The sequence below is a fragment of the Lepidochelys kempii genome, chromosome 9 (genome assembly GCF_965140265.1).
Source record: "Lepidochelys kempii isolate rLepKem1 chromosome 9, rLepKem1.hap2, whole genome shotgun sequence".
NCBI lineage: Eukaryota > Metazoa > Chordata > Testudines > Cheloniidae > Lepidochelys > Lepidochelys kempii.
This window is the reverse complement of record NC_133264.1, coordinates 64,836,729-64,950,540: the sequence shown is the minus strand read 5'-3', so window position 1 is coordinate 64,950,540 and position 113,812 is coordinate 64,836,729. Positions and strand designations below refer to the sequence as shown.

General features: G+C 44.1%; 3 protein-coding genes and 1 long non-coding RNA gene across 10 annotated transcripts; 3 read left to right on the top strand and 1 right to left on the bottom strand.

Moving 5' to 3' along the window:
- Nucleotides 1-12,433: 12,433 nt before the first annotated feature.
- TRMT2B (tRNA methyltransferase 2 homolog B) lies at nucleotides 12,434-69,535 on the top strand. Of its 5 annotated transcripts, XM_073360822.1 has the most exons (11): nucleotides 12,434-12,527; nucleotides 14,457-14,537; nucleotides 60,401-60,583; nucleotides 61,718-61,929; nucleotides 62,409-62,614; nucleotides 63,042-63,159; nucleotides 65,191-65,405; nucleotides 65,570-65,671; nucleotides 66,406-66,525; nucleotides 67,367-67,466; nucleotides 69,213-69,535. In XM_073360822.1, the coding sequence occupies exons 7-11, from the start codon at nucleotides 65,195-65,197 to the stop codon at nucleotides 69,337-69,339; spliced, it is 660 nt and encodes a 219-aa protein (XP_073216923.1). In that variant the 5' UTR covers nucleotides 12,434-12,527; nucleotides 14,457-14,537; nucleotides 60,401-60,583; nucleotides 61,718-61,929; nucleotides 62,409-62,614; nucleotides 63,042-63,159; nucleotides 65,191-65,194; the 3' UTR covers nucleotides 69,340-69,535. The 5 variants fall into 5 exon arrangements, with proteins under 5 accessions (XP_073216923.1, XP_073216922.1, XP_073216921.1 ...); XM_073360821.1 differs by lacking the exons at nucleotides 14,457-14,537; nucleotides 60,401-60,583; nucleotides 62,409-62,614; XM_073360820.1 differs by lacking the exons at nucleotides 12,434-12,527; nucleotides 14,457-14,537; nucleotides 62,409-62,614 and having other exon boundaries at nucleotides 60,324-60,583.
- Nucleotides 31,721-33,581, bottom strand: LOC140916941 (uncharacterized). Its single transcript, XR_012160692.1, has 3 exons — nucleotides 33,527-33,581; nucleotides 33,082-33,226; nucleotides 31,721-32,053 (listed from the first exon to the last, which is right to left on the bottom strand). It is a non-coding gene; the product is annotated as an uncharacterized lncRNA (long non-coding RNA).
- Nucleotides 69,536-75,134: 5,599 nt separating the features above from the next.
- TMEM35A (transmembrane protein 35A) lies at nucleotides 75,135-79,753 on the top strand. The gene is made up of 2 exons (XM_073360818.1): nucleotides 75,135-75,387; nucleotides 78,481-79,753. Exons 1-2 carry the CDS (start codon nucleotides 75,268-75,270, stop codon nucleotides 78,865-78,867), a joined length of 507 nt encoding a protein of 168 aa, XP_073216919.1. The 5' UTR covers nucleotides 75,135-75,267; the 3' UTR covers nucleotides 78,868-79,753.
- A 2,939-nt stretch (nucleotides 79,754-82,692) lies between these two features.
- Nucleotides 82,693-111,409, top strand: CENPI (centromere protein I). Of its 3 annotated transcripts, XM_073360815.1 has the most exons (21): nucleotides 82,693-82,879; nucleotides 84,248-84,620; nucleotides 85,038-85,175; nucleotides 87,262-87,380; nucleotides 88,053-88,160; nucleotides 89,776-89,824; nucleotides 90,264-90,310; nucleotides 91,823-91,912; nucleotides 93,936-94,064; nucleotides 94,357-94,521; nucleotides 94,790-94,910; nucleotides 98,404-98,495; nucleotides 98,841-98,958; nucleotides 99,050-99,114; nucleotides 99,701-99,798; nucleotides 100,854-100,989; nucleotides 103,492-103,616; nucleotides 105,882-105,930; nucleotides 106,081-106,314; nucleotides 108,928-108,969; nucleotides 110,160-111,409. In XM_073360815.1, exons 2-21 carry the CDS (start codon nucleotides 84,401-84,403, stop codon nucleotides 110,289-110,291), a joined length of 2,277 nt encoding a protein of 758 aa, XP_073216916.1. In that variant the 5' UTR covers nucleotides 82,693-82,879; nucleotides 84,248-84,400; the 3' UTR covers nucleotides 110,292-111,409. The 3 variants fall into 3 exon arrangements, with proteins under 3 accessions (XP_073216916.1, XP_073216917.1, XP_073216918.1); XM_073360816.1 differs by lacking the exons at nucleotides 87,262-87,380; nucleotides 88,053-88,160; nucleotides 89,776-89,824; XM_073360817.1 differs by lacking the exons at nucleotides 82,693-82,879; nucleotides 84,248-84,620; nucleotides 87,262-87,380 and having other exon boundaries at nucleotides 85,070-85,175.
- The last annotated feature ends 2,403 nt before the right edge of the window (nucleotides 111,410-113,812 follow it).

Below are 113,812 nucleotides of genomic sequence, written 5' to 3'. Positions count from 1 at the left end.
CACCGGGATATTATACAGGAGGATCTGGATGACCTTGTAAACTGGAGTAATAGTAATAGGATGAAATTTAATAGTGAGAAGTGTAAGGTCATGCATTTAGGGATTAATAACAAGAATTTTAGTTATAAACTGGGGACACATCAATTAGAAGTAACGGAGGAGGAGAAGGACCTTGGAGTATTGGTTGACTGCAGGATGACTATGAGCCGCCAATGTGATATGGCCGTGAAAAAAGCTAATGTGGTCTTGGGATGTATCATGCAAGGTATTTCCAGTAGAGATAAGGAGGTGTTAGTACCGTTATACAAGGCAGTGGTGAGACCTCATCTGGAATACTGTGTGCAGTTCTGGTCTCCCATGTTTAAGAATGATGAATTCAAATGGGAACAGGTACAGAGAAGGGCTACTAGGATGATTCAAGGAACGGAAAGCCTGTCTTATGAAAGGAGACTCAAGGAGCTTGGCTTGTTTAGCCTAACCAAAAGAAGGCTGAGGGGAGATATGATTGTTCTGTATAAATATATCAGAGGGAAAAATACCTGAGAGGGAGAGGAATTATTTAAGCTCAGTACCAATGTGGACACAAGAACAAATGGATATAAACTGGCCATCAGGAAGTTTAGACGAAGGTTTCTAACCATCAGAGGAGTGAAGTTCTGGAACAGCCTTCCAAGGGAAGCAGTGGGGGCAAAAGACATATCTGGCTTCAAGACTAAGCTTGATAAGTTTATGGAAGGGATGATATGATGGGATAGCCTAATTTTGGCAATTAACTGATCTTCAACTATTCGCAGTAGATATGCCCAATGGCCTGTGATGGGATGTTAGAAGGAGTGGGATCTGAGTTACTACAGAGAATTCTTTCCTGGGTGCCTGGCTGATGAATCTTGCCCACATGCTCAAGGTTCAGCTGATTGCCATATTTGGGGTCGGGAACAAATTTTCCTCCAGGGCAGATTGGAAGAGGCCCTAGGGGTTTTTCACCTTCCTCTATAGGATGGGGCACGGGTCACTTGCTGGAGGATTTTCTGCACCTTGAAATCTTTAAACCATTATTTGAGGACTTCAATATCTCAGACATAGGTGAGAGGTTTATTGCAGGAGTGGGTGGGTGAGATTCTGCAGCCTGCATTGTGCAAGAGGTCAGACTAGATGATCATAATGGTCCCTTCTGACCTTAATATCTATGAGTCTATGAATTGGCATTTCCCCTCACCCTCCCTCCTGGAATGCTTGTGGGATGAATGGGCTGCTTGAGCAGCTGGAAGATCAGAACTCCCAGGTAGACTAGGTGTCTGGCACTCTAATTAGGCAGCGCTCACACACCCAATGCATGGACACTGTCCGAGGTGGAGTGTGACCAACCAGACATGCCCAAGTAATCTCTAGTCGCAAGCAATGAAAAACAGGTCCTTAAAAGGGGAAGGGGCCATGTGCTCAGGAGTGCACTCACAAGCTTGTACCTCCTGTAAAGGCCCTTCACCCAGACCGCCTGGCCAGTGGTTCGCTGCATTGCATTCCATCGTGCCTTGGGAAGACTTACCTTCATCGCACCATCCATCGCTGCGCTGTGGGACACTTATCTTAAAGGATCCTGACATCTCCAGTGCTGTGCCTGTCCTGGGAGCGTGAGTATGCGAGTGTGAGTGTGACACCCCCCGCCCTTCTTTTGAACTTAGCTATCAGTATAATAAATGTGTTGCTTTCTGCCAAACTCTGGTGGGTCATTAGTCCTCCCTAAGCTTACTAGCTGGCCCAATTTCAGGTAACAGGAGGTACTGAGTGGAACTGGTGTCTGTAAAGGAGGTGTATGATGCTCTTCACACCAGCATGTGAACCTTTTCCACTTGCCTAAATAAGTGGCCCTAGTTGATGGTTTCCTGCTGTCGAGAAGGACTCAAGCACAGGAGTTCCATCGGATTTAACCATGAATGTGAGCGAGGCCAAACAGCAAAAATTAAGATGTTTGTACACCAATGCGAGGAGCCTAGGTAACAAAATGGAGGAACTAGATCTACTGGTGCAGGAAATTCATAGACAGGCCGTGAGATAGAGGGACTGAAGGTCTGGGTGGTGAAGGCAGCCGTGGTCCTGTGTGATTAGGTCGGGGCAGAGTGGTAGAGCTATTGGGTCGTCCACTGACAGCTCCAAAAGCATGGTTTACCAGTGCTGATGGGGCTGGAGCAAGGAGGATTACCTTCGCCTTGGCTCTGCAGATCTTGAGCAGTACCTTGTGCACAAGAGGGACTGGCGGGAAGGCGTACAAGAGGTGGCCTCCCCAGGGTAGTAGGAATGCATCCAAGAGGGAGCCCAGGCTGTGGTTCTGAAAGGAGCAGAACATCGGGCATTTCCTGTTGTTCCTGGTGGCAAATAAGTCGATCTGGGGAAATCCCCACCTTTGGAAGATAGAGTGAATGACATCCGGTTGGCTGGACCACTTGTGATTGCTGAAGAATCTGCTGAGTTGGTCGGCTAGTTCGTTCTGCACTCTTGGGAGATAGGACGCCTCCAGGTGCATGGAGTGGGCTATGAAGAATTCCCAAAGTTGAAGGACTTTGTGACATAGGGGAGAGGAACGTGCTCCCCCCTGCTTGTTGATGTAAAACATGGCAGTGGTGTTGTCTGTCATCACTGCCACACACTGGCCTTCTAGTATGGACAGGAACGCTTGGCAAGCCAATCGTACCGCTCTGAGCTCTCTGATATTGACATGAAGAGAGAGCTCATCTTGCGACCATAGCCCCTGTGTCTGGCGGTCCCCCAGGTGTGTCCCCCAACCCAATGATGGCGCGTCCATTATTAGGGTCAGGGTGGGCTGTGGGCTGTTGAAAGGAACTCCCTCGCACACAGTACCAGGGTTGAGCCACCACTGGAGGGACTGAAGTACTTGTTGTGGCAATGTAAGTACTGAGTCCAGCCTGCCGCGCCATGGGCGATATACAGAAGCGAGCCACGCTTGGAGTGGCCTGAGCCTGAGTCTGGCATATCTGACCATGTACATGCAGGCTGCCATGTGGCTGAGGAGGACCAGGCAACCCCACGCCATAGTGGTGGGGTACTGCATGAGGCCCTAAATGATGCCCGCTATGGCTTAAAATTGTGTCTCTGGTAGGTAGGCTTTCGCTTGTACCGAATCCAGTACTGCCCCGATGAATTTTGTTCTCTGGGTCAGTGATAAGGTTGACTTGTTCATGTTGAGGTGGAGTCCTAGTCTCTGAAACATGGATTTGACTAGTTGGACCTGAAACTCCACCTGCTCCCTGGAACGGCCCTGCAGCAGCCAGTCGTCTAGGTAGGGATATACCCACACCTGCCTCCTGCGGAGGAAGGCTGCTACCACTGACATGCACTTGGTGAATACCTGGGGCAGAGTCAATAGGCCGAATGGGAGGACTGTGAACTGGTAATGTTTGTGACTGACCACAAACTGCAGAAACTGTCTGTGCTGAAGTCGAATGGCTATGTGGAAGTATGCGTCTTTCGTGTTGATGGTGGCGTACCAGTCGCACAGATCCAGGGAAAGGATACCTGTGCTCAGGGAGACTGCGGAATTTCAACTTTACCATGAACCTGTTTAGTCCGTGCAGGTCTAAAATGGGTCAGAGACTCCCCTTTGCCTTGGGGATGAGGAAACAACTGGAGTAGAATCCCTTGCCCCTTTGCTCCTGAGGAACCTCCTCCACTGCCCCTACATCTAGAAGTGATTGCACCTCCTGGATAAGGAGTTGCTTGTGAGAAGGGTCCCTGAAGTGGGATAGGGAAGGTGGGTGGGAGGGGGGGAAGGAGCACAACCACAGGCGCTGAATTCTGCTGGCGCCAGTGGGTGCTTGACCCCACTCTGCTCCCGGCCCCGCCCCTACTCCACCCCTGCCCCACCCCCATTCCAACCCCTTCCCCAAAGTCCACTCTCGAACTCCGCCCCCTCCCTGCCCCTATTCCAAACTCTTCCCCAAATCTCTGCCCAGGCCTGCCTCTTCCCCGCTTCCTCCCCTGAGCACACCGCGTTTCTACTTTTCCCCCCTCCCTCCCAGAGCTTGTTATGCCGCAAAACAGCTGTTTTGTGGCTGCAAGTGCTGGGAGGAGAAGTGGGGATGCAGTACATTCAGGGGCGGAGGCGGAGGTGAGATGAGGTGGGGGGTGGGGCAGGGAGCTTGGCTGCTCATGGGTGCAGAGCACCCACCAATTTTTCCCCGTGGATGCTCCAGCCCTAGAGCACCCACAGAGATGGCGCCTGTGAGCAGAACTGGAGAGAATATCCCACCTCTACCTTGCGAAGAACCCAGCAGTCCGATGTTATCTGGGACCATGCATGGTAGAAGTGGGATAGGCGATTCAAAAAGTAAGGAGGATCCAGCGTCATGGCGGGTATGCTGTCCTCAGGCGCCCCTTCAAAAGGCCTGCTTTGAGTCTGACAATGGCTTGGTCAGACTCTGGCCTGGGAGTGGGGTGGTTTGCACCTAGAATTTCTAAGGGCCTCCTCTGTAAAAGTCTTGTCTAGGGTGAGCAGGGTAGGACTGTTGCTGTTGGGGCTGGGGCTTGAAATGTTTTTGCTGGGGTGCTGGGGTATGCATCCCCAGTGACTTCATCGCTGCCTGAGAGTCTGTTAAGCTGTGCAGGTTAGAATCAGTCTGGCCTGAGAATAACCCTGTGCCCTCGAACGGAAGGTCCTGCAGGGTTTGCTGCACTTCTGGAGGTAAACCAGATGCCTGCGGTCATGCATCCCTTCTCATGGCTAGACCAGATGAAAGTGTGCCGGTGGCAGAGTCCACTGCATCCAGGGGAGCTTGAAGGGAGGTCTTTGCCACAGACTTCCCTTCTTCAACGATAGCCGTAAATTTGGCTCTGGAGTCCGATGGTATAAACTCCTTACACTTCAACATCAAGGCCCACAAGTTAAAGTTATATCTGCTAAGGATAGCTTTTTGATTAGCTATCCTTAGCTGCAGGCCACAGTTGAATAGACCTTCCTACCGAATAGGTTTAACCGTTTTGACTCCTTTGGCTTTGGAATTGGCCCCTGTCTTTCTTTCTCAATAACTGCAGCAACCACCAGGGAACATGGCTGTGGATGAGAAAACAAATACTCATATCCCTTGGATGGGACAAAGTACTTGCATTTGACGCCCCTTGCAGTGGGTCTGGCAGAGCATTTTACATTGCTCTGTATAGTTTTAATCAGGGGCAGAGCGACTCTGGATGGGCCCTCCGGCATTAGGATATCGACCATAGGGTCCTCGGGTTCAATAACCTCCTCCGCCTGCAACTCCATGTTGCAGGTGATCCTGCACAGGAGGTCCTTGTGTGCCCTATCTATCGGTCTATCAGTGGAGATCCAGAAGCCAAGGCCACTGCCTCGTGAGGGGACAAGGATGATGACGCTAGGGGTCCTCTTGTCCCTCAAGCTCTCTGGCTTCGTCCTGTTCAATATCTGGGCCCCACTGGCTGACCCTTGTTGCGGTGATGGTAGTCTGGTCAGCAGTCAGTGTTGTTGCTGCACCAACCTCTGTGATGACCTGGGTAGCCTGGTCATGGGAAGTAGCTGTCTCCAATCCCTTAGGGGCTGGACAATCCTTAAGTGGTTGGGTGCTCTGGTTTTGGAGATGACCGAATGAGAGCCCCTGGCGAATGAACCCTGGGCCTGGTGATAAGCCCATGGGGTCCAAAAGGGCCATTGCAGCTGAGGCTGCCAGCGCAGAGGCCAAGCTACAGGTGCCTCGCTCCTATGTCTGTGGGAACGGCGCCCACTGTGGCAGGAGTAGAATGATTTGGCATCTGAGTACGACGACCCAGATGTGGACCTGGATGACCATGGTGGCACCAACCGCTATTGCACTGGGGATTGGTGCCTAGAGCTGGGCGCTGGAGATCGGATCGGACCCGCTCCATCGGTGCTGGTGATCGTTGCCTCTCTAACAGTGCCAGCAATTGGTGCCATTCCAGTGGTGCCAGAGATCTGGATTGCCTGGCCAGCACCAGGGAGGAGTGTAAGGGGTCCTGAGATGGCTGCCGGTGCCTGGCCGATGATGAGCGGGAATGGTGCTGAGGAGAATGGCACCATGCAGGAGAAGGAGAACACCACATCATAGCCAGCTTTCCTCTAGATGGCGTCAGGCATGGAGGTACAGAGGCCTTGTCCCTGACCACCAAGGGTTGCGGTGCCATTGGTTCTATCAACTCGCTGGCAAGCTTTGAAAGTGTCCGGGGTGGAGGGGAGCTCCAATTCCTCCACCTGGCACTGCCTGTCTGGGGAGTCACTGGGCACCAGACTCAACGGTCCCCCCCAGGGAACCTAAATTAACGGTGCCAACTCCTGATCCTTGGGCGCTTAGTGCTCCTTCTCGGGACGCACTGCCGATGCACCCAGAGGCTGAGATGCCTTCGGCCTCGGTGAGCAGCCTCTGTCTGAATTCTTCCGCTTATGCAGTACCAGCGAGTGGGAACGGTGCCGGGTCGTCTATGGTGCTGGGGATCGCTGCTGACGGTCTCTGGACTCTTTTCTCAGGTCCGTATCACGCACCGAGGCTGCAGCACTGTGCACCGATTCGCTCTGGGCTGAGACCCTAAGCTCCGAGGCAGGTTGAGGACCAAGCGCGGACTCCATCAAAAGCTATTTCAGATGGAAGTCCCGCTCCTTTTTCATCCTGGGGTGAAAGGACCTGCAGATTTTGCACCTGTCTGTTTGGTGCTCTTCCCCCAGACACTTAAGGCATGTGTCGTGGGGATCGCCCATTGGCATGGGCTCACTGCAGGTCCCACGCGGTTTAAACCCTTGGCCCCGAGGCATGCCCCGGAGCCGAGGGAAGGAAAGGAATAGGGTGGAACCCTGGTCCCTAACCAAAAGTATAACTCTAACCTATGCAAAACTAAGAACTGACATGCTAAATGTAATGCACAAGTTAAGGGAAGCACTTGTGAGGCAAGCGAACACTGTTTCAACGAAGCCCCATCATCTCAGGCATTGGCACCCTGACAGCAGGATTGTCTGGCTATGTAGACTCCTTCCTCAGGCCCTATGCTACCAGCACTCCTAGCTATCTTCGAGACATCACTGACTTCCTGAGGAAACTACAGTCCATCGGTGATCTTCCTGAAAACACCATCCTAGCCACTATGGATGTAGAAGCCCTCTACATCAACATTCCACACAAAGATGGACTACAAGCTGTCAGGACCAGTATCTCCAATAATGTCACAGCAAACATGGTGGCTGAACTTTGTGACTTTGTCCTCACCCATAACTATTTCACATTTGGGGGCAATGTATACCTTCAAATCAGCGGCACTGCTATGGGTACCCGCATGGCCCCACAGTATGCCAACATTTTTATGGCTGACTTAGAATAACGCTTCCTCAGCTCTCGTCCCCTAATGCCCCTACTCTACTTGCGCTACATTGATGACATCTTCATCATCTGGACCCATGGCAAAGAAGCCCTTGAGGAATTCCACCATGATTTCAACAATTTCCATCCCACCATCAACCTCAGCCTGGACCAATCCACACAAGAGATCCACTTTCTGGACACTATGGTGCTAATAAGCGATGGTCATATAAACACCACCCTACACCGGATACCTACCTACATGCCTCCAGCTTTCATCCAGACCACACCACACGATCCATTGTCTACAGCCAAGCTCTACGATACAACCGCATTTGCTTCAACCCCTCAGACAGAGACAAACACCTACAAGACCTCAATCAAGCATTCTTACAACTACAATACCCACCTGCTGAAGTGAAGAAACAGATTGACAGAGCCAGAAGAGTACCCAGAAGTCACCTACTACAAGACAGGCCCAACAGAGAAAATAACAGAATGCCACTAGCCATCACCTTCAGCCCCCAACTAAAACCTCTCCAGCCCATCATCAAGGATCTACAACCTATCCTGAAGGACAACCCATCACTCTCACAGATCTTGGGAGACAGGCCAATCCTTGCTTACAGACAGCCCTCCAACCTGAAGCAAATACTCACCAGCAACCACACAACAGAATCACTAACCCAGGAACCATCCTTGCAACAAAGCCCGTTGCAAACTGTGTCCACATATCTATTCAGGGGACACCATCATAGGGCCTAACCACATCAGCCACACTATTAGAGGCTCGTTCACCTGCACATCTACCAACGTGATCTATGCCATCATGTGCCAGCAATGCCGCTCTGCCATGTACATTGGCCGAACCGGACAGTCTCTACGTAAAAGAATAAATGGACACAAATCAGACCTCAAAAATTATAACATTCAAAAACCAGTTGGAGAACACTTCAATCTCTCTGGTCACCCGATTACAGACCTAAAAGTGGCAATTCTTCAACAAAAAAACTTGAAAAACAGACTCTGAGAGACTGCTGAATTGGAATTAATTTGCAAACTGGACACCATTACATTCGGCTTGAATAAAGACTGGGAGTGGATGTGTCACTACCCAAAGTAAAACTATTTCCCCATGCTTATTCCCTCCCCCACACACACACACTGTTCCTCACACGTTCTTGTCAACTGCTGGAAATGGCCCACCTTGATTATCACTATAAAAGGTTTTTTTCTCTCCTTACCTCACTCTTGTTACAGTGTGTATGGTAACGCTCATTGTTTCATGTTCTCTGTGTATGTAAAATCTCCCCACTGTATTTTTCACTGCATGCATCCGATGAAGTGAGCTGTCGCTCCCAAAAACTTATGCTCAAATAAATTTGTTAGTCTCTAAGGTATCAGGAGACAGGGAGCACGGGGGGGTTGGATAGGGGGTGGGGTCCCGGGAGTGGGGGGACAGGGAGCAGCGGGGGTTGGATAGGGGTGAGGTCCTGGGGGGGCAGTTAGGGACAGGGGGTCCCGGGAGGGGGAGGTCACGGGACAAGGAGTGGGGCGGGGGGTTGGATGGGGCGGGGGGCCTGTCAGGAGGTGGGGGTGTGGATAGGGGTTGGGGCAGTCGGGCCAGGGAGCAGGAGGGGTTGGATAGGGGGTTCCTGGGGGCGCGGTCAGGGGCGAGGAGTCCCAGGAGGGGGCGGTCAGGGGACAAGGAGCAAGGGGGCGTTGTATGGGTCGGGGGTTCTGAGGGGGGCAGTCAGGGGCCGGGAAGTGGGAGGGAGCGGATAGGGGGCAGGGGCCAGGCTGTTTGGGGAGGCACAGCCTTCCCTACCCGGACTTCCATACCGTTTCGCAGCCACGATGTGGCCCTTGGGCCAAAATGTTTGCCCACCCCTGGGCTAGAGTTTATTGCCAGGAGTTTGGGATGAATGTATTACTCACAATGGAGGAGCCTTTATTATTTATTTATTATTTCTATTGCTCATCATGGGTCAGGATCCTGGTGTGCTCGGCACTGTCCAAACCCAGAATAATGAGTAAGATATATAGAATATCCTTAAAAAAGGTTTATCCCAAAACAGAGAACTTCACAGTTTATGCCAGTTATTTTGTATATTTATTAAGGTGTGATTTGAAACCACTTTGGTCCAAGCTGTGATTTTAAACCAATTTAGTCCACGTTAATGGATGCTCTTATTTTGGTTTAAGAGTCACTTATTTCAGTTTAGCTTAAACAATTTCTTAATTGAGTTAAGCTATATTGCAATTAGCCACTTTGAAAATGATATAAGACTGCCCACACTGGGATTTGCAATGGTTTAGCTAAACTGGTTTAAAAATTTCACGTTTAAAGGCCAAGAATTTTGAGTTATGATATTCCAAGAAAAAAGCCCAACAATCCCCACCAGCAAAAAACCAAACCCATTCAGAAAATGGCCAAGAAGTAAGATCCCCACCTCATTTTGAAACACCTTTATCTCCCAAGAATCTGGCCCTATATGCTTCAGACTATCTGGAAATCTTTATCCTCGCGTAAATCTATCCCAGTATATTTAAGACAGGTTTGGAAAAAATTAAATGTGTGGGAGTGGGTCTCAAAATTGGGCTTCTAACTGAAAGCTTGTAGTGGGGACTAGCATTCTTCCATAATGGAGGGCTAGAGAAAGAAAAGGGGGGCGGTTACCTGTGCCGCTACTGCCTGTTTCTTCATAGCACTCCACGGAGGCAGAGATGGAAAGGTCACCAACGTTGCTGCTGTTGTCAGGTCTGCTGCTCTCACTGTTATAAACTTTGCCAGTGTAGCTGCTAGATGCTTGTAGGGGGAATTCTCCAGATGCAGCTAAATAAAGTTGGTCATTGATGCTGCTGCTTTCTTTCGAGGTGGACTGGCCTGAGATAGAGAACAAAGGATTCTCTTTGCTGGCCTGGAGCATTTACTAAAGGGAAATTTGCTATTTCATTTCACTGTTTGACTTTCAAATATTTTTCCAGAAAGGAATGTATTCATTTTACTATTAGGCAAGAAGGAAAAGTTAATAATGTTTCTATGATTTTATAGGTATTATTGGTATAGATAGTTAAATTAATCCATCCGTGTGTATAAAATCAACATAAATGGCAGAAACATGGATATGCAATGGATGTACACAAAAACAGTGTGAAGGAGTGTCTGCCCCACACTAGCAGAGAACGGCTTAATAGAGCCTTGGGGAGGCTGTGTGGGAAGCGGCCAATAGGAGTGGGGTTGTGAGGAACAACCAATTGGGGCCCAGCAGACCCATATAAAAAGGGAGCTTCAGGGCAGAATAGGGCAGTTGCTGTTGGGAGCCCAGGGAGTGAGGACTGTGTCCCTGGAGGGCTGAGAGAACTGTAAGCACCTTGGACAAAGCAGTGGCTGGCTCTTGGGACTGAGCAGCTGAGGCCCTGAAAAAAGGGTGAAGAAGGTGCTGGGGCCATGGGGAAGTGTCCCGGGGAATAGAGCAGCATTGACCAAGGCTACAGAGGAACAGCAGGAGGCTGTTATTTACAGGGTCCCTGGGTTATGGCCCAGAGTAATGGGCAGGTTTGGGTCTCCCACACTTGCCATTGGGACGTAGCTGAACTGTTAGACAGAGATGCCTACCTCCAAAAGGGGAAAACAGAGGTGACAACCTAGCCGGAAGGCTGAGTCAAGAAGAGGCTGCTGCGGTTCTGGGAGCTAAGAGAGGAACCATAGGTGGGAGCAGAGATAGAGGGCCGGTTTGCAGACCGTGGACATGGGCATCGGTCTCTAGCTAATCCCCAGCATGGCTAGGAGGAGGTGCCAGTCTGGTGATGAGGGCTGCACCCCGTAACACATGACTATAAAGTAAGGGGTGCTTCATTTTGCTATTTAACATTCTTTTATTTTAGTTTTTGATACAGAATTTTCTAAGTACTTAAAAACAGAAAATCAATAAAACAAACAAATTCCATCAATTTGAAACAATTTGATAGACAACATTAAAACCTCTGTGCTGCACATATATGCACTCAGCATGAAATTTACCCCTTTTTGAGCGTATATACACAGAGCTAATAGAGCACTGAGAACTAGTACTTGAATAAAAATGTCCATACGCTTGCATATGCATGCAGGTATTTACAGAGAGTTTTCCATCTGTGGATCTCGAAACTGATGGTGGATATAAGCATCTGGAGTAGCCCTGTTTTACAAACAGGATAATTAAAGCACCCAACATCCCTCCTCATTCTCTGCACACCTTGCAAGATACATACACAATTCAGTTACATATTCCATTCATGCTTAGGAAGCTAATCCTACCTTTGCAGCAAACTTTGGTGCAAAGTGCTAATGAAACAGTCCATTAAAGAAGTGTCAGACACTAGCATCAGAAATGGCTGATCTTTCTCAGCCACTAGAGTTGTGCTTCCAGCCATGGTACTGAACTTCTCTGTTGAATTATTCATCTGAAACACGTGACCAATTTTGATGTTTTGTATTTGCATACTGGTATTGCTTTATCTGTAGATCTCAAATCACTTTGTAACGTTGGGTACAAATAAGAATTCCAGTTTCCACAGACAGTAGAGCCAGGCATGTGGGTATGATGCATGGTTTGAGTTGCACTAATGGATGAGATTTGTATACATCTCATAAAAGAGCTTGGTTCTGGCTTTGCTAGAAAATTCCTGTATGATCTTGAGCAAGTCACATACCTTTTCTCAGTCTTAATTGCACAGTTTATAAAATGAGAGTGAATAACATTTTCTCCCTTTTGGGGATGATGTGAGGTATAGAGCTGAGCAAGTAATTGATTTTTCTGATTTGGTGACCAAATTGAAAAATTTGAAATGAAATTCATTTTGGATTGACCCAAAAGGGACATTTTTTAAATTTTTTCTCACTGAAAAAAACCCCATTTTTTTAGGTCTGTGATGGGATGTACCAGGCCCTTTGAGGCCCCCTGCTGGAGGCCTCATGGTCCTACCACACCCTACCCCAGGAAAAGATCAGTGAAGGTAGGCCCTTCAGGTCTGTCTTGACAGGCTTCAGGGAAGCAGCCAATCAGAGCACAGAAGACTCAGTTAAAAGGAGCTTTTGGACCTGAGCAGCTCAGTTGCTGGCTGGGACCAGAAAGGTGAGGAAGGACTGGAAGGCTGTAAAACTCCACAGGTAAAGCAGCCTGGGAGAGACGATACTCAAGCAGGGAACAGAGAACCCCTGAGGTAAGGGGGAATGGAAAGGGGCTACATGGGAAGTAGCCCAGGGAATATTAGCAGCAACTATTAAAGGGAGCAGCACATGGTTGCTTATTTGTAGGGTCCCTGGGTTGGACCCCGGAGTAGTAGGCAGGCCTACGTTCCCCACGCTGGAATAGTGGCCAGAGCCCCGAGAAGGGGACAAGTTTCATTCAGAAGTCCAAGCATAGGGCTAGAATTTAAAGGCAAAGAGTCTCAAGGGAGAAAGCTCTGCAGGCACTACTCTATAAGCTAGCCAAGAAGGTGCTGAGAATTGAGCCCAGAGACCAGGGCGGCTCGAGGCACCAGCGAACCAAGCAGGTGCCTGGGGGGGCAAATGCAAAGGGGTGGCAGGACGTCGGGCTCTGGGGCGGGAATCCGCCCTCAGTGGCGGGGGAAATTCGGTGGCTGCTCCGTCACAGTGCATTTCGCGCTCCGCAGCAATTCGGCAGCGGGGACGTGACTCTTCTTCAGTCGCTGGCGGCAATTCGGTGGCTGCACCGTCACTCCGCCTCCGTGTTCGGCAGCAAGGTTTTTTGTTTGTTTTTTTTTGCCACTTGGGGTGGCAAAAACGCTGGAGCTGACCCTGCCAGAGACAGGGCTGCAGACAGAAACAATGGCAGAACAATAGGGCTTCCTTCATGAGTTAGACAACATGTGACTTAGCTGGAGGGCTGAGCCACTAAAGACCCGCCTGATTATGTTGGATCATATTAAAGAAGTTCTGTATTAAAATCACAAATGAGTTTGATTCCCCAGAGTTTAAATTCCAGGGTATTACTAATTAAGAGGTCTTTTGGTTTTTGGTACTGTTTCTCTCCCTCTATGTGTGAAACTTGCAAGCTGCTAATTGTGTTAGTACATTCTAAGACAGAGTCTGTTCTCAAACCAATTCTTTGTAACAACAACTACTCACACAGAGAGAGAGACTCAAAGCAATACTCTGTAACAACAGAAACAGCACCCAGAGACTCCCTGCCCTTTTGTTTTATTCATCTTGCTTTGTTAACAATTGTGATTTAAAATAGAGAGAGAGGATGTATGTGGATGGATGCTTAGTGTGGATAATAACTGAATGATCAGGGAGGTGCCAGCCTAAGAATGCAGTGTCCATTGGCTGAAGAAGGCGTCAAGTGGAAATAACCAGAGGACCCCTGGAGAGCTGACTGGAATCCACCCACTAGCCTCAAGAATGGGAGAACCAAAGAACAAGATAACATCTGGTGGCACGGAGCCGTCAGGAATGTGCCATCTGCTGATTGATTCAGCAACAGCATGATGAAGCAATTCCCATAGACTGGCATAGGAAGAAATTCCTATAAAAATGGACTCTGGAAAATGAGAACTTTGGGGTCTGATTCTGCAAACCAACTTCCAGGAGCATCAGATGAGCATCTGACAAGGCCCTGCTCCCTCCTCATGTCCAGGCCACCTGGCCAGTGGCTTGGCATGAACAACTCTAAGGCTTGTAACTATGATAACAACCGTGCAGAACCTCTGTGTGTGTGTGTATGAATGAATGTGTGAATAAATATGAAATTGTATGGAATGTTATAGCTATAACTAACTGCTTACTGACAGGTTTCAGAGTAGCAGCCGTGTTAGTCTGTATTTGCAAAAAGAAAAGGAGTACTTGTGGCACCTTAGAGACTAACCAATTTATTTGAGCATAAGCCTTCGTGAGCTACAACTCACTTCATCAGATGCATTCAGAATTGTATTTTCCACTGAATGCATCCGATGAAGTGAGCTGTAGCTCATGAAAGCTTATGCTCAAATAAATTGGTTAGTCTCTAAGGTGCCACAAGTACTCCTTTTCTAACTGCTTACTATGATTCTTTCTGTATTCACAATAAATGTGGCATTTTGCCTTCTCCTCTTTAATAAGATCCTGCTGGTTTTTTATCTTATTGGTAGAACAACGAGGGCAACAGCCAATGGGGTGCTGTCAAAAATAGTGCAGGTTCGCATCCAGCCAACAGAAGGTGCTCAGGAGAGGTGAGTGGCCCCTGTCACAAGGTCAAATAAATTGTTTGGTTTTGGGTATTTTTTACCCTTTTATTTTTGTGGGGTTTTTTAAAATCTAGCTAAATTTCTCAACAAATTGTGATTTTGTAACAAAAAGTCAAAACACTTCATTGAGAAAATGTTGAAACAAAATGTTTAGATCTTTATTAAATTTGTTTTCATTTTTTCAGCCAAAACAATTAGCCTAATAAGCAAATATTTTCAGTCACCCCCTGCGACTCTATTTTTCTACAAATAAACTAATTGTCAAAACAATTTTGCCCAGCTCTAGTGAGATGCTTTTCTAAACATGAGTTGTAAAGTGCACAGAACTTAAACTAGCCCTTGGAAGAAATCCAAATAGAACTCAGGACCACATAATTCCCAGCATAGTGCTCCTTTTCCTAGGCTAAACAGGAGAAACCAGCAGGTGATCGCTTTTAGCAGCCCTTGTGTTTCAAACCACTGAGACACGCAGTCTTTCCAGATGGATGTTTGGCTCTGCTGGACTTACTGTATGCAAAATGAACTGAAGATTTCCTAAATCCACTCACCTTTGTGCCAATCCTACTGGCATGAGTGCTTTTCAAGGCCAAATAACTAAGCCAAATCCAAATGGATTCTCACAGGGCCACTAAGAAGTAAATGTCAAACCTACAGATAGAATCCAGCACATAGTTCCATTTCCAGCTGAGGTGCCAAATTTCATTTTTGAATATTAAAAAAAATCAAAATTGGCAAGTTTTTCTCTCTATTCGCTTGTCTATGAAAACAGATGGACCATTTATTGTTGAAATATCACCCTTTAGCTCAGCAAGTGCTGAAATAAATTCAGCCAAAGAGCAGAGGTTTGGGAAAGTTATAAACCACTGGAAGCCAGGGGTCTAATAGAAAGATTTGTACAGCCTTAACTATAGCCACAAAAATAGCTGCAGGTATTAATACTACAGGCATGTTGAACACTGTGGTGTAGAGAGAGAGAGCTCAGCGCTTACCCAGTTCATGTTCCCCACTCGGCTTTTTGTCCAAAACATTCTCATCAACAGCAGAGTAAACATCATTCTGCAAAATAAAATATGTAAAAGAAACAATGATATATTAGTAGCTTTACTTTTGCCAACATTTCCTCCCTCCCCCATAGACCAATCATGTAGAGTAGAGGTTCTCAAACTTTTTTTGCTGGGTCCCCCGCTTTGAAAAGATTTCAGGCTATGATTAATCCCCCTATCTCTTCCCTCTTCCCCCCGCCCATCCCAAAAAATGATAGCAAATTACTGTGCATACTCATGGTATTACCACCCTTACTTTTGTGCTGCTGCTGGCGGCGGCACTGGCTTCAGAGCTGGAGGGGCGGAGAGCTTCGGCTGCTATAGTCCCTTTCCCCCTTCAGTTCTCCCTTCCCCTGGTAATATTTTTTGTGATCTTGGAACCCCCCTACAATAGCCTTGCAAGACCCCCAATTTGAGAAATGCTGATGTAGAGAAAGAACTTGCTTATTGCACAGTCTCTGATATCTTTGTTTCAAGAAGCTAAAAGCACAAAGGATGAGATTTTTCCAAAGCGCTTAAGTGTCTTCAGAGCACTCCCCCTTGAAAAGCAATAGGGCTTGTGCTCCTAAAGCACATAAGCATTTTGAAAATAAGGTTTGTCTATCGAAACATCCTGAGAGCTAAAGTATGAGAGTTTTCATCTGTCAAACACTGAAGGCTCAATACAGAAATAGGAGTCCTGTGAGAATGTTATCTATGTCTCTTAGACATAGAATTTGTCTACACACCTCAGTGTGATGTGGGTTTTAGTTTTCTATTTGAGACCTTACAGGAGGTGACTTCCTACCTGCAAAGAGTGTCTGGTCTTACTCATGACAGTATCAGAGGTAGGTTGAGATGTTAATGAACAGAGTGATGGTTTTGTAACATACTCTCCCTCAAGAAGTGAAGGTAGACAAGAGGGACTCGGTGCACTCTCTCCTGAAAAAACAAAAATTCACAATAAATAAAGTCAAATGCTTCATTTTTCTATAGAGAAAGTGTGATGGTGTGGAATGCTAAAAGGTTTTTGCCAGGAACACATTCCTCACAAATGGAGGAGCCATGCATGACTTAGGTTGATCTTCCTAACAAAGATTTATTTCACACCAAACCACTTCTCAGCTTATGCCATTGACAATATTTTGGGTGTATGGTAGGGTGAACTACCCCCTTAAGGGAAAGTCTGAGCTTACAGCCAGTCAAGGAATGTGCCATTACATAAACAGCAAGAGGAAACTGAGCAAGTGGTGGAGAGGAGACTGTAATGTTTGGTGTAATGGATTGCACATCCTTTCAAGTGCCAAGCTCCTAAAGACTTTGTTTTCTGACTGAGTTTGGTTGCTCTGACACAAGGCTCTGAGTTAAGGGCCTTAAGAACTGGGTTAAGCTGCGCCTTCCTTGACCTGATCCCCAAGGAAAAGGAAGAAAGCCTGTCTTCTTCCTACAGCAATTAGAGAAATCGGAACTCTGCTGGCTGGGATGGTTTGAAGGTCTTTTTAAATGGGACATATTTATCTGTTAGTTTAGTTCTGGTATTCCCCGTCTTAGATCCTGTTCAGTGTGTCTTTTGAAGTGAGCTGTAGCTCACGAAAGCTTATGCTCAAATAAATTTGTTCGTCTCTAAGGTGCCACAAGTATTCCTTTTCTTTTTGCAAATACAGACTAACACGGCTGCTACTCTGAAGTGTGTCTTTTGTCCTTCTGTGCTTTCTTACCAGTATTCTTCCAGAGGACTACATGTTGTCACATCCTGGCCCAGTCCTGCTGTTTGGATAGACACCAGTCTGTTGTGATTGGATCCAACTGTTGAATCCATGTTATAAGCCCCCCACGTCCTGGGTAGTGACTGCTCAATGTTCCTAGCTCTGGGTGTCTCCGATGCAGACCGGGTGTCTGACACCTGTCTTTAGCAGTGGGATCCTGTATTTCAGCTGCCCTAGACCCTGGAACCAGTGCCACAGCACTCCCGACCTCCAGAAGCTTAGACACATTCCCCCTAGAATCCACCTGGCCGTGGGACCGCTGGTGTCTTAGTTACCCCTTTCGGGACAATGTGGCGGTACAGTAAGGGAGACAGGCTTAGCAAAGGAATTCCTTATCCACAGACACTTGACACAAACAACACTAGAGAGCTACAGATCTATGGGAGAACAACAAAATCCTGAATGCAATCCCCCTGGTCTCAGTTCATCCCTCCTGTGAGTCCTGGGTTTGGTCTGAGTCCTTAGGCCAGGCAGCTCTTCCTGCCTGCTTGACCTGGGCTCCTTTGCTTTTGGCATTGGTCAAACTCCCTTCTTAGCAAAGCACCCCTTTTAAAATTTAGGGCTTGTCTACACTGGCACCTTAAAGGGCTGCAACTTTCTCGCTCGGGGTACGAAAAACCACCCCCCTGAGCGCAGCAAGTTTCAGCGCTGTAAAGTGCCAGTGTAAACAGTGCCCCAGCGCTGGGAGCCGCGCCTCTCGTTGAGGTGGTTTTTTTAGAGCTCTCCTCCCAGCGCTGGGAGCCGCGCCTCTCGTTGAGGTGGTTTTTTAGAGCTCTCCTCCCAGCGCTGCGCTGCAACCACACAAGCCACGTTAAAGCGCTGCCACTGTCGACTAGCCCATGTGCTCCAGGCTGTGGGGAGGTTCAAGATCCACCCCCAAGTTAATGGCCCTATTGTAGAAAACCATTCTTGCAGAGGGAAGAGCCATTAAATATTGATGGACCTTGATTGCTCTGAACCTGCTTCTTCGACAGTCCATCCAGTAGATGTTAAGCCTCTGCTACAGAATGAGTTCTCTAAGCCACAATGAATATTTCAGTTAAAACTGGTGTTCACTGAACAAAATGTAATTCATAATTGGACACAGACCTATCCCCAACCTGTCACATGTGACCTATACTTTTGGCATATGCATGTCTCCAGTGCACAGGTAGGAATCATGTAGACGGAAGAGTCCACTGGGGCTTCTTGGCCATACTCTCCTCATGCAGGATTAGGAAGATATAAAAGGAGAAGTAGCCCCAATCAATCTTCATCTCTTTGCACTGGTTGAGGAATCTCTTTACAAGAGATGCCAGAAAAGGGTGGCATTTTGGAAGTGGTAGTAAAGTAACCATATCAGAAAGCAGAGGCAAAGGCAGTTCCAGTTACTGTACATATTATCTTATGCTTATATAGATCTTGGTTTTTAATTTCTTGGTATTCAGATAATAGCACACCTAGGCTCTCTTCATGTTTTCCATGTTCTTCCCTTTGATAATCATGCTCCTGCAATTCCGTGTTGTTCTCTAGCACTTCTTGTTTCTACAATATTTAAGAAAAATGTTAGTTTTTTAATGTGGTTGCATAGAGCAAAAGAAAAGTCTTAAGTGCAATGATATATTAAGAAATGTTTCCATTCAAACTTTTTTATAATAGATATTACTGTGCTATGTTTAGGCATCAAATATACCTTGAATGCATTAGGAATTAATACTTATGGGCTCTTCTGGTTTTCAAATTTAAAAAACTGTATCATTAATTGTGACAGATTAAGAAAATGTACCTTTTGTTTACCTCAAAAAGTGCCTATCCACTTCTAACTCTGTATAGAAAATAGGCCAGTAGAAGATTAACTGCAGTGTCAACATGTGGGACATATGGGCTGCAAAAAACCTAGGTAGATGGAAATCAGAATCTGAATTCCCCTAATTCCAATGAACATTAAAATGAGTGAAGACTCAGAGTCTCAAAATGGGAGCAAGCAGCCCATAGAGCTTGCATAACTCCCAGTGTAGAATCCATTTACAGTAATCGAATTAAGGAAATACTTAGAAACACTGTTTTAAAAAGTGGGCAACCACCACTGATGAGCACTTTGTTAAAACCTCTGAGGAAGAAGCCAGCCTGAAGGGTATGATCTTGTATTGGAAGTGGTCAGTTCCAAGAACAAACTTAAGATGTTTTCTGTGAGCTAGCCCCATAGAGATGTAAAAGTAGGCATTCAGAAGGTCAAGAGCTCCAAAGCAATCCTGACTGTTTAGCAAGGGGACTATAGAGCGGAGAATCCCGCTATGGAACTTCCCCCTACTAAGAGATTTAATGAGGTTCTGAAGATCCAGAAAGGGTCTAAAATGACCCTTCATTTTGGGGATAAAGAAATATTGGGAATAAAATATCTGCTCTTGTACTGACCAGAAATTATATCTATTGTTCCCAAATGAAAAAGGGTGATGACTTTGCCTTTCAACAGTGTCTTGTGAGAGGGAAACCCAAAAAGAGGTAGAGTTTTAAGTCTGAACAGGTTCTTTCCTCAGATCTTCTGTATCCTCTCTCTGGGGAGTATTGGGTAATTGCCACATTGGTGACATAATGTCATCAGAGCTACCATCTGTCTAGGATAATGGGCCAACAAATCCCAAGATTAAAACACACCAGCTATCAGATAAATCTGAATGCAGAGTGACTAGACATAGATTCCTTGATAGACCTGTCCCTCAGAGTTACAAATGACGAGGGAGATTCTCCAAACGTCTTTATCCCCAAAAGAATGCATAGCTCAACATCCTGTTCATTTCAATGCCTTCCTGAAGTGTTGCCTCAGAACTTTGAACTAATCCAGCAGTTCTCAAACTGTGGGTTGGGACCTCAGAGTGAGTTGCGACCCTGTTTTAATGGGGTTGCCAGGGATGATGTTAGATTTGCTGGGGCCAAAGCCAAAGCCTGAGCCTGGGGCTCAGGCTTTCGCTTCGGCCCCGGGCGACAGGGCTTGGGCTACAGGCCCCCTGTTCAGGGCAGAAGCCCTTGGGCTTTGGCTTTGGCTCCCCCACCCGGGGAAGGAGGGTTTGGGCGGGCTCAGGCTTCGATCCCCCCTCCTGGGTCATGTAGTAATTTTTGTGGTCAGAAGGAGGTCGCAGTGCAATGAAGTTTGAGAACCCCTGAACTATTCTAATCTGACCATCAGGAGCCATAGACAAAATCAACAGCATGCAGATCTATTGCACCAAGTCCCTTTGGAGAACATACTGTCAACTCTCAGCCAAGCAGTAAAGATTTAGGGGCCTTGCTGATTTCTCCTCCAATGGGAAGCAAACCTACAACATGGAACCTGGGTATATTCTTAGTGTGACATATTTACACTATATACATGAGTCCTTGAACAGAAGCGGTCACAAAGAACATACAGGCAAACCCTGTTTCAGAAATCATCAATGCCTGATTACCATGAGCAATGCTGCCACAAGAATTGACTTTAGTTAGGGAGATTAGGGCAGCAAGCAAACTCTCTTGCTGTTTGCATCAGCTTCCTCCCAAACAAACATGCATCACAAAACTAACACAAATACAGCATTTCTTCAAAGACTGAACACGACCTGCATGCTAAGAAAAAGAACATTTAAAACTATACAGGATACAATAGTGTGATACCTGCATAACAATGCATTTCATACATGGAACAGTGACACGCATCCAACAATCTGTTACTTTTAGCTTTATATTTGAGATCAGTAAGTGCAATCATTTCATACCCGAAGAGATTTTCTTTTCTCATCTATGATATTATTAACAATCTCATCAAAGCCCTGTTGAGAGACCACTGAGGAGAGTGAAGTTATTGTAAAATCTTTTCCATTAATTGAAGGTTGGCTAGAGAGATTAGCTCCTGGGGAAAAATAAGAATAAATTTCAAATTTCTAAATATTATATATAGAAAATGTGATATTTGGGAGGGATAAAACATGTTTACTGCGATGAGTTTGGGATGAGTGCGTTACTCACAAGGGAGAAGTCATTATTATTTATTTGTATTGTGGTAGCTCATAGGAGCTTCCAGCCATGGTCCTTATGGTATTCGGTGCGGTACTACAGCACAATGAGTGAGTTATACAGAATATTCATAAATCACATGGCAATAAACTATCTGTACTAACCCACACCACTTCATAGTTTATGGCATTTATTTTTTCATTTGTGAGACTTGGTCTCACTTTGCTTTAGGAAATATATTTGTTTCTATGGAAACAAAGATATCAGAATTTAGCAACTTCCAAATACACTATAACATTAATTTTATAGTTGTTCAAAATTTATACCATGGTCATTGAAATATAAGCGTTTGTGATGGTTAAGAAAAGTGACACCTTAACACATATAATGCTTTTGAATATTTATGCTGTGATATTTAAGGCAGATTTGGTAATATTAAGTGTGCACGAGTGGGTATCAAAATTGGGCTTCTGATGGAAACTTTGTTTCAGCTGTACCTAGGGTATAGACTAGCATCCTTCCCTAATGGAGGGCCACTTACCAGAGGATGAAATGGGGAGTTTGCTAGTGTTGCTACTGACTGCTTCTTCACAGTGCTCCATGGAGGCAGAGATGGAAAGACCATCAATGATGCTGCCGGTTGCTTGCAGGGAATACTCACCAGAGGCAGATAAGGAAAGTTTGTCACTGATGCTGGTGCTTCTGGGCAAGGGGGACTGGCCTGAGGTGGAGAAGAAAAGGTTATTGCTTTGCTTACCTGGCTTGGAGCATCTACTGAATGCAGAGAACTGACATTTACTATTTCATGATTTCACTGTTTTATCAATACTTTCATCCAGAAATTGGTTTTTCTATTAGGCAAAAAGGAAAGGTTAAGGACTTTTCTATGGTTTTCTATATATTATTGGGATAGATGGTTACATAAACCCATTCATATGTATAAAATCAAGGTAAACAGACTGTACACACAAAAACATGGATATGAAGTAAGGGGTGCTTCATTTTGCAACTTCAACATTATTTTATTTTAATTTTAGTATGGAATTTCCTCTGTATTTAAAAACAGAAATTCAACAAAACAAAGAAATTACTGGTACATTAATTTGGATTTATTTGATAGATAGCAATAAAAACCTCCATGCTGCACAGTATATGCACCCAGTGAAATTTATTCTACTGTAGAACGCCAGCGGAAGGCTTATGCACCACTGAGTTTCCACTTACATTCTCAGGACTTAGGTGGTGCATAGACCTGGCACTGGCCATCCACAAAGGAGTGAATTGCACTTGAATTGCATTGTCGCAGACCTGAATAAGGGCCCTGCCTCTTTCCACATGTACCCGGTCTTTGTCCACAATCACCTTATCACAGGGTGGCTGGTCCTTTTAAGGGCACGTTTACACTTCCAGACATCTAATGGAGCTGACATGCTAACGGAGTGTAGCTGCGGTGGCACAAGCAGCAGGAGGGGCTAGCTGCCCCAAGAATGTCTCTCTGATCTCAGATGGGAACACACTCAGGACAACTAACTTCGCCTGCCACTTGAGCTGTGGCAGCTACACTCTGTTTTTAGCGTGCTACTTGGATCAGAGTTAGTGTGGGTCTGTCTCCTTGAGCTAAGAATCACACGCCCAGCTCGAAATGTAGACATGCCCAGAGGGAACAGGTCCTGTTCACCCTGATGAGTTAGTTTTCTCCTGATCGGCCCTGACTGTGGGTGTCCAGCAGTTGAGAAAGGGGAGCTGGTGAGAGTTGCCTAGAGAGCGCTGCATGAGACCAGACAGAGCAGTAGTTGTGAGCTGGCCAAGAGCGTTACTGCACAGAGAGAGAATGGATGAGAGCTGTTGGGGAGAACTGGTCAGGAGGCTTGTATAGAGGACCCTAAGTGAAGGGGGAGAACCAGTTTGGTAAGGGCAGGCCAAGCCCAGGAAAAAGAGGGTCAATTCTGGAGGGAGGTTCCCATGAGAAGGATCTCAGCAGGAGTAAGACTTGCAGGTAAAGGAGGCCTGGTCAGCTGAATACCACAGGGAGACCTCTCAACAGCTCTCACCGGTTCTCTCTGCACCAACTCTCTTCACCAGCAGCTCTTAACTACTGCTCTCTCTAGTCACAGGTGAACGTGGTCTCTGCCCTCTTCAAGGAGCCAGGCACCCTGTGACACACACACACAGATCACAAATGAGATCACACTCCACCTTTTAAAGCACACATGTACAGAGCTAATTGAGTGTTGAGACATCATATCTTGAATAAGAATTACCATGCACCTACATATGGAAGCAGGCATTTGAAGTGTTCTTCATTTGTTTTTTCAAAACTGATGGTGGATGTGGGTATGCAGGAGTAGCCCTGTTTACAAACAGGCTAACCAAAGCTAAACAACAGCCTGCATCATTTATGGCACACCTAGCCACAGCCCATATGTATTTTACTAGATATTCCATTCATGTATAAGAAACTAATCCTACCAACCATAAACACAAAGTGCTACTAAAACAACCCATCAAGGCGATGTCAGACCCTAGATAAGAACCCATTTCTGATACTTGTCTCCACAACACTTGTCTCAACCACTGCTCAGCTGTGCTTCCCAGTTAAGGTACTGAAATTCTCCATGTGAATTACCTAGTTTTAAAAATGTGGCTTATAATAATGTTTTGCATTTGCATACTGGTATTCCTTTTTCATTTGTATATCTCAAAGCACTTTGTAATGTTAGGTCTGACCAAAAAGCTCAGTTTTACAGACAGCAGTGCCAGGCATGTAGATATGAGACATGTTTTCTTAGTTGCACTGTGGTCTACAGCAGTGCTACTCAAAGCGTTGGTCCGCTTGCCAGTCCGTGAGCCATCGGCTGCCGGACTGCGCACACATTGAGGAAAAAAATTGCCAGTCCCCCACATCAGATAGCTTGAGAAGCACTGGTCTACAGGATGAGACTTGCGTAAGTCACATCAAACAGCTGGGTTCTACGCCCAGTAATGCAAGACCCTACAAGCCTCAAGTCTTGTAAGACAATAGCTTAGCTAAACTAATCAAGGCCTAAAAAGCCTTAGCATAAGCAGCTAACCAAGAGTAACCTTCGATCATAAGATGTCACAAGGTAGAATGCAGTAATGACTGAAGTGCTGACAAGTAACCACAAAATGTTACTTGTTACCAGCTTTAGATATTTTTGAGTTAGGGACATCAGCAGTTGTCCGACTGCAAGAATGCCAAGGTAACTAACTGACTTATACTAATAAGCTTGAGGTAAAAGGTTTAGTAGCCTCTGGGAGAAGGGCATTCAAACATTAGTGGAGTGTGGAAGTTCAAATAAGGAAAAGCAGCTGAAACCCCTACCTAATATGCATTGGGCATAGTGGTATCAGGGTAACACCTGTCTCCCCGCCTGCCTTGGGAGATAGCAGGATAAAGACTAGAGCCATGCAAATCTGTAGATATCCATGGATCATTTTTGCAGCTCGGATGTAGATGGGTGGTAAGGATGGTGACTAACACTTCAGGTTTTTCTGCAAAGAATGGTGTGAATATATGAATGCTCAAACACTAATTTTATACTATGTCTACCTTCCTTGCTGGTGTGATGCTGTCTAAAGGTGAAGGTAGCCATCTACACGAATATGGTCACCACTTGTGACAAAATTGTGATAAATCTTGTACAAAGTGTGCCTTGTGTGGTATCATTGGAAAAGTTATCTGCTGAGTATTATTATCTTGTTATAATGTGTGTATTGACATTGTGTGTGGAGTTATGAAATGTTGCTAGATATTTGTAACTCAAACATGCTGAGAGTCTGACTAACATCCCCAGGTTAGCTCTTCAGGAATAACAAAGGAACTGCAAACAAAAGCCTTTGCATGTCATTCCTGAAGACACCTCAAGTGGCATGTACGCAAAATGTACAAGCAAAAATTTACAATTCATATGAAAGACTGATTGCAAAGCACATATGCCATGGAACTGCCCGACCCCATGATACAGCAAGGATTTTTCCCACAAAAAGGGTCAAGATATAAAAAGGGAGAACAAAGACCCCTAGCCACCCCTTTCCTACCACATCTCTGGACTGGTGAATTCTGATGGGAAAGTTTAAACAAAAGGACTGAGGTCCCCAAAAACTATTTGGGCAACCCAAAGAGACTTACAGAAAACTAGCAGATTTAACATCCCTGTTATCATTTTGGATTTACAAGCTCTAATTCACCTATAAAGTATTTTACCTGCTTTAACCTCTAAATACAGTAACTCTCATTTCTTTTTCTTAGCTAATAAATCTTTAGATAGTTTACCAAAGAATTTGGCTGACATCGTTGTCTTTGGTATGAGACCTTGAGCATCCATCCAATAAGTCAGTGCTTCTCAAGCTATCTGATGAGGGGGACCGGCAATTTTTTTTCCCAATGTGCGCGCAGACCGGCAGCCTATGGCTCGCGGACCAGCCCTGGTCCGCAGACCACCACTTTGAGTAGCACTGCAATAAGTGACTTGCTCTTTGGGGCTGGAAGAACCTAATGTGTGGTGATTTTTGGTTTTAATAACCTTTCATCACAGAAGTCCAGTTTTGTCTGGGTAGTAATATAGGGACTGTCTGTGGCTGTATGGTAAGCTAGGATACTGATCCGGGAGCACACATTTGTTGCAGGGTTGGTTAAATCTAATTATAGGATATATCACCACTGAGGGAGTGTCAGCCCAGTTCTTTGACAGTCTGACCTGAGAGTGGCCCTCTTAGCTGTGACCCATACCAGACACCATGACAGCTGGGTTTGAGTGTTTGTAACTTTGCTAACTGTGTTAAAACAACTATTTCAAATACAGATGTTTCTTCCTAAGTCTGAGTGTTGCAACCATGCACACCGGGGTTGCCAACATAACAATAATTCTAACAACACTGGGCCTGATTTTGGGACTAGAACATATCAAACATCAGAGTGTTAACTGAGAATTCCTAAGTAATCAATATAATTAATACACAATCAATATATCAGGCAACATGTGAAGTGCACAGAATTAAGTCCAGCCCATGGAAAAAGCATGACTAGAACTCAAGACCACATGACTCCCAGCACTTTGATCCTTTCTCTACTTTAAAAGGGCATATTGGTGGGGAGAAATAGCAGTAACAACAGGAGAATCTCTTTGTCTAGATCTTGCATTTCAAGTCACTAAGAGCTTGTCTACACAGTGCTGGAGTGCAAGTTGGAAGGTGTCAATTATAGAGGGCTTTAAGGTATTGTGCCCTAGCTGCCCTATGTAGATCCTGCTGGCATGCTCTAAAAGATACCTAGTTCGTGTTGATGTAGTCCTGTTTCAAATAGTAACTAATCCAAATCAACTCATACAAGGACACCAAAAGGCACATGTCAAGCCTTTGGATGGTCTCCCAGGCAAAGTTCTACTTCCAGCTGAGATACCACATTTCAGAAAAGATTGAATGCTTTTAAATAGCAAAAAATGGCAAGCTTATTACTCTCCATTCATGTTGTCCTAGCAAACAGGGGAACCCTTTGTTGTTGAACATTTAAAAGGAAAAAATACCCTCTAACACAAGCAAATGCTGGACGCATTACACCCCAAAAGCCAGAAGTTTGGGGAAATTATAAATCATATAAAACTGGAAATATCATAGAAAGATTTGTGCAGCCTTCACTATAGCTTTAGCAGCTCCAAGTATAATAGCACAGGAATATTAAACATCGTGTTGTAGCTGAGACAGCTCAACCCTTACCCATTTCATGTTCCCTACTTGGCTTTTTGTCCAAAAGTTTCTCATCGATATCAGAGTATAAATCGTTCTGCAAAATAAAATATGTAAAAGAAACAATGATGTATTATTATGAATTTCATAACTTTCCCCCCCTTTCTTACATCAGTCATGTAGAAAGAGGATTCACAGGCCCTCAGAGCATAATCTCTAATTCCCTTTTACAAAGAATGTAAAGCACAAAGAGTGGAATTTTCAAAAGCACCTAAGTCCCTTAGGAGTACTCACCAATTGAAAATCAATAGCACTTGTGCTCCTAAATCACTTAGGAAAACCGGATTTGCAAAGCACCTATCAAAACATCTTGAGGGCTAAAGTATGAGAGTTTTCATCTGTCAAATACTGGAAGTTTAACCCCCAAGAATGGAAACCCTCTGAACGTTACCAACAAACCTGATCTCATTCTTTGAGGAGATTACAAGTTTCTTTGTTAAAGGTAACTGCATAGATATACTATACTTAGTTCCACATAACATTCTGATTAAAAAATGAGCACTGTATAATATACAATATCATAAAGCACACATTAAATGGATTAAACTGGCTAACTGACAAATCTCGAAAAGTAGTTGTCAATGGGGAATCATCACAGAATGGAGTGTTTCTATTAGGGTTTCACATCAATGGGCACTAGGCCCTATGCTGTTCAACATCATCATCTACAATCTGGAAGTAAATATAAAATCAGTGCTGATAAAAATTTGTGGATGACCCAAAAATTGGAGAAGTGGTAAATAACGAGGAGAGGACAGTCACATTGAGTGATCTGGATCACTTGGTAACTTGAGCCCATTTAAACAAAATGTGTTTTAATACATCCAAATGCGAAAATAAATCTAGGAACAAGGAATGCAGCCTATACCTACAGAATGGGGGTACCCCGTACCCTGAAAAGCAGTGACTCTGAAAAGGATTTTCAACAACTGTAAACAAAGAGTAACTATTAATGGAATGATGTCAGATTGGAGGGAGGTCTCAAGTGGGGTTCCATAGGGATCTGTTCTGGGGCTGGTGTTGTTTAACATCTTTATTAATTACCTGGATACAGGAAGAGAGAGCATGCTGATCAAATTTTCAGATGACACAAAGCTAGGGGGGGCAGCCAATCCTTGGGAGCATAGAGCTAATATTCAAAGGGATCTTGATAAATTGGAGAACTGGACTATAGACAACAAAATGAAATTTAACAAAGACAAATGTAGGTTGCTAAGAGAAGAAAAAACAAATGCACAAATACAGAATGGGGGATAACTGGCTTGGCAGCAGCACTGCTGAGAACGATCTGGGAGTTGTGGTAGATCACAACCTCAACATGAGTCAACAATGCAATGGTGTTGCAAAAAAAGCAAATGCAATTTTAGGTTGCATTAACAGAGATGCATAGCATGCAAGTCATGGGAGGTGATAGTACCCTTCTACTCAGCGCTGGTTAGGCCTAAGCTGGAATACGGTGTCCAATTTTGGTCACCAATGTATAGAAAGGAAATAGAGAAACTGGAAAGGATCCAGAGACAAGTAACAAAGATGATTAAAGGGCTGGAAGGCAGGCCATATGAGCAAAGGCTGAAGGAACAAGGTATGTTTAGTTTGGAAAAGAGAAGATTAAGGTGGGACATGAAAGCTGTCTTCAATTACTTGACAGGATGTCATAAAAAAGATGGAGAAAAGTTGTTCTCTCTTGTCACAGAGGGCAGGACAAGAGGCAATGTGTTCAAACTACAGCAAAGCAGATTTAGATTAAACCTAGGAAAAACTTCCGAACAGTAGGACAATGAAACAGGTTCTGGAAGCTCCTTCACTGGAGGTTTTCAAAAAGAGGCTGTCTTGGATGGTTTAGACACAACAAGTCCTGCATCTTGGCCGGGGTTAGACTAGATGACCCTTGTGTGGTCCCTTCTAACCCCATAGTTCTATGATTTAGAGGTCATAGTGGACAATCAATTCAACAAGAAATCCCAGTGCAATGCTGTGGCAGAAACGGCTAATGCGATCCTTGGATGTATAAACTGGAATGTAGTGAGCAGGAGTAAAGAGGCAATTTTTCCCTCTATATATGGCATTGGTAAGATTGATACTGGGCTACTGCATCCAGTTCTGCTGTCCATGTTTTAAAACAAATCTTGAAAAATAGGAAATGGTGAAGAAAAGAGCCACAAAAATTATTTAAGAACTGGAGAAAATACTTTCTAATGAGAGATTTAAAGAGTTCAATATGTTTCACTTACCAAAAAGAAGATTGAAATGTGACTCGATTAAGGCATAAGTATCTTCAGGGAGAAAAAAACATGTAATACAGGGCTTTTTAATCTATCAGAGAAAGGTGTCACAAGAACTAATGGCTGGAAGCTGAAGCCAGACAAATTCAGATTAGAAATTAGGCACAAATTTTAAACAGTGAGAGTAATTAATCATTGGAACAAACCACCAAGGACGTGGTGGAATCTCAATCTGTTGATGTCTGAAAATCAGGACTGGATGTCTTTTTGGAAGATATGCTTTAGTCACGTTCAAGTTATGCTATAATCAAAAAGAAGCTATTGAGCCCAAAGCAGAGGTAACTTGGTGAAGTTTAATGTTCTGTGATACACAGGAGGTCTGTCTAGATGATCGTACCCCTACTCGCCTTTCATTCTGAATCTATGAATAAACAACTTATTTTAGATATGAAGCATGGCTACATGCTTCAACATGATGTGAGCTTTAATTTTATGTTTGAGACCTGTCTGGGAGGTGGCTTCCTACCTTTAGGGAGCCTCTGGTCTTGCTCATGACCGCATCAAAGGTAGGTTGAGATGTTACTAAAGAAAGTGACGATTTTGAAATGTCCTTTTTGTTAAGAAGTGAAGGGTGACGAGAGGGACTCGTTGCACCATCTCCTGGGGAAAAAAAACAAACCCATCAATAAATAACTGCAAAGGCCTTGTTCTATAAAGGAAGTGGGATTATGTGGAACGCTAAAAAGAGTTTTTATCAGAAACATACTCCTGACAAATAGAGGAGCCAGGTGCAAGTTATGCAGACCTTCCTAACTGAGTAGCAATAAAGGTTTGTTTCCACCACACCACTTCTCACTGTACGCCATTTACAATATTTCATGTGTCGTTTTGTCCTTCTTTACTTCATTTGTCTCTTTGAAATAAAATGTTTATCTTACCCATGTTCTCCCAGCTGACAGTATGTATGTCCTACACCTTTGGCATAAACAGGTCCCTAGTACACAGGGTAGGAATCTTCTAGAAAACAGCAGTTACTGGGCTACTTGCTTTTACTCCCCTCATGCAGGGTTGGGAACTCATAAGAGGAGCAGTAGCTCCAATCACTCTTCGATTCTTTCCACTTATTCAGGAATTCCTTTGCAAGAGACTCCAGAGAAAGGTGACATTTTAGAAGTGATAGTAAAGTAATGCTATTTGCAGACCTGGGAGACAACGCAGAGGCAAAAGGCAGTTCCAGATACTGTCCATATTATATTATGTTAATATGTACCTTGATTTTTAATCTTTGGGTCTTCAGATAACAGCTTATTCAGGCACTTCACATGACTTTCAAATTCTACCCTTTGAGAAGCATGCTCTTGCAATTTTCTCAGGTGGTATGCCATTTTTTTCTCTAGCACTACTCGTTTCTACAATATTTTAAGGAAAATGTTAGAGGTATTTAACACAAGATTGTCATTGCATAGAGCAAAAAAATGTTCTTTAGTGCAATGATATTTTGATAAAAGTTTCTGTTCAAACTTTTATAATATTTTATCAATCTATTAGTTATCAGGGTGATATGTATAGACGTCAAATGTACCTTAAATGTATTAACGAATTTCAATACCTACGGCTCCATCTAGTTTTTAAATTAAAAATCTGTTATCTGTCACTATTAATTAATGACACAACAAAAATTTGTATATACCTTTTGTTTTAGCTCCCCACAGTGCCTATCCAATACTAACTCAACATGTGGGACATATAGTCTATAAAAAAACCACATTAGTTACACTGACCTAAGGGCTGGTGTGGACAGCGCTATGTCGGTGGGAGAAGTCTCCAGCCAACATGGCTACCGCTGCTCAGGGAGGTGGAGTAATTATGCCAACAGAGAGTTCTCTCCCATCAGCATAGAGCATCTGCACTAGCAGCGCCACGGCGGCACAGTTACGTCCGTTTGGCTGCACCACTGTAGCGATTCTAGTGTAGGTGAACCCTTGGAAATGAATAAAACTTAAAATGCTCCTAGGAGAAAAGAAACAAAAAAATGTGTTATACACCAGTGCCTCCTTCTGGACATCAATGAACACAGCAGAGACCCCCAGAAGAACAAACATCTGAGAGCTAGTTGACGAGCGTCAAATAAAAAAGAAGAAGATTGCCCGTAGGTTAAAAAGTTCTGACATCCCTGCCATAGCGGATTGTCAGTGACAATTACAGAAAACCAAGAGGTGACTGTGGTACAATAAACAGCTGAAGTAAATGGAACTCCTCACTGTGAGAGGTTAATCATGTGTTTCGCTTTTCAGAACTGGGATCCAAGGGAGGACTGGGATGTCCTAATTAGATTATTTTCAAAAGCTTTCATTTTAACACCACATGGTTCCTTTTTTTTGGATAAAAACTTTTATTTAACCTTGTCTTCTCATTCTCCAATCTCCCCTTATTTAAAAATGTAACCAGAACAAGCAATTCAAACTATTTCCAGAGGAGCTATGTGTCCCACTCAAACTTAAAATTCACAACTATGATCAGAATCTAGAAGAGATTTTTATTTTGGATAGCATTACTGATTACACTTATCTAGATACTGTACTTATGGTCTTAATCATTAGCTTATTTCTTCTGTGGCATGTGAGTTTTAAAGAAATAGCTACTTAATATACCTTTTTAGCTTTCTCTTCTCTTCTTTTCCATCGCAGTTCTTCAATTCTTGCTTCTCGTTTCACATCCTCTCCAATTTTCAGCAGAAGTAACATCTCTTTTTGCTTCCATTCCTAAGGATCACAGATTTATCAGATCATGCCAAAAGGAGATAATTATTCGTGTATTTTACTTTCTATGTACAACTTTTCTGCTGCTTCATTTAATGATTTTCTGTTCACTATGGTATATTTTAAACACTTTGGGCCAAATTCATTCCTAGTGTCAGATCACAGCAGTCAGTGATGTAACCACAGTGATAAATTTGGTACCTTTAAAATTATTTTCCCAACATATTAAACTCTACAAACAGCAGAAAGATTATTGGCTTGACAGGGGGCTGGTGGGAAAGCAGAATGACAAGCATTTTTCATGACTTTTCTTTCAGCCATGACCAGTTTAGAATCACTGCCTTCCAAAGCTACATGTTCTGACACTTGCACCATGAAGCCCTGTGGTTAGCCCTCTTCAATGCAGCCTAATCTCCCTGATTGCGGTCACAATTTTGCACCCAGAAAAATTCTACTTGTATTCACTTTGTCCCTACAAATTGTCAGAAGCACTGATCCTGCTATTTAGTCTTGTAAACATGTGCTTGTGAATGGAAATCAGGGATGAAATTCTGCTTCATTTAATTCAATGGGAGTTTTGCCATTGACTTATAGGAGCCAGGACTTCACCCCTACACAACTAATGATAGGATTGAGCCTGTAAAAAGCAGGCCTAAAAGGGGAACAGTGTCTAGAAATCAGGGTCATACAGTATTGATATGTAACTCTGCCTATCAGGCTTAAATATTTACAGGTTCTTTTTTATGTCCAACATATACCTGGATCCTGTAAACACTTAGACACATGTTTACTACTAGGCATGTGAGCAACCCTATTGAACTCAATGGGACTGCTCAGACACTTGACGTAAAGCACATGCATAACTGTTTGCCGGAGTGGGTCCATATTTATCAACTTTTTAAAATTCTTTGTGAACTTGCTAGTAAACTCATTGGCTGCTGGCAATTTAAATTATTTGTCCATTGGCTCATTAAGATGTGTGTTTGGGTATATATAAATTGCATGGTGTCTTTCAATTTCTTGTTTCTAACCTCCTCCATTTTTAGATGAAGAATAGGTTGTTTCTTTTTCTTTTTTTCGTGTTGCCTTTTCTCTTCCTCAGCCTGTTGAAGGAGATGTTTTTCTTCCGCGATGCACTTAATTTTTTCCAATTCTTTATTAATCATGTCTACATATCTTTAAATAAAAAATGTAAATCATTGGTAAGAATCAGCTGGAGTCATCTTACCCAGTCAATTTTCTACTCAGTCCCTGCTATCATCTTTGCCTGAGTTTCTGTTTGCTTAAGCCCGCTGAAGAATTTACAACTGACTTCACAAATGTCTAACTTAATTCATACCCAGTATATTAACAATTCTAATACATTTCATTCTTTCATAATTTAGACTCAATAAAAATAAGGCCTCAACCTTGCAAGGAGTTCCATGCAGGCCCCCAAAGACACTCCCAAATTATAAATTATTATGTGTCTTATACCTGTTCCTCATCTGTCTTTCTCGGTCTTGTAAATTTTCTCTTTCTTCTCGGAGCAGCCACTCTCTGAAGTGAGAGGTGTCAGCACCTTCTGGAAGCAGATTGGGATCCTGTAGTTTTGTCACTTGTTTTTCAAGCATTTTCTGAAAATCAAGAATGGATTTTAGGGCTTTATTTGCTGGAAATGCTTTCACGAGGCACCAGTCTCTCTCTCTGCATTGACACTTAAAATACTTAGAAAAGCAATTTGCTAAGGGCCAAACCCTCCCCTTTACCACCAAAATGACATGGAAAGGAGGGATATACATGCAGTTGGTAGGTGTGATGGGGTATACAAACTCCACGCTGGGCAACACAGAGTTAACGAGCTAATGTGACTCAGGTGGGGCACCGCACCTGTGAAACATGTCAGACTTGGAGAGAGGAACTTAAAAGGGAGAAACCCAGCTCAATCACTGGCAGATCAGCAAGGAGAGCTGACCGACTGACCGACCGACCGACCAACCAACCAAACAACCAAACAACCAACCAACCAACCAAAGGCAGGTTTCAGAGTAACAGCCGTGTTAGTCTGTATTCGCAAAAAGAAAAGGAGTACTTGTGGCACCTTAGAGACTAACCAATTTATTTGAGCATAAGCTTTCGTGAGCTATAATGAAGTGAGCTGAAGCTCACGAAAGCTTATGCTCAAATAAATTGGTTAGTCTCTAAGGTGCCACAAGTACTCCTTTTCTTTTTAACTAAAGGCAAGCACTCTTTAGCTGCCTGCTGCCTGGTGAGGGAAGGCCTGTTGCAGGTCCACCAGTGATGGGACCATTCCTTTATGCTAGCCAGTGAGCCTAGTTGGGCCCATAGCTTTGCAGAAGCCCTCTGAGAGCTTTACCATATCTCTGGGATGATTTGTTTGTGTTTACTTCTTTTCTTGTCAAACCTCAGAAAGGGAAAACTAACTGGGGCTCTGCTGGAGGGCTGAACCTCTTAAGCTTGGACTGGCATGCTGGAACACCTAGAGAGCGGAGGCCTAGGTGTGTGCTGGGGCCTCCCCAGGCTTAGGGGGTGCCACGGTGTGGAAACCCTGGTGACAATAGGCTACTGCAAGTCTGTGACATGTTCCCCTTTGGAATGAGCAACAATGCCTTTAACCACAGCTTTGTCCCGCCCCTTTGTTCCTTGCCCCCCCGCCTGGGGTTCCTTGCCCCCCTGCCCAGGGTTCCTTGCCCCACCTGAGCACTCGGAGCAGTTTGGGGGCTACCTACACCCCCTTTTTGAAAATGTATGCAGCATGCCGAGAAGGGAAACTCCCTCTTTGAGTGACTCACTCACGTCTACACTGTGGGGTTAAGTTGACCTAAGTTACGCAACACAATTTGCGTGAATAATGTAGCTGGAGCCAATGCAGCTTAAGTCGACTTATTGCAGTGTCTACACCACACTGGGTGGACGGGAGAAACTCTCCCATCGACTTACCTTATGCTTATTGTTCCACTGGAGTACCGGAGTTGACGGGAGAGCGGTCGGTGGTTGATTTAGCAGGTCTTCACTAGACCCACTAAATTGACCCCTGGTGAATTGATCACCACGGCGTCGATCCACCGACAAGTGGAGACAAGCCCAAACTGCCAAATTTGACAGTACAGACTTTTGAGAGGTCTGGTCTTTAGCTTTTCCATTTTTTTGTTTTAGAAAATAGTTACCTGCTCCCTGTGGGTTATATTGTGCCTTTGAGCACATCAGACACGTCTGGGAGGCAAATGGGGAGTACGGCAGTATTATTGTAAGCTTTGCATTTCACCCTTAAAACATTAGCTGTACAATCAACTCCTAGAATGTTGTCTGTCAATAAGCTGCCAAGATCCCTCCCATTTCAAGTTGTTAGCAGTGGACTCACCAGGGATGAAGAGAGGTGGTTGAGAGAGAAGAAAGCGAAGAGGAAAGCACAGCAGGCCTCAAGCACTAGGGGTGCACCAGCTTCATCCTCTGGTCTTGCGCCATATGCCTGCCCTATGCATGGTATGGACTCTTGCTCAAGAATTGGACTTTGTTAATACTTGCAGTGCTGTAGCATGATTCACGGTAACTGAACTGCTTTGCTGTTTACACCATTGTCTTTCAACCCAGATGGTTGCCACCAAAAACAGTGGACTCACTAACCAGACGTCAGCTTTATAGGCCATATACTTTGCTAGGCACAGAAGAGCGTGTTCTCAAAACTTTGGTAACAGTCCCATTGACTCTAATAAAGGATTAGCCATTGGGTAAACCCCAGTGGGAGGCTCTGCAGTCACTGTAATTTTTTTAGCTGACTGCTATTTTGTGTTTGTTTTTGAAACAAAACAGAATTTTAACTACTTTAATTAACTTACTTGTTCTCTCATATAATTTTTTTCAAACTCTAACTTAAGGGTGGTCAGATACTGTCTGTATTCATTGAATTCCTTTAGTGTACACACAACCTAAAAAGAAAAAGAGGTTGCATAGAAAATGGTTATTTGCTTTATATAGCCATGGATCTCAAAATACTTTCACATACAGTGCATATTACTGTCTTTACAGAGATAAATAGGTTGCTTATCAGTAACTATAGTTCTCTGAACATACAACCTGTACCAGTTTCCCACTGTAGAAGTTGCTGCTATGCAAGCCACAGAATTATTTCAAAATAGTGACCTGTGAGAGATCATGCATGCAGATCCTTTGGATCCAGCCGTCTAAACCACGAATATAAAACCTTTCTCCATCTAATCATCCCTAATTTCCCATCTCTCTGCTGGATGGTGCAGTCATGGAACCAAAACCCTCTTTTTGCACAGGATTAGGTTTTTGCTAAATCTTTATATTTTTATAGCGCTTAAAAGAAAACTGTTTGGTCTGTCTGACATGTCAGCTCCTTCTTTAGCTGTGGCCGTGGTCAGGGATCCTTCTCATGAGACTGTTATAAGATGAAGTCTGCTGTGTTTGGAAAAGGGAGCTATCGAATTGGTACCAAAACTGCATTTATGGTATTTTCTTATTTCAAAGAAAAATTAGAATTATTCAGAGGCTCGCTCTCTAAAAACAAATCTTTTGTGAAGCTTTATTGGAAAGATAAAATTGCTTGTTGTGACTCTGGGGAACATCATCTTTCCTTTAAGTAGTCAAGATTGCTTTAGGACCCTTGGCCTTTGGGATGTGAACACTACTTCCATATATCAACAAGGTAAAGTCACAAGAACTATGTCATGTTCAAGCCAGCAAAAATCAATATCAATACGAGCTTCGAGAATTGTCTGTCAATAATATTGAGCACTGGCTGTTGGCCATTTTACCCATACCTGCCCATTTTGCTTTCTTAGGTCTGACTTCTCAGTCACACTAAAGCCCCTTTACATTGCTCTCATAGTGAAAATTGGCCTTAAAGGGAGTGATTAAAATTTCAGGCCCTAATTTTCATTTGTCCATTTACTTTTTAAGGGTTAAATTCAGACCTGGGGCAAGAGGGGGCAACTCCATTGACTTCAGTGGACTGAATATGACCCTATAACTCTACATGGTTCTTACTGATAGAGTTGGATAGGTTTTTCTGGAAGTAATTGATTATTGCTTTCTTAGTCTTTCTTAATACTCTGTTTCAGACTTTTACCTCTAGGGTTCATTGTTAAAAAGTTTCAGGTTTACCTCTGCAACTAGATCACTGTGGTATTAACTATATTTCCTGCACTTCCCTATAATTATGATAGGGAACCCAGAATCCAGGCCTGATTCAGCAAAGCACATGTGGTTAATTTTAGTCCTGTGCTTAACTTCCATTGATTTCAAAAGATAGCATGAGCCACTGTAAATGATTAAATGTATTTTCACTTTAGACATACCACGAAGGAAAATAGCACTAACAGAGTGGAGAGTTTAAACGGGCAAGAGGTACCTAGAGAGACCACCCACGATCATGTGCTTATAGAACCAATGACAAGCAGTTCCCTAACGGTTAGAAGGGCCAGAATAGGCAAAAGCCAGTCAGGGCCAAGGGGTAAAAAGGGCTGGCTGCTTCTTCCAGGGAGCAGTTCTGAGTGAAGCTGGGACAGGGGAGAAAGGACTTCCCCATCTTAACCTAAAAGCCCAGCCTGGTTAGGGACCTAACTCTGACTACACTTCTTGATCGAGCCAGTGAAATTCCATGATGTAAAACAGTCTTTAGAACCCAAGTGGCCTCTTGAGCTGGATCTCCACTGTTGGAAAATTAAAAGGAGCAACTTGCTTCAGGCGATATCCCACTGATTCAGATGAACCCAAGACAGAGTCTCTTCTCTCTACTGAAGTAACCAGACAGAATCTGTCCATAGACAGCGAAAAGAGAGATGCACATTGACCCATACACAGCACCCCAGCAGAAAATGAAGCATGTCCAACACCTAGTTGGCTAGTGTGTTTGCCACCATCAATGGCTAAAGGGGCATGACACACCTTCTCCAAGTAACATACTTCTGCCTTGCATCGTGGTGGCTCATTGTGTTGGCTGTATGACCATTTACCCACCACTGATGCCTGCTACATGTGTTTTCTAGGAAGGCAAGATAAACTCTAAAGTAATATGGGTGGGAATTTCAAAAGCGCTTAGTGTTGGCCTCACTATTTCCATGGAAATCCAAAGTAAAGTTGTCCTTACCTTCAATGGGAACAGAGTTAGGCCAACACCAAGTGCTTTGAAAATCCCATTGACATAAATATTCATAACATCTTATATAACCTACTTTGTTATCGTTGGTGACATAACCTCCTTTCTTTAATCTCCGTAGATTATTTTTGCGCTTGTAATAGGAACGCAAATGTGGATCATGTAGACTTCTATATTTTGTTGTCATTAAGCGACAGTAAGGATCACCAAGATCAAAGCCACTAGGAGGTTGATAAAGCTGTAAAAATATATATTCGAAAATATTAACAGAATATTACCTATCTGAAAAAGAGATAAAGACATTTCACAGTTCCTAAATACACTGGCCAACACTTTCAAACATCAGGGTGTTGGATTAATTCCTGCTTTCAGCAGTTGCACTAGGTATGATTTTTACCCAAACAAAAAAGTGCTGTATTTATGGTACTCTTAATGTGAGAATAACTTGTGTCTTAATTTTAAATGTGTTGGTTTTTGGATGACTGCTCTACTGGCTGCAGTACTGAGATGATTAATTATTTTGGATATTTATATAGAATTTCAGTTGCTCTACTAACATTTTTAAAATGTACATCTATAGAAACAATTTTGCCCTTGAGTGAATTGTGCACAAGTTCTGTATTTGCAATCTGTTCATGTCTTTCTCTGGAATTCTTCATGTCTTTCACTGCAGTCGCAAAATTGTGGATGCTGTTCATGGTAGATGCAGGACTGGACCTGCAAAAATGGACACCTGGCTTGAAAATCCCTAAGATTTTATTCAGCTAATTTGAGTTAATATAAAATTCTGTAGCCATTCAGAAAAACTACTGGCAAAATTCTTTAGATGTTCTTTTTCTTCAGTTTTCAACATATTGTTCCAAACAATAAATGGTGGAGACTGGGGCTGGTTGTACAAGGAGACTGGTCCTGGGAGACAGTGGGGGAAACACATAGGAACATGGAGCTGATTGGCTGAGACAGGGTGAAGAACACTGACATCAGATGTGGTGCTGGGGGCCGGGGCGAGGCGGGGGAGGAAGCTGGGGCTGACTGGAGGAGACTGGGACTGGAAACCAGTAGGAGAAAACATAAAAAGGGGAGAAGAAAGGAGATCTAACAAGGAGCTATAACAATTGTTACTGTAACAATTCTGACAAGGAGCTGAGATGCGGGTGAGGGGAGAACTGGGACTGGCTGGCATAGGTAACTATAATTCAGGCATTTCTTAATTTTTGAGTGCTTGACTTTTCAACCTTAATAATTTTCTTTCAAGATAGTGTTTGTGTATGTGTAATAGGATATAAGATGTCAAGACATATAAAAGAGTAAAGAGACCGGATTCCAGAAAAGGATTTACCTTATCATATAAATTAATTACAGTAAATTCCTTGCCAAAAAACTATAGCACTGCAATAGTAAACTGGAAAATATTACCACATGGAAGAACCTAGGAATTTCCCTTCCAAGTCAGACCAGGGGTCCATTTAGTCGAGTATCCTGTCTCCCAAGGGGCTAGTGCCCGCTGCTTCAGAGGAAGGCACAAGAAACCACGCAGTGGGCAGTTATTAAATAATCTTCTGTGATGGGGTACAACAGGCATTTACTGCCTTACTGCCAAACACTCTGTTGGTTTGCAATACCCAGCTTCACAAAGTGGCCCTTTAAGGGTATGTCTACACTACGAAATTAGGTCGAATTTATAGAAGTCGGTTTTTTTGAAATCGGTTTTATATATTCGAGTGTGTGTGTCCCCACAGAAAATGCTCTAAGTGCATTAAGTGCATTAACTCGGCGGAGCGCTTCCACAGTACCGAGGCAAGCGTCGACTTCCGGAGCGTTGCACTGTGGGTAGCTATCCCACAGTTCCCGCAGTCTCCGCTGCCCATTGGAATTCTGGGTTGATATCCCAATGCCTGATGGGGCTAAAACATTGTCGCGGGTGGTTCTGGGTACATATCGTCAGGACCCCGTTCCCACCCTCCCTCCCCCCGTGAAAGCAAGGGCAGACAATCATTTCGCGCCTTTTTTCCTGAGTTACCTGTGCAGACGCCATACCACGGCAAGCATGGAGCCCACTCAGGTAACCGTCACCCTATGTCTCCTGGGTGCTGGCAGACGCGGTACGGCTTTGCTGCACAGTAGCAGCAACCCATTGCCTTCTGGCAGCAGACGGTGCAATACGACTGGTAGTCGTCCTCGTCGTGTCCGAGGTGCTCCTGGCCACGTCGGCTGGGAGCGCCTGGGCAGACATGGGCGCAGGGACTAAATTTGGAGTGACTTGACCAGGTCATTCTCTTTAGTCCTGCAGTCCTATTGAACCGTCTTATGGTGAGCGGGCAGGCAATACGGACTGCTAGCAGTCATACTGTACCATCTTCTGCCAGGCAGGCAAGAGATGAGGATTGCTAGCAGTCGTATTGTACCATCTTATGCCAGGCAGGCAAGAGATGAAGATGGCTAGCAGTCGTACTGTACCATCTTCTGCCAAGCAGCCATGAGATGTGGATGGCATGCAGTCCTTCTGCACCGTCTGCTGCCAGCCAAAGATGTAAAGGATAGATGGAGTGGGTCAGAACAAGAAATAGACCAGATTTGTTTTGTACTCATTTTCCTCCTCCCCTGTCTAGATCACACTGCAGTCAGTCACAGAGAAGGCGCAGCGAGGTTAATCTAGCCATGTATCAATCAGAGGCCAGGCTAACCTCCTTGTTCCAATAACAACGATAACTTTGGTGCACCATTTCTTATTGGAACCCTCCGTGCAGTCCTGCCTGAAATACTCCTTGATGTACAGGCACACCCTTTGTTGATTTTAGCTCCGTGAAGCCAACCCTGTAAGCCGTGTCGTCAGTCGCCCCTCCCTCCGTCAGAGCAACGGCAGACAATCGTTCCGCGCCTTTTTTCTGTGCGGACGCCATACCAAGGCAAGCATGGAGGCCGCTGAGCTCATTTTGGCAATTAGGAGCACATCAACCACCACACGCATTATCCAGCAGTATATGCAGCACCAGAACATGGCAACGCGATACCGGGCGAGGAGGCGACGTCAGCGCGGTCCCGTGAGTGATCAGGACATGGACACAGATTTCTGTGAAAGCATGGGCCCTGCCAATGCATGCATCATGGTGCTAATGGGGCAGATTCATGCTGTGGAACGCCGATTCTGGGCTCGGGAAACAAGCACAGACTGGTGGGACCGCATAGTGTTGCAGGTCTGGGACGATTCCCAGTGGCTGCGAAACTTTCGCATGCGTAAGGGCACTTTCATGGAACTTTGTGACTTGCTTTCCCCTGCCCTGAAGCGCATGAATACCAGGATGAGAGCAGCCCTCACAGTTGAGAAGCGAGTGGCGATAGCCCTGTGGAAGCTTGCAACGCCAGACAGCTACCGGTCAGTTGGGAATCAATTTGGAGTGGGCAAATCTACTGTGGGGGCTGCTGTGATGCAAGTAGCTCACGCAATCAAAGATCTGCTGATATCAAGGGTAGTGACCCTGGGAAATGTGCAGGTCATAGTGGATGGCTTTGCTGCAATGGGATTCCCTAACTGTGGTGGGGCTATAGACGGAACCCATATCCCTATCTTGGCACCAGAGCACCAAGCCGGCGAGTACATAAACCGCAAGGGGTACTTTTCGATAGTGCTGCAAGCTCTGGTGGATCACAAGGGACGTTTCACCAACATCAACGTGGGATGGCCGGGAAAGGTGCATGATGCTCGCATCTTCAGGAACTCTGGTCTGTTTCAAAAGCTGCAGGAAGGGACTTTCTTCCCAGACCAGAAAATAACTGTTGGGGATGTTGAAATGCCTATATGTATCCTTGGGGACCCAGCCTACCCCTTAATGCCATGGCTCATGAAGCCGTACACAGGCAGCCTGGACAGTGGTCAGGAGCTGTTCAACTACAGGCTGAGCAAGTGCAGAATGGTGGTAGAATGTGCATTTGGACGTTTAAAGGCGCGCTGGCGCAGTTTACTGACTTGCTTAGACCTCAGCGAAACCAATATTCCCACTGTTATTACTGCTTGCTGTGTGCTCCACAATATCTGTGAGAGTAAGGGGGAGACGTTTATGGCGGGGTGGGAGGCTGAGGCAAATCGCCTAGCTGCTGGTTACGCGCAGCCAGACACCAGGGCGGTTAGAAGAGCACAGGAGGGTGCGGTACGCATCAGAGAAGCTTTGAAAACCAGTTTTATGACTGGCCAGGCTACAGTGTGAAAGTTCTGTTTGTTTCTCCTTGATGAAACCCCCCGCCCCTTGGTTCACTCTACTTCCCTGTAAGCTAACCACCCTCCCCTCCTCCCTTTAATCACCGCTTGCAGAGGCAATAAAGTCATTGCTGCTTCACAGTCATGCATTCGTTATTCATTCATCACACAAATAGGGGGATGACTACCAAGGTATCCCAGGAGGGGTGGTGGAGGAGGGAAGGAAAATGCCACACAGCACTTTAAGCACAGCACTTTAAAAGTTTACAACTTTAAAATTTATTGAATGACAGCCTTCTTTTTTTTGGGCAATCCTCTGTTGTGGAGTGGCTGGTTGGCCGGAGGCCCCCCCACCGCGTTCTTGGGCGTCTGGGTGTGGAGGCTATGGAACTTGGGGAGGAGGGCGGTTGGTTACAGAGGGGCAGCAGTGGCAGTCTGTGCTCCAGCTGCCTTTGCTGCAGCTCAACCATACACTGGAGCATTCTGGTTTGGTCCTGCAGCAGCCTCAGCATTGAATCCTGCCTCCTCTCATCACGCTGCCGCCACATTTGAGCTTCAGCCCTGTCTTCAGCCCGCCACTTACTCTCTTCAGCCCACCACTTACTCTCTTCAGCCCTCCACCTCTCCTCCCGGTCATTTTGTGCTTTCCTGCACTCTGACATTATTTGCCTCCACGCATTCGTCTGTGCTCTGTCAGTGTGGGAGGACAGCATGAGCTCGGAGAACATTTCATCGCGAGTGCGTTTTTTTTTCTTTCTAAGCTTCACTAGCCTCTGGGAAGGAGAAGATCCTGTGATCATTGAAACACATGCAGCTGGTGGAGAAAAAAAAAGGGACAGCGGTATTTAAAAAGACACATTTTATAAAACAGTGGCTACACTCTTTCAGGGTAAACCTTGCTGTTAACATTACATACATAGCACATGTGCTTTCGTTACAAGGTCGCATTTTGCCTCCTCCCACCGCGTGACTACCCCCTCAACCTTCCCCCCTCCCTGTGGCTAACAGCGGGGAACATTTCTGTTCAGCCACAGGCAAACAGCCCAGCAGGAATGGGCTATACTGAGTGTCCCTGAAGAAAAGCACCCTATTTCAACCAGGTGACCATGAATTATATCTCACTCTCCTGAGGATAACACAGAGAGAGAAAGAACGGATTTTGGTTGAATGCCAGCAAACATACACTGCAATGCTTTGTTCTACAGTGATTCCCGAGTATGTGTTACTGGCCTGGAGTGATAAAGTGTCCTACCATGAAGGACGAAATAAGGCTGCCCTCCCCAGAAACCTTTTGCAAAGGCTTTAGGACTACATCTAGGAGAACCGCAAATGCCAGGGCAAAGTAATCCTTTCACATGCTTGCTTTTAAACCATGTATAGCATTTTAAAAGGTACACTCACCAGAGGTCCCTTCTCCGCCTGCTGGGTCCAGGAGGCAGCCTTGGGTGGGTTCGGGGGGTACTGGCTCCAGGTCTAGGGTGAGAAACAGTTCCTGGCTGTCGGGAAAACCGGTTTCTCCGCTTGCTTGCTGTGAGCTATCTACAACCTCCTCCTCCTCATCATCTTCTTCGTCCCCAAAACCTGCTTCCGTATTGCCTCCATCTCCATTGAAGGAGTTAAACAACACGGCTGGGGTAGTGGTGGCTGAACCCCCTAAAATGGCATGCAGCTCATCATAGAAGCGGCATGTTTGGGGCTCTGACCCAGAGCGGCTGTTCGCCTCTCTGGTTTTCTGGTAGGCTTGCCTCAGCTCCTTCAGTTTCACGCGGCACTGCTTCGGGTCCCTGTTATGGCCTCTGTCCTTCATGCCCTGGGAGATTTTCACAAAGGTTTTGGCATTTCGAAAACTGGAACGGAGTTCTGATAGCACGGATTCCTCTCCCCAAACAGCGATCAGATCCCGTACCTCCCGTTCAGTCCATGCTGGAGCTCTTTTGCGATTCTGGGACTCCATCATGGTCACCTGTGCTGATGAGCTCTGCATGGTCACCTGCAGCTTGCCACGCTGGCCAAACAGGAAATGAGATTCAAAAGTTTGCAGTTCTTTTCCTGTCTACCTGGCCAGTGCATCTGAGTTGAGAGTGCTGTCCAGAGCGGTCAGAATGGAGCACTCTGGGATAGCTCCCGGAGGCCAATACCATCGAATTGTGTCCACAGTACCCCAAATTCGAGCTGGGAACGTCGATTTAAGCGCTAATCCACTTGTCAGGGGTGGAGTAAGGAAATCGATTTTAAGAGCCCTTTAAGTCGAAATAAAGGGCTTCACTGTGTGGACGGGTGCAGGTTTAAATCGATTTAACGTTGCTAAATTCGACCTAAAGTCCTAGTGTAGACCAGGGCTAAGAAGAGAACAACAGTGAGTTTGGATCTCCAGTGGTTTCCTAGAAAGGCCTCCTTGGGTCAGCAGCTGATGAAATTAGCAAAACTTGGTTCTCCAGCAGCTAGAAGGGCTGGGAGCCAGCAGAGGCCAGTCAGGACCCAGCAGACCAGCTAAAAAGGTCTAGATGCTCCGTAGTGCTACACTGAACAGCTAGAGGCAACTAGATTTGGAGGCCACTACTGCCACTGAATTTAGTAATGCCGTAATCTAGAGCTTATGCTTTTGACAATTCTGCTAAATCTAGCAACAGTAGCAGCTTTGAAATCTAGCATTACTTCTAAGACTAGCAACAACTGTTACCAGGTTTACTAGTCATGCCAAATTTAGCCTGCCTAACTGGGAGCTGAAAACAGATTTAATAATAATGTCCTAACCATCATTCTTAAAGAAAATTATTCCATACTTAATGATGGGGCGGGGGAATGTTATGGGTGGAGAACAGCTTGGAATTTCATTCAGATACATTTATTTAAAACACACAAATGACTAGAACTAATATATCAGCTAAAAATAACGTGACAAAAAGAACTAAGCCTTACTAGAAATTTTCTCTGAATCTAGGGGCCTGTCTACTATCACATGTGGCAACTCTAATGCCAAACGATTACATACTACTGTAGTTTTCTTAATGTCAATTTTTTAGTTCAGGGGTTTTCAAACTGTGGGTCAGGACCCCAAAGTGGGTCTTCATTGCATTTTAATGGGTTCACCAAGGCTCGTGTTGGCCCAGGGCACCAGCAAGTCTGAAGCCCAAGCCCCACTGCCCAGGGCTAATGTTACATGCCCCCCACCCAGGGCAGAAACCCTAGGGCTTCAGCTTTGCACCTCCCCTCCCCCGGTGGTGGAACTTGGGCAGTGGGGCTCGGGCAGGCTCCATCTTCGGTCCCCTCTCCTGGGGTCATGTAGTGATTTTTGTTGTCAGAAGGGTGCAATGAACTTTGAGAACTGTCGTTTTAGTTCATTATTAGGGCCCTGCCAAATTCATGGCCATGAAAAACATGGCACGGACCGTGAAATCTGGTCTCCCCCCAGGAAATCTGGTCTTTTGTGTGCTTTTACCCTATACTATACAGATTTCACAGGGGAGACCAGCATTTCATAAACTGGGGGTCCTGACCCAAAAGGGAGTTGCAGGGGGGTTACAAGATTATTTTAGAGGGGTCATGGTATTCTCACCCTGCCTTCAGAGCTGGGTGGCTGGAGAGCAGCAGCTGTTGGCCAGGTGCCCAGCTTTGAAGGCAGTACCCTGCCAGCAGCTGTGCAGAAGTAAGGGTGGAAATACTATACCATACAACCCTTACTTCTCGCTGCTGCCTTCAGAGCTGGGCGGCCGGAGAGTGGTGGCTGCTGACTGAGGGCCCAGCTCTGCAGGCTGCAGCACAGAAGTAAGAATGGCATGCCATCTATACCATGCCATCCTTACTTCTGCGCTGCTGATGGCAGCAGCTCTATTGCAGCTGGAGAGCAGCAGCTGCTGGCCAGGAGCCCAGCTCTGAAGGAAGCGCCACCGCCAGCAACTGAGCAGAATTAAGGGTAGCAGCACCACAACCCCCCATACAATAATCTTGCAAACCCCGCCCACCCCACCAGTTCCTTTTTGGGTCAGGACCCCTACAATTATAACACCATGAAATTGCACATTTAAATAGCTGAAATAATGAAATTTACTGTTTTTTAAAACCTATGACCATGAAATTGACGAAAATGGACCATGAATTTGGTAGGGCCCAATTATTTTTGACCATGGGAAATATGGCAAATACAAGAGGAAGTACAGAGTTGAATGGGAAAAGATGAATGAAATGAAATTGTGGTTGAAGCGAAGTCCAAGTAATGAGGATGCAGCTTATTGTACTGCACAGAGAACAGAGCTGTGACCACAGCTAAATGACGTAAGAAAGCATGCTATCAAAAATTCTAAGCACAAAAGTGCTGTCATCCACATTACATCAGGGCCATCACAGCCAAGACTAGAAGGAGTCAGTGAAAGAACTGAACTAGTAACTGCTGCCATATTGCATGTCATTTATCTCTTAGGACAGTTTATCATGTGGTTGATTTTGCTGAGGACAAAAATGCCTAGAGAAACTGTATCCAAGCACTGCACTGATCAAAAATGTTATTGGTCTTTGTTTTGCTGATGGACTGTATAAGGATATTGGAAATTCCAACTTTTCTCTTCTAGTAGATGAATATATTGATGTTGCAGTTTCAAAGTGTGTGTGTGTGTGTGTGTTACTATAACAATTCCTTACAGAAGATCATTACTGGTTTCTTAAGTTTGGTTCCAGCAGCAGATGATATCTTCTCTGCTCTTGATAGTAATTTGAGGAAAATTAACATAAACATTGAAAATTGTATTGGAATTGGCACAGATGGTACCAATATATGTGGATCCAGTCAGTCAGTCACTCTTCACCGAAAGCGAAGGGAAAGTGTCCAAATTTGGTATTGTTCAGTGTGTTTGTCACACAGTTCACCTCTGTGCTTGCAAAGCAATCAAAGAAATTCCGTCTTGTATTGACTTTCTGGTGAGGGAAACATATTCTTGGTTTAAAGTGAGCACAATGCCTCATGAAGCATACCAATAAATATAGACACTTATCAATGATGGTGAAACTCCTGCAGTGTTTGTTCAGTCTTCTCAGACAAGACGACTGTCTGGTTCTGAAGCCATAGCCAGAATCCTTGATTCTTGGATTGAAATAAAAACACAGTTCCAATTTGCAAGTTCTCGTGAGCGTTTCTGCATAGCTCGAATACTCAGTGACATGAATAGTGATGAGAGTAATAGGCTGTATCTCCTGTTTCTGAGATCAGTCTTATCTGAGTTCCTGCTCAATAATTTGCTTTTCCAGAAAACAGAAGCAGATAATTTCTCTTTATTGAAAAAGTTTAAAGCATTTGCCTTTTCTCTGCTGAAATGCATCTTTCACCCAGTGCATGTCATACTGCATGTCAACCTATATTTTGTTTCCATTTACCTCCCTCTTGACAAGGTTGACTTTAGTTTTGAATTTCACAGGGAATTACAAGCAGCGAGCTTTGATCCTGCTTTCAAGTCTACTTTGAAAGAAAGGTGTTCCAATTTTCTGCAAGTAGTTGTGGCAGAAATATTGAAGAGACTTCCTCCAGCACTCACTTACTTTACAAAATCAAACACTTCTCTGTCTCATTGTTTGAACCAGATTAATCAAGCCATTTTCTAAGAACTGTCATTAGAATTACATTTTGCCCAATGTGAAATGTCAAAACTGGAGAACCAGTGGTGCAATTTGATATTAATAGATTGGACTGCAAAAACTTGACCAATCCCAACTGATGCTGCCACTTTCTGATGCAAAGTGAAAGACTACAAAGATCCACTTGGCAGACATCCATTTGATGAAATTTCACAATATGCACTGAACATACTATCCCTGACAATAAGTAATGCTGTAACTGAGAGTCTTTTCTACAATGAATTTGGTAACATGCAAAATTCAATATAAGACGATGGCAGATTAACTAAATGACATTTTAATTATCAGAGTTTCCCTCAACAACTGTGGAATATGTTGCAAATTGTTCACTCCAACATGAGAGCTGATTGTCCATTTTGAACAGCTGTATGATTTCTAGGCAAAAAAAGCAATAGCAATGGCAGTGGCATAAGTAATTCTAATCTAGCAGAGGACAATTCTGATGATGCTGAGAGGATATTCCATGTGCTCAAACAGGAGGATGCAATCAGCTGTTAGTTTTGCTTCTTTTCTAAATAGCACTAGATTTTGGTTTTGTAGTTTTTGTACCTACTTTCAAATAAAATAAGTACTTTTCTCACCTGACCGGTAAAAACTCCAGTTTTGATGTTAGCAATGCTGCTTTTATCAAATGGTAGTTCTGGGTGAAGCAAAAAGAGGAGAGGAAAGATCTTTCCTTTCCCTTAAACCAAGAAGCCAGACTTGATCAGAGCCTATTCTGACTGCACTTTACATTCAGGTCAATGAGAGACTGTTGATTTACTTTGTGGCATGTAAGGCCGAGGCTATCCTGAGTTATACATTATTTGGCTATCCTGAGTTACACATTAACAGGAAAATTAGCGAGCTCACTTCACAAGATGCCCACTGGCTCAGGCAAGCTGGTGACACCTTCCCCTGGGGGAAGTTTCCTCTTACCCCCATTACTTAGAGGCTGACTAGAGACTTAGAGGTAATATCGTTAAAGAACCCCAGTTATGACTGATAACTTTTCAGCCATTTTCATGCTATCACCTTGCAAGAAAGTTACAAGAGTATTTTTACTTTTTTTTTTTTTTTTGCTGTCATGAAATTAGAATGCAGAGTCTCAGTTAGAGTGCTCTTTCTGACCTCACCTTGAGAACTTAGTGAAATATCTCCAAGACAGTGAGTGAATTTACAAAGGACTCCTGAATCCTGAACAAGTTATATACAGAAGAGAAGATGAAACTAAAGTGTAGAAAGACAACTTCTGTGTGAGGAAGATAACCAGGCCAATGACACACAGTGTGCTGGTGTTGTTGACACATGCAAAATATGACAGCCAAAAACAGCAGATAACTCCGTGAAGGCTTTAGCTAAAAGCACTGAAAGAGCTGGGTGTTCTGAGGAACCAAGAGATCTAAGGGAAACAAAGAAAATTGATAAAAAACCATGGAAACACAATGTGCACCAAAGCCAAGGACTATGTAGATGACAAAGAACTGGAAAGATTTAATGGCTTCACCCAATGCGGTGCTCCTCTGCTGAGTCAGTCATTATCTGACCAAAATAAATGGAACTAGACAAGAAACAGGATCATCACTGAAATCAATGGGAGTTGCATTAGAACCTCTGACTATCATGCCACTAATTGAGCTGCTGAAATATGGATTTAGGTGCCTAAATTTAGGCCATCAGGTTTGAATATTTTAGTGTTAGAGTTCAGATGTGTGGCAAACAGATCCACATGGAGAAACAGATTTGTCTTTAAATCAGATATATGAAGAAGGTAGTCAAGCAGTGGTTTACAGGGGAGTTGAAAGGAGCACCTGAGTGCTCCATGCTGAAAACCTTTTTCAGTTCAGATCTTTCTGCTAGAAGGCTTTCTAGAGCTTGCAACACTTGTTCAGGAATCTCATGCCACCTGAGCTCTCCCCTGTCAGGAAGCAGGATGACAGGGAGAAGTCTCCTGTGTTGGGATGGAGTGAATTGTCTTGGGTCTGAGTGATCATCTGTGCCTGATGGGATCAGCCACCCTCATCTATAGCAGGGTGAAGCCAGAATGTCTGTTGGGACCACTGAATCTTTGCTTCACCTTTGCTGCATGAGATACAGGTGGGGAAAGGCATACAGGGTATGGACAGTGAAGGTGTCCCTTGTCAAAGCAGTCTTCTCAGTATCACAAGCAGCAAACTGGTAGCTTCTTGATTAGGTAAATGACAAAGAGGTCTACTTCCAGCATTTCCCTATGTGGGGAAGATTAACCACTTTCAAATCCAGGTATCACTCATGGCAAGGTCTGTTAGCAACTGCCTCGGTCAATCTGTGACTGTTTTCTTTCCCTGCTGGGTAAGTGGTGACCAGAAATATCTTATGAGGCAAAACCCATTCTCACATCTACAGGACCTGGTGCCTCCCTGCTTCTTCCTGATTTTCCATTGGAACCAAGACCACCTTTTGGGACACCAAGTCTCTTACAGCGCTTAGTAGGCATCGACAGGCCTGCTCTTCCATCTAGAACATTTGTGTGTAGTTGCTGTTCCTGGTCTGAAGTCCCTCTGTGTGGTCTCCACATCCCAGAGTGAATGTATTTATGGTGATTACAACATGTACTAGTGGAATAGAGAAATCAGGTCCTAGCTGAAAATTGTTCTTGACTGCCACTGGGCAGAGAGGCCCCAAAGCCATCTGCCACCTGCATGAAATGTGAGCATCTTTGTGTAGCTTGGGTCCACTGGGGTTGCTTCCTGTGCAGATGTGCCATTCAGTACTGTGAATACTGCTGAGATCAAAAGATCTAACTTATGTAGCAAGTTGACAAATCCCCTCCACCACACTTATGATATCCTGAATCAAATCCTGGGGTGGGAAAACTTTGAGTTGAGCAATTTCTACCAGGGCTTCTACTTATTTCAAATGCCTGCTGGGGAACAAGCTGGCACTTTGGGTAGCTTATCATGAACCCTACAGATTTCAGCACCCCATTGGTTGATTTATGAATGGCAGTTCCAGAAAGGAGAATACATGCACTCCCAACCTGTGCAGGTAGATAACAACATCTGAGCTTTCAATGAACACACATGGCACTGACACTGGCCTAGAAGACAGTATATGGAATTGGAAGTTCTGTTCTCCTATTACACATCTGAGGTATATCCCTATATGCATGTAGGCTGGGATTTTCAAAGGATCCTAAGGGAATTAAGTATTCAAATTCCTTAGGCTCAATGGAAAATTCCAGCCAAAGCACTGGCCCTGTCCATAATGCATAGCCAGTAGCCTTTCTCTACAAGGGGCATGATCATAGAACTTCCTTTTGATCAGTGCTTCTGAATAGCTAGATAGTGATAAAAGCCCTTGAGCTGGATCTGAGCCCTGCTGTCTTTTGTGTACCAGGGAGTACTAGTACTTGGAATTCCCTCCTCTTCCCAGTGGCATGGATTTGATGGCTTTCTTTGATTACTTGCAGCATTTTTTCCTTATGAATAAGTATTCAAGAGCACTAACTCCGCTTAGAAATGCCAGGACATTGTCTGTTAGAGCCATGAAAAAATATACATATTTGAATATTGTATGTTGTTTGAGAAATTATATTTTGCTAGGATAATTGATTTATGCATCAACCGCCCATGTTTTATGTGCTGTACTTCACACTGTGTAGCACATTGTCAACATACAGGGTGATATGAATGCTCAGGGAAATTAGAGAGGTTATTAAAATTAAAATAAAAAACTCAATAATAATAATAATAATAATAATAATAATGGGGGATTTCAGTTATCCCCATATTGACTGGGTATATGTCACCTCAGGATGGGATGCAGAGATAAAGTTTCTTTACACCTTAAATAATTGCTTCTTGGAGCAGCTGGTCCTGGAACCCACAAGAGGAGAGGCAATTCTTGATTTAGTTCTAAGTGGAGCACAGGATCTGGTCCAAGAGGTGAATATAGCTGGACCACTTGGTAATAGTGAGCATAATATAATTAAATTTAATATCCCTGTGGCAGGAAAAACACCACAGCGGCCCAACACTGTAGCATTTAATTTCAGAAAGGGGAACTGCACAAAAGTGAGGAGGTTAGTTAAACAGAAATTAAAGGGTACAGTGCCAAAAGTGAAATCTCTGCAAGCTGCGTGGAAGCTTTTTAAAGACACCATGATAGAGGCTTAACTTAAATGTGTACCCCAAATTAAAAAAAATAGTAAGAGAACCAAAAAAGAGCCACCATGACTAAACAACAAAGTGAAAGAAGCAGTGAGAGGCAAAAAGGCATCCTTTAAAAAGTGGAAGTTAAATCCTAGTGAAGAAAATAGAAAGGAGCATAAACACTGGCAAATGAAGTGTAAAAATACAATTAGGAAGGCCAAAAAAGAATTTGAGGAACAGTTAGCCAAAGACTCAAAAAGTAATAGCAATTTTTTTTTAAGGACATCAGAAACAGGAAGCCTGCTAAACCACCAGTGGGGCCACTGGACGATCGAGGTGCTAAAGAAGGACTCAAGGACAATAAGGCCATTGTGGAGAAACTAAATTAATTCTGTGCTTTGGTCTTCATGACAGAGAATGTGAAGGAGATTCCCAAACCTGAGCCATTCTTTTTAGGTGACAGATCTGAGGAACTGTCCAAGATTGAGGTATCATTAGAGGAGGTTTTGGAACAAATTGATAAATTAAACAGCAATAAAACACCAGAACCAGATGGTATTCACCCAAGAGTTCTGAAGGAACTCAAATGTGAAATTACAGAACTTCTAACACTAGTCTGTAACCTATCATTTAAATCAGCTTCTGTATCAGGTGACTGGAGGATAGCTAATGTGATGCCAATTTTTAAAAAGCGCTCCAGAGGTGATCCCAGCAATTACAGGCCTGTAAGCCTGACCTCAGTAACAGGCAAACTGGTTGAAACTATAATAAAGAACAATATTGTCAGACATATAGATTAACATAATTTGTTGAGGAAGAGTCAATATGGTTTTAGTAAAGGGAAATCATGCCACACCAATCTACTAGAATTCTTTGAGGGGGTTAACAAGCATGTGGACTAAGGAGATCCAGTGGATATAGTGTACTTAGATTTTCAGAAAGCCTTTGACAAGGTCCCTCACCAAAGGCTCTTACGCAATGTAAGCTGCCATGGGATAAGAGGGAAGGTGTTCTCATGGATTGGTAACTGGTTAAAAGATAGGAAACAAAGGATAAATATAAATGGTCAGTTTTCAGAATGGAGAGAGGTAAATAGTGGTGTCCCCCAGGGCTCTGTTTTGGGACCAGTCCTATTCAACTTATTCATAAATGATCTGGAAAAAGGGGTAAACAGTGAGGTGGCAAAATTTGCAGATGATACAAAATTACTAAAGATAGTTGAGACCCAGGCAGACTGCGAAGAGCTACAAAAGGATCTCTCAAAACTGAGTGACTGTGCAACAAAATGGCAAATGAAATGTAATGTTGATAAATGCAAAGTAATGCACATTGGAAAGCATAATCCCAGCTATACATATAAAATGATGGGTTCTAAATTAGCTGTTACCACTCAAGAAAGGAGTCATTGTGGATAGTTCTCTGAAAATATCCACTCAAGGTGCAGTGCCAGTCAAAAAAGCAAACAGAATGCTGGGAATAATTAAGAAAGGGATAGATAATAGGACAGAAAATATCATGTTGCCTCTATGTACGCCCACATCTTGAATACTGTGTGCAGATGTGGTCTCCCCATCTCAAAAAAGATATACTGGAATTGGAAACGGTTCTGAAAAGGGCAACAAAAATTATTGGGGTATGGAATTGCTTCCATATGAGGAGAGATTAATAAGACTGGGACTTTTCAGCTTGGAAAAGAGACGGCTAAGGGGAGATATGACTGAGTCTATAAAATTATGACTGGTGTGGAGAAAGTAGATAAGGAAGTGTTGTTTACTACTGCTCATAACACAAGGACTAGGGTTCACCAAATGAAATTAATAGGCAGCAGGTTTAAAACAAACAAAAGGAAGTATTTCTTCACACAATGCACAGTCAGCCTGTGGAACTCTTTGCCAGGGGATGTTGTGAAGGCCAAGACTATAACAGGGTTCAAAAAAGAACTAGATAAGTTCATGGAGGATAGGTCCATCAATGGCTATTAGCCAGGATGGGCAGGAATGGTGTCCCTAGCCTCTGTTTGCCAGAAGCTGGGAATAAGCGACAGGGGATGGATCACTTGATGATTACCTGTTCTGTTCATTCCCTCTGAGGCACTTGGCATTGGCCACTGTCGGAAGACAAGATACTGGGCTAGATGGACCGTTGGTCTGACCCAGTAGGGCCATTCTTATGTTCTTATGTTATTCTCCAGCATACTCTGCATATTTAGTGGCAGGAGTGAGGAGTATAGAAAATGAGATGTGCTTTTCCCCTCTCTATATTTAATTTTTTACCTTTTCACCCAGATTGGTTCTATAGAACAATGTATTGGAGCCTGGTAGCAAGGGGAGCTTGGCACCAAGTGGCATTTCCAAGAGCTGAGTAGGTCCTATGCCTAGTAACTGTCGTCTGTGACTGATCTAGAAAGAGAACACAGTCATGGGATTTCAGGCTGACATTTTAATAATCCATTTGCATAGCAATTATCATAAACAACCCTTTAAGTTTAGTAACTCAAACATTAGTTTCTAGCAGAGAACAAATGACACAGCTTTCTAAGGGTGAGAAATTTAAAGGCTGGTCTCTATTTCTGAGCACAGAATTTGCATGTGTAGTTGAGGTCACTGAGACCTCTGTGTGCTGACTACCCTCACATCAGTAACTGAAATGTCTTAAGGCCTGATACAAAGCCCACTGAGATCAGTGGGAAAAAGTACATTGCAACTGTGGGTTAAAGCCAGAGGCTGGGATAAAGTGAGACTGAGTATCTAGCCCTATAACTTTATTTAAAATCTAATCTGTAACTATCCAGGTGACACCAACAAAAAACTCAGAGCAACCCAGGAAGCAAAGATACATTTGAAAAGATTTTTATCATTACATTCAGGAAACTGTGGGCTGGGGTGGGAGGGAGGGAAGTGCCCTCCCTGCATGCATCACTGTCCAACTTCTTTAAAAAGTATGTCCAGGGTGCGTGTCACCTTTTCCCTCCCACTGGACTCAAATGTACCACCTCCTCCTCCCGCAGCCCCACCCGTGGAAGCCAAAATCCTCACCGCTTCTCCTCTCTCTCCCCCCCCTGCAAGCTCAGCCATCGTCTAGGACCTGGCAGAGAAACCATACTCCATGGCAGCCTCCTGCACTGCTCACCTGCTCAACTTTGATACACTCTGCCCTCTGTCTTCCCCAGTCTGGAGTCCCACCCCTCTACTCCAGCTTCTCCACCTCACAAACCCTTCTCCAATCTCCCCCAGCCTCACCTCCGGCCAACCCCACAGAAAAGCCTCATGCCTCCAGTCCAGCTTCCCCACCCAACCTCACCCTCTCCATGTGCCCGGCACTTACCTCTCCCAGCTTCTCTTCTGGCCTTAACACCTCATCTGCAGTCTGGGAACCAGCAGAGAGATAGTGCTCCATGGCCACCTTCAGCATCCTCCGGTTGAGACCCGCCATCTCTGACCTCCAACTGCCGCCTCCAAGCTCTGACCCCAACTGGGGCCTTTGAGCAGCAGTTCTAGAACTGCTGAGCACTCTTGCTCCATGAGTGTTCTATCACAATGACCTGGCTTCCCTCAAGCCAGGTGGTTTATGTGGCTTTCATCGTTTGAGGACAGATTCATGGAGTAGACTTGCTCCCTGTTCCTGAGTGACGTGCTGTGTCACTGGAGAGCCCTCAGACAGTGGTTTGTCCTGTCCACAATGCTCTACCCTGAAGGAAAGCAGGCTGTGGCACAGAACTCCTGTGTGACCTGCAGCTTTCCGCTCCTGTCAGTAGTGAAGGTGATTCAGGCAGTGGCTCCACTCTCCATGGCAGTGAGGAAGTTTTCAAAACTGCTGGAGGAAGCTGCTTTCTCTTCCCCCATAACAGTGATATCATTAGGGTGGTACCGGGTTGGCATAATGCTAGACTGTTTCAATGGCAAAGCCTTCCTGTTTCTGTTGCCTGTGGATATGGAGAGCATCAAAGCATATTTCTTCCATCTCTGGAGAAGTTTTGAAGTGTGGTAGCAAAGCGAGGATTTGACATTTAACTTGTCTCTTTCTGATCTTTCCCAAGCAACCTGCATCCTTTCTGTCATCCGTGAGAAGCACAGAGCCCTGGCTGGAGAGGAGGGCCTATTTGCCCAGCTGTTCCACGTGCAGGTTCTTCAAAATTTTGGACAGAACCTGCAGAACAGGAAGGGCCCCAGCCATTGTGACTGAACTGCAGGCTGGGGCCACCTCAGTTACCGCAAATACTGCAAAACCAGAGTGTTAATGAGAGAGAGAGAGAGAGAGAGAGAGCGCTTCTGTTCTGCCTTCCAGGTTTGGTGTAGGGCATCCAGCACTGAAAGCTCTTTGGGACTGGGACTATCTCTTGCTATGTGTACGCACAGTATGGAGCACAATGATGCCCTGATCTCGACTGAGGCCTCTAGGGGCTATTGTAATACAAACAATAATACACTTTCATATACAAATAGTCAGCAAGGGTCCTGTTCCAGGGAGCTTCCTCTATGAGGATTCATGCACATGACTATACAGTCCAAGTAGAGACACTATGACTATATCCCACAGCTGAGAGAACCTCTATAAAATAAATAAATGACTTATGGAGCGTTAGTGTGAGTGGAACTGATGTCCCTCAGTGAAACGATTCTTTAGCCAGCAATGGAAGCTACAATGCTCCTCCTCCTACATGCAGGCTATTGCTGGACATTCACCTAGAAGGAGCAGGCATAGGAACTTCTGACAAGCCAGGAGGCTGTGCATGCTTGCAAGGTGATTGGTGGAAGCTACATGTCCACTTGGCCATTCTTGGCAGCCTAACTGCAGCCTGGCTTCTGAGCTTCGTGCCCAAGGGTCTGCTGCACAACATGCATTTCCAGGGATGTTTATGCTGTTATCAAAAAGAACAGGAGTACTTGTGGCACCTTAGAGACTAACCAATTTATCTTAGCATAAGCTTTCGTGAGCTACAGCTCACTTCATCGGATGCTGTTATGTTACAGATCCGTGCTTCAGTATGAGGCCTGTTCTCTTTTGTGTCTTCTCTTCCCCTTTCTCAACCGACAGGTTGCGAAGCACGGACTGACAGCATCTGAGGTAAAATTAATTAACTGATAAGGAAACATGGTGTTCAAGACAGCAGCCTCTCCCAACGAAGGTATAAGCATGTGACTATACACCTACATGTCTCAGATACTTGTTCTGAGCTCAGCTCTTGCCATTCACATTAGGGAGGGATTAAACATTTGCAGTGTCTGGAGTTTAGGGTTAATTTTAGTTGCTTAGAGCCACCATTTTGACAGGACAGGATGAGCTCTTTAATGAGAAGTTCAGAAGTTCTAAGATGGCAGGAAATCAAGGTGGCCTGAGTCTCTCTGCATTCAATGTGGTGTCACCAAAGTAGCTGAATCCCACCACAGGAGAGGAGAGAGAAAATGAGACTCTACCTGAAATCTGAATTTATTAAGAGGTTCCAAAAACTATTCCAAGGATTGGGAAAACAGGATGGGGAATATAATATTAAATTGGTACCAAATACTAAACCCTTTGCCATGTCAGCATCCAGAGAACTCTCCCTTTTACTAGTGTGCAGGGTGAAAGAAGAAATGTGGGTGAAGTTTCCAGAAAAGATTGGTATGCAGGTAGGCTGAGAATCCCAAGGCCAGACTGCAATGTTCAGATCTGTGTAGTCCCTAACAAGCTTAATGAAAACATCTCTGCAGGAAACAGTATGTATTTTCATGCATAGAAAGCATCAGAAGATAGCTCAAGAATGAAGACTGGCATGTAAAGAACCATCAAAGTTCCCAGTGAAACTCACTCAAAAAGCATTGTAGAACCCAGTGCTGCTCTTTACTTCTCAGTCCATTCTGCATAAACAACTTTATGTCTTATTTACACCTTATTTGTGGTTTTGGTTTAATAAGACAACTATCACTTGCAGTCTGAGTTCTCAGGAAGGTATTTGGAGGGGATATAGTTGAAGTCTTTTCAACTAGTGAGTGAGACCAATGCTAAGCTCTTTAACTGGACCTGGCTGATTTTTCCATCTGGAAACTGGTAGCTAGAGAGAATCATTTCCAAGCCCCTGCTCCAACTGTCCATATTTATCTATTGCTGTTAAACTCGAGATGAAGCAAATGAGAACACAGTGCAACTAATACAATGACAGTTACAGATATCCAAGGCATCTGGTCCAGAGACAAAAGCCCTGACTGGATTTCATGAGCTTTTGGCACCATCAGTGGCTTTGCCCTCCAGAGCAGGATGGTTCAACAAATCCAAAGGGGCAGGGTGCCCCTTCTCCCCTCAAAAGGGGAGTCTCCCTCATCAAGCATAGCTGGAACTAAGCTAACCAGTGGGTATCATTTACAGAATGCTAATGCTTTAAAACCACTCTTCCAGCAGGTTCCCTGATATTTGGAGTGTTCTTATCATCTGAATCTTCAGGGTGGTTCCCAGAACTTGGGGCATGTGATTCCATACCAGGTTATTATTCAGTACCAGATATTAGCCAGTTGTATCTTGCTGCAGCAATGTTTGTCTTCTCATTTCTTGGGGGCTGTTAGCCGACGGCCAAGGATGTTTGGTGAGGTGCCAGCTATGCCTGTTTATACCATCCATGACTTTAACCGCTAGGACGCACTGTCCCTTCGCGGCGGGCAGCCCGGGCTAGGCTGACGGATGCTCCAAGGTCCTAACCACCCGTGACTTTAACTGCTAGAGCTCAGAGCTCCTTCGCAGCGGGCAGCCAGGATTGACTGACAGGTGCCCCAAGAGTTTGCGCCGTGGAGGCGGCACAACTCAACGCTAGGCTCTTAGTACTCTCACCTAATGGCCAGGCTTTAGAGCCAAAACGGCTGAGGTTCTTTAATTGTGTTGGCTGCTTTACAGTAAACCAGAGAAAACAAGTCAGGCTTATGCACAAATGGTTATCAAAATTTATTAAGCTAGATTCTAATCATGTGGTTACAAAATTGCTAGTGCCTACTTATTTAAATGTAGAGATGTTACACACACAAACAAGTTACAAAACTGAAGCCACAATCCCAAAGAAAGAAAACAAAGTATAGAGCTCTATTTCAAAATATGTGTACACTAAAGATAGGAGATCAGGTGTGGGTGCTTCTTACCCTCCTTGCATCTCTCGATTCCAGCGGTGCCAAGCCAGGATCGGTCACTCAATTCCGCGGAAAGACGAATAAGGGACAAGGCTTAGGGACCCTCTTAGCTGCAGAAGCCTTGGGAGGCTGTCACTTATCTGACCAGCAGATAGATAGTGAAAAGCACTCCAAAATCATGGTGCTGTAGGTCCCCTACTTATACCTCTGTACTCCTTTATTCTCTTTCTCCTTTCTTATGCCAAATTGAGGCTGGTCTGTCTGGGTGACGCCAGCTTTCGCAAGAGTAGTTTACACTTGCAGGGGAGAGAAACAATAAGTGTCGACTACTGGACATTTCTTTTATCAGGGTAAATATTTTCCCACCTAGGATGTTGGTGTGTGTGCATCACGCTATTTAGTAGGGGCTAAGAGCCATGTCTGTCACAGGGCCTCTGCCTGCTGTGAGCTTAATCGTTGTATCTGTTCCCAGAGGCACACTGTAGCAGCACACCTGTGCTTTCACAGCTTCAAAGGCTGTGCTGGAATATATGTTAAGTGCCCTGTTCCGGCTTCCTCCTGTGTTTCCAGCAATGCTGGTCTGAGGGGGGGGGGGCTGGCTGTCTGGCTACAGGGGCACAAAGGGTTTTGAAATATTCAACAATTCTGTACTCTGAACATTTCAGAGAGATGGCATAAAGTTGACTCCTATTCATTATTCACCAGCATTCAAACAGCAGATTATTTTGTGAGGTGGAACCTTAAAACCAAAGCTGTGTGTAGATATTACAAACCTCCTGGCAGTTTTCACTGGCACAGAGGTTTGCCTTGTCCTGCTTGGCCAAACGTTCCCCACACACAAACATTGCTCCACTTTCTAACCCAGAAGTGGCAGCCTCTCGGTGGAGCTGTATGTACAGAGTCTGTGAAATGCCATGGAATCATTTGGGAATGAAGGTGCTATATAAATGGTATGGTAGCCATAGGAGTAGAATGGAAGCGACCCACGGGGCACATTTAACAATCAGCAACATTTTCGTCTCCGAAGACATTGCAGAGCAGTTCTCTATCCCTTTAATGACAGGTTTCAGAGTAGCAGCCGTGTTAGTCTGTATCTGCAAAAAGAAAAGGAGGACTTGTGGCACCTTAGAGACTAACCAATTTATTTGAGCGTAAGCTTTCATGAGCTACAGCTCACTTCCTCGGATGCAATCTAACCTTTTCTATCCCTTTAAGGAGCCGCCGAAGGCTAAGTGAGCTGCTATGTCATGGGTAGGTGCCGTCACTGTGCTGGTGCCTGGAAACCAGGAAACAACTGCGCCATCTAGTGTCACTACCGTTGCAAGTGGGGAAATAAAGCGCCTAACACTAGAGGCTAATTCGATTTGGAAGCGGTTTGCTGGGGTGTTGGCAACAAAGGTAAGGGCTGAGGATGAGGGGCTTTAATCCTTGATGGTGCTCCTTTAACTAAGCACAGTGTGTAAAATGTACACACATTTTCAGCTTTGCAAATACTGCTAAACCCCAAGAGAGGGAGTCAGGAGGGGAGGACGTTTCCTTCTCTTCTCAGTGCCCACTTCCAGTCTCTTCTCTCCCAGTATTTTCTCTCTGGGTCTCTGTGGCACTGGTTCCCCTTGCCCTAATCTCCTCAGTGCTGCCTCCCTGTAGACCCGTCAGCATTTGGAAGATATTAAATGGAGAGAGAAATCTGGAGAGACATATAGGGCTGCACCTTTGGACACTGCCACTCATTGGAGACACTCCATAGGGGACTGGGCGAAAAATATTGTGTGTGGGGCGGGCCAGGGGAGTCTTTCTCCATCCTAAATAGAGACACTTTGCACGTAAGTCTAGCAGCTCAAGCTTCAGGGCTTCACTTGCAGCTCTCCCTGCCCCTTGAGATGCTGCGCCGTCTCGAGGAGGGGTGTCACAACTCTCTATAAAAAGAAAAGGAGGACTTGTGGCACCTTAGAGACTAACCAATTTATTAGAGCATAAGCTTTCGTGAGCTACAGCTCACTTGCATCTGATAAAGTGAGCTGTAGCTCACGAAAGCTTATGCTCTAATAAATTGGTTAGTCTCTAAGGTGCCACAAGTCCTCCTTTTCTTTTTGCGAATACAGACTAACACGGCTGTTACTCTGAAACAACTCTCTATGTTTGTTAGGGCAATTCAGATATGGCAGGCTGAACTGGTGTCTTCTTTTCATTGCTTTTTTGTAACTTTCGATATGTTTATTATTTCTATATATGTTTAGTCCTTCTAAGTTATTAGCCTGAATAATATCTTATTGTAATAAGTTCCCCAGGCTAATTATGCCTTGTATTTTTTTAATTCCTTTGATTGGTTTTAAACTTGCTGCCTTTTAATTTCACTGAGTACCGTAATATTTCTAGACACAGCACAGTTGGTAAAACACAAGGTGGTGGCCAAAGCAACGCTTCTCCCAGCTTTTGTCTGTTTCATGTCATTGTTGTATAGTTTGTGTTGCTATAGAATTCCCCACTATCTGGAATATTAATAATGGAGTCACTGTGTGGTGTTGGTTCCAGGGTTTCAGCTCTGGGATGGCTCTCTCCTGCTCACTGAGACTGATACGCCTGTGCGCTTGCTGGCCGCTGAGTCTGAAACAGGCGTCTTTGAGCACTGCACCAGATGAGCACTGCAGACAGGTGGCTGGGAGGAATGAAGGACGCGGAAAAGGTGGATGAAGGAGAAAAAGCCTAGACAGGGCTGCAGGCCTGGAGTCCTCCTGGAAAGAGAGGTATAGAACTTATGCAGCATATGCTGTGCGAGCCCAAGGAATTTGCACCGTTTCTGACTGCAGATCAGGTGTTCATAACTGTACGGGAACCAAATTACAACAATAAGAACTAACCACTCACTCTCTGGAGTGGGAAGAGTTCAAGTGTGCACAGATCAGTGTCTAGGGTTGATCTACACAACCAAAGTAGCAAAGTTTAACAAAGACCTTGTCTACACAAAAAGGAAAGTTGTAACTTCAGCTACACTGGCAAGTCCCCAGCACAACCATTTTGCATTTAACACACCACACACAGTTACTCCCAGTGATGCAAATGTTCACACCTTCAGAGGGATAGCACACTGCTGCTACATTTCAACATGTGACTCTGCACTGCTGAAGTGCTAGTGTAGATAGCAAACGCTGGTGCAGCAACTGCACCAAGTGCAATTAGCCCTTCCAGTGTAATCCAGCTATGCTTCTGCCTACTCTGTTGACAGCTTGAAGCACTGGCTTCATCACCTGATAAGATGGCTGCATGCCAACCCTAGAGCAGCTCACACAGCAAGTACTTACCTGATGTCAGCTGTGCTCAGCTCTCCCTTCTCCGAACCTCTTGGGGCAGGATAAAGAAACATTGAGATGGTTTCCCTAGAGTGCAATCTGAGAAATAATAACAGAACAAGAGAGAAATTAAGAGGCACAGGTAAGGGGGAAACAACATCATAGGTACATAAGACTTGCCATGCTGGGTAAGACCAGAAGTCCATCTAATTTGCCAGCCTGTCTCTGACAGAGGTCAATACCAGAAGTTTCAGACAAAGGTGTAAGAAGCCTAACAAGAGAAAATTATGGTATACCTGTCTGTAGAGTAAGGTCATGCTAAACCCAGAGAGCAAGTGGTTGGTGTATATCTTGAAATACGTTGGTTTATATACTTTTTTCATTCTTATCCTTATTTTTAATGTAATCCTTTTTTATGGGTCCTCTTAATTGCTCTGCCTCAATAATACCATGTGGCAGAGAGTTTCACAGATTAATTATGAGCTGTCCAGTAACATGTAGAATTCTGTTGCCTAGGTGGTTAATCAATGTGTATGAGCTGTTCAGATTTTCCCTTCCAATATGTATAGCAGTGCAACGGACAACACTGTTAAGATGTTTGCCGAAGAGAGGTGACAATAGATGGAAAGATGATCTGGTGGAAGATACAGGATGGATATCTCAAATGACAAAATCTGATTAATAAGGGTAAGATTGGGGGATGTGACAAAGTGAGACCATTGTCAGAGTGGACAGAGCAATTAGTGCAGTGAGACGAGGTCTGTGAGGTAGGCTGGAGGAAGCCCATGGAGGGTTTTCAAAATAAGGAGTGTTAAGAAGGCAACATGATCTCTTTACTCTTTCTCTCTCCCCTGACTGTTTAGTAGTAGGAATTTGTTTGTATTTTGCATAATTATGAAGAATAATAATGTAGCATGTATTAAATGTATTGACGTATAATTTGACCATGTCCTGCCAGCCACCCTTTCTGAGAGCAGAAAGGAATGGCCTGGTGTGCCATTGGTAGAGATGCATCAGCCAGAATTTTGTGTCTGAAGCTGATTTCAAGGCAGTAACAGACCTTTTAGGGTCACTACTTTGTTGTAGGTTTAGCATTCTAAAATAAGTAAAAGAGCAGGAGGTTGGACTAGATGACCTCCTGAGGTCTCTTCAAACCCTAATCGTCTATGATTCTATGAATGCAATGATTGTTTTCTCTTGCATTGCAATTTGATGTTCCTGTTCAAATGCTCTGTGTAAATCAGTCCTGTTTTGTGTGTGAATGAGGAACATCTGTGTTAGAAGATAAGTATGAAGGCCATCACTGGACCAGATATCCTAGGGAGAAATCGAGGACGGACGTAAACATGCCAGGAGATTGCAACACGCCCTTATTTAAATGTCAGAGGAGGGCAGATTGACGACTCTAAAAATAAGACAGGCGCCTATCAATGGGGACAAAATAGCTGTGATCAAAACCAGCATCGGGTAACTCCCTGAGAGACTAATGAAAGAACAAAATAAAAAATGAGAAAAACAATTTGAGCTGTAGCTCACGAAAGCTCATGCTCAAATAAATTGGTTAGTCTCTAAGGTGCCACAAGTACTCCTTTTCTTTTTGCAATTTAAGAAAACAAGCACTCGTCAAACGATAATTGATTACAGCATGATGGTGCAAAACTCATTTGTCCCAGTGAAGAGAAATCACTATATAAACAGGTGCCATGCCATGAAACTTTGGGTTCGTCCTGCCAAGACTTCCCTGGAGCACCGTGTTGCAACCGACAGAACCTCTGAGCAGGGTGTTAAGGGTGCCGGGCTGGGGCCGAGGGGTTGGATAAGGGGCAGAGGGTCTTGGGGGCGGTCAGAGGCTCCTCCCCACCAGGGTCTGGGAGGCAGGAGCTGTGGGGGGGCACTTTTAGGGGCCCCGCAGTCTCAAAGTGGCCCAGGGGATTAGCAGGGGGCCGGAAGCAAGCTGCTTTGCTTCTCTCGTCCCGGCCCCGGCCGTGTCGTTCGGGAGAGGGGGCTTGGGGAAAGGGATCCCCCCTTCACTCACCTGATAAAACTTGCATCATGTCAGAAAGTGGAGGGAGAGGCAACAGGAATACTGAAAATGGAATTTCACTGCTACCCCCTATTTCTTACCCATATCCTCAAACCTGCAATCCAACTATGCTCCCATCAGGACAATTCTTTCAGAGACTGACAAATAATAGTGATATTTGTTTGGGCAGCCCTTCTACAGACACCATTTTAGGGTGGCTATGTCTTTATTTGATTATTTCAAAGTACTCTGGAAACATTAATAAATTATGCCTTGCACAACTCCTATGAGGCAGGTAAATAAATATTTTACCCCTCTTTTACAGATTGGGAAACTAAAGAACAAAGCTGGAGTGACTTTCCCAAGATTACAAATAGAAGGTCTCACTCCCAGTCTTCTGTTTTGACCACAACCATTAATTCCAGATTTTGAAAGTGACAGAAGTTTTGTAAATGATCACTTCAACTTCCTAAAGTGTTCACAGAAAATAATAACTCAAAGGTGGTGCTTTAGATTAGAGAAGAAATCAGTTAGAGAATTGCTCTAGATCGAGATCTGGTCTAGATCAATGGATGTGGGGTGTGGGGGAATGTTCTCCCTGTGTTTTAACACTGTACTAAAAGGACGTTAAATAAATTGGCTCTTTGTTGAAAATCCTGTTCTCTAATGGATTCTCTTGTTATATCCCCTTCAAGCATCATGACTGGAAGTTCCCAGCAGCAATCCCTCTATCAGCTCCTCTATGGAGAACGATACATCTTTGAGGAAGTCCTGGGCTTGAAGTTTCACATCTCTCCAGATGCCTTTTTCCAAATCAACACAGCTGGGGCAGAAGTTCTGTACCAGATAGTTGGGAAGTTAAGCCGGGCTGATAAGAACACTGTCCTTCTTGATGTCTGCTGTGGAACTGGTGAGAACTGACAATGCAGTGGGGTCGACACAAGTCTGTTTGACAAGGTCATGATTTTATTCTGGGTGTGAAGGATGTGGTCTCTCCAGAATTTAATCACTGTCTTGCTCCCTATTTCTTCATCTTAAAACCTTGAATTTCTTCCTCTCTCTCTTGTCTTCCAGGTGCCATTGGTCTCTGTCTGGCTTGCCAAGCACATAAGGTTGTTGGTGTCGAGGTGGTGGAGCAGGCTGTAGAGGATGCCAAATGGAATGCAACATTCAATGGTGTGAGGAAGGAGTTTAAAATCCATTGCTGAAAAATACAAAGTATCTCCTAAGTGGAGGGCTCCTAATAGTCCCAAGGTGGCCTGCAGATGTTCCAGTAAAGGGGAGAAGCTTTGTGGTATAACCACCTCACTCCTCCTTTTCCTACTTCACAACAATGCTCCTCCCCCTGTTTCTATTAACTCTGTGACGTGAAAGGGGCATGAAATGGTCTTGGTGGCTAAAGAGAATGGAGGGAGATGAGAGAATGGCTGTGGGAATGGCAGTGGAGGACTATCTAGACTTGATGTCAGGTCCTTGTGCCTTTTCTACCTCCACATTGCAAAATGGGCAAAGATTAACATGTGCTCTGACCCACACTCCCAGACGAGCTTGCCATCTTGGGTTACACACACACCTCAGGGCTTTGAGTCTAGATGATGGGGGGTATGGACAAGAACTTGCGGCTCCCCACATGGAAAGTCAGCAATGTTCACTTATCTTTAGAGGAAAACTGGGGTAAAGTGGCAAGGGAAGGAGATGATCCAGAAGGGTGCAGGTAGGGAGAATCCCTAAGATGTTCTGTGTTGACATGGAAAGCATCCCTATGCCAGGTATGCATTTCTCAGGGAGACACCCTCTTGGGATGAGAGACCCTGAGGTTTGCTGTGCCTGAGGGTCCTCTCTCTTCATCTTCCAGTGGGGTTGATTCTGTGCCTGCAGGGAGCATTTGGGTGAATGATTTTTCTGCACAGGGGTCTCAAACTGTGGGTATCACAGTGGAAAGGCGGAGACGGTGTTGCTGCAGTTCCTGATGTCACGAGAGGATGACCGACTCCTTGTTGCAGTGGTGAACCCATTCCGGGCTGGACTCCGTAAGAGAACATATTCTTTCTTTTTGAGACCTGACAATATCTCTCTTGTTTTGAAGGAACAAATACAGAAAAGAAAAAAAACTTTAAATAGAAACGTAGGAAGTGTCATATTGTCATAGCTCATTTAGTTGAGCATGCTGGCATCAAAATGGCCAACAGCAGGTGCTTCAGAGGAAAGTGCAAGAAACTCTGCAGTAGGCACTTACAGAATAACCTTGTCCTCAATTATGAATTGTGGCAATGAGTTCTACAGGCTAACTGTGCATTGTATGAAAGAGTATTTCCTTTAATTGGATTAAAATATGATGCCTTTCAATTTCATCGAATGTCCCTCTTGCTCTAGTTTTGAGAGAGGTTGAGTAGCACTGCCTTATCTACCTTCTCTATACCATTCATTATTTTTCTATGGCCTTTACCAGTTTTCCTCTTTAAACAGTTGCAATCTTTTAAATCCGTCTTGATATGGGAGTTTGTGCATGCTTCTCATCAATTTGGTGAGTAAATTCATCTGCCACCCTTCATTCCTTGGGAAGATGAGACAAGCTCCCTCACTTCAGTGCTCTGCCTGAACAAGCTTGCATCCTATTAGTGTGGTCTGCCTTGCAATGGTGACACTAACCTGCCACTTTGGACCCTAACAATGTAAACTCCCTTGCGCCTGAGCACTGTCTGTTCCCCCTGCTGCCTTTCTATTTTCCCTCTGTTAAGGGTGATTGGTTTTGGTCATCCAAATGTAGTTCTGTGATGCTGGCCTAAAAGGAAAATGTTGACCAGTTCTTAGGAAAATCTCTATTCTGTGGGTGTTTTTCTATGTAAATGTCTGATGTTTTTCTGCTCTCAGATTATCGTGTGGTGCAGGCCATTCAAAACTGCGAGGCCATCCGTACGTTGATCTATGTTTCCTGCAAGCCTGAAAGAGAAGCCATGAGGAACTTCCTTGAGTGAGAAGGAGCCCTTTTTTTTTGGTTTTGTCTCTACTGTTATGAGGGAGACGTGCCATGCCCAGAGGAAAAGAGCACAACAAATTGCTTGGGGAGGTTTTCATTTGGTCTGAACCTTATTGGGGTTGGCCTTGTAAGGTTCAGCCCTGCCCGCCCAGCAGTTACTACACCTGTGTGCCTACTGGTGTGTCTATTCACAAGTTGCACATTGTGATAAAAGACTTCCGGGTCACTGTAAAGAGTTCAGTGAGGATGTGGGTTCAGTGGGGAACTGCTGTTCAAAAAGAGGGGAGGGGGGAAAGCAAGTGAGATGCTTAAATGCATTCATAGATGGATAGAAAATAATGCAAAACTTATTCTAATGGCACTGAATCAAACAAGCAGCATGCCTTCATCTGGGTTACTGTATCCAATATATTCACCGTAAAGAAAATAGGTTCCCATCTGGCAAATTAAGTCAATGGGACCATTCACATGCTTATAGTTAATCACATGGCTAAGTATTTTGCGGTGTCAGGGCCATATAGCAGACAACGAAAGGTCTGCAGAAGAACAATGAAGATGGTTAGATAATGCAAAACCTAGGATTATTTTCTAACGGTATAAAGCCTTTCCTAGCTCTGGCGTTTTGTGAGAAATCAAATCTTAAATTTGTCTCTGATCATTCAGATTAGCCATGCTTTATTGGAGTTGGTCCATGTCAAGGTTCCTTCCCCACTCTGAACTCTAAGGTACAGATGTGGGGACCTGCATGAAAGATCCCCAAGCTTATTTTTACCAGCTTAGGTTAAAACTTCCCAAGGTACAGACTTTGCCTTGTCCTTGGACCATATGCTGCCACCACCAAGTGTGTTAAACAAAGAACAGGGAAAGAGCCCACTTGGAGATGTCTTCCCCCAAAATATCCCCCCAAGCCCTACACCCCCTTTCCTGGAGAGGGTTTGATAAGAATCCTTACCAATTCGTACAGGTGAACACAGACCCAAACCCTTGGATCTTAAGAACAATGAAAAATCAATCAGGTTCTTAAGAGAAGAATTTTAATTAAAAAAAAGGTAAAAGAATCACCTCTGTAAAATCAGGATGGTAAACACCTTACAGGGTAATCAGATTCAAAACATCAAGAATCCCTCTAGGCAAAACCGTAAGTTACAAAAAGACATTAAATCAGGAATATACATTCCATTCAGCACAGCTTATTTTACCAGCCATTAAACAAAAGGAAATCTAATGCATTTCTAGCTAGATTACTTACTAACTAACAGGAGTTGTAAGGCTGCATTCCTGATCTGTTCCCGGCAAAAGCATCACACAGACAGACAGACCCTTTGTTCCCCCGCCTCCAGATTTGAAAGTATCTTGTTCTCTCATTGGTCATTTTGGGTCAGGTACCAGCTAGGTAACCTTAGCTTCTTAACCCTTTACAGGTGAAAGGGTTTTGTCTCTAGCCAGGAGGGATTTTATAGCACTGTATTCAGAAAGGTGGTTACCCTTCCCCTTATATTTATGACAATCCAGGACTGAAGAGAGCAGGTTCCAGACCTCAACCCAGTGTCAGTGTCAGTCTGAGTGGTTGTTCTTTCCCAAATAATAAGTATCTTTAATATATCTTCTGATTCTTCATGGGTCAGCTATTACTAAAGAAAAGGAAATGGAGAGGGGAAGGATTTTAGAAACACAGACAACATTCCTCTGGCTCTGGATTAATGGGGAAACTGATGCCTTTTGCTCCTTCTTTTTTTATAGGTTTTGCTGCCCACCAGACTCTGGGAAGAAGCTTGTGAGAGAGCCATCTGCCCCTCTATTGGCTGTCCCAGTTGACATGTTTCCCCAAACCATGCACTGTGAGCTGGTGATCCTCTTCACCCGCTGAGGGGCCGTCCTAGTTTATGTGTTTTCCTACAAAACAGGACTTCATACCTTTTAAAAGTTGAGGGTGAGGAAGAACTACAAATGTTCAGAAAGCTGGAATGGTCATGGCTCTGATTTAATTTATTCTTTTGAAAGTTGTAAATTAAAACTCTTTTGGGAATTCTCAGCCTGCCTCGCTGTGCTGTCCCTTGCATATCCTATGAAGTACGAAGCCAGTGTGTACTGAGATTTTCTGTGTGAAAAGATCCTCTGTTGTAGTTTCTCTTTCCCACTCAATCCCTATCCCCTTTGCCAGGCGATCAAAATGGCTTAGACACCTCTTAACCCCTACTCTGCTGTTCTGGGTTTTCATGGGTAGGATTTGGTGAAACTGCTTTAAATATACTAAATACAAGTCAAATCCTTTGTACTTTTAGTACTATTGCCATGTTATTTAGATATCATTAAACTAGGGCTGTTGATTAATTGCAGTTAACACACATGATTAAAAAATATTAATCGCGATTAAAAAATTGATTGCAATTAATTGCACTGTTAAACAATAGAATACCAATTGAAATTTACTAAATATTTTTGGATGTTTTTCTTCATTTTCAAATATATCGATTTCAATTACAACACAGAATACAAAGTGTGCAGTGCTCATTTTATATTATTTTTATTACAAATATTTGCACTGTAAAAATAATAAACAAAAGAAATTGTATTTTTCAGTTCACCTCATATAAGTACTTTAGAGCAATCTCTTTATCATGAAAGTGCAACTTTCAAATGTAGGATTTTTTTGTTACATAACTGCACTCAAACAAAACAATGTAAAACTTTAGAGCCTACAAGTCCACTCAGTCCTACTACTTGTTCAGTCTATCGCTAAGAGAAACAAGGTTTTTACATTTACAGGAGATAATGCTGCCCACTTTTTAATTATAATGTCACCTGAAAGTGAGAACAGGCGTTTGCATGCCACTGTTGTAGCTGGCGTTGCAAGATATTTACGTGCCAGATGCACTAAAGATTCATATGCCTCTTCATGCTTTGGCCATTGTTCCAGAGGACATGCTTCCATGCTGATGACGCTTGTTAAAAAAATAATGCGTTAATTAAATCAGTGACTGAACTCCTTGGGGGAGAATTGTATATCTACTGCCCTGTTTTACCCGCATTCCACAATATATTTCATGTTATAGCAGTCTCGAATGATGACCCAGTACATGTTGTTCGTTTTAAGAACACTTTCACAGCAAATTTGACAAAATGCAAAGAAGATACCAATGTGAAATTTCTAATGACAGCTACTGCACTCGAACCAAAATTTAAGAATCTGAAGTGTCTTCCAAAATCTGAGAGGGATGAGGTATGGAGCACGCTTTCAGAGGTCTTAAAAGAGCAACAGTCTGATGCAGAAACTACAGAACCCAAACCACCAAAAAAGAAAATCAACTTTCTGCTGGTGGCATTTGATTCAGATGATGAAAATGAACATGCGTCGGTCCGCACTGCTTTGAATTGTTATCGAACAGAACCCGTCATTAAGCGTATGACTTCTGGAATAGTTGTTGAAGCATCAAGCGACACAAAAATCTTTAGCACATCTGGCATGTAAATATCTTGCGACACCAGCTACAACAGTGCCATGAGAACGACTGTTCTCACTTTCAAGTGACGTTTTAAACAAGAAGCAGGCAGCATTATCTTCTGCAAATGTAAACAAACTTATTTGTCTGAGCAGATTGGCTGAACAAGGACTTGTAGGCTCTAAAGTTTTCCATTGTTTTATTTTTGAATGCAGTTTTTATTGTACATAATTCTACATTTGTAAGTTCAACTTTCATGATAAAAAGTTTGCACCACAGTACTTGTAGTAGGTGAATTGAAAAATACTATTTCTTTTTTTACAATGCAAATATTTGTAATCAAAAATAAATATAAAGTGAGCGCTGTACACTTTGTATTCTGTGTTGTAATTGAAATCAATATATTTGAAAATGTAGAAAACATCCAAAATATTGATTTAAATAGTATTCTATTATTGTTTAACAATGCGATTAATCGTGTGATTAACTTTTTTAATCGTGTGATTAATTTTTTTAATCGCTTGACAGCCCTACATTGAACCAATTAGATAATTAAGATGAAAGAAATCCATGGTGACATTAAGTAGGATAAAATTGCAGGGACTATTAATCCTCATGCTTCATGGCAGAATCTGATCACCTGTTAGGGTCAGGAAGACATTTCTCATATAAACCCCAACTACAAAGTGCAAAATCTAACACTGACCACTGTTGGAGACAGGCTACCCCACTAGCTGGACCATCAGTCTGTTTGGAAATGGCTATTTGTATGGGGAGAAAATGAGGAGAAAACAGATTTCAGAGTATCTCCCCTCCACATATACTTCCTCTCCTATATATTGCTGATCCCTGCATTATGAATTGTCCCTGCAAGATGCCAGCAGCAAACTGCCATTTTCTTATTGCATTCACTGTAAAGTAGTCTGCACTGTCCCATTCGGAAATCTGGCCTTTCTCGTATTTGTACTGCAATCCACACTCTTTAACATTCTGTATCACTCCATTTACCCTTATACTTTGCTGATTAATAGCTCGCCCAGTTCTTCAAATGATGATGTTGTGACAGATTGGGGACATCAATTTGTCAAATTGTGAACCCCATCTTGTTTCAGGGGCTCTACTTTGTTTGTAATTTTCATTTTGGAGTATGACCTTTGATATATTGCAACCACCTCTGTGGATTACAGAATCCATTTTGTAGCAGGGGCTTGATACCCTGTGGAAACACTATGTCCGAGAAATTATGGCAGAGCCCTTGGTGTTGAATGGCTTGAACAATGGTTTTCTACCTGTTGGGCTATTTACTTTTAAATGACTCTCTATACAGAGCTGATGTGGACAGGGAGGGGCCTCCAAAGAGGACTACAACCCAGAACTTTCCCATAGTTAGCATATGGGTAAAAGAGGAACAGACAGTATTTTAGAGCCACTGTGACATGCAAAGAGCCCAGGTCTAGAAGGCAGGAAGGGCTGCCTGGCCTAAGGACTTGGACCAGACCCATGACTCACAGGAGGGATGAGATCAGACCAGAGGAACTGAATTCAGGATTTTGTTGTTTTCCATAGATATGTATCTCTCTAGGGTTGTTTAAGAGTAAAGTGTCTGTGGACAAGAAATTCCTTTGCTAAGTCTGTGTTCCTTACTGTACTGCCACATTATCTATAAAGGGGTAACTAAGAAACCAAAGCTCCCATGGCCAGGTGTACTCTGTGGAAAAACGTGTCTAAACCACTGGGGCTTGGGAAAGCTGTGGCAGTGGTTCCATGGTTTAGGCCAGGGGTTCTCAAACTGGGGGGTTGGGACCCCTTAGGGGCTCACAGGGTTATTATATGGGGGGTCACGAGCTGTGTTTCCACCCCAAACCCTGCTTTGCCTCCAGCATTTATAATGGTGTTAAATATATAAAAAAGTGTTTTTAATTTATAAGGGGGGTCGCAGTCAGAGGCTTGCTATGTGAAAGGGGTCACCACTACAAAAGTTTGAGAACCACTGGTTTAGGCAGAGGAACTATAGGTTTCCACTGCCTAAGAAGGGTGTCAGACACAGGGTCTACACCTCGGAGTGTGTCTAAGAGACCGAGAACAAGGAACAGTGACCAGTCACTATCCAGAGGCAGCAGGCTTTGGAGCAAGTGGGCCCAGGAGTTGGGTCCCTTAACAACAGGCTGGGGCCCATTCAGAAGAGGGGCCAGGCCAATTATTACAGAGGCAGTGTCTGACACCTTTCTTAGGCAGTGGGCCTAATTTTTTTGTTTTCCGCTAGCCCACTGATACAGGGTAGCCCTATGATGAATTGGGGTTCTGTCTGTACCACTTCTGAGTTTTGGATGATTGTATGAAATCGTATTGTGAATTTACTCTGTCATGGAAAGCCTATATCTACGGGAATCTACCACGAGTTAGAAGGGTTGGGTCATGTCGCTGCCAAGCCACAGACAATGGTGAATGATGAGCACTCAACTATCATCTATTCAGAGTAAAAAACACTTTAGGACAATTGGTTTGCTCTACCTGGGAGAAGATACTTCCTCCTCTTGTATGAAAGGAAGGGGATTTGGGAGTAACGGAAAATTATCACAAGGTGGAACAAAAGAAGCAAGTGACCCCAGCAGGAGTCTATAAAGGGGTACTTGGGGGGAGGGAGCCATCTTGCAGCAGATTAAGATGAGAAAGGCTGCTGCAGGGAAGGGTAGGCAAGAGGATGGAGGACCCTATCTGCCAGAACACAGATGATCCCCCAAGGGAACAGGAAGCTAGGAGGGACACTGCATTTAGGATGCTTTATTGTTTTGTGTGATCTAAATGTAACGAGCATAAAGTTGATACACAACAAAGTGTGTGCATGTTGACTGCTGCACAGCTACTGCATGCCCCAGGATGTTAAACTGTAAGCCATAAGCGTCTCACCTTTTGAGGTGGAATTCTGGGAGAGGGGTATGTTTGAGTCCTGGGAAGTCTGAATTGTCAGTTGTGCCCAAAAGGGCTAGACGGCTGGACAGCAGGTTCCTACACTTGGAGTGGGTGCCAGAGAGAAGGTCAGCATCCTGAGCATATGGTTCAGGACCCAGAGATTGGGGTAGTGGCTGGACTCCATTCAGGCTCCAGGAGCTTAAAACACCCCTAGGAATCCAAAGCTTGGCTTCTCTTGGTAGGATTCGAATAAATTCTGCTCAGCCAGGGTACATTTTTGTCAAAAAGAAAGTGACATTGTTTGCATTGTAAATTGGAGAAGAGATGATGAATTTAAATCAATGGGTAAAGGATTTAGAGAGACACTTCATCTGTGTATTGAGCCCTCGGATTAAACATATGGAGCAAAGAGCTATATATCTTGTCTCTGAGCTGAGGGTATGAGTTAGTGGGCTGAGTTTCAGCTTTTAAACACCAGACTCCACTGGAACCCGCCACAGACTCAAATTGCAGCAGGGATGACTCCATCTTTTATCCTTCTGATGTAGATAAATTGAGCATCACGCAATTTTCTGTTTGTAACATTTGAATGAGCCCTTGCAAACTGAAGTGCAGACTGCTCTGCCTGAGCATTAACAATCATAGAGCGCCTTTTCTAAGGATAGGGGATTGCTCCACTGCTGTTAGCCAAAATAGCCTCACCCTCCCAATGGGATTCACTGTGCTATGCACCTGGCTGCCTCTCTCAACCTCAGACTTCAAAAACAGACTTCAAAGAGAAACTGCTGAGCTACAATTCACCCTCAATTTGGGCTTGAATAGGGACTGGGAGTGGCTGACTCACTACAAAAGCAATTTCCCCTCTCTTGGTATTGACACCTCCTCATCAATTATTGGGAGTGGACTACCTCCACCCTGACTAAAATGGCCTTCAACATTGGTTCTCCACTTGTAAGGTAACTCCCTTCTCTTCATGTGCCAATATATATTTATGCCTCTATCTGTAATTTTCACTCCATGCATCTGAAGAAGTGGGTTTTTTTTACCCACGACAGCTTATGCCCAAATAAATCTGTTAGTCTTTAAGGTGCCACCAGACTCCTCGTTGTTTTTTTTCCCCCGAGGAGGGTGATTTATAAAGTACTTTTGGATCTTTGGAGAGGCAAGGTGCTACATAAATGTAACCCTGCCATAAATCATATTTATTTACTATTATTTATTTTGTTATAGGGCAAGTGGTAGCACAATGCAACTAACAGGTAGTATGACTGGTGGGGCATTAGGACCCAGAGGTTGCTGACTGGAAGAGGTAGAATCTCTCTCTCAGTGTCTGTCATTCTCACTGCCTCTGCAGCTTTGCTCCTGATCTCCTTCCATGGTGGCTGACCACCTCCTGCACGGACAGCGAGCAAGAGGCCTAGTTAGGACGTCCTCTCACTGGCCGAATGGCATCTCCCAGAACTGTAACCATTGTGGCTCTCTCGGTGGCTCTGGGGCTTTTCTTTGTCTTCATGGGGACGATCAAATTAACCCCAAGGCTCAGCAAAGATGCCTACAACGAGATGGTGAGTACAGCAGCAGTGGCAGGGACGGGAGACCTACCGCTAGCGGCTGTATGTTCTCTTCCCCACAACCTTGCAACAGGAGCAGCCATGCTGCAGGAACGTCTGCTGGAGGATACACAGCCAGCAATGCTGTGGAGCCTGGAATTCTGGGGCCGGGGGGAGAGGGCAGCGGGAAGCTCATTCTCCTCCTTATTTGGTGCTAAACAAAGAAACAGATAAAACCCAGCTGCTGAGAATCAAATCCTGCCGACAGGCCTTGGTCTGGTTCTGTTTGAGCTGATTTTGCAGGTGATCTCCGATGAATAGAAAGAGGGAGGACAGTGCAAGGAGGATGAAACCCCAAGCCAGTTTGGTGCCCCTATGGAAAGAGGGAGACCAGGACCAGTCAGTCATACTAGGGGGTGTTTCCATTCCCCTGACAAGAAAAGGACTTGGGGTGGAGAAGGGGAATGTGCCTGCTTTGGAAACCAGATACTCAAAGGTCCTTAAACTGTCTGTGCCTCAAAATGGGGGTGGTGACACCGAATGACCCTACCTCGCAGGGGTTGTGAGGACTAATTAACCACTGTAAAGCACTTTGAGATCCTGAGTCAGAAGGTGTTAGAAAAGGACTAGATATTCTCGTTCTCCTCAGCACCAAGCAGTGAGCCTGCCTGCCTGCCTCTCTGTAACACCGGAGAGGGCTGGAAGGAGAGCAGGGATCAGCATACGCATTTGTTTGTCTATCAGTCAGTGAGTTTCCTTCACTCTTTCGGCCCAGGGCCGAACCCGCTGCAGAAATTGACCCGCCGCGAGGTGCAGGCTGACAAAGCAGTTGTGCTTAATTCCTTCTGTGGTTTTATGTGTTTCGTTGTCTCTTATTTACTAACATGGCTGGAAGGTGTTGCATGCTGAGGTTCTTTGGATCACTGGGAAACAATGGTGGAAGCTTCCAGCACATTCTGTTCTCTCTCTTCAGTGCACCTGCTCAGCTGCCTTCCCCTTCCTGCCGAACAACATCTGCGTCTCCCTGGCCTTGCTGGTGCCCACAGAATGGGTTTCCCAGTAGGGGGAGGGTGTGAAGAGGTGGCTTGTGGGGCAGGGTGAAAGGAAGGAGAGAATATCCAGAAGCCACAGCTCCCAAGCTATGATAATGTAAATAAATAAGTTTTAAAAACAAGATTTTTAATTTAAACACACTTACAGAATCCTTGATCACTATGATTATAATCCTTTGCTCCTCTCTGCTTTGCAAACATTAGTGAATTAGGCCTCACAACAGCCCTGTGTGGATAGGTTAAAATTATTATCCCCCTTTTACAAATCAGGAAACTGAGGCATGCAGATTAGACATGATCTCCATCACCTGTACTATATTGTATTGTAATATAGCCGTGGCCCAGTAGAACTTCATGGTTTTTGTTATGCTGAATCCCATAGGGGACAATGGAGTTAGAACTCAGATCCTGCAGCTCTGAAAAGCGCAGGCCCCTGCCACCTGAGCTAAGGGAAGAACCTCTGTTAGCTGTTTACAGCATAGGACCTAACACTGAGCTGAGCAGTTCTAAGTCCATTCAAAGAATATACTTGTGAACCAGTTTATTATGGTATTAAAAATATCTAGTGATTAGGGAGTCCTACTGCCAAATTTCATTTTTAAACCAATATTTTTTACACATCTGATTACAAAGTTTGCTGCTTTGGGAAGAAGCTTTGCTTCAAAGCATATTTTTAAAGCCTGAAAATGTAGGCTTGGAACAGAAATGCTAACCTCTTTATAGCAACAAGAACACGCTGTGTGTGTGTGTGTGTGAAAAAAACACATCACCAACTGTCCTTGGAAGGGAGTGTCAACTTTACAAAGCTGAAAAAGCAAAGCTGTCTGAATGCATCTGACTGGATGTTCTGACCATGTTTCCATAATGACATTGAGAGTACTGAGAAATTGGCTAAGTCACTGATTCTTACCGGTCAGCTTTGCTGAGCTCATATTTGATCAGAACTGATTGGAATATCTATCATTTCTCTCCTCCTAAGAAATATGAAAATGGGGTGTGAATCCAGTATGTCAGGAATATCTGTGGTGACCAGTACGCTCCAGTGGAAGTGAAAATAGTGTTAGGCATTGTTAGTAAACCAGGGGCCTCTTTAAAACCCAGAAGAATTGAAAGTGTGCTCAAAGAGAAAAAAATTCTCACTGGGTGATGCTGGAATGAAAGAGCTTGAATATTTGTGGGGAGGTAAGTTAAGTTGTTCTGTCCAATACCTACTTTTCTCCCCTTGGCAATTTGGGGCGGGGGAACAAGATTGTTATTAATAAGAATGTTTGTAAATCCAGCATAACCCTCAGAACCAGGATGACAAATGCCAGCCTGCTTTCTGTACAGGAAAGAAAAAATCATAAAAGGGTATGTGGAGAGAGACAGCCTGCTCTAGCAAATCCTACCTTTGACGTATAGCCCTCAGCTAAGTCTCTACTGTATGTGAAATTTAGAACCCTGGGAGTTTCTAGGCCATTTCGAGATTTGCCATGCATCTTGTTTTTATTTTCTGTCCCTTGGCTCTGCAGGGACTGAGGTGCGTTATTTGGGATCTTCCTTTTAATTAAAAAAGGCATTTCAGTTTGGGAGAGGGATTTTTTTTTTTGACAACCCTTTTCTGCATTGTTAATTTTAACAATAAATAGCATCTTCAGATTTTAGTAATTAATTTCCCAAGAACATGTAGAAAGTATGCCAACTACACTGTGTCTTAGCCAGTTCCTAGCCTGACAGTTACTTCCTTTTATTCCCATCTCAAAGAATTATGTTTTCCAGTTAGAAAAGAAGAGACCATGAAAGTGGATGTTGGGAGTTGGGGTGGGTGGGGAATATTGTTCCAACAGATTCCCTAGTGGGGATGCCAAACATCTGCTGTATACCACCCTAGAGGTATCTAGCTATACAACAGTGATGAGTGATGTGATCTTTATGTACAGTTTTATATATGAGGTTAACTCAATAAAAAATTGTGCAATCCTGTGGGATGAAATGTCAGATACAGTCTACCCTTCTCTACCCTTTACTGCTCTCTGTTAATGAGTGCTGTACCTGTACTGTTATTGTTTGATTCCAGAAACGAGCCTACAAAAGCTACGTCCGAGCCCTTCCCATATTGAAGAAGATGGGAGTCAGCTCAATCCTTCTCCGCAAGAGCATTGGTGCCCTGGAGGTGGCATGTGGCATTATCATGACACTGGTGCCTGGACGCCCCAAGGACGTGGCCAACTTTTTCCTCCTGCTGCTCGTGCTCGCTGTGCTCTTTTTTCACCAGTTAGTGGGTGACCCACTCAAGCGCTATGCCCATGCCCTAGTCTTCGGGATCCTGCTCACTTGCCGCCTACTGATCGCCCGCCAGCCTGAGGAGCAGCCACCTGAGAAGAGGATCCTGTTGGTGAATGGTGATGAGCAGCCACTTGCCCACGAGGCAGCTCCTGAGAAAGGCAAAGTAAAGGTGTCTTAGAGGAATGCATTTGAGGGACATGGACCCTCCAGGCAGCTCTCTCCAAAAAAAAAAAAAAAAAAAAAAAAAGGTTTTTTTTATTCTTATTTGTTTCTTTATTTAAAAGGTTGCATTCGGGGCTTAGGAAACAGTCTGTCACGCAATCACCACATGTTGGCTTGTGCAACCCAAACACCGTAGAACTACCCTCTTCCCTAACCATATTCATACACATTGTCTTTTAATTAGTCCATGGGGGAAAAATGTACCTTGTTGAGTGTGTGTTCATGGGAGGGAGTCCCTACTCAGAACCACGTCTGTGACAAGTCTTCTGTGTGGACTGGTTATGAGGAAAAAGGTCGGTGATCCCTTTATACCTCACCTGCCTGGGTTTTCCCTTTTGTACAGGGTTTAACACTAGAGCAATGAACTGGACAGAGAAACTATTTTTCCTGCTTCGCATGAGCCAATTGTTGCATCCCTTCCATCTCTCTCAGTGGAGAATAAGGATTACGGATTAGAACTGTCCAAAGGTTGGTATTTGCCCAGTAATAAACCCACGTGCCTGTTGCTGGCAAAAAGAGGAGCCGTGGTCAGTGTCTCCCTCCAAAAATAAATAAATACCCTTTCCTACCTGCTCACCTACCCTTTCCTAACTGCTCACCCAGACTTTACGGAATTGCCAGCTATTGTTATGGGTGCCCAGGATCCTCATTTTCACATCCACACAGGAGGTCACTGAGCAAGTAGGAGACCAGTCTTGTCACAAAGCGCCTGATTCTCTGTGTTATATCTGAAAATTTGGCAGATGCATTTAAATTTTGTTGCTTTTCTTGGTAGTTATCTGTGGGTTGTTTTTTTTTTTTAATTATTCATGAAAATAAACTTTTTGAAATTTGGAGGAAAATGTCTTGGCAGAGTTGAATGTCTTTCTAGAATGCCATCTGCCCAAAAGTCCCTTCCTGGTTGAGTATGACCATTTCTATCATGGAAAGGAAAATGTAGAGCTGAAAAGTGCTAAATAATGTACATTGGAAAGAACAATCTGAACTACATCATTGTGTTCTAAATTTACTATAACCATTTAAGAAAGGGACTGACCATTATTATGAAGCAGTCATTGCCTCTCCACACTGAGCAGAGATTTTTTCAATCAGAAAGGCAAACTTGCTACGGTATGCGAAGAATAAGCTAGAGAGTAATACTGAAAATATTATCATTATATAAACCAAGGATACATATTGACCTGGAGTACTGTGTCAGGTCTAGCCAACCACTTTGCCGCTTTTTTAAGGATGTAGCAGAAATAGACTAGGTGCCTCCTATATTGCAGAAACCTTCAATCTCAGCCCTTGAAAAATTGTATTCAGCACATTAGACAGCATTCAGCTGCATATATGTTAAGGATGACCCCATTGTTAAGGGAGAGATACCATTTTTGTAAGTTTGTTCTGCATGTATATAATCTCCCCCATTTTTATTTCAAGTTCCCTGACATTTTGTCATGATGCAGTCATAAGGATACCTTGGAGAACAGATTCGGTTGGAGGTGAAAAAATACATTTATGGGGAGAACTGGATGAATATGGGGGATTGAGACTGACATTTGCAGAACTTCCAGTTGTGCTTAGTTACCTCTCACAACAGCTGTCCTGGAGAATACAGGGAAAATTATAAAAGAGACCACGCTTGTTATAGAATCTTCTGTTTTAAGTGACTATTCCAAAGTCAGCCCAAATGCATATGTAGTTTGTTCCACCTTCTGAAGTAATTTCTTACCTGATACCCAAAATTAAATGTCACTGTGTTTATTTTTAAAATATCTTTACAGAACCACCAAGACATGCACATGCTTAAACTAAGTGCCCACAGTTGTTGCTGTGATCCTCTGCATGGCTGCCATTCTCACTTGTGTCACATCTAAAATTTACATAAAGCTTTTGGGAGCAGGTTCATGTCTTTAGTGAAATATCTCACATAGCTTTGGACACCCTACCAAGAAAGCATAATCAGCATAAAATCTTGAAAATTTTATAAATTTGATGCAAACTCAAAGCACTTCATATGCCATGAAAGCCTGAAAACCTTCCCATCACTTCACTTCCATCCCCTTTTCAGAGCCTTTACAGTTCTCCCATATTGGACTATTATGATGATCCCCAACTGCAGCTACAACTTTCATTAAAGAACAAGATAAGGCCTGCTTTTTGGAGTCTACCAACAGAGCTCTCTATTTGCCTATATCGGGTTGCCCTCGCTGCCCCAATGTGTGTTGGCATGCTACTTTTGGAGCACTAGTCATTCCTGCTTGCTAGAAGTAAAGAGATAAGGGGCCAGAAATTGAATCCAGGCCCCAGCATGGCATCTTATCATGCTAACTTTCCCTTTCAGGTTCATAGAGTTATAGAATATCAGGGTTGGAAGGGATCTCAGGAGGTCATCCATTCCAACCTCCTGCTCAAAGCAGGACCGATCCCCAATTAAATCATCCCAGCCAGGGCTTTGTCAAGCCTGACCTTAAAAACTTCTAAGGAAGGAAATTCCACCACCTCCCTAGGTAACGCATTCCAGTGTTTCACCACCCTCCTAGTGAAAAAGTTTTTCCTAATATCCAACTTAAATCTCCCCCACTGCAACTTGAGACCATTGCTCCTTGTCCTGTCATCCGCTACCACTGAGAATAGTTCCTTTTTACTCCTCTCATTTTTTTCGCCTTTTGCCCTGAATTCAGCAACGTCCCCTCCCATCCTGCTGCCACCACTTCAGTTCTTCTGTGGGCAGCCCCTTTCAAGGGCCTATCCTCCCTAGAAACAACATAGGAGCTGCAGGAGAGAGACCTTGCTTGTTGCGACTGACACTGCAGCGACTTCCCTGCCAGAGACACAGGCTTGCAGGGCAGAGCCTCTCTCTGTGGGAGTCAAAAGGCAGCTTTGACAAAGCAAGAGGGATAGTGAGTTGGTGCATCAACTTCTGGCTTGCTGAAAACCACACACGCCTTCTGCTGTGTTTCCACTTGCGCAAGGCATGCCAGAGTGCATGTTGCTGTCCGCTATGCTGAGGTGCATTGGGGAATGTGCACAGGGGTGGGCAGGCAGATGGGTATGAGTGGGCAGGTATATGCATGTAGATGGGAATGGGTGGGTAGGAAGACGGGTGGGCAGGTGGGCATGTGTAAGTGGGCATGGGTGGGCAGGCTGGCATGTGTGAGTGGGCATGGGTGGGCAGGCATGTGTAGGTGGGCAGGTTGGCTTGGTCAGGCAGGTGGAGGCAGGTATGTGTAGGTCGGCATGGGCAGGCAGGCAGGCCTGAGTAGGTGGGCTTGGGCAGGTGGGTGGGCTTGGGCAGGCATGGGGGTCGAGGTGGGCATGGCTCCCCTGCATGCTCCTGAGCACACAGGTCTATTCGTGGGCAGTGGTGTGCGAACGCCTCAGAGACATCAGGGAGGAAACCTCTGGCGCCCCTGTACCCCCAGCGCACTGGGGAAGAGGCCCCCGGGGCTCCTCTGCGGGCAGGCACTACGCGGGCTCTCTGCCTGTTTGCCCCCTGCGGGGTGTGGCGCAGCCAGGGGAGGGGGAAGCCCCTTTGCCCTGATGAGGGAGGGTCCCCTACGTAGGCCTGGCCCGCGCTCGACCTCGCTCTTGGCTATCTAAAGGTTCTTCCTCCGCCCCGCGCGGCAATACCGCTGCAGTCACGTGACCACCTGACCCAACCGACAAAAAAAGTCCTCCATAGCACTGAGCAGGCGCATAACCCAGTCACGAACCTCAATCACCTTAATACGCATGCGTAAAGACATCCCGCTTCTTTCCCCCCGCCCGCGCGAGAATTGCGCATGCTCACAAGGAACATTGACGCTCTGATGAGGTCAGTTTTTGCCGACCAATCCGCACCCGAGGGCTCCGCACGCGTGCGCAATGATCATCTCCTCTCTCTCTGCTCCCTTACAATTGCGATCTGCGCATGTTTGGGGAGTGGCGCGGGGGTTTGAATTGATCGGACGGTTAAAAAAAAAAACCGGTACCAGTGGAGTCAGGTAAAGTGGGGGTGTTACCATGGCAGCGTGGGCAGCCACCTGAGGACGTAGATACTCGGGGGACAGGCGTGTTACCAGGGGGCCGGTCGGTGACCCTCTCCGTGCCCGGGGGGGGTGAGGGAAGCGGGGGCCGACAGTTCTCGTGCAGGGCCCAAGGGCTTGCGGCGCAGAAGAGCTGGGGACCTCGCGGTCCTGTCCAGGGTCGGGCTCTGAGCGCCGCTGGGGCCGGGGCAGCTCCGAGCAGCCCAGAGGCCTTTGGGTGCTCCATGCAGAGGGCCCTGCTGCAGGGGTGTGCTGCGGGGGCCGAGCAGTGGCCCAGGAGGTGGGGAGCGTGGGGTGAGCGCCCGCGGAGCAGGGATCACTAGACGCGTGGGCGATGGCCAGGCTCCTGCCTGATTTGACTGCTCACGGTCCTGTTTCTGTCTCTGCACCGTTCTTTCCCCCTTCACTGGAAATTCAGAACGGTGGGTTATTTAAAGGGGCCCTGTCAACTTGAATGTTTAAACGCTGATTAATTGTAGAATATATGTGCTATGTGTTATTAGATGCCTGTTTTTCTGCTCTGCTGCTGATGTATCTAAGAACCTTTCCAGCCAGGGGGAGTTTGGTGGGCTGGAGAGCCAACAATACCAAACTGCTCGTGCCTGGGGTAGAATAGTAATCCCTGGTGTCATTTCTGTGGTGGGCTAGCAAGCATTCTGCTTGGTGTTTTGGTCTGAGTGCTAGAGGAGAAAGTCAGACTGCAAGTGCTAATCCATAGAAAAGAGCCCGTGGTTGCAACCTCCCCTGCTACTTAACTTCCCCTTGAAGGGAAAGCCAGAGAACAACAAGAGGTAGCTTAAGGCAGGTCCCTGCAGGACAGGGAGATAAAAAATATCAAGTCTCTGGCTGTGGCAAAATTGCAAATTCTACCTTGTAGGGGGTCATAACTCACAAGTTGAGGGTCCTTGGGATGGAAAGTTGTCCCCAATAAAACAATAAAACTGACAGTGCACAAATGGTGCCAAATGCACAAAATAAACTGGAAAAATAATTTGATTATTTTTGCTAATGTTTTCAGTGTTATATATTACAATTGTAAATGTCTTTCAGACATTTAATTTTCAAGATGACATTTCCCTTTAAAAATCCCTACTTGTGAGCTTTCCTTCATCTTTCTCTGCTGGAGGGAAGAATTGGGCTTGTATGTACACACTGGATGGCCTGTGTATATAGGTACTCTTCTAACTGGATTATCTGACCTTTCTGAGGCACATGATGCTCTAAGTGGTTTATGGCCAGTCATAGTTACATTATGCTGGATCCTTTAGTGGGTTTTTTGGAAAGGCTCTGAAACCTGTGGATAAACTGACTTTCATCTTCTTGCAGGCAAGTGGCTCTTTGATGTTCTTCAACTGCTGGGGGTATATCTGGCTGTGGGGCCTTGATTTATATTCTTGCCTCTTTGGGGGAAAGATTTGGAACCAGACTGGCAGATGAGTGAGTACTTAATTCGCCCTTCCCAGCTGGGAGACTGAAGGGATGCAGCAAAGAGAGAATGCCAAGAATCCAAAGCAGACTTTGCAGGTTCGCCATAGTAGCTTCTCTGCATGGCAAATAGGAGAGAGAACAACTGGCCCAAAGACTCTGGACTTGAAAAGTGCACAGAAACATGAGAAGGAGAAGCAGCAATCTGCCAGTGACCAGGCAGGCAACAGCACACAAGACCATCTGGAGCAAGCTCTGACCTATTTTGAGAGAGGTAAGAGCAGTGATATGACTTTGCTTCTGATATTGAAAAGGGCACTATCAACTTGAAATCTAGTCCATTTTTAAATGAGATTAAAATAGTTTCACATACAATTTGAGTCCATCTGGCTGTTTTTGTGGTGTTATAATCATTTTTCCTATCTTGAGTCTCTTCTCTCTCTTCTTCTCTCCCCCCGCCCCCGCAATTGCTTTGTAAAACACCCAGACAGAGAAAACAAACTATACAGGGGAACCATTAATGGGAGCTGTGGGTGGACAGAAGCTTTTGAAAACCAGGGTGTTTTCTCTTAAAGTGGTAAACTATGAGCAGAAGACAGATTTGGGGACAGAATGCATGTGGACATACACATTTCTCAGGAGGCTGATTATTAGGATGCACTTTAATCCCTAAATTTTTTTCTTCTTTTAGTTAAAGACTACATTCCACTGAAAAAGAATGAGGTTCTGCAGAAACACTTGGCTACTGTGGAAAACATTGCCCTGCAGAGAGGATTATCCCCAGAAGGACTTGATGTGTTGCTGAATGTTGCACTCAGTGGCCACCTTGGTAAAACATTCAGAAATTGCTAGCATGTTCACTGTGAATGTGGGAGGGAAGGAAGACGCCACTTTTTTACCATATCCATGGCTTTGAGAGAATATGTTATGATGGTTATTTTGTCATGGTTTGTCCCTTACTGTAAATTTACAGCATCCTTAAAGTTCTTTAATGTAAATTCTGAGTTCTTGCTAAAATAAGTGCAGCAAACTTAGTAGGGACAGGGAATGCTTCAGATAAAAATTGCAAATATATATAAAAAAAATATTGGATTACTGCTTGTCTTCAAATTTTAAAAAATTACTGCTGTTTCACTTACTTTATAAAATCTCTTAAAGGCTTGTAGTCCCTAAAAACCTTTCTCTCCTCTTACATGCTGGGGATTGTTTGGGTTTCTTCTCCCTTGACATGCAACTGACATGACTGCTTATTTTTAGCTTCAACTTTTGCAATGTCTCATAGGGACAAAGGAAAGGAGTGTCGGTGCAGACTCGATAAGTGTGTTCTTCAAAATTACTGGCCATCATTTTTTTTTTAAATTGGTGATGAGCCAATGGATTTAAAACAAATAACAATCCTCTACCTCAAAAAACTAAAGATGCATGTTAGAGCGTGGAGGATATTTTTCTTCTGGTTATTACAACTTTAGTAGGTCCCTTTTTGTTGGCCTAAAATAATTGGTTCTTTACAAAACTAAATTGATGTGCAACTGACAATCTCACATTTTACATGTAGATAACATTACAAATCATAAGTGAAATTTTAAACACTTAATTCAGTTCTCACTCTTACTCTGATATTTTTACTTTTCCCTTATCCTGAGTAATCACGATAGACTAGTCAGTTTCACTTTCTAGCTCTGGTGTACTAGCACCATGTTGCAAATGTTGTAATGAATGCCATTCAATATACTCTATTTGAAATTTTGAAAAGAGCTAGGGAAATGTTTGTTGGTTTTATGTTTACAAAACTCAAATTTTAGTCCATATTTGACCTGCCAGGTTCATTTAAATTTTCCCTTATGTCAGACTGGCAGAGACCCTGGGGGAATTCGTCTTTCTCTGTAGCATGGGGCATAGGTCACTTGCAGGTTTAAACTAGTGTAAATTAGTAATTCTTTGTAACATTAAGTCTTAAATCATGGTTTGAGGACTTCAGTAACTTAACCAGAGGTTAGGGGCCCATTACAGGAATGGGCAGGTGAGGTCCTGTGGCCTGCAAGGTGCAGGAGGTCAGACTACATGGATCACAGTCGTCCCTTCTGACCTTTAAAGTCTATGAGTTTAAAATAGGCACACTAGTGCTTTACATCATAGACCAGTATTGAATAGTGTTGGCTTGTAGTCCAAGTCCCTTTCAAGCACTGTCAAGCTACTGACTCAGACACTGTATGGCAACAAAAGAACAGCTGCTAATGTGTGTGTTTTGTATTATTTTCTTATGTTGTTTGTTCCTTAGTCAAATATTAGCTATAAAGAATTCATGTTACTTTTGCCTGACTCTAGTATTTAAATAGTGTTTAGTTCTTTAACTAAAGTCCTGGGGTGGTCCAATTTTATGTCCACTAGACAATAACTGTAGTTAGGATGAACTTGGAACTGGCTAATAAAATAGGAAAGTGGTGGTGGTTTTAGCTTTCAGGCCACTTGGATTTATAATCTGAAATGGTTTCGGATACTCTGACCTTGTGCTGATTCAAAGGAAATTCCTTTTTTTCCTTCAGCTCATACTTCCATAATACTCCAGGTATCTAGGCTAATAAAGGCAGTATGCATGTCAACTGGCTGTATTTTTTTTCCTCTTAGTTATGCTACTGTAAATCCAGAGTAACTGCATTGAAGTTAATGGAGTTGCACGTCTGTAAAACTGGTGTGAGGAGAATCAGGTTCCTACTTTTTGACTATTAACCAGTCTTAAAGCTTTTTGTAAGAATTTTTTCCAGTAAGTCCTTGTTAAATTCTTTTTCCAGCCTGTGATAGCTGCAAATAGGTAAATAATCTGTCCCAGAAAGGACATAATGGTCTCACCTGCATATGACATGCCAAAGAACCTGGAACTTGAAGCAATGTCTCACTCTACATGGTCTCTTTTCTAGCTGATACAGTAAATAGTCGGATCTTGAAGTGCCTGATTCCAGCCTCAGTAATAGCAGAAAATTCAGTGGTTTCAGCAGTATCCTGGCTCTGTGTTGGCAAATGCTCTGGCAGCACCCAGGTAACTTTACAAACACTTGTAGTAGTAATAGCTACTGGGGACAGATGATTCAGAGCAGGCTGCTTGTAGGAAGAGGAAATCCAGAGGCTTAATGTGCATAGTCATCACATAGTTGGTACCCGTTAGCAAAACTGCAGAGAAGCCTAGCACTGGAATAGCAGGTCTTTAACAGAGTTCTGTACTTTTGAGTTTCTTAGGGAAGCTACTTACATCAAGATGTTCAATATGCCTGTGGTGTCAAACATTTCCCCAAAAGGCAGCAAGACGTTCCTGCCTATCATGATAATTCAAGGTCTGAACAAAATATGGCCTCTAATAATCCTTGAAGGTGCATAGATTGAAGCCTTTGTCTTGGAATCCCATAAATCTGACTGGTCTGCATGGGAGACTAGTCAGAGCAGTCTAAATTCAAGTGAACAGTTCCCTAGAGGTTAGCATGTGCTCAAAAACAGGGCACTTTTTTCATTCTAAGTTTAGTGTTTACTGCTCTCCCAAGCTTTAACACCATTACAAAGAGATTGGCTATACCAAACTTCAAAATGTTCCCTGGCTGCCTTGCTGATCTCAAGGAGGGTGTACAACTTTAAATAAATCATCTGGAATGGGGTGGTGTTCAGTCTGTCTGGTCTTTTCCCTCATTTACTGCAGGGTGATTCTCTTGTTTCACTGCAGCTGCTCTTCTTAAGATGGCTGATTGCAATGTTTGACTTCATTGATCACAAAGAAAAGCTTCATGCGCTCTACGGCTTCTTCTTCTGCTCCCTGCAAGATGAGAAGCTGGTAAGGAGAACAAGAGAATGTTCCTTTGGCTCTGAACGAATTTAGAGTGTTCACCTGAACTGTACGTCTCATTTATGCTGGTCAGGAGTAACTAGAGTGGAGCCCTTTCCTCTAGTGCTGGAGTATGTGTTTATAGTAGAGTGACTGGCCCTCTTCACTCTGCTTTTTTCCAATGATTCCAAAATTTCTTCTGAACCTAGGACACCCAGCATGGAAGTTCAACATAAGATTACTCTAGTTTGGGCACCTACAGCAAGGTTGTGTAAATGATTATCGAGGACTTCATGCTCTGTAACAAGAGCAGAGTGACAGTGAATGCTATCTCAGTTCCCAAGAGACAGTGTGACACTGCAGTGTCTAGCATTGCCTTTAATGTCAGGCAGCGAACAGGTAAAACCTCCAGGTCCCAGGATGGAACTGACTGCACACCTTAGGCAAAAAAAGAGTCTTTTAAAGCAATGTTTATTTAATAAACAGAATCCAAATGCTATTTCACCTAAGATAAATATAACTTAAGTGGGAATCAGGCAGTCGTGACTTTTTTTTATATGGTAGTTACAGAAGTATTTTATGGTCACCACCCATTGTTTCATGTCGGGAAGGTGTGAAATACTGATCTCTTCAGAACTGTACTTGGGGTCAGAAAAGCATGTAACATTTTCATATGTTGCCCTCTGGGACTGTTAGAAAACATCAAACAAATGAAGATACATAGAGTTCTATAGAAATTATGCTAGAAACCTATAGAATTTGAGAGAATGAGGCCATTTCTGTAGAATTTTTTAATGGACATAAGGAATACTCTAGCAGGAGCATCATTCTATTTCTGTAGGGTTTTTAAAAATATAGTATAGTGAGAGTATTTTCTATTAAATCCTATAGGTATTTTCCATGAGAGAGCAGACACATTAATTGCTGTTCATTGTGAAAAGTCCTGCATGATGTCTGTTGTTTAAAATGTACTGCAGTACAGTAGACTTATATCCTCTTTGGTGTATTTCCTGCAGTATGTTTGGCTGGTCTTGCTCAGCTTTGCTTGTGACCTCTGCTGAAAATTGGATTCCTACAACTGAATTCCTACTCTTTAGGAATAGGTCAGTTGAAAGTGCAGCAAAGATTAATATCTGGCACAGAGAAATCAATGCCAGACCCCCAGTGCATTTGCCTCAATTATAAGCGCTGATAAAAGAAGCTGTTTTTGATACAATAATTCATGTCCTTTTGCTCACCAACTTCTGAATTGATTAGCCCTCATTTGAGAAACAAGGGCCCTCTCCCAAATGGACCCTGACTGAACAGCTTCACCAAGGAATGTGCATAATGGTGTCAAATGAAACTATTGGCATACACATTGGTTGTCAGTTCTAATGCAGAATTGTACTGGCACTGTATACATATGACAGCAAGGACTTCTTTCTGAGGAATCTGGTGCATGTTCTGCATCCTGGGAACTGATTGAAGCACTTCAACCTCGGTATCTCAGCAGGATCCTGAGGAGATTTACTTCAGTATGAGATACCAGCCTGTTAGTTGTGTCCAGTGGAAGTAGTTTCTGAATTTAGCCTATTAACCATCCTGATGAATCAGATTGCTTACTGATCCTTTTTCTCTGCAGTGCCCCTATGTTTGTCATCTACTGTATCTGCTAACCAGAAGAGAGAGCGGTGAGTCCATTCCGTCAGCTTCCTGACTGCTCCTATGGCTCCAGTTGATTTGGTCATACAGAACATAAATATGCATTGACCATCCATTTGTGTGATACAGGGCTGGTTTAATGTGCTCAGAAAAGTGATGACCATTATCTTCCCCAGTGCTTTCTTCCTGCAGTGCTAACATGATGGCTTCAAAAATTCATCAATTTTAAGACCAGAAAGGACTCATTATACTCTTTTAGGCTGACTTGTATAACAGGCCAAAAACCCTTGACCAGTAATTTCTGCATAAAGCTGATGATTGGTCTGTCTGTTCCTGCTGTTTCTGCCCTTTTCCATGTGTAGCTTGATCTGTTTTGGTGTATTGGCTAAGAAGCTTCTCGTTTGTACCGAAATGTCTGATATGTTATATTCTACCCATAATGTTCTTAAATGTTTTTTCTTTTCACAGTTAAGCCTTTTCGTGTGAGGAGACTGGTAGATCTACAGGCAAAGATGGTGAGTCACTAGAAATCCTGAAACAAGTAAGCAAGGTAACTGGAATTAGGCTTACAACTCTTATGGTTAATGTTTTCACAGGAATGGCAGATATCATTGCAAAGGATGAGGTGGTTAGACTTCAAAACAGTAGCTTCCAGCCTTTGGATTGCCACAGTTTGCGCACACAGCTTGCCATTTAGCACAAGGGCTGTTCCAAACCTGCACACATCCCTAATTTGGACCTTGTGTCCCTTCCAAGCACCCACACAATGATACTTACAAAAAAGTTACAAAAATTACACATTTTACAGCTAGAGAAGATAAAATTAAACAAATTTGAAAGCCATCTCTTAGCTTCCCTTTTCCTTTCCTGCACTCTCTCTCTTATCTTCCACTCTCCTGTTCACTTCATATTTCTTATACTTCTGTAGCACTGTTATCCAAGAATATCAAAACAGTGGGCAGATATCGCCATTATATGAAAGGGAAACTGAGGCACAAATGCTGTGACCTGCTCATGGTACCCATGTCAGTATCAGAGCCAGGAATAAAGCCTGGGATGTTGATGCCAGGTCACTTCTTCTAACCACCAAACTGCTTCTTCTAACCCATACTTTTATTCTCTATACCTTTTTTCTTTCTGTTTGATCGGTTCTTTTTGTGTTCTCTCTTTCCCTTTGCTGCCAATCCCCTGTCTGCCCTTCTCTAGGTGTCCTCCATTTCCTTGTCTTCTCTTGCATCTATAATCAATCTTGGACAGCATTTATTTTCCTTTGTTACATACTCTTGCGTTAGACTCCCAACTGCAGCAACTTTTTGGTTATCTCAACATCTCTTTTCCCCATACTAGAAAGGTAGTGGGAACCTGAACCCAGAGGGAGGAGCAGCTACTGCTCTTTCCCTACCTCCTACAGGCAAACTGAGATTTTTAAAAGATCTACCAAGTGAGATCATGGACCGTAAAACACACTGATGGCTAACAAGCTGTCCAACATAGTATTAGAATGCAGACACAGAATATAAATGCAGACACAGAATGTAAATAATTTGGGAGAGAGCTTTAGTCTCTCCAACTATAACACTTCTGGGTTTTATTGACTCTGAAATGTTTCACACAGTGCAGGACATAGGGGGTGGAAAACTGAAAAATGTGAAAGATACTCAACACTTGGATGTTGAGGACTCTCTCTCTCTCCCTCCCTCCCTTCTTCCACCCACCAAAGCTATTGCCATTAAAATAGCTGTCTTCATCTTTATGTTGGATTCTCAGAATACAAAAATGCCAAGAAAATAATTTAACTTTTTAAAACCATCAAACTGTCCACTTTCAGCTATACTGTTTTTTATTAGGATCTGGCAATGGCAGGAAGCAAATAACTTGGGGCTCTGCTGCTGAAGTTTTTGCAGAGGTTAATTAGGACGGATGGCTTTCTGTTCGAAACTGCTCAAGGCCACTGAAGCATTAAAGACCAAGTCTCACTCTTGCTGTTTCTTATGGTGCACATTTTAACTCTTTTCTTTTTCTTCCAGGGAATGCAGCCTCACCTCCAGGCTCTGCTATCCCTGTACAAACTTTTCTGCCCTGAGCTGGTGTCTATAACTTTGCCTGCAAAGATGAAGGTGAGGAATGGAGTGACTCTCATGTGTCCGTGTTGGGATTAAAGTGTGTACTGTCCTTCCTACATAAGCAGCTTTGCCTCATAATTCAGTGGTGAAAGAATAATTCTGTACCCTCTCTCCACTCAGTAAAATGAAACCATTAGTTTTCAATGGAATTTCTACCATTTATTTATACTGAAATGAGAAGACCTATAAAACAATTCAGCAGAGAAGGGCACACAGCAAGCAGGTGTAACCGTGTCCTTACTCTCATCTTCCCTTGCCTGTTTCCCTCCTATTGTTGTACTCTTTTTATGTCTTGTAAATATGATCATAAGTGCTGTGGGGGAAGGTAATATCTTCCTATGAGTTTGCTGGGCATTGTCCAAACACCTTTGGGTGCTGCTGCAGCACAATAATAATAATGGAAGACACCAGTCAGAGTAAACATTAGATCGGGGGTTCTCAAACTTCATTGCACTGTGACCCCCTTCTGACAACAAAAATTACTACATGACCCCAGGATGGGGGACCAAAACCCGAGCCCCCCTGAGTCCCACTACCCCACGTGCGGGGGCCAAAGCATGAGCCCCACCACCCCAGGGAGAGGAAAAGCCAAAGCCCAAGGGCTTCAGCCCCAGACGGGGGGGGCTTGTAACCTGAGCCCCGCCGCCCAGGGCTGAAGCCCTCGGGTTTCAGCTTTGGCTACTCGCGGTGGGGCTCGGGCTTCGGCCCTGGGCCCCAGGAAGTCTAAGCAAACCCTGGAGACACCATTAAAATGGTGTTGCAACCCACTTTGGGGCCCTGACCCACAGTGAAAGTTTTAGCTATATGAAAAGTAATGGTGGGGAAGATTACAATGTGTTCTGAGGTGGATTAGGGGGAGTTTCAAGGTAGGAACAGACTGGATGGCTTTATTTTCATAAATGTTTGTGTGCTGTGTACGCAGCAAGGTATTTGGTGAAGTTAAGATATGTACATTGACTCTTATTTATATGCTTCATACTATACAAAGACCCCCAAGAACTCTGCAGCAAACAAAACCTACATTTTGCAGCAAGGCTGCCTGGTTTTTCTGGCACTCCAGTGAGGCAGATTTGTCCAGGTCTAAAAATTGAGGCTTTTACTAACTACAGTATGAAAGCAAGTTACACAATCAGTCAAGTTTTCTTTGTGGCATTTGTTTTAATGTTCATTTCAGATTATTTTACGTTGCCCCAAATTTGCAGTTTTCATTGTGCTGCAGATTTATCGGTGGGAGTAGATGGAACTTTTGGTACCCACACATGCATTGGAGATAGATATTTCCAGGCTTAGGCCAGTTCACCTCATAAATTTTTTTTAAATCTATTTTAGTTAAATTGGTTCATAAGGCAACTTTAGAGTTGCCACATTAGGGTTGGGGGCTTGCATTAATTAAGGGTTATGATTTAAAAACTGATTGTAACTTCAGTGGTGCAGACTTTGTTCAGATAAAGACTTATGCTGGCAATTTTGCATTTGGTTTGTATTTCAAAAGCTTTCTTCACAGCCATGATATTTAGAAACTTAATCCAATGTTCAATGAAAGCTGTGATTACCCAGTTCTCTTCTATGGTAGATCTCACTGCTGTTTGAATGCATGGGATCTTCACTATAAACACACACACATACCTGGGCGGGTTTTATTTAATACATGAAATACTTTAGATCCAGTCTTTATGAATGGACAGCATATCAGCATCAAGATCCTAAAATAGATGCAAATTCCTATGCTTTTGAGATCCCGGGGACTTTTTTTTCTTACCTTTTAGAGAAAGGTCATATGCCTTGAAAATTACTTACACATCTTTCAGATTGTAGTTAAAGGATAATGAGTCCAGAGAAATAAAAGCTGTACTGTACTGTGACAGAGAAACATAGCACCTTTAGGACTGTCAAGCGCAGTCCTTACAATAGAGCACATAAATGTCACTGTAGTGACATGTATCAAATTGGCAATTGATTTTTCTGTCACTCTGCCTTAGTTTGGCCTCACACATAGGTGCCTGGATTGTGTTTTCAGACCTACTTCAAGAACTCAGAAAGCCTGTGGAAGGCAGCAATCAACACCATAAGGCGAAGAAATCAGGGAACGTCTCCAACATCCCAGCAACTGATTCTAGGCACATGTCACCCTCAGTCCCGGAAAAGAGTAAGTTATGAGAACTTATGTGAATCCTAGACAATGCCAAGCATGCTGAATTGTGGAAAGGAGCTGGGGTCTGGATAGACATTGGGGAAGGTAGTGTAACTTAATGGGAAACTCTGCCTTTATATTGCAAGTCTGGGATATGATTCACAGGATAGCACTTTGCAGGATAGCGAGTGAGTGAGTGATTCCCAGTTTGGGCTAATATTGGTTGTCTTGTTTATAGTGTATTTATCTGACTGCACTGAAATCCTGTTTGCTACTATTAATTTTGGTTTCCTGTTTCTCTCTCCAGAAATGGAATACCCAGTTGATTTTGCCTGCATGCAGCACCAACACGAACAATCCAACTAGGAGCAAGGAGATCAACCATGCTGACATCCTCAATCACAGTGAATCTTTCCCAGTGGAGCAGCTACACACCTTCTCCCAGCTCTTACAGAACATCCACCGCCTAGAGGTGAGTGTCATGAAGGCCTCAGCATGAGCATGTGTAATCTTAAAGGTGACCCAGGGATATATATATCAATAACCTATTTATTGGGGAATAGGTGCACATGTTCTCCATCTCCAAAGGGATATACTATATTGGGGAGTGATATGAAAACCTGGGACCTGTGTGTATTCCCTGGTGGAAAGGGTTTGGACTACTCTGATAGTGTCAGCTTTGTTCTGGCACCTTTCAGAAGCAGACATTCAATAGCTGGTTGTCCTGGTTTCTCTTGCAGTTTCCTTCCCAGATGGGCTCAGTGCTGAGGAACTCCTTGCTGCTTCACTACATTAATTGTGTCAAAGATGAATCTATCTACTTGAGGCTCTACTATTGGATGGGCCAGACTCTTCAAGAAGGTAAGAACTTAACATTACCAGGTATGGTGAGGAGGAAAAAGGATATCTTTGAGGCTGTAATGGTACTTAGCTGTACAGGCATATGTGATTGTTGTTTTACTGGTACATAAAAATATCTGAGATGACAGCATTGACTTTAACAGTACCCGTCCAGGGAAGGGGGGGTTTCTATTCATAGAATATCAGGGTTGGAAGGGACCTTAGGAGGTCATCTACTCCAACCCCCTGCTCAAAGCAGGACCGATCCCCGACTAAATCATCCCAGCCAGGGCTTTGTCAAGCCTGACCTTAAAAACTTCTAGGGAAAGAGATTCCACCACCTCCCTAGGTAATGCATTCCAGTGTTTCACCACCCTCATAGTGAAAAATTTTTTCCTAATACCCAACCTAAATCTCTCCCACTGCAACTTGAGACCATTACTCCTTGTCCTGTCATCTGCTACCACTGAGAACAGTCTAGATCCATCCTCTTTGGAACCCCCTTTCAGGTAGTTGACAGCAGCTATCAAATCCCCCCTCATTCTTCTCTTCTGAAGACTAAACATCCCCAGTTCCCTCAGCCCCTCCTCATAAGTCATGTGTTCCAGTCCCCTAATCATTTTTGTTGCCCTCCGCTGGACTCTTTCCAATTTTTCCACATCCTTCTTGTAGTGTGGGGCCCAAAACTGGACACAGTACTCCAGATGAGGCCTCACCAATGTCGAATAGAGGGGAACGATCACATCCCTCGATCTGCTGGCGATGCCCCTACTTATACATCCCAAAATGCCATTGGCCTTCTTGGCAACAAGGGCACGCTGTTGACTCATATCCAACTTCTCGTCCACTGTAACCCCTAGGTCCTTTTCTGCAGAACTGCTGCCGAGCCATTCAGTCCCTAGTCTGTAGCAGTGCATTGGATTCTTCTGTCCTAAGTGCAGGACTCTGCACTTATCCTTGTTGAACCTCATCAGATTTCTTTTGGCCCAATCCTCCAATTTGTCTAGGTTCCTCTGTATCCTACCCCTACCCTCCAGCATATCTACCTCTCCTCCCAGTTTAGTGTCATCTGCAAACTTGTTGAGGGTGCAATCCACACCATCCTCCAGATCATTTATGAAGATATTGAACAAAACCGGCCCCAGGACCGACCCCTGAGGCACTCCATTTGATAGCAGCTGCCAACTAGACATGGAGCCATTGATCACTACCCGTTGAGCCCGACAATCTAGCCAGCTTTCTATCCACCTTATAGTCCATTAATCCAGCCCATACTTCTTTAACTTGCTGACAAGAATACTGTAGGAGACCGTGTCAAAAGTTTTGCTAAAGTCAAGGAACAACACGTCCACTGCTTTCCCTTCATCCACAGAGCCAGTTATCTCGTCATAGAAGGCAATTAGATTAGTCAGGCATGACTTGCCCTTGGTGAATCCATGCTGACTGTTCCTGATCACTTTCCTCTCCTCTAAGTGCTTCAGAATTGATTCCTTGAGGACCTACTCCATGATTTTTCCAGGGACTGAGGTGAGACTGACTGGTCTGTAGTTCCCAGGATCCTCCTTCTTCCCTTTTTTAATGATGGGCACTACATTAGCCTTTTTCCAGTCATCTGGGACCTCCCCTGATCGTCATGAGTTTTCAAAGATAATGGCCACTGGCTCTGCAATCACATCCGCCAACTCCTTTAGAACTCTCAGGTGCAAAGCATCCGGCCCCAGGGACTTTGTGCTCTTCCAGCCTTTCTAAATAGTCCCGAACCACTTCTTTCTCCACAGAGGGCTGGTCACCTTCTCCCCATGCTGTGCTGCCCAGTGCAGCAGTCTGGGAGCTGACCTTGTTCGTGAAGACGGAGGCAAAAAAAACATTGAGTACATTAGCTTTTTCCACATCCTCTGTCACTAGGTTGCCTCCCTCATTCAGTAAGGGGCCCACACTTTCCTTGGCTTTCTTCTTGTTGCTAACATACCTGAAGAAACCCTTCTTGTTACCCTTAACATCTCTTGCTAGCTGCAACTCCAGGTTTGATTTGGGCTTCCTCATTTCACTCCTGCAAGCCCGAGCAATATTTTTATATTCATCCCTGGTCATTTGTCCAATCTTCCACTTCTTGTAAGCTTCTCTTTTGTACTTAAGATCAGCAAGGATTTCACTGTTAAGCCAAGCTGATCACCTGCCATATTTACTATTCTTTCTACACATTGGGATGGTTTGTCTCTGTAACCTTAATAAGGATTCTTTAGAATACAGCCAGCTCTCCTGGACTCCTTTCCCCCTCATGTTATTCTCCCAGGGGATGTTGCCCATCAGTTCCCTGAGGGAGTCAAAGTCTGCTTTTCTGAAGTCCAGGGTCTGTATTCTGCTGCTCTCCTTTCTTCCTTGTGTTAGGATCCTGAACTCGACCATTTCATCACTGCCTCCCAGGTTCCCATCCACTTTTCCTTCCCCTACTAATTCTTCCCGGTTTGTGAGCAGCAGGTCAAGAAGAGCTCTGCCCCTAATTGGTTCCTCCAGCACTTGCACCAGGAAATTGTCCCCTACATTTTCCAAAAACTTCCTGGATTGCCTGTGCACCGCTGTATTGCTCTCCCAGCAGATGTCAGGGTGATTGAAGTCTCCCATGAAAACCAGGGCCTGCAATCTAGTAACTTCTGCGAGTTGCTGGAAGAAAGCCTCATCCACCTCATCCCCCTGGTCTGGTGGTCTATAATAGACTCCCACCATGACATCACCCTTGTTGCTCACTCTTCTAAACTTAATCCAGAGACTCTCAGGTTTTTCTGCAGTTTCATACCGGAGCTCTGAGCAGTCATACTGCTCTCTTACACACAGTGCAACTCCCCCACCTTTTCTGTCCTTCCTGAACAGCTTATATCCATCCGTGACAGTACTCCAGTCATGTGAGTTATCCCACCAAGTCTCTGTTATTCCAATCACATCATAATTTCTTGACTGTGCCAGGACTTCCAGTTCTCCCTGCTTGTTTCCCAGGCTTCATGCATTTGTATATAGGCACTTGAGGTAACCTGCTGATCACCCCTCTTTCTCAGTATGAGGCAGGAGCCCTCCCCTCTCACGCGCTTCTGCTCGTGCCTCCTCCCGGTATCCCACTTCCCCACTTACCTCAGGGCTTTGGTCTCCTTCCCCCAGTGAACCTAGTTTAAAGCCCTCCTCACTAGGTTAGCCAGCCTGCTTGCGAAGATGCTCTTCCCTCTCTTCGTTAGGTGGAGCCCGTCTCTGCCTAGCACTCCTTCTTGGAACACCATCCCATGGTCAAAGAATCCAAAGCCTTCTCTCCGACACCACCTGCATAGCCATTCGTTGACTTCCACGATTCGACAGTCTCTACCCAGGCCTTTTCCTTCCACGGGGAGGATGGATGAGAACACCACTTGCACCTCAAACTCCTTTATCCTTCTTCCCAGAGCCACGTAGTCTGCAGTGATTCTGCTTCTGGTTGTTGCATCCTTGTCTGTACTCCTTGTACTCTGTTTCTTTATTCCCTCTGGTTTAGAATGCACTTGGTATAAGCTTGATAATCAGCAGTATGAAGAAGAGTTCAAGGACTTCCTGGATATCGTCTACAAGACGGAGTGTTTCTTGCAGGTAAGCACCTACTTAATGAAGCCCTGTACTCAATTAAGCCTTTTGCTTAGGATGTATTTGTGGCTCATCCATTTCCTGTGGGATGCCTTAAAGATTACAATCTTAGAAACAGCAATAAGAGATTAGCAAAAATGCATTCGCAGGGCAAGTCCAGGTTGCTGAACTGTCTCCTCTTTCTGGAAGAATGATAATTTGGGAAGCTGCAGTCATTAGCTGACGGATTGCATGAGGGAGGGGAAGAAGGAGGGTCTCTGCCCTTCTCTAGTGAATTGTGGCGGGGAATTGGAAAAGGGAAGGGATTGTGATTTTTTTTTTTTTTGAAGGTTTTAATCTTGTACCCTTCAGGAGGGGTTCTCTTCCTGTGAAGAATTCTTGTATAAGAGCCTTCCCCTCTGGGATGGTTTCTGCTGTCGATCGCAAATCCTCAGGCTGGTGAGCTGGATCCCCCTCAGCAGCTTCTCGGGTATGTAGTCTAGACTATGATCTTGAACTATATCTGGTCTGGCTGGATTGGATTCTTCCACAGATATTTGACTTCTCTCCTCTGTTTTCAGAAATGAAACCACATCTTTGTGAACCTCTGGCACAGCTTTTTTTCACATCATCCCTTTATTTTAAGGTAATTCAAGGACATTATATTGGTCACATGCAGATTTACTTGGTATTGCTGTTCCCACTAGGGGAAGTAGGTGAAGCAATCTACAGACAGTAAAATGGGCTTCCCAGTTTGGTGCTGGATCTGGGCCTGTCCAGCATGGGTCCTCTCCAGTTTACAGAGAGGGTTAAAATGTATAGTGGGGAGGTAACTATTTTAGGAAGCCCCTGGCCCTTTTCTTTTCTTATTTTTAATTAAGCAATTTCAACTGGAAATAAGGCACGGTGTTTGAATTGGAAATACAAATATATTTTGCACCCACCATGATGCTGATTTAGGTTGGTATAATCCAGCAAGACAGCTTTTCTTTTGTTTCATCGTTTCAGCCTGAGTTCTGTGTCCCTGCAGTTGTTACACCCTTTGTTAATCTCCCTGCCTTGAGTGCAGGTGTCCTACATGGAGGTTTCAGCTAGCTCTCTCTTTCTCATAGTCCTGATGATAAACTATCTGAAACCTTCACAGTATACTTTGAAAATGATGGCCTATTTTTATTTAGCATTCAGACATTCCTCTACAATGTACATAATCCACTGCTTTTTCCCTCTTGCAGTGTAGTGTTCTTGAGAGTCTGAAGGAGCTGTTGCAGAACTGGCTGAATTGGCATGTAATGCAGTTGGATATGGAGTCTGATCCTAAAATCAGTCCTTTGTAAGTTCATCTGAATTGCACACAATGCAGTATTTGTGTGTGATGCTCATGAAAATATCCTGTTTTTATTCCCCACCACAAATGCTGATTAGAGAGTCAGAAAATGCTTTACTGCTTCTGTGAAAATTTAGCTTAGTTGTGAATCCTGTTCTTTATTTTATTTTTAATTTATTGCAATCACTTCTATTAAGGTTGCTATGAAACAGTTTATTCATATCTTGTATCTTGCAGTAATGTCATTAAAAGTACATATCTTAATGTTTTGCATGTCTTTTCAGCAATGTAGTACTCAAAGTAGAATGAATGTACCAATAGCATGAACCACACTTACAGCATTTTTTTAAGGGAGTTCCGGAGTATGGCTGGATAGCCTCCGCATAATCTTTGTGTTCCCCAAGTCAAAATTCCTTTTTCACTCATTTCTACTTGACACAAACAAAAAGAAAAGGAGTACTTGTGGCACCTTAGAGACTGCCACAAGTACTCCTTTTCTTTTTGTGAATACAGACTAACACGGCTGTTACTCTGAAACTTGACACGCAGTATTTTCTAGGCTTAGAAAAGAACAATCATCTGCCTCGGTTCTCATACCCAACTCTTCATCATAGTATCTGAACATTTAATTCATATCCCTTCCTTTCTGACTTATGAGCGCTTTTTAAATTGTCAAAATGTAAATATCCCAACTTATCTTAGACCACAAAGCAGGCAGGTTGGGGTTAGTTTTTGTCAATCCAGGCTTGAGGCTGTAATACTGAAGCAGTGATGCAAAAAGCTATGTTAGTAAAAATACTAACATTGAGAACATACAGGCCCAAAAGTCAGCAGATTGAAGTCAAGAGCCCTCCAGCAATGAAGACGTGGCCATATTTTGTGTAGTATTTTGGATAACTCTGTTCTGTTTAATTTGTGAATGTATCCAAGTTAATGTTGCTGACTTCAACACTGAGGGTGGGGAAACCTAGAGTTCTCTTGTCATGCTGCTTAACTCTGTTCTGTATTTTAAAGCTGACGAGTTGTGTTAACATTGTCTGTTTCTCCGACTGCTGTTGTAGGAACACCACTCTTTCTGGACTGGTGAACTCTGTGGCTGAGCTGATCCACTTTGTAGGGTGGATCTCCACTGTAGCACTGCGTTTGGAGAACAATGCTACTTTCTTGCTGTACTTTATTCTGGATTTCTATGAGACAGTATGTATATCCCATTACTCTTAGCATTTTAAGATGTCCCACTTCTCTAAGAGCAGTTTCCACTCATTGTGCAAGAGCATAATGTATCCTTCCTTCTAATAATTTTTAGATGTTATGCTTGATTAAGTGCTAGAGCCTTCTAATTGCTGGACAGGTCCACTAGTCATAGATGATAGCTTCTGCATCCAAGTTTAAGGCCAGAAGGGACTACCAGATCGTCTAGTCTGACCTGCACATTTCAGGCCACTAAACTCCACCCAGTTTACCCCAAATTTAATCTAATCTAGATTTTTTTTTTTTTGACTCCAGTACTTCAGTCCTCCTGGAGACGAAATTGTGTGCCACAGACAGAGAATAGGGGGGACCAAGACATATTAATGCCCAGGGTCTCTGTATTTGCACGGAATTGAGTAGGTGGGAGATGACCAGATGATCCTAGCAAGCCCCATGTTCCCAACCCATGCAACCTAAGGCCCATGTTCCAGTGGAAGGCAAAAAAATCAGAGGGTCCCTGCCAATCTGACCTGGGGGACAATTCCTTCCTGGACCCAAAAAGGGCAGTCTGATCCTGAGCATGTGAGCAAAAGCCAAGCATCTGAGAGAATTTTCTATACAGCCTGACCCTTCCAGGAGACCAGCTGAAGCCCTAAAGCATGGATCCAAGTAGCTATCCTAGAGAATTTTTGTATTTGTTTTTTTAGGGGGGGTTGGGTACTATTGATATTCTCTCACACACAATAGCAAGATATTAAAGGGATACTACCAACCTGAATCTTTTTAAACTAACTAGAAAAAACTCAAATTTCAATCCTTTTTAAAATATTTTTCTGAAAAAAGTAAGACCTTTTCTTTACTATTTGTTTCAGAGAGTTTAAAATGATTTAAAAATAAAGGGATTTTATTTAAATTACTTTTTCGTTTTAAAAATAAACCTATCTGAAACTGACGACAATGTTAGGGTCTAAACTTACTATAATCTATTAAAATCTTCTTAAAATTTAAAACCAACGCTCAAGTCCGTGTTTGTGGCCAAAGTTTTTTAAATAAAGTCAAACTACTAAACCTGGAGGAAGTCTCTGGCTAAACATCTGGAACCAGAGTTTATTGAAGTGCTAATCCAGCTTTTGACAGAACTGGTTGAATCAACTAGTTCATTCAAAGTTGAGAAATTGATGAGGAGCTGAAAAAGCAAAAAAACTTGTCTTCGTCTTTCAATCAGTGAATAAAAACAATGTGTGATATGATGAGGCATCCTAGTTCTAAAATCTTAAAGGATATTGTGACCAGAAGTAATTAGTTCAATTTACTAATACTTCCTTTATTTAACAGATCAGTTAGTTATTTAAACGTAAAACATATTTTGATTTTTTTTTCTTGTGTCCAGCACATTTAAGGTAGTTTTATTTAACTGTTTGTCCTTTGAATTGAATTTGTTTCTATCCATATACAATGTGATACAAATCATGAGTGTAAAATATTAATCTACTAAATCCAAAATGCATCCATCACCCTCTTCTAATGTAATGCATTAATTCAGATTCTTAATTTTTACTTTATTAATCTATATAATTGATTTAATAAATGCATATATAGTGTAATCTCGCAGTTGGCAAAAAGTACCAATTTTAGCATACATTTATTTAATTGCAAATCCTGTGTTTTAATGGTTACCCACCAATGAGAATCAACCTTCCTTTAGAAGAATAACCTGAAAAGTACAAATGCAAAATAAGATTAAAACTGATTTTAAATCAAGGTTTACTGCCTGCTGATTTTAAATCATGACTAAATCACATCTTTTCTGTATCAAGCTATATGTAGAGGGAAACAAATTCAATTCAAAGTGCACAAAAACAGCATTTTAATTTAAAATCTCTTGAGGGCAAAGCTTTCTGCTGTGGCCAATTATTGCTACTTGAACTGTCTAACTGATAAAATTTATTTGATCTCAATTATGTGATTCACTGGTAATACCTAACCCAGACTTGCTGTTAGCTTGGACTGGACCAGACCTGAGCTACAGATACAGAAGTATCAGAGAGAAAGTGGCTGCTGTATAGTCTCTAAAGGGAAAAATTAGATTTCCACTACCCAGTGCATGAGTGTAGGCCAATTTTCAGGGTTTAGACTGACATTTACACAAGCTCCTGCTCGAGGGTCATGGTGGATTCTACATCAGTGGCAATTTTTGAAATTAAGATTGGATGTTTTTCCAATAGATCTGCTCTAGGAATTATATTGGGGAAGTTCTATGGCCTGTCTTATGCAGGAGGTCAGACTAGATGGTCATAGTGGTGCCTTCTGGCTTTGGAATCTATGAAAGACTTGATGATGTGGTTAGGGAGGGAACAAATGGAATTGCTTCTCTCCCACCTTCCCTTCCAAGGTGTCAGTTAATAGGAGCGCAGACAAGTGATGTAATGCTCGTTTTTCTCTGTAGGTGTTGTAGGAATTGATAACGGTGGTTGTAACAAGCTGTATGGATTTGTTTCCTTCCTGCAGGTGTGCGATGTCTATCTTAAGTATAACCTACCCTTGTTGTTGATGCCTCCTCCTGGAGTTTTCTACCCAGCACTGCTCAGCATGGATTCTGTCAGTCTGAACCAGCTCTGCTACATTATGTACAGGTACCAAAGATGGGGAGGTCTTTTGACTTTATCACATCTTCTATTCTGATCATCCGTTGGGGAGATGCCTCTCTCTGTTGTCAAACAAGAGCATGGGAATTCCATGAAGTCTTCTGTGTTCTCTCCCACTCTCTGTGTGAAAGGGGCAGGAGTGGGAGTTCTTGGGCTATTCTGAGTGCTGGCCATATACTTTACAGCAGTGATTTTCAACCTTTTCTATATTGTTATCCCAAATAACAACAGAAACTAGTTTCAGGTCACTGATGCCATTTCGGAGGGAGGGAGGGAGGTATTCTCTTAATACTTTAAGACCTTAAGTAACTCACCTAACAGGTTCAATTCCTGACTGATGCCTAGAGCATCAAACTCCCAGGCTTGTGCTCTAACCCCGTAGTTCTCAACCAGGGGTCCGAGGTCCTCAAGCAGGTTTCGGGGGGCCTCCAAGCACGGCCAACATTAGACTTGCTGGGGCCCAGGGCAGAAAGCTGAAGCCCCACTGCATGGGGCTGAAGCCCAAGTCCCTGAGCCCTGCCACCTGGGGCTGAAGCCAAAGCTTGAGTAATGTGGCTTTGTGGGGGCCCCTGTGGCATGGGGCCCCAGGCAATTGCCCTGCTTGCTACCCCCTAATGCCAGCCCTGGCTTTTATATGCAGAAAATCAGTTATTGCAGCACAGATGGGCCCTGGAGTTTTTTAGCATGTTGTGGGGGCCTCAAAGAAAAAGGTTAAGAACCTCTGCTCTAACCATTAGACTCACATTTGCAGAAAGAGGAGTACTGTGCTGAGCTGCCCTGTTTAGGGCAGCACTGAGTATGAGGGGTTTTGCTGCCTCTGAGTCTAGAAGGCCTGGAGGCTGCCTGTAGGTCTGGAGAGAGCATTGTTCATTTCTCTGTAGGACCTACTAAACTGCTGCTGTTCTTGGTGGTGTGTGTTCCAGTGGTTGCATCAGATAAGAAAAGTAGCCAATTGCTGACAGCTGGCGTAGGGCTGTCCATGTGGCTTTCTCTCTAAGGAGACTGCAGGGTAATTAAAGTGACCGTGCGCTCTCCGAGAGATAAGAGCAGCTAGTGCTTATTTATACAGAAAAACTGTCAGGTTCTATTACTTGTTGAATGACAGGCTCCTTTTTAAAAGCACGTTGCATTTTTGTGCTAGATTTCAGGGCTGCACACTGCATATAGCCTGTTGAGTTGTATGAAGGTGATTTTGTCCCTGATTTGATTTGGAACACATTGCTCATGCAACAAGGAGGTCCCTTCCCGTCCTATATTCTCTGTTACTAAGGAACCTCAAAGTTTGTTAGTTGAACGAGAGCTCATCTCTTAGTATCTTCCTTCTCCCTAGTCCCTGGATGGAGGCTGGTCCTGTGCCAAGTGGTGAAGTCCCTTTGAACTCATCCTTCCATCAGTGTTTATAATTTAACGCTCCGTGTCCGTCACAGAGGTCACGGATTCCGTGACTTCTGCAGTGGCTGGCTCAGGCTGCCTAAACTGGGCAACCCCTGGGCCAGCAGCAGCAGTTTGGGAGTGGGAGGGGCTCAGGGCTGGGGTAAGAGGTTGTGGTAAGGGGTGGCACTTACCTCACCGGGGGGGAAGGAGGGAGGCTCCCCAGAAGCGGCCGGCACGTCCCTGCAGCTCGTAGGCAGAGAGGCCAGGGGGCTCTGCATGCTGCCCCTGCCTGTAGGCACCACCCCGCAGCTCCCATTGGTTGCGGTTCCCAGCCAATGGGAGCTGTGGAGCCAGCGCTTGTGGAGGGGGCAGCGCACAGTGCCCCCTTGGCCTTCCCTCCTGCTAGGAGCTGCAGGGACATGCTAGCCGCTTCAGGGGAGCTCTGCGGAGCTGGCCTCCCTCCTCCTCCCCCCCGCAGCACCAGCAAGGGTCCTGGGCCGCACACCGCTACCTGCCTTCCTTCCCCCTCCCGCCAGCACCAGCGGGGATCTCGGGCCACCAGCACCCGCAGCACTCCTGGACCGCCCCCTCCCCGCAGAGGACCCATGGCCCCCCAGCCCAAGTTTTAGTTAGGGGTATATAGTACAAGTCATGGACAGGCCATGAATTTTTGTTTACTGTCCATGATTTTTACCAAAAATACCTGTGACTAAAAGGTAGCCTTATTTATAATTGGAGGAGGAGGAAAGCTCGGTCTTACTAGTGTCGGATAAAAGCTGCCTTACTTGTTCTGAAGCAGCACACCTGTCTTTCTCTAGTATTTATCTGCATTAGAATTCAGAGGGCACTTAAGTCTCTTCCATTTGTTCATTCCTTTAGGTATCGAACCAACTTGGTAGCTGCGAAAGAAAATGAGCTGATTAAAAAGGTAGTATGAACAAACCTTTGCAGTAAAGTACTGTGGACAGTAATAAAAGGGTTATAAACAAGTTGTTGGGGAGGCAGTGCTTTAATGACACTGTTGCAAGGAATAAGGGTAGTACACCAGTGCAACAGAATTGTTTTCTGATCCCATCAGACAATACTGCAATTCAAGTTCAGTAGCCAGACTTACCAAGAGTACAACCAGTACATAATGGCCATGGTGGGCTGTCTGTGGACATCCAGTGCATTCCAGAAGGATATCCACCCTCAGGGCATTCGCCTAGATCCGGAAGTACTGAAGAAAACCAGAGTGCAGGAGGTCAGGAACAGCTTCAACATTGTCCACCACCCAGCCCTGACGGGCTATGCTATCCTATTCCTGCAGCAGGTAAGGGTGTGAGCAATGATTGGCAGCACAATAGTGGGGGGCCACTCTGAATCAGTCACTCCACCTTGAGAATTCAGCTAGAGAACTGTCCCCCCTCTTGCACTGCTTGAGTTGACTTGTGTTTTCAAGCATTGGTACTCTGCTAGGTGGGCTGAAACTAGTGCTTTGTGTTCATCTCAGCCAAGCAGCTCAGTCTGAACAGTTTAGTTTTGGTTGTTTGCTTGGTATAAAAGTACATAAGGCAATGGTTTTAAACGTGTTTTGCTTTTAAACTCCATGATTATAGTGTGGCCAAATCCTTTTGAGGCATGGGTAGAAGTAACATGGCTAAATATTAAATGTCCAAAAACTTCATTAGTGTGGAATTGAGGTTGCCCAGTGGTGCCTTGTGCCCTTCTAGAATGTGGAGAGAGTCTAAACTTAAACCTCTTGAAAATCAGGGAAATGCAAAACTGGGGTACATGCTCCCCCGCAACACAACCTTAGCTGTCCCCTGGAGCTGGCACTAACTACTGGCAATAGTTCAATAAGCAGTGGGGGAAGCATAATTAATAGAGATGAGGCTGTTCTATGAGAATTTGTGGCAGTCTCCACAGATTTGAATTCCAGCATTTTTATCTGCATGCATTCCAAATGCCTTCATTGTGTTATTTGTAGCTGTATTGAATGAGGGACAAATAAGTTGGAGGTTGACGGAGCTGCTGTTGTGATATGATGAGATGCATGTGTACTTGGAAGGATGAAGTATGCCCCATTTCAGCACTGAGTTTTGTACAGTGTTGCCACAGAGGTGTGCACAGGTGTCTTCCTTGGTTTGGAGATTGTCCGCATTCTGTGGCATACATAACAGTGGTCTTTAGGGCTTAATGAGGAGGAAATGAAGGTAATGTCTCAGAAGGAATCCTCAGGACCTGGATGAAAGGGCGGTAACGTTTAGCAAATCTGGGGTGGCTTATGTGGAGTAAGCTCAGGTTATGCCTACACTGCAGTTAGACACCCGCAGCTGTTCCATGCCAGCTGATTCGGTTTGTGAGGCTCAGGCTAAGGGGCTGTTTAACTGCAGTGTTGATGCTCTGGCTGGAGCCCAGACTCTAGGGCTCTGAGATGGGAGAGTCCCAGAGCTTGGGCTGCAGCCTGAGCTGGAATGTCTACAACGCAATAAAACAGTCCCTTACCCTGAGCCCTGTGAACCCCAGTCAGCTGGCACTGGCCAGCTGTGGGTTTTTAACTGCGGTGTAGACATACCCTCAGTGTTGGAGTGTAGGCCAAGTGTAAGTAGGTTCTGTTTGCTACTCCTGTCTTAAACCTGAGTTTTGCCACAGCAAACAGGTTTTTAGTCTTTGGCAAGACAGCACATGAGCACTAAGGGTTTTGCAGCATCTGTAAGGGAAGTGCTGGTATGTGTTTTATTGGCATGTTGGGACCTTACTCTGCTATCTTTGAGTTAAGGTCACATTGTGGGTGTGGCATGTATCTTAACTTTGTATTTCTGGTTTTCAGAGGTCTAACTTCAGTGCTCACCTGGGGGCAGGGAGAGGGGCTTATTCTCAAATAAATGTCTACACTTGGAGCTATTTATTTTGCTCCAAATTCACTCTCGATCTTAATCCAAGTTAACTTTCAAGTGTAGGCAAGCCTTCAATTCCATTGTTTAGGAAACATCATTACATTATTCTAACTGTCTTTCACCTTTCCTCTCTAGTCACTCACCGCTAATTTCCTTGACAATACTTCTAATGTAAAATCAAAGTCTGCATGTGTGTGTTAGAACACTTTTTAAAATATTGCTTTTAAACCAGAAGTCTTTGGTCTCAGGGCAGAATTTCCAAAAGGAGCCCATGCAGAATGCAAACAAAGCAAGGGACATGCATCATATGCATTCTCTGAAAACTGCCATGCCCTATCCTACCCTTGAACGTTCAGTGCATGGGTGCAGCTTATACTCCCTGAGGGAATTCTATGCCAAAAATATTTCTTTTCCTTCCATCTTTGTCCTGAGGTCCTCTTATACCTCCCCACACCCTGTAGAAGACATTGCTGATGGGCAGTGCTAGCATTCCTCATCCAGAATCACTGACTGTTCTCTACTTGGGAACCACAAACAGGTTTAAAGATTGTTAGCAAAACAAAGGAGAGGAAAAGTTCTTGTCTGCAGTGCCTGCTTCTCCTGAAAACATGCTCCATTGTTGAGTAAATCTTTCCAGAGCACCAGAGGGTGCTGCCCTGCAGCAGATTCAGAGAACAGTCCCTGAAACAGTGAGGCAATAAACTAAGCCTCATAGGATTCTCTATTCTTGCTCCCATTGGTAGTGTTGAGATGGTGGTTCCTTAGCCTTTGAGACACAGGAATTCAATAAGTTTATAAATATTCCTTGTTTCTGTCCAGAAGTATTGACTTCTGGCAGAGTATTTTCCATGGTACCTTGCTATTTATGGATTGGTGTCAGGAGAATGCTACAGCTCCATCCTGGTGCATATTCACAATTGCCATAGCTTCCTTGCACTCACGGAGCTCCTGCCTTAAGGGGACTCAGCAGGGCTGAGGCCTAACAACTCAGGACAGAGGGTTTTATCTGATCTGACTTCTGTTTACTTTTTTTTCCCCTCCACAAGGCTTGGCCCGAAGATAAAACTCTGAACTTCAACTTAATTAAGGTAATGTGTTTATTTTTAAATAGTATGTGAAAACTGGCTGTATTGAGCTATAGGTTAGTAATAAAAGTACAGGGGTGCTGTTCACCATCTTCAAAAATACCATGTCCAACGAGAAGGATAAGGAGCCTGAAAGGACGGTTTATGCTCTCGTCTGGTCATGACACATGAGAACTCAATCAAAGATGAAGACTCACTTGTGGATCCAGAGAAGCTTGCTTCAGTTGCATTCACTACAGAGTTCCAACTGTTCATAATGAGGACAGGACTGTGTGTTACCTGATGACTAGAGCAGTGTACTCTGGTCTGGGAGCATTTTGGTATAGCAGCCATGTACAGCCAGTGGACTTACACACCTCTGTCCTGAGGCTTCATTTATTGTAGGTCAAGAAGTTTTACTTAACTCTTAACTATTGGAGAATTTGCTCCTGGGGAAATTGTTCTCTCACAAATGGATTAAGCTTGTCAGAATTTCCAATATCAGTCTAAATAGCAAAAAGAAAAGGAGTACTAACAAATTTAGTTAGTCTCTAAGGTGCCACAAGTACTCCTTTTTGCGAATACAGACTAACAAGGCTGCTACTCTGAAACCAGTCTAAACAGCGTTCACATTCTGGGGTAGCAGTACATTCTTTTCTTTAATTTTAAAGTGAACGTACTGCTAAAGTGACCGTGAATGCTGCTAGACACAGAAATCCTCCACTGAATAGGATCAGCCTGGGCAGTGACGGTTCAAGCTTCCCCTTGTGCTGCCCTGTCAGTGTGCCTTAAAACTGAACTAGGGTAACTTCATTGTGGGACGGAGAGTTCTGTTTTATGGCTCATCCAATCCTCAACCACTTTGCTGGACCTGCCAAGGAGACAACCAGTGGGCTTCTGTCTCCCAGAAATGGGATTTATGTAGGTCCTGAATAGTTACCAAATGATAATGACTTTAGATCACTATCAAGATAGGCCAGATTTGAAATGGTGACCTATAGGTAAAAGGCTCAGTGTCAGATCCTATGAGGCATCCAGTCACTTGGGAGCCTGGGGTAGGATGTAATCTTTGTGCAGTGCATAATCATGTGGCAGGGCAGGTGTATTCAGGCTTTTTATAGTCTGTATTTGCATATTTCCAGGTTAAGGCAAAAAGAGGCTACAACTGCATCTATGGCCCCAGACACTTAACTGCCATATTTCTTTTTCTATAGGGGAGGAGGTGGAACTGGTATCTGGAATATCTCTACATGCAGGGGTTACAAGGCTTGAAACTCTTCATCGAAAGCAGCATCAATCGTGTTTCCCAGGTCTCCCAAACCAAGTCAGGGAATGTTCAGGTGTAACAAACTGGTTCATAAGGATTCTTCTGATTGTCCAGACCAAGAAAGCAGAGTATAGCAGGCTCTGCCTCTGACACCTCTGTAGTCTAGGGAAGAAGTAGACTGAGCAGCTAGCTGTGTTACATTTTGATACTGACGTCTCCTTAGCAAAACAAGGACAGGGAAAGAATGGTTGAACTGACTTCAATCAACAGTGCACTGAACCTGGATGTCCCTGCCAAACTTCTGTGGTTTGCTGCTGCTGAGTCTGTGTCCTGTGCAATGTCACTGTTCACTATCCATTTCCTCATACTGGAATGTCTACTTCAACTAAGCCACAAACACTTCTGCTTTTCTTATTTCATTATAGCACTTAGCAGTGCTCCTTCACATAGAAGTGATTCCTGACTTCCCTCTGCAGTGTGTAATGAGGAACACCGTGTGTGTGTGTAAACGCATGCATGCGCACACACCTTTCGAGGGTATTGTATATATTGACTCGGGGACTTTAAGGAACCTGCTGGGTCCTCTGTGTTGGTGTCTGTTTATACTGGTTTTGAGGGTCTGTAACAGGCTGGCCTAACTGACCCCTTAGATTTTGCTTTCAGTATGAAACCTCCTGAGGATGCTTTCCTTTGTACCACTCTGTAGGATATTCTCACACAGTAGCTGGAAGATTTTTGTGCTGAAGTTCATGTTTTATGGATGCTTTGAGCACCCTTGGGGCATTGCTAACAGCTCACTATTTTCTTGTGACAAGTCTAAATGCAGTTTTCCCTTTTGTGCTTGTAGCGATGTACATAACTGTGTATTATATGTTTATATTATGTAAAATACTGCCTTAGTGCCACTGCAGAGGAACTCTCTTGAGATATGTTTCTTCCTTCCCACCCTTTTTAAAACTCAGATCCAGTTAAAAGAAACTGAACTCCATTTCCTAAGCAGGATATTTTCAGTGAACTTCACACTGATGTTGTAAAGCAGGGTCGGGGCTCTTCAACTTCCATGCTCAGAGGACAAGAGAGAGAACACTGATCATGATTCCAAGTAGTTTGTACTTTCTTTCTGCCTCCGAAAAGGAGACACTTCAGGAAATGTTGACGTGTTTTTCCTTTTTCAGCAATGGTTACCAAGAGATGGTGGTGTCTTGCCTCTGAAAGATCCTGCTTGTTCCTTTGTCTCCAATACCGTATTAACCTTGGGGTCATGTTGTTGGCTAATGACTTTGTTAATAAACACTTATGTTCAAACAGTGGATCTGAGAAATGGCTTTTTACTTTCTCATCAGTGGCTATGCCCACAAGTGTGGCTCCTATCTTCTCAGAGAGCAGGAGAACCTTTTGCTGAAAGACTTTCAGAATAACTCTTGACAGAATGAACTTTTATTTGAAGTTAATGTGTGATGTTTTGAGACCTTTCCCACCCCATCTGTGGGGGCATAAAACTAGGTCACCCTCATGGAGTCGTAATAGCAAAACGATATCTCCTCATCCTTCCCCTTTAAGGGGTAGCTCAAGGCCCAGAATGCATCCTACTGACATTCTCACTGTGCTCCAGTCTCTATGATAACGGTTCCTCAGTACTGAAGCTCAGTGCCCACCACATCAGTACGAATGGCCTCTGTCCAGCTCTCCTTGGTATCATCAATCCCAGTACCGAAAGCTTTTATGGTGTCACATGATCTTACAGTGTAAGCTCTACCCAAATCACCTCTTCTCTGTGGTGAAAATACCCTTCATGGTACTGGCCACTAATACCATGCAATAGTAGTACAGAGACTGGTTTTGCCTGAAGTGCCTGTTAACTTAACTCCACTTTTAGAGGTGGAATATTCATTTTCAGCCTCTGAAGATAGCAGGGAGATATCACCTAATTGCTCTTCAAGGTCTCTCTCATTTAATTCCTTTTTCTCCAGTAGGGAATTTAGAGCACATTTTAATAGTCCTAGGTGTTCACTATGGCCATTCCCCATAGTGGATCTCAACTAGTTATAGACCCATCCACAAATATCATGAGCTTGTCTCTGACTTCTAGGGCATGTGGCTTCCTGTGCTTATGTAACATAGCATGCCAGACTTCACCTGCTCTGTGCAGTGAGTGGTTGAAATCTCTCTGCCCAACATATATCATCTAGAAGAAAAGAAACAGGTTTCCCCAGTTTTCATTTGGGGACAGGGAACATCTTTGCTGTGTGTTTATACAGTGTTTTTAGCACAATGGGGTCCTGCTCCATGACTAGGACTTCTAGATGCTATGCTTATGCAGATTATAATTGAACTTGTGTTAGAATCCTCTAAAGATATGCAAGGGGGGTACCCTTCTTTTTTTCTACTGTTGCCATCCAGGCTGCTTCTGACAAATGCTTCCATTCTCATGGGGCGCCCCCAACCCACCATCTTGACTTCCCAGGAAGTCTGCCTTGAAATAAGCAAGCTGGAGTTTAAGAGCGATTTATCAGGCATGCACAGCATTCCTTTCTGTAATGAAGGAATGGACAGGTCAGATCAGGACAGACAATGCCTCAGTAATGTGTTAGATCATGCTCATCCCTGTCTGCTGATATTTTGTATTCCTTCCCTCTCCATGTCAGAAAGCTGAGAGTCCCAGGAACTGATGCAAAAAGAAAAGGAATACTTGTGGCACCTTAGAGACTAACCAATTTATTTGAGCATAAGCTTTCGTGAGCTACAGCTCACTTCATCGGATGCATTCACCATGAAATTACTCCAGGAGCTTTCCACTTAGTCCTTGCAGACCACCTCAGCAGGCAATTTGCAACCAACCACAAGTGGTCAGTCAAAGACACCATTATATGAGGTATAGTCGCCCATTTACATTTTGCTGCATGGGCCGGGAGGGGGATGTCAAAGCTCTGGTTTCCTGTCAGATGCCTTCCTACGTGTCTGTACTCCCGGGATGATCTATGCTTATGTGCCAATTGCTTTGATACCATGGGTTCTAACAAAGCTCAGCCAGAGCTCAGTCACAATGATCATGTAGCACCACCATTGCCTTGGCCAACTCAATTCTGGTTCTTGGATCTGAGTGATTGTGGTGGACATAAGCTGAACATAAGCTCCCTTGGTGATGGTGTGGCCAAAAGACCCAATTTGATCATGGGATGCATAAAAGGGAATCTCAAGTTGGAGGAGAGAAATTATTTTACCTCTATATTTGGCACTGGTGCAACTGCTGCTAGCATACTGTGTCTAGCTCTAGTGCCCACAATTCAAGAGTGATGTTGATAAATCTGAGAGGATTCAGAGAATGATTAAAGGATGAGAGAGCCTGAATTTAGAGGGATAGATTGAACTCCTTGAGTCTATTTAGCTTAAAAAAGAGACTGTTAAGGGGTGCCTTGATTACAGTCTATATGTATCCACATGGGGGAACAACTACCTAATAATGGGCTCTTCAAGCTAGCAGCAAAAAGTATAACACCATCCCATGGTTAGAAGTTGAAGCTAGACTGTAACATGGTGGCTGGCATCTGAGCAGTTCCTTGTGGCCAGGGTGCCCCACCCTAGTTTTCCCCTAATTTAGGG

Bases quoted from the DNA above. Each gene is read 5' to 3' on its own strand.
- TMEM35A (XM_073360818.1), top strand. From the start codon at position 75,268: ATGGCATCTCCCAGAACTGTAACCATTGTGGCTCTCTCGGTGGCTCTG. The intron at 75,388-78,480 runs GTGAGTACAGCA...GTTTGATTCCAG, and splicing joins AAGATGCCTACAACGAGATG to AAACGAGCCTACAAAAGCTA.
- CENPI (XM_073360815.1), top strand. From the start codon at position 84,401: ATGCAGCAAAGAGAGAATGCCAAGAATCCAAAGCAGACTTTGCAGGTT. The intron at 85,176-87,261 runs GTAAAACATTCA...TCTCTTTTCTAG, and splicing joins TGCACTCAGTGGCCACCTTG to CTGATACAGTAAATAGTCGG. The intron at 87,381-88,052 runs GTAACTTTACAA...GTTTCACTGCAG, and splicing joins AATGCTCTGGCAGCACCCAG to CTGCTCTTCTTAAGATGGCT.
- TRMT2B (XM_073360819.1), top strand. From the start codon at position 65,162: ATGGATTCTCTTGTTATATCCCCTTCAAGCATCATGACTGGAAGTTCC. The intron at 65,406-65,569 runs GTGAGAACTGAC...CTTGTCTTCCAG, and splicing joins TGATGTCTGCTGTGGAACTG to GTGCCATTGGTCTCTGTCTG. The intron at 67,467-69,212 runs GTGAGAAGGAGC...CTTTTTTTATAG, and splicing joins GCCATGAGGAACTTCCTTGA to GTTTTGCTGCCCACCAGACT.